The following is a 142,418-nucleotide window of genomic DNA, read 5'->3' on the forward strand; positions in this document are numbered from 1 at the left end:
TGTTTGAAGAAAATTAACTTAAAATAAGAGAACCACACACAGATTTACCCTCCTATATAGCTTTCTGACAACATTAAAACATTAACATGTAAGGCTAAAATATGACAATGCCAGCAAAACACATTTGGCATACCAAACTTGATATAATGGTTGCATTTGAAGTCCCTGACGAAGCCTGAAATGCTTTAGATTTCCGTCCATATAGAGAACATAGAACAAACCCGCCACTATCACCATTTTTCCTCCCATAAGCTTCAGAGAGAAGAAGTATGGCTGGAGAATCCATATCCCTGAAGTCCAAACACCATCGAAGATCTCCAGTCTTCAAGTCAATCACTTCAACTCCAATGTAAGTGACTTTCATTTTCTGCAGAGGAATACTTTAACATAATTATCGTGCACATTTTTTAGCATAGACAAGCTTCAGATGATAAAAGCTAAACCAACATGTCCTAGTAACAAGGGGGGAACAGAAATGTACGAAAATAGCTGAAACAATGGCTGCTTATTTCTCATAAGATTCTGACCATAGTAAAAGCAGGCTCCAAGTGTAAATATTCTTCATCTATCTGTAACCAAATGCAACTGCTATCATGCCATTCTTATCCTTTTCAATTTTATCATCCTGCTCCTGCTACTCTCGTCTATTTTTAAGCTATATAATACACATGAAATGAACATACCCAGTCACCTAATTTCATGGGAAGGTATTCAAATCTTAGTGTCATTAATCTAACCATGAATGAGTTAGTGAACATTTTTCTGCTCAAGGTTGGAATGTATCCTGTGTGAACAGCCAAATGCTAGTATTTAATAGTTTAATTCAACCTCAGTTGCAATGAATTTCTACAGAGCCCGAACAGTTGCAGCAAGAAGAAAAATACCATTTTCTTGTCAGAGGTAGACACCATGCTTACCAGAGTATATGCTGGAACAAAAAACTAAAATAATGCCCCAGTTACCCACATAGTATAAAATGCCAACTAAGTTAAATAACTATCACAAAATTACAAATTACAAAGCCAAATAGTTATCCTAACAAAGGAAACTGCACTGCCGTAGCAAGAATGCCCATAACACCAACTGGACAAAACTAGACAGCTCCAATATAAGAGGAAATAATCAAAACAAGTGCAACATTGATATCTACTGTCGTTCGGTAATGGCCTCCAGAAATACTCCTATTATTCAGTTATGGTAGTACCATACAGGAGAATGCAAATATTTGCTACAGAAACTTATTCAATAGAGGAGCACATGATACATGCTTCTCAGTTCAATGTCGCCTTTGAAGTATAGACACTAAAATACATAACAAATTAGGTATATATCATCTACCAAAGAATTTTTTTCCACACACGACAAAAATTCAAGGCACCAGAATGAGAGTTCACCATAAATTAAGAGCATTCATGGAAGCATAAGTTCTCCCAAAGTTGTTCCTTACATGAGTAAGCTTCCTATGGTACAAGAGCTAATGATGGGATACATATACAGCTCCATTTGGATGATAATAATACTGCAGCTCTTCACTCCCAGAAATTGATACTGTATTCAATATACTCCTCAACCTTCAGCATATCATCCCTGGTTTTGTTTCGCTTTAATGTAAAAAGGTAGTGAAGCCACTAAACGAGGAAATATTGCAATATTTTGGATCTGTTTGCTATATCTTACTGTTACCAAATGTTTGAAATGTTATTATCTAAGCAGCCAATTCTAATTCCAGCAATACATAATGGATTCATTAGAGAAAAACTTCAATCAGTAAAAATTTCCACCCATTTGCACCAACTCTGACAATATCAATCCTCAACAAGAAAAAAAAGATTGTATAGTTAAGCTGGTAATCAAGGGAAACTCAAAATGAAACCGATAAATAGCATGTAAATCATCAAAGCAAGTCAGAGAAAAGAAAGCAGTAATAATAAAACTTACAAGAGGGATCCATTCCGAGGTCCGCCTTCGTAGATGAAGAACAGGGAACTCCCCCACAACAGCGATTCTGTTCCCTCTAATCCGCTGCAGTTCAGTCAATATACTCGCCCTATACTTGGAAGAAAACTTCATCGCTTTAAACTTCCCACGGCCATCAGTCCGCACACTGATATTAAACTCAATGGAAGTTTCGTCCCTCCCAATGATCGGGGTAGCTCCTTCAAAATCACTACCGACATCATACGAATTAGTCACGGCCAGCGTGCCTGGATCCAGAGTGATAATCGAGTGATTGGATATGCACAGAATTCTCTTGTAACGGCCGCGCCACGAGTGCTTAACGACGGCATACCGTGCCAGATACTCGGGCTCTTCAGGCGGCGCAGCAGAGGAGGCGGAGGGAGTAGGCGGCTGATTATCAGAGGGGGCGCCGGCGTGGCGGCTGACGAAGTCCATCTGAGGAGCAGGGAGATAGTGGAGAGAGTGGTGGCGCGGCCGACTAGGGCGGAGGAAGAACCATAATCCACCTGCCGGAGATGATGACGGCAGAGGTCTCTGCCTCGACTGATTGGCACCCAGAGCTCCAAATCTGGAAACCCTAACTTGTCAATCAAGCTATCAGATTTCAACTGACGGCAGAGCTGATCGCCTCAAAAACCCAATCAATCAGCATCTGTAAATTAATCAGAAGATTGTGGCGAAAACGAATGATCTCTTAACAAATTAAATTAATCGAATCGAGGCGCTAGAAATTGGGGGCGATGAGAAGAAATTGAGAGTGAGCTCGAATCAAATTAAGGAAGTAATTGGAAGAAATTGATCTGCGGAAGATTGGAGAAACTTAATTGAAGAAGAATTTGATTGAAACAGTCACAATGCTCGACGCTACTGTGCCCCCACCACCTTTTTTTTTGTTTTTCTCAAATTATTTTTTGTTTCTTTTTTTAAAATTCAGAGACCTAAATCACCCAGAAAATAACTTATTTTGGATAATATTGTTTTCGTCCCATCACAAACTATATTACAAAAATAATGTGATTGATTGTGGAGATATGTTTGTGTTGTCCGAAATATTATAAGGTCGATTTATAATTATACAATTATGGAAGATTTCAAAATAGAAAAATGATTTTTTGACTATGCCAGACTTAGTTTTTATTTTCAAAATTATGTTTTGACTAATATAAGAGCATCTCCAGCGGCGGACGTCCGGCTCGGACGTCGGTGACGGGTGACCGGACGTCGGCGGCGGGCGACCAGACGTCCGCCATTGTGGCAAAAGGGGTCGGATACGCCCATCAAGGTAGGACGTCCGAGTGGACGGGCGCCATTGTGGGGTGGGGGTAGGACGTCCGGTCGTCGTCCGGTATTTTTGATTTTTGAATTTTTTTTTTAACTCTATATATACGGCTCGTTGAACTTCATTTTATTTGCATCACTTGTGTTAACAAGTTTCTCTCTCTACATCTCTATTTTCAAGTATATCTAGAATGGCTAGTGACAGTAATAGCGAGGATGAAATCGAGGTCGTTGTGGAAGGTGCGATAGATAGGCTGCTACAGCAGAGGGAGCAGCGGCGACAGCAGGCGGCGGTACCTCGTCTGATCTATCGTCGAACTACAGTACCCCGTGACCGCATTGCTGCACATATTCGGTTGTATCAGGACTACTTTGCCCCGCAGCCGCGTTTTGGGGATGCCTTATTCCGGCGGCGTTTTAGGATGCATCGTCCGCTGTTTATGCATATCGTGGGTGCTTTAGAGAGAAGATACATGTATTTTATGATCAGGGAGGATGCCGCGGGCAAACCCGGACTCACGCCCTTACAGAAGTGCACTGTCGCAATCAGACAACTGGCGTACAGAGGCGCGGCCGACATGTTCGACGAGTACCTCCACATTGGCGAGTCGACAGCCATCGAGTGTCTGCATAATTTTTGCGCGGGCGTGAGAGCGGTATCTTCGTAGTCCGAGCCCCGAAGACTGCCATAGCCTGATAGATATGCACGGGTTCCCTGGGATGTCGGGCAGCATAGATTGTATGCATTGGGAGTGGAAGAACTGCCCCGCCGCCTGGAAGGGGATATACACTACCGGCTTCAAAGCCAAGCATCCCACGATGATCCTTGAAGCTGTAGCTGACTACCGGCTGTGGATATGGCATGCTTATTTCGAAGTCGCCGGGTCGAACAACGACATCAACGTCCTCCAGTCGTCGCCCCTGTTCAACGATCTGTGCAATGGCGTTGGTCCCGCCATCAGTTTCGTCGCCAACGGCAACCAGCACAATATGGGATAATATTTGGCGGATGGGATATACCCAAACTGGCCCGTCTTTGTGAAGTCAATCAAGCATCCGCTCGGAGAAAAGAAGACATACTTTGCGAGCCGTCAGGAAGCAGCGCGCAAGGATGTGGAGCGGACATTTGGTGTGCTCCAAAGTCGATGGGCGGTAGTGAAGGGTCCTGCACGACAGTGGTATATTCCCAATATCGGCGATGTCATGTACACATGTATCATAATGCACAACATGATTGTCGAAAACGAAGCTGAGGAACTGACTCAGTGGACCAATGAAGATAATACGGGTACAGGTCCAAGTCACGGCGTGGCCACCGCGAATGTGAATATGGGGGTACCTCATGGAGAGGTTCAGCGGTTGCGTGCATTTGCCGACATGCGGCAAACAGATGCCCATGTTCGACTTCAGCACGATATTATCGAAGAGGTTTGGGCGCGGAGGGGTTGACGTTGATGTATGTTTTCTTTAAATCATTATGTTTTTTTAATGAAGTTGTTAAAGTGTTTTTTTTAATGAAGTTGTTAAATTTTCCCGTTCGTATTCGTGTTAAAATTTTTATTTCCGTAAACGTAAATTGCATAATAATTTGTGAATTTGTGATTTATTTTATTGCGGGAAGTCCTAGTGGGAAGGGCGATGGGAAGGGCGAATTGTGCAGGGGAAGTCCTACTGACGTGGCAGTGGGATGAGAAGTCCTAGTGACGTGGCATAAGGTATTTTTGGGAAGTCCCAGTGAATGTCCGAGTGGGACGGGCAACCACTGGAGATGCTCCAATCTTATACTTTGGATAAATATGAATCAATTAACAATAACTAGTAAATCCCTATAATTATGGTCTATGGAATCAAAACATAACAAAATATACTCATCTTTTTCGTAGTTTAACACAGTTAACAATAACAAGTAAATTCCTTTAATTATGGAATCTCATTTTAGACGATAATCAACTGATGTTGATTTTTAGTGGTTATTATTTCGTTGTTTTCTTTAAAAAATGTTACGATAAAATATGATATATTAAATACTAATGATAAAAGCTTATAAATAATCAAACAAAAATAAATGGAAGTCATGTCGTTAGCTAGCGTCCTAAACTTTGATGAAAAATATAGATTAATTTATTGTGCAAATATATATTGTTGCATTAAGGATATATGAAATGTATCGAAAAAAAATCTTGAAGAATTTTTAATAATGAAGCATATTAATCATGATATGAATAATGAAGCAGATGTCTAAAATTCCTACAAATTAATATGTTTACAGTATATTATGATTATAAATTTATATTTTAAATTTAAAAAAAATTATTGTAATCAAATTCGATAGAGGTTTAACACGAAGCATATGAATTTATGTCTCAGCCTAATTTAAATATTTGTACATAGCAATGTATTTTGCTAGGATGACTTATTCGTGCCAGAAGCAATGGGCCAAATGAAAAGGTCCAATTATAATGCAACCCAAACTGTATAAGTGGGCTAAATAACACTTATCTATATAACTTATTAGAAAATGTATAATATTCTATACTACCATTTAGAGCCCAACAAAATATACAATAGTTTAACTAGATGAATCTAAATATACTCCAAAATTCATTAATACAGCTTGCTTTATTTAGTATACTACTAATTACTAAATTTTCTTCTTTTTTTAAAAAAAAAAGTTAAATTTATTAATTGGACACATGTTTAATTATATACTGCGTGTGAGGTGGAGTGCGAAAAGAAAGTGGCAAAGGATACTATGTTAGATTTTTGATAAATATTGAGTGTGAGTGAAATTTAGTACTATTAGAAAATGAATGAATCATATGAGTATTAACCCCATCACTCACCCGAGACTTTCAGACTTAATCCATAAATCTGATCAAGCAGGGTCAGTTTCCATCAAAGGAAGATTCGGTACACATGTGGTGAAACAAAAAAAGAAACAAGACGTAGACGATGGAGAGGGAGTATAATCTTTATAAGCAAATGAATATAAATTTAAAAATGACGCCATCGCAGACTCGAGCCTGAAACCTTTAATCTCACACATTATGATACTGAACCGACACACACTAGCATTTTTCTTTAATTTCTATCGATAGATATTTTTTACCAGGAGGAAATAGTCTTTCGTATTTTATACTTCCTCCGTTTTCTCATAGTTGAGTCATTTTTTCATTTCAGGAAGTTCCCTCATAGTTGAATAATTTTCATACATAGTAAATTTTTTCTCTTTCATATTTTATTCTCTCTACTTTATTCACTTTTCAATTTATTTTTTCTACTTTTTTCTCTTTCTTACTTTTTTCCATTTATTTAATACATTCAACATTTATTTTCTTAAACTCTGTGCCGAAAAGTTTTGCCTCAACTACGAGGGAATGGAGGTTACATGTTAGGAGTAGCATTATTATATTGATGAATGGATAAGCATTAATGCGAAAACAAACTTTAGACCTAACCCAATACGTCGCAATCAAAACTTTTTCTCTGTGCCTTTTACTCTTGTTTCTTCAATCCATCAATCATGTCCAAAGTCTCTTTATTTAATTGATTTTCATATCATAGATAGCAAATGTTTGAATTGGTCTTTATTAATTGTATCATAGGCATTGCAAATGCATGTTGTATTAATTATACTCATGACAAGATAATTCATGTTGCGTGAATTTAATAAAAATTAAGTATAATATTTTTGAGATTTGAGAATTGACCCAATTTTATCAACTTTTTATACATAAGATAATGTACTGTAGATAATAAATGAGAGTAGTTTCAGTGATAACTTTTTAAAATGAGAAATTTGAAAACTGAAAATTATGCTATCATATACTTCTATTAATATCAGTTGACATCATAAAACATATGATATTGAATCAAAAACTGATATTCATGAATCATCGAACTGATATTAAGTAAAAAATTGATATGTTTCGATATGTCAACTGATAGCAATTTATTTGCAAATTGATACAATTTCATAAAAAATCTTGTCATGATCCATCACCTAGCATTATTAATTAACCTAAATATACTTTGGTATATTTTTATATTCTTGCCGGCAACAAATAAATTACTAGTAGAGATTAAAAACTTAATGTAAACACCATTATCGTAGGCATATAGTAGTATATAGTTTTACGTTACATGCATCTAAAATATTGTTGAAACCAACAAACGGACATGTGAGTATCATAACATCAATATTTGGTCACATTAGTCTTATTTATTTTGGTGTATACATTTATTTTGATTTGAATATAATTTTGAAGCTATTAAAATCAAACTAAATTAATAGTACTACTCCATACACAATAAAATAAATAATTTCATTCCTTTTTTATGGAGAAATAAATAGATGTTTCTAAATTCCATGTGACGATGGACTCAAATTCAATCCTTTGACCTCAGACATTGACCATTCTAGTATTAGATCAACACATACACATAAATAATACAGTAGTAACTATTCCACGAGTTGTATTAGCAACCTCTCATTGGAATTTATAATTACATTTTTCCTAATATGGGAAAGGAGATAGGAGTAGTAATGTAGTATATTAAATTTTGGCTCGGTTTTACTACCGATAGTATTACGTAAAGTAAAAAAAGATGTAATTTTAAAAGTACCACTTTGTTTAGTAGGTTCTTTGTAAATTTATTCTGTTAAAAGTATGATGATTAATAATTGTTACTATTCCTCAATCCTCACATATAGACATGTACGGACTACTAATTTATAACATGTTTAGGATGGTTTTTTAATACTACTTGGGTTATTTTAATCTTTCATTAAATTTCAGATCATTTTTTGTATTTTTATAAATAGGTCTACTTTTACAATTTTTTTATTTAAAATTTAGACTATTTTTATAGTTTACAATAAAAAAAATAGGTTGCATCATAATCATAATAATTATTTCATTCGTCCAAAAAAAATAGTCTAATTTTATCAGTTTAGAATATCCACAAAAAATAGTTCAATTTCTAAAATTGAAAAGTTTCTCTCTTATACTTTATCCATTTTTTCGCATCTCTCTCATATTTTATTCACTTTTTTTTATATCTCTCTTATTTTACCTACTTTTTCTTTTTTCTTTATTAATTTCACATAAAAACTCGTGTGAGTCGTGCCGTCTATAAATGAGATTATTTTTATGGACTGAGGAAATATTAAATAATTAGAGGGAACATCTTTTTTGGTCCACGAACTTTGTCAAAGTATCATTTTAGTTCCGTGAACTTTGAAAATATCATTTGAGGTCCGTCAACTATGAGTTAATATCATTCGAAATACTTTTTTACTATTTCAAAGTTTTTAATTAATTTATCACATACTCATATTTTTTAATGAATTTTCTAAATATAATTTGGCCTTGAATACTATCACTTAATTTTGTGACATGCAAGAAATGTTCCTTATTCAACTTTTTATAAATAAAGAATTTCAAAATATTTTTAAGATATGTATACTCGTAAAACTAATGTCACGGTCAATAGACGATACTTGAATATTAATATATTTTTTAAAAATAATATCAATATATAGGTATTCAAGTATCGTCTATTGACTAGGACATTAATTTTACGAGTATACATATCTTAAAAATATTTTGAAATTCTTTAATTATAAAAAGTTAAATAAGGAACATTTCTTGCATATCACAAAATTAAGTGATAATATCGAAGGTTAAATTATATTTAGAAATTCATAAAAATATATATAGTAAAGATATTCATAAAAAATATGAGTATATGATAGGTTTATTAAAAATATATACCCTTCAAGGTATTGAGGGTATTTTCGTCCAGAAAAACTTGGAAATAGTAAAAATATACTTAGAATGATATTAATTCATAGTTGACGGACCTAAAATAATATTTTCAAAGTTTACGAACTTAAAATGATATTTTGAAAAAGTTTGAGGACAAAAAAGTCGTTCCCTCAAATAATTAAAAGGAGGCAGGTAGGTACGCTCCAAAAAGTAACTTTTCCAAATGGAAAATATTTATCATGTGATATTGTGATCTCAATTTAATGTGCAAAGTTGTTCCAACTTCCAAACTGTTTCGTCAGTCAAATTAATGTAGCTACATTAATTGCCACAGCATTGCAAATAGAACTTTATTTCTAATATTTAATTGATGTACAATCTTACCTCGCCGACCTGTGGTCACGAATTAATGTTAGAATATCTATCTTGATAATCAATTTCATTTTAATACGAGTACATTTATATTTTCCTCAAAAAATTACTCCATAATTGTAAAAAAAAAAAATTCTAGCCAAATTAGTTAACCTAACCTTTGGGTGATAAAATCTAATTCTTGGTCGATGAGAATGGAGATATAAGTTCATCTACCGAAACTGAACCATCAAAAATTTCTCATTCATAGTTTTATAGTAGTAAAAGATTTTTTATACACATCGTCTCATATGTAATTTAAAATTATCATATAGAGTACTATAATAAACTTAACATCTACACTTCCAAATTTCCCATCATCACTCTCCATATGACCCAATTTATCCTTCACCAATTAATATTGCCAATAAATTTACTCCACAAATTGATTATCATAGTAATCCAATAAAATATAGTTTTGTAGTAGTAGTAGTATAATTTAATGATTGACACTAGAAACACAATTACACTCCAAAGTCCAAAATACATATCTATAAAAGTCAGTAATGGTACGTAGAATTTTATTGCTATAGAGAATAAATAAATGAATAAACAATTAGATTTGCTTGATTTGCCTTTCAATTTTAAAATGAAAAATCGTGAATATGAAAACATGGTAGGGACCATAAACGCAATAATTTCGCAAAGCAATTAAGATAGACGACAAAGAGCACCTTTTTGGTCTCTAGACTTTAACAATACAAAGAATCTATACTAATATACCATATTACAAATAATAATACTCCCAATACAGAGTATAATCCAAATAAAATATTATCCTAGAATAAATAATACTCCCTCCGTCCCCGAATAAGAGTCGCTAATTTCCATTTTGGGTCGTCCCCATTAAGAGTCACTCTTCATTTTTACCATAAATGGTAGTAGACCCCACATTCCACTAACTCACTCCCCTCACATTTTATTATAAAACCAATATAAAAATATGGGTCCCACATTCCACTAACTTTTTCAACCAACTTTTCTCTATATTTCTTAAAACTCATGTTCGGTCAAAGAGCGACTCCTATTAGGGGACGGAGGGAGTATCTGCGATGTGTGGATGTGATTTCTATTTACCCACTTTTGTAATTATTTAGTTCACCCCAACACCCACTTCGTCACGGAATAGGCATAATATTTTTCTATTGATTCACAAAAGACATTCCCAAGTATACAAAAAGTCCATCTCAATAAAAGTGTTACTTTTTTCATGCTCAAAGTTAGTTTTAATTTTTAGAAGTAGAGTATGTTTGTGACCTTGACATTTTGATATTCAATAATTATATTTTGATTGGTAATTAAATTTAATTGGGGTTAACCTTTTCAATATCTGATAATCGATATTGGTATTTCTTCATTTGAGTAGTTAATAATAGTATATGTTAGTACATGATTAATTAGTTTGACGTTAAAGTCCTTAACAAGTAGACATTTGATCCTTGATATTTGGTCATTTGTGTATTCTAAATTCTAATGTATCATCTTGAGGCACAATTGATTACCAATTTTTTTATGTAGTTATCAACCATTTTTTCTTAAATGATAATTTAAGAGAAAATTACCTAAAATGATAAGCAAATCTACAATGTTAATTCGTGCTAGATTCCATATAAATTTATTTGTATTTTTGAATCGTGGTTACACGGTGCATGATCAATGCGATACATGTTATTTATTTTTTATTTTCATGTGAAATAAGTAAAGGATAATTTAAAACGTAGGATGATTGAGCTGCCATGATTGACTTTAGAAATTAAATAAGGTAGGAACACTTCACTTTTCAAGTGAAATAAAGGCTAGAACAATGTTGCATAAATGAATTCTTTTTGGATCATTGATTTAAGTGTGTGGAGATTCATGAAAAATGAAAAAAAATCAGGAGGAGACCAAAATAGAATTGTGCAGCCTACTAATTTGTGGTGGATATATTATTTAAAAGGTCAACCACAATAAATGATTCCAACCAAACATATCGACAATTTAAATCGACTGATTTGGATGCTTCACTCATCTAATTAATGGATGGTAATAAAATGTAATATGGGTAGTAATAAAATGTAAACTTATATACTGTACAAACTTCAAATTATAATCTGTATCGTTAAAAAATATCAACAGATGACAAAATAGTAGCAACAGAAAATGTCAACACAGTGTCAACACAATATCAACACAACATCAACCGTTGACACTATGTTGACATTTTCTATTACTACTATTTTGCCATCTGTTGACATTTTTTAACGATCAAGATCATAGTTTGAAGTTTGTACAAAATTTAGAGTTTGCATTTGATTACATTCCTATAATATGGAGTGTAAAGTTATGGTGCATAATTTAATTTTGCTTTCAGTACTAATTCTCCACTTAAATAAAACATCGATTTAATTTTCGGTAAACCAGATAGATTATGGCAATTTCTATTTATTTAAAAGTTATACATATTGCAATACAGATAAAAAATACTGCCTGTAAAATCACAAATGTAGTCAAATTATGGTGTGTCTTCCACTTTTAAAAACTTGAATGATAAATCATCAAATTTTGAAAATTTAATTGATTTTATTGTGATTTATCATTCAAATTTATAAACCATTTTGTATTATATGATTTATTTTTTGTGATCTTAAAAAATATGTATTTTGTATACGTACTGTAGTCTCATCTATTTCGAGGTTAAAATATTTGATTTCGTTTTTTGTAAGTCAATCTCTTTATACATTTCTCTCTCTTTGATTTAAAGGAGGAAAGTGAAGTTTTTAGCAAAAGTCAATCTCTCCCCCGATCTCTCTCGAGGGAATTTCAAAACAGAATTTTCTAAACATTTCCCTAATCCACAATTAGACTACATTAATTATTAGAATAGAAATTGCAAATTATTTTAATTAGAAAAATATTCATTTTTCGCTAAATATACACACTAAAATATTGTTTGTTTAACCAACTCACGGATGAAAAATGAGGTGATTCTAAATAAAATTTCCCACACACCATAAAACAAAATAAGGAATAATTTAATGTATTATTTATTTGAAATAATTATCTCGAGGATTAATTTGGATTTAATATCACATGCATACATCGATTTTTATCATACTTTTGCATGTGATGGATAATAGTAAGGTATACCATTGCAAAGTCTATTAGTTTAGTCTTGAGTATATAAACATAAAATAATTTCTTAGGAGTATTATTTTGCAACACTAAAATATTTTTTTTGTTCGTTGGACATTATACAAACTAATACATTCTTCCTGAATATAAGGGAAAAATCTGGAATTCAATACAACATATCTTTCATGTGTAAAAGAAATAAGTATAGGTTCAATTATATACCTTTCTTTATTTGAGTAGCATTTGTCCGATTCAATTAGTGGAGGGAATAATTCAATTAAACATGGATATAAAAACAATGTATTCGAATCTTTCTTTAATACAAAAAGTAAAATTTTGGAGCATTCGTTCTAGACAAGTAGATTTTTTTATTTATATTCCTTATGTAAGGAGTATATATCTTTCTTCTAGGAAGGATATTAGTGTCATTATACATATTATTATGTTCAAATATCAACGTCACACGAGATTATACAATTGAAACATATAAAGAGGTACAAAATCATGTGATGGTGTTGTCAAATATGTGACGAGTCAATAAAATATGTACGTGTATTAGTAACAATGGTCACAAATGAGTCATTAGAAAAGGGGGGAAAAGGTTTACACTAAATCAAATATTTATGTAGAAGAAATTGGAAAATCAACATATTTGACAAGAACGATGAAATTGCACATTGGTCTCTATAATTACTAATTAGGAGTACTAAAATAACTAATAAGTCATCGTTAGATATGAGAAGTCCCTTTCATGCAAGCTGCGTGACATTAAATTTATGTAATGATATTATGCTTTATTTTATGGAAGTTATTAAGATTAGGTTTTATAGGCTTAGGTCTCACTTTTTTAGGAAATCTTACATAATTGAAAATGTTTTCAGAGTTTAAAGACCTCTTTACAAATATTCATTTACTAACATTAATTTTACCATTAAAAGAATTAATTTAGCTAGTTTATATAGAAAACATTCCACGGTTGGTGTGACCACCTCTTGTATCATAATTACAACCAAATTTGGACTGCACAATGCAAAAGTGGACATGCGAGACTGATGTTGTGACTTTAGATAAGTACTTATAATAGCAAAACTTATATTGATACAAGAGCATGAAAGCCATTTTGGCAAAATTCATACTATTACAACAAAACATATGATAATTATTGTCTCAAAATATTGAATTTGAATTTTTATATATATAGTTTCTTCAAAAATAAATTTCGGCGTCCGCCTCTGAGCCCGCCATGTGATCCAATCAAGACCATCTAAAATTCAAGTTTAAGAACAAATATAAATCTCAAATATATGAAGTGACTTTGAAATTAATACAGTTACATAAATACACATAATCTTGTACGTTGAAGCTTGTTGCCTAGGTTTTTTTTAATGCGATTTATCACATCTATGCACATGTAGATTTTTTTTTACCAACCACACATTTTTACCAATAATTCCATGTATTTCTCAGTCATATGGAGTAGTATTAAAAAAGTGTTAGTCTCCAAATGAAAATCATGCGTGGTCCGTGTGGATAAATTGACTAGCTAGTAGTAGTAACACATATTTTGATTATTTTCTCATCACATCAAATATATATGCAATTTTCATTGCAAAGTATAAAACCACATAAAGTTAGAGTAACAAAAATTATACTCCTATAATCCATGAAATGAAGTACTCTCTCCCTCCCGTCCCTAAAAATGTGTCACATGTTTCTGTTTTTGCTCATCTAAAAAATTTGGCTCCTTTCACTTTTACCATTTATAGTAGTGGATTCTACGTTTCATTAATTCATTCTCACTCATATTTTATTATAAAACTAATATACTGTGTAAAAGTATGACTCATATTTCACCGACAAATATATACGAGAGGGGCATATCTAAGCTGGTCCTCGCCCAGTTTCTCTATATAACTAACAAGTATAACAACAAACACCTCACTAAGTTATCCACCCACCAAATTACCTCCCTCTCCTTCTCTCTCTCTCTCTCTAGAAACACAAACAAAAGGAACGATAGATGGTGATGAGAGAGAATCTGGCGGCATCGATGAACGCCAAGCTCGTCGGCTCGGGTAAGGAAACCCTAGTCCTCGCACACGGCTACGGCGGAGAGCAGTCGGCCTGGGACAAGGTCGTGCCTCTCCTCTCCGCCCGCCGCCGCGTCCTCCTCTTCGATTGGTGCTTCTCCGGCGCCGCCAAAGATCCATCCCTCTACAATCCAAACAAGTACAAACATATATATATATATATATATATATATATATATATATATATATATATATATATACATATATAAATATAGTTTTTGTGGAAAAAGGTAACAAAAATTTGAAAATTGCAGCTACTCGAGCTACGATGGATTCGCGGAGGACCTAATCTGCGTGATGGAGGAGATGAAAGTGACGTCATGCGTGTTTGTAGGGCATTCGATGTCGGCGATGGTTGGCTGTATTGCTTCCTTGAAACGCCCCGACCTCTTCACCAGGCTCATCCTTGTTGGAGCTTCTCCCAGGTTTTTTTTATCTCTTCGGTCATGAATTAATTGTTTTATTTTCTGTTTTAATTGAAAAGTTGGACAAAATAAGGGACTGTGAAGGAAGATTGATTATGTCATTGAAAAAAGTCATTTTTGTCTGTTTGTGTGAAAGAGAATACCAACTGCAAATTGCAACCATAAATTAACTTTCACGTTGAATTGTCGTAATTCTAACAAAACCCAAATTTGCAGTCATTTTTGTCTTAATTTATTGATGATATACTATAAGTTAGTATTTTAATTTGTCCACTAACTATAGTTAATATGTTAGTTAGTACGGAGTACTGTTTAATTATACCAATTTAATTGTGTGGGTGACCAAAAACGATGATAATAAGATGATCAGTTCAACTTGCATTTTTAACATAATTCTATAAATTATGTTTTTGGCAGGTTATGTCATTTGTAGAGATTGAACCTGATGTGTAAAGATCCAAGCCACTAAATGTTTAGGTTTAACTAGAAATAAAAAATATATATAGTGGTTTGAGAGAAAAGAAAACTACTTGAAGGGAAATAACAATTTTAAGCCTCAGAATATTAATTCCAACCTAGCTATTCATTAAGTATCATGTTGAGAAAATAATTTTCATATTTTGTGGAGAAGATTAATTTAATAGATGAACAAATATAATAACATGATAAATACAGGTATCTAAACATCGAAGACGAAGGCTACAAAGGAGGTTTTAATTTATCAGATATCGAAGAGATGCTAGCAAGCATTGATGCAAAATACGAGCAGTGGGCTCCGGCGTTTGCTTCGGTGGTGGTGGATGCCTCCGACCCACTTTCCATCGAAAAATTCGCAGTTTCATTGAAGAAAATGGGCCCACAAACAGCTCTCTCTTTAGCCAAAACAGTGTTCCTTTCCGACCACAGGAGTGTTCTTGACAAAGTGGCGGTGCCTTGCAATATCATCCAGACCAAAAACGACGTCGTTGTGCCATTCACCGTCGTCGAATACATGCAGAGCGCCATCAAGGCGGAGGGAGGGTGCGAGGTGGACATCATCGACACCGAGGGCCATTTTCCTCATCTCACTGCGCATCTCCAATTTGTTCAAGTTCTTGATAGAATTTTAGGGTGTTAAGTTATGTTTCTTTTTTCTTTTTTTTTTTCTTTTGAGTTGATGGTTATATGTGTTTGGTTTGGAAGTGAAAGTATTGTGTTTGAAGATTTGTGTGATAGTTTCTGTATATGGACGATTGAAATGTTAAATTTTCTTGTGTTTGTTGTTTGTTGGCAAGTTTAATTTAAGCCTTAAGGGGTCCGTTTGGCTAATTAAATTTAATTGTCTATATACTTAACAATTAAATTTAGATTTTTAATTGAATTACTCCTAATTAATAAATTAATGCTAACAATTAAGATACTATAATAAGTATAAAGTATTATCTATAATATAAAAATTGTATCAAAATTGGCTTTAAAATAATAGTACTAATTACTATAGTTGTTATTATTGTTATAAACCAGAGTGATCCAGTGCATTAAGATTTCTTAGTAAGCTACAATTGATGACATAATAACAACAATAACAATTATTATTATTTAATTGTAATCCATATTAGTAAAAATCACATTTGAATTTGTTTAATAAAGTCATTAACTGATGACTTACTAAGAAAAATATAAATAAACAAAAAAAAGAAATAAAATTATGATATTGCTAATTATAATAAAAACAAGTTTATTAAAAATAAGCCTGGTAAATGTAATTTAATGAAAATTGATTGAATGCATTATGAGTCAGAGAATATATCATCTTGAAGTTTAGCAACTACGTGGTAAAAAGTGCAAATAAGCTGACATCAATAATTTTATATTGTGAGGTAGTGTCTGAATGAAAATGAACTTAAGTTTTGAACGTATCAAAATGACAAAAACGATGTTGTATATTGTTTTTCAAAATGTTGTTATAATCTTCGCATCCTCCCTGGCACCATAACTCAGGTGTTGTGTTTCTGAATGATAAGAGTTACCTATGCTCAAGAGAATAATACAATTTGCACAGCAATTATTTATAGGTAAATATTTATAAAGAATTGATTTACAAAGAAATTGATGAATGAACAGTTTGCAATTATGCAAGACAAAATAAAAACTCAACTTTCCTATTTCACAAGATTGAAAAAAGAACATACAGTTTTATGCATTGGGTTCGTAATACTTGTCCAGCACATTTTCGGTGTAATCTCCAAAAGAAATGGATCCCTTTGGAATAATAAACTGTAAAAAATACCAACACATACAAAAAAAAAATTGAATATGTACATATAAACAAATTAATTTATCTGATTGAAATATAGATTCATCACATATTATGTTGTCATGGTATGTTTATAGAAAATCAATGGACTCACCTCATGAATGTTCACCGGCTCTGGAAAAACAAGCTTTTCATCCCTGAACATAAAATCATCTCTCAGAATTGCATGAGACACAACTTTGTAAAAGTTCTAGATGCCTATTTCTGTGATAATCAAATTCATGTGACACTTCTTTTCACCCTTACGTTACAATGCATGATGGCAAATGATCTAGATCAATCTGATTTATGTTATAATTAAGAAGGAAGTGGATATGAAAATATTGGCTTTGCACATATATGAGACCAGTTAGAGGTGGGATCTAATTCCAAAAGAAGCAGGTTTTCGAAGCTAGCTTCACGTTCCTCACATTTTGCTTCAATCTATGAGCAACTAAAGATGCTTATCTTCATAAAGGTTAGCCCTTCTGTATGGAACAGAGTTAGCAGCATACTGATAACCAGATTCTATTATAGGTAACTTATAACCAAATATTGAGATGGAGAGATTTGTGAGTAAGCATACCAGTTAGGTTGCATAAATAACGCAAATGTAGAACGTTCAACACCAGATGCCACCTCACCTTTTGGAGCCTAAATATCAAAACATGGTTAAGCGATAATTATCAACAGTGCTTCCATTAAAAGAAGAGAGATTTAAATAGCCAGAATACCCAAACACAATGTGGTGTTGCGCATAGTTGACCTCCTGACAGTATCTCCGTTGTTTCACCTACTTGATAGGCAATTTCATCTTCCCCATACACCACCTATCCGGTAAAAGCACAGAAGATGACAACTCATTACCATAATCAAAAGCTGACAACTCATTACCATAATCAAAAGCAAGTCTTAAAGACCAACATCATATGATGGCCAGTTTCACGATATCGTAACTACATGTCGACATAGAATAACACAACAAAGTTTGTACCAAGGAATAGGGGTCAAGAATTTGTACATAACATCTAGTCAAGCTTCTTGGATTTTTCTGGACATTCAATTAAACCATGCATTTCCTATCTATTTTTGTTGTAGTATAACTGAGAAAAATTATGAGGCTATTATTGCAGACACCAAGAAACAACGCTCTGGGATGCAACAAGTGTCCACTGCTATCACCATTACATCCCACCTCGTCTTTTTCCCTTATCCTCTCTTTTGATTTTTGGGTTTGTAATATTTTGAGCACATAAACACAATCAAACCTTTATACTAGTAGGACAATGAGCAGAAAGATGTATACTTTGACTATTTGACCTGAACGTGTTTTTACATAAAGGCCTGCAATGCTGTCTGGACAAGGTATTTCCGCAGTATCTGTATCCCTCGTGAAAATTGCACGAGTAAGACCTGTATAAGGGATGCCACCATCCATTAGTCACAATAGAAGTAAAGACTGAAACAATAGAACACTTCTCAAGGGAACACGTGTTTTCTACTTTTAAGATCCTTAATACACTCTTCAAGTCTTATTAGGGGACAAAACAAAGGGAAGAAAACAAATGTAGAGAAATAATATGCGCAACAAACCACAGAGAGATGCAAGATCTTATCCAAGAATTTCATCAAACTTTTGTGCAACTGAATAAATCATTGTAATGTAGTTCGAATTATGCTTTTACAGACAGCTGATTTGAATACCAGCATTATACTTGAGAAGTGTACAAGTAGTCAAGCACACCATTCAAATTTCAATAATGCATGAAAAAAGAATAAAACCATGTTTTTCATATATTAATCATCATATTATCATAATAGCCAAATCTTCACTGGGGAACTAATTAGCCAAAGAACCACTATCATACAAATGCTACCTCATCTATACTAGATCCGATGATGGTACTAAAAGATCTAAAATTTACATACCTGTAAGGGAACCATGATCTGTATGGCAACCACACCATGATGACATAGAGCCACTATCACCATCTACAAGAGAAGTGTTACTATGTGTGCCTATTTACATAAACTAGTAGAGCATACGTGCTTTGCGAGTGAGAGGTCAATACTTTTGAAATTAAAAATAATTCAACTTTATAACTGTGGCTGTAAAAATTATTAAGAAAATGTCCAACCATTGAAACATCTTATGTCCCATTTTTGCAGTGAAGTGAGGGATATTATGTCACAGTAGTGGGAACTGTTCATATATGGAGGCACAGTATAATCATAGAAGAAAATACAATGACCCTGAGAATGCTCCACATAACGTTATAAGAAAAGAAGTGTACCAGTGATGGGACAGAAAATAATAAATGAGACGGCCTTTGTGGCATCGAGATCGAAGAAGTATTTGCTGCAAACTTCCATTTTCATGCTTTTCCAACCCATTTGATGCTAGAAAAGTAGATCAAGAAGCAATATATTAGATTTCAAGTAATGTACCACAGCAAATGCAAAATCCTGCCCTTCAGCGGTAAAAGGGTCTTATTATTAAGTATCTATGCTATCTTACTACTTCTAGTGCATTCAAGTTATGGTTGGATTGTTTTACAGCTATAAATAACAGTTAGTGCTAAAAACTGAACATGTATCGAATTTCAAGCCATTTTAAAATATAGACACCCATAAAGAATAAGTTGCATCTTCATTCCATAACTAGGGTTGCACAACATTTTCTCCTTTTCATAAATTAGACTAGAGGGTTTGAAAAATATTTTCAAAACAATAGCCAGGATTTTTCTGTGAAGAACAAAGATGAGGAACCCTATATTATAAGCAAGCAATAGATTGTATGAGATAAGATTTGAACTAGAATGACTAAGGTCCATGTTTTAAGTTTCAAAAGCAACCAATTGAGATTGAATATATTGCAGGAGTATTAAAAGTATCATTCAGCACACTGGATATCACTTACAAACATGTATAATGATCATGCACAGGACAACCCCAAATAAATGAAATTGACAATGCAAAAAAACTCATAGCAAGTAAACGAAATCCAGAGATAAAGAACTTACTATATTGATCACAATGGTGTGCCAATAGTAACCCAACATCCAGTATCAACTTTCCAAGAGCTTTAAAGGCTACACGTGGTAGAGGCGAAAAGAAAAGAAGTCAGGTTCCAGACTCCAACCAACGAAAGTTTACAAAGAAAAGAAAAAAAACTACCAACTTTCTTTCGCATATCACTATCCTAATAATATATTTGATGAAAATGAAAAACCATTTGATTTATAAACAAATATTACAAGTATTGACTACAAACTAGAACAAAATACATCAAATAGGATCAGAATCAGTGATCAGTACGAAATGCTGGAACTTCAGCTCCAAACAATACTCAAGGTTTTTCAGAAGGAAACACACAAATACACAAAACAAAATTTAAAGTCTCATACTAGGTCTACAGCAAACTAAAGATGTGGAAAAAAGTTTCTAAGTTGCATACTGTATAAATGGTTATGGCATTATGAGAAGTTTTCCAAGAAAAAAGTTGATACAGAAAGTACACTTATAACTCCAATAAGTTACACCATCCCTGACTGGAAATTAAGGTAGAGAATATGTTAATGATTTATTAGACAGGTTCAGAGTAGCTAGAACCAGCTCATACCCAGTTCAAGTTCTGGCAACACATCATGAGGCCATATATTTGGTCCACAGTAAGAAGGATACCTAATAGAAAAAATCATCAGAACCATCAGAAAGTATAGTAGTTTCCAATATACAATCAAGTGGACCTTTTAAAAAGCATTTATCTTCTATGAGAAATAGATTAGATTACAATTATCAGCCAAGTACAGAAATTTCTCAATACATTTTTAGCAAATGTCAACATGGGTGGCATGCAATTAATATAACCTGTATAATTTCGAGTTACTATCTATTATGCATAATTGACAGCCAGCAGATACTTGAACACCCACAAACAACATGACATGAAAAACATGACAGAGTTGATAACATTTTAAAACTTGAACACCCACAAACAAACATGAAAAACATAAGCAAACTGAAATAAATTCATGCAGGACATCAGCAGTCAGATCGGGATGCGAGTAACTGAAGATACAGAAGGATATTGAGAAAGGACCTACTGCTACAATCATCAAGTTTCCACTTTAAAACATGAGACTTGATAACATTTTAAAACAGGCATAGATACTTCACAACCTATAATTTTTCAAATTCAAGCAGGTATACAGTGTAGTTAATTTAATCAATCATTCACTCTTTCAATCCAAAATAAAAAGTTCCCATGCATGTTCCGCAAGATGAAATAAATATTCTACTGTAGGAACAACAAACTATGAAGATTCAGTGTCAGTCTATTTAGCTATCTGTTATCCAATACCCATGATATCGCTGTTACTGCTGACAAAAGCAATTGCAACAGTTATTACCTTTTAACTAGTGATTGGTCATTTGTGGGGACATCAAGTATCGGATTGGCATAGAATGATCCCTTTAACGTATCTGTTAAACAAAATCATACTCGCATGAATGAAAAAGTGTTACGAAATAGTAACATAGACAGTTAGATAATGTAAAAACAGATATATATGACTATATGCAAGGAAAGACAGAAAGCTGCTAAATTCTGCTTACCTTTAGTCCAGGGACCCAAATTACCTGGTTTTCCGGACTCAAGTTTTTCTTTTCCATGACTCCATCCGAAATTGTACCTACAAACAAACATGAAAAGCATGAGCAACTTGAACTAAAGGCATCAGGACATCACCAGTGAGATCACAAGGTGAGTAACAGAAGACATACCTACTGATAGGATCTTCAAGTTGCCACTTTACATCTTCCGGTAGGCTAGCTAATCTGATTTGAAATCATTAATAAAGGTTACTGAGAAGCAAAGAGCATGGAAAGATAACTGAAGAAAATCAAGGGTCCATTACATTGGCGTAAACAATGCAGAAGACATAATGAGAATAGCTAGCTCATTGAATTCATACCTAGGTGCAAGGCATAAAAGATTTCGACGCAGTAATTGATAACCTGGCACCTACAACAAATGGAACCGAATGCAATCACAAAATTAACATTTATGTGCCAATATATGCATTCTGTTTACATGTTGCAACAATTAGGTTAATAAATCCTACTCTTCACTCAAACGCTATAAGTACTGTAATGTAAATAATTAACAACACCACATTATTGACAACACCAATATTTCCCAGTCAAATTCCAACAAAACAAACGAACAGAAAATTTAAGTAGCTATACGCTATCCGATTCCACAATTAAAAAAACTAGACGCGGTATACCAAATTTATGTGGAAGTGGTGGTCAGCTGCAAACTGAATGTATAAATTCAGTAAATAAAAGAAACCAGTAAAATTACTCCATACATTCGATACGGAGAGAGTTCCGAGGCCGTTGGGGCCAAATCCGAGCTCTATTTTATCCGATAAATCAGCACTTGTATCCTATAGTGGAGAACGATGTATCAGAACATATGCAATCCCCATAACTACCAACTCAAGCACAAGTTAAGTATTGGATATCGAGATTACCTTCAATTGATCGTAGGAGATAGTAACCGTTGAAAGCGTAGGAGCAGCATGAGTTTGCGAGGACATTTCAGCAGCTGATCGTATAGCAGAGCGCCGCGGTGGAGGCGGCCGAGCATAGCCTGTTATTGGGCGCCGTCGATTTAGCCGTCGTTAATTAGGAAGTTTAACTTATTTTTATTTAATTAACCTTGAAATTTAAGATATTTTATGTTGATTTTATTTTTATAATTTAAACAAATCTAATCTATTTCATAAGCGATACTATTTAGTACTATCTTATTATAATCATGCAAATAATTTAAGTATTATACTCCCTCCGTCCCATAAAATTTTAATATCCTATAATCATGCAAATTGTTAAAATAGGTACTCCGTATTATTTCAAGTCCAATTATAGTATAGTTGATTAAAATAATCAATGAAGTGTCGAATTAGGAGTCAAATAAATAGAACGGTAGAAATTTTATCGGGTTTTCGAGTCTAGCTCTAACGGGTTGCGGGCTAATCGGGCTGTAATATTATAGGGCTAGAAATTTTCAACACTAGCTCTATGAATTTGGCGGGCTATTCAGGCCAACTCACGGGTTGCGAACTATATTGACATCCCTTGATTAAATGCATGTTTTTTATTTACAAATACAACAATATTTTATTAAGTATACAAACGCAGTAGTTTTAGATTGGCATGACTTATAAATGCCTTTATTTATACAATAATAAAAATAATCATCACGATTTTCCCGTATGAGAATATTATATTCATAGTAGATTCTAATTGATTGAAATCATACTACCTTTATTTCTAAACTAATAATATTGCATCGCAATTTTCTTTTACGAGAAATATTATGATTACCATTGTTTATACATCGATACTAATATTTATTTTTCAAGCAATATATCAGCATTGCGTATTGGATAGTCGACATTAAATTCGTAGCAGTAATATTTATTTTTGTTAAATTCTTATGGAAGGTCTTAAAGCAGATATTCTTCTTGGGCTAATTGGGCTTTTATATATTAAAAAGATATTGGGCTTTTATGGATTAAAAAGACTGGGCTTTCGTTATAACTATTATACATTTCATTTTGGACAAATCATCCTCCATCTCTAGGATAAATACAGACAAGTAAGAATGTAAATTGACTTAAGCATTAAATAAAATCATTAATAATTATTTTCTTTTTACTAAAATTAATTACAAAAAAAATTTATAGCCAACCATATTGTAGCTTTATTCAACTTCACAACAATTGACATGTATCCAAATCGAAGAGTTATAAAGTATAGTACTCCATGTCCTGGTCAACCTCCTAAGTCCTAATAAATACACAATCCATATTTCTTTGACTATAATTAAGGATTTCAAGAGAGGAAAAAAGGACCCTTTGTATGGTCACCATCTTAATAAACTTAGAACAAAAAGGGTATCTTTTTTTAAAAAAAATTGATAATTTATTTAATTTTCAAGTCTTTTAATTTTATTATCTCTTTCTATAGAGAGATATAGATATGGTGATTTGACTTCAATGAAGGGCATATTAAGTAAGAGAAAATTATATTTTGAAGTAAGCTAATTAATTTACTAATATATTAATAAATAAATTTATTTTTATTTAAACTAGAACTATGACAAATCATATTATAATTAATAGCATCCCTAATAAACTTATTCACATGCTATTATAGTATTTCAAGACATCAATAAATAAATAACATAAATGCAAGGTGAATAAATTAGACAATATATTTGTCAATCAATTGTTCATGTCTCCCCGACCAAAATACGTTTATTTTGAATGAAATGTAGAATCTAAATAGTACTACGTCATTTTAATTTTGTCTGCATGTGTAATTTGTCACATGTTCTAATTAGACTTAGGTGCTTTGTTTTTTGTAAACAGCCAAATATTATTTTGAGTAAAAAACAACCAAATGTTTTTTTTAGTTGAAAACAACCAAATAACTACTGTAACTATTATTGATATGGTCGAAGCTATTGCATATGACTTGTATGTCGTTTTTTCTTGCTTTTTAAACATGATCTATAGTGCTTCGTAACTTATTACACAGGAATAAAGTTTATTAAAAATATATTTACAAATAATACTAAAAAATGTCAGCTCCACACAACAAGTTGGTATTGCCGCATAAATTTTGTATTTTATGTAGCCACCATCACTTGTTATATTAATCTCAATTAGGTTTCACCAATCTTCAATTAAAATCTATTATTAATTTTATACCATAGTTTATTAATTGTAGCTAGAAATTTAATTAGTGTAAATGTACTGACTTCTCAACCAATTCGATATCTTTACCCCAAAAAATGTAAATAATTGTGATATTATCTCATTTGTGTCTAATTATTGATGTTTTCAATCATCGAGTGGTTTTTCACAAGTTGACATAATGTGACGTAATTGTAGTTTGACTAGAGAGTGACATAGTTTTCTATTAATTTTCAAACTCAAAAATCAAAACAATTTCTCACACACTATTGTACTACACAGTTTTCTCTTAATTTTCAAACTCAAAAATCAAAACAAAATCACATACTCTATCCGTCCCGTGTTACTTGCACTATTCTATTTTGACTCGTCACAAACTACTTATACTATTTATAGTTTAAGTTAGAATTAATGTATTTAATTAATATGTTAATTTAAGTTAAGAGCTCTTTTATTAAGTAATGTCTCATTACCCTTAAAATTCTAATTTAATTACACTAAAAATCAATCCCAAATTTACGGTCTAAAATGAAATGTGCAAGTAACATGAGACGGAATGAGTACTATGTACTACGCAGTTTTCTCTTAATTTTCAAACTCAAAAATCAAAACAATTTCTTAATCACAATTCACATATATACGTATGTACTACTATCGTGCGACTATCATGTAGGAGATGTAGTAGGAGATGTTATAGGTGATTTCCCTTGTTTTTACTTGTCTTCATTTTTATACATTTTTGAATAATTATGAAATTTTCTTTGCATTTTAATCATAATTATAACCATAATTATGAAACGAAAAATCTGCATTATAATCATAATTCACGAACACTTCGTTGATGGTCCATACTTGCAAAATTCGGAGACCACTGGAATCATTATTCATGAAGCAATATAGAGTACTATATGGTCCAATTAATCAACATTAAAAATTATTCACATGGAAACTGTAAAGTCATATTTTGGTACAAATATTTTCAAACTTCACAAAAATATTAGTATTTCCTCATTGCATTATAGAATGTGCAAAGCGCATGCACAACATGTAACTCAACGAACTGGTATGTAACAAAACCGTGTGTGTAAATTCACGCACCATTGCCCACCTCGACCAGTGGTGTGAACCCGCACGTGCCATCTCTTCGCGGTTGATTTCGGTTTTAATGTTTTTTTATAAAAAACAAGAGATGAGAAAAACAAATAGCGTTGTGAAAATTGTAAAGTGTTTCACAGTAAGTACTCCCTCTGTCTCATAGTAGATGACACACTTGGGGAATGACACAAGAGAGAGTTTTTTCCATAAAAGAAAATGTGACATCTTTTGTGGGACAAACTAAAAAGGAAAGTGTGACATCTACTATGGGACAGATAGAGTAATATTTTTCAATAGTTGTATGAGAGCTGAAAAAATTCATTAAAAGCGATTGTGAAGTGCTTTATAGTGTGAAGTGCTTTATAGTGCTCGTGCATTATGCATGTTCACCAATTGTCGATGTGGAGAGAGAGGGGGAGAAAGAGTTGGCTGTCATCCACCCATTGTCTATCTTGACTTTTTCCCATTTGGTTAGCCTTTTCTTTTTCTTCCCAAATGGAACCTTTTCATTGTTTGTTCTCTACTCAATAAAATTTTCCTACTTATATCTTTTGCAATTCTTAATTGAAGACGATGGTAAGAATCTGACTATTTGTGTTCATTATTAATAAGCAGTTAGTTATTTTGTGTTCATTATTACTCATATAAAGAAAAGATATTATAATGCACATTAAATTAAAATATCATTCTTATATTTGAAATGTTAGGAAAGGGGGGTTGAGATTTCATGTGATTTAGAGTTTCGAATACATCTCTTCGCAAATAAGAGCTGCAAAATGATGGGTCATTCTACTTCATTTGTAAGAATTATTATAATAAAAGCTTTATTTGTTTTAGAGATACCACTTATTAGTACTTTGAAGAGATTTTTTTTCTCTTTTTTAAATAAAAAAGCTGTCGGCAACATGTTTTGGTTTTTTTGTTGATTTATCTGAGCTTAAATAAGTGTCAAAATTTTGAAACCCATACATATTTACATGAAAGACATACTACAAAACACATTTTGTCCCACCATACCAATCCCATGTGTCACTCTTGGACTAAATTGATGTAACACGTATACATAAAATTCTACTAAGTAAATTAAAGATGGAATCGTCCCTAAAGTGGAGTTAGAGATTTTTTGAAGCAAAATATTTTGAGTCTAAATATCACCAAAATGCTTAGTAATTTGAATACGTGCAACGTGATCTTCCGAATATGATTTACTGAATTTAGCAATAAAATAGTGACTAATTGACAATCATTCTCATTAAGAGGAGTTTGGCATAAAATGGGGCAAGTAATATAATTGGCTGAAAGAATAAATAGTCATACCTGTAGTGAATCAAATGCGAGTCCAAGTAATGGCCGCATGGGGAAAGAAGAAAAATAGTATTTGTATTTAATACTCATTCCCCTTAAAAAATAACTCATTATATCATTAAATAGAGATAACATAAAGATTAAGAGATAATTTAAAGTAACAAAAGAAGATAGAGTAAGATATAAGAGACAAAGATTTTTTTGAGACAAGCAATGGTTGAAAAAATGCGATAGAAGAAGTTATAGTAATAACTAAAAAAACATTATATTAATAAAAAAAGTAGTAATAAATTTGATAATATAAAGAATAAATAAATTAATATATTAAAGATATTATAGTTTAGAAGTGTATATAAAAATAAAAAGAAATTAATTTAACGGGGGTATAAAAATCACAAAAATCACAAATTGACATAGAAGTATTAAGATTCAACAAATTTTAGCTCGTCTTACAATTTTAGAAAATAATCAATAGAACAAGTACAGTAGTAGTAAAAATTTTACAATATTTGCAGTTATCTTGGATTGAATCCTATCAATTGACCGTCAAATATTCATATTCAGAATCTTCATCAGTTCAACAACACGCTCAGCATCTATTCAATCACATAATCAATATATTACACCAAATAATCCGAACGTTACACCATGAGACAATTACAAATAATACTAGGGCATCCACAATGGCTTTCGCCTAGCCACAAACTCCTCCTGCCATATCATCAGCACTAAAAATCCTCATGTCACATCATTAGGACAAGCAAATAGCCCATCAATAGCCTAGCCACATCACTCCTAATTATATAAAATAAATAATAATTGACAATCAGACAAAATACGGAATTAAATTTACGACACAGATACGTGAAAATTCAATAATAATATTAAAAATTAAAAAAGTACATTAATTAAAAAACACAACTAAGAATGAGTTTGTCCCACATCGAAAGTGGAACGTAAAACATTCAAGGATGTCTCTATAAAAGAGAAACAATTAAGAATGAGTTTGTCCCACATCGAAAGTGGAACATTAAAACCTCCAAGGATGTCTCTATAAAAGAGAAACAACCTAGAATGAGTTTGTCCCACATCGAAAGTGGAACTTAAAACCTTCAAGGATGTCTCTATAAAAGAGAAACCACCAAGAATGAGTTTGTCCCACATCGAAAGTGGAACATAAAACCTTCAAGGATGTCTCTATAAAAGAGAAACCACCAAGAATAAGTTTGTCCCACATCGAAAGTGGAACATAAACATAAAACCTTCAAGGATGTCCCTATAAAAGAGAAAACAACCAAGAATGAGTTTGTCTTACAAAAAAAACATTAAATAAAAAAAATTAAAATCGGCTGGTCGATTGCTCGCTGATCGGGAGTCTACAATGGCGGCCAGCCGATCGGCGAGCGCATCGGCCAGCACCCGAGAATCGGTGTGGGCACGCCGATTTTTTCGTCGATTTGGCACTCGCCGCTTGCAATGGTTCGGCGAGCGGACCGGCTAGCGCCGCAAATCGGCTAGCCGGCCCGCTCGCCGCCATTGGAGATGCTCTTAAACTTCATTTTAGCCGGCCCGCCACCATTGGAGATGCTCTTAAACTTCATTTTATTTTAGAGCGTCCACTATAATGAGGACGCGGCTATAGCCGCGTTTGGGGCGGAAGCGGGGCGGCTTATAGTGGGAAGGGTGTCCGCCGCGGGGGTGGACGCGGCGGCTGGGGAGGGTGCGGGGCGAGGACGCGGCGGGGGAGGCTATAGCCGCGCCTATAGGCGCGGCGATTATAGTGATGAGAAGTTCCGCTGTGGCGCATGCGGCGTTAACTAAATTTTTTTTTCTTTTTTCCTCTATAAATACCACTTCCCACCACCTATTTTTCACCATTTTCACAAAATCCATCCACTCACTATCTACACAACCACTCTCTAAAAAATGCACCGAGGAAACGACGAATCACCCGAATATTCGGCCCTAATTACCTCGTATTCTAGTTATTTACACTGCGATTATTTAAATTACACTTGATTGAAACTAAAAAATATTTAAAAATGAAAATTGATTATAAAATTTGGGGGCTACTGGAGTTGTCCACTATAGTGGCGGAAATAGAATTTTGGGGCTATGGACAACAAAATTGGGGCTATAGACAAAAACTGGGGCGGGGCTATTGGGCTTGTCCGCCTTAGAGCGTCCACTATAAGGTGGACGCGGCGGTCGCCGCGAGCGGGGCGAAGGCGCGGCGGAAGGCGCGGCGCTTATAGTGGATGGGGTGTCCGCCGCGAGGGTGGACGCGGCGGAAGGGGTGGAGGGCGGCGGACGAGGCTTCGCCGCGAGTGGGGTGAGGACGCGGCGTGCATGGTATAGGCGCGGCTATAGCCGCGGCTATTATAGTGGCGGAAATCCGCCGCGGCTATAGCCGCATGGTTTGAATTTTTTTTTTTTCGTTTTTCATATCTATAAATACCACTTTCCCTCCTCCCCCACTCCCATTTTCACAACATCCATACACCCACTTTCTAAAAAAACACTCTCTACAAAATGCACCGAGGAGACGACGAATCACCCGACACTGAGGAATCGGGATATGATAGCAATCCATCTCAGCCGTCGGGTTTTGGCGGATATGCTTCTCAGCCGTCGGGATTTGGCGGATATGCGGTTCCGTCACAGTCTTGGAGTTGGAATCAATCTCCACCACCGTGGGCATCGAGTCCACCCCTTCCTCCATCTCAGTCGTGGAGATCCTCACCAACGCCGCCCGCTTTACAACGGAATCTGAGTCGTTCCGCTTTTGGAGATTACCGACCCAACCTAGACGCGCTTCACCTGGCGCGGCCGGGTTCCCCTTTTCAAGCCAGCCAATCTCCGATCACCGATGCAGATCAAGACGCATTTGATACTATGTTGGGTCTGCTCAGTACCGGCATCCCAGATACGCCGGTAGCGCGGGTGGAAACACTTGTTCCGACCCGAGGAGGTGGCGGCAGCCGGGGCTCTGGTGGCGGTAGGGGCAGAGGCCCTAGGGGCGGAGGCGGCAGTCGTGGCACCGGCAACGTCGGTGGACACTCGGGCAGCTCCCCCGGCATTGCGAGTAGCGAGGGCAGTGGCCCCGGCGGTAGTGGTGATCAGCCCGAGGGGCCCAGCCGCGGCAGGCCATACAGCAAAGACGAGAGCATTGCCGTGGCGAAGGCGTGGGATGCTATCACTTCGGACCCCGTGGTGGGTACCGATCAGGAGTCGGGGAGCTTTTGGAGGCGCGTCATGATGGCATACGAGGAATTGAAGCCCGACGGCGCCGAGAAGCGCGACCCAGAACAGATTCGAAAAAAGTTCGGTAGGATTCTGCGGGCTACCAAGCTGTTCGCGTCCATATACGAGAACAACCTTCGCCACGCCGAGAGTGGCAGAAGCGCAGAAGATGTGAAGACCCTGCCGGAGGGCAAATACCGCAAGACGGGCGAGCCGAAGTTCACCTTGTGGGAGGAGTATCTTGTCCTCGCGGATTGTCCGAAATTCAGGTCGATCGTGGCGAACGAGGTGGAAACAGCCGGTGGCCCGAAGCGCACAAGGCACAACCTTGCCGGGGAATACAGCAGTGGGAGCGGCTCGCACGAGTTCGAGCAGTCCGACGAGCAAGTCGAAGAGCCAGCCGCGACTCACATTAGGCGACGACGGCCCATGGGACAACAGTCCTCTATCCGCAGAGCCAGAGGAGGTAGAAGTGCTTCCCGCCAAACGGCGGTCACGTCCGGATCGCGCATCCCCCAGTCTGCCCCAATCCCACAGCCCACGGTGCAACCCCACGAGGTATTGGCCAATAGCATAGACGTAACGTTGATGCAACAACTGCAAGACGTATGCAGGTCATACGCAGGGGAAACTGACCCGTACGCCAGGAACGTCTACAAGAGGCTCATCAATCGGCTTGAGAGTCGACTGGGGTTGGTTGATAATGCGCCTAGGGATACCGCGGCCGGCAGCAGCGAGAGAGGAGGAGGAGGAGAAGAAGAGGAAGACGAGGAAGCCGACTCCGACACCGAGTAGACGGTGCCGGAGTTTTGTAGTTGTATTTTATTTTCATTATTCGTTGTATAATTTTACCAATATGCAATACAACGAATATTCGGCTTAATTACCTCGTATTCTAGTTATTTACACTGTGATTATTTAAATTACACTTGATTAAAAATGAAAATTGATTATAAAATTTTGGGGCTATTGGAGTTGTCCACTATAGTAGCGTAAATAGAATTTTGAGGCTATGGACAAAAAACTGGGGCGGGGCTATTGGGCGTGTCCACCTTACAGTGGACAACCTTACGGCCAACTTGCGAAATAGATCAGAATTTGGCCGAAGCAATTTCCGGCTTCAAAGAAGAGTTTGAAAAAGATGAACAGTGAGGACAAAGAGTCCAGCTCCTCAGTCTCTGATATTATTGCTGCTTTGTTTCGAAGCGTAAATCTAAAGCACCAAACCCACGAAAAACACACGCTCCTTTCTTTCTCTCTTCACCCACTCACATGCCTTCTTTACTCATGGCTATGGTAGCTCCTCCCTCACCACCACTCCCCACGAATTGAATTGATTCCCACCCCCTCACACACATTCCCTCCCCCCAATGCCCACCAATCCCCCAACAATGCCACCGATTTCATTCTTTACACTATTATTTTTATTTTTATTATCATTCTCCGGCGCCGGCGCCGAGCCCACCGCCGACAAGCAGGCGCTGCTCGACTTCCTCACCAAAGTCCCCCACGAGTCCCGCCTCCAGTGGGACCCCTCCCTCTCTGCCTGCTCCTGGGTCGGCGTCTCCTGCGACCCCTCCAACTCCTCCGTGCACTCCCTCCGCCTCCCCGGCGTCGGCCTCATCGGCCCCATCCCCCCCTCCACCCTCGGCCGCCTCTCCTCCCTCCGCGTCCTCAGCCTCCGCTCCAACCGCCTCTCCGGGCCACTCCCCGCCGACCTCTCCAACCTCAAATCCCTCCGCAACGTCTACCTCCAGCGCAACCAGCTCTCCGGCGACTTCCCGCCCAGCCTCGCCGAGCTGACTCGCCTCAACCGCCTCGATCTCTCCTCCAACAACTTCACCGGCCCGATCCCCTTCGCCCTCAACAACCTCACTCACCTCACCGGCTTGTTCCTCCAGAGCAACGGATTCACCGGGAAATTGCCTAATCTCTCCGCCGCCGCGGCGTCGCTCGACACCTTCAATGTGTCTGATAACCGCCTCAACGGCTCCATCCCCGCCGCGCTGGCGAAATTCCCCTCATCTTCATTCGCGAATAACCTCCAATTGTGCGGGGCGCCATTGCCGCCGTGCAACCCCTTCTTCCCCTCGCCGGCTCCGTCACCTGATCTGGAGCCTCCGCCCGCCGTAGCAGGGCAAAAAAAGCACCGGAAGCTCTCAACCGCGGCGATCGTCGGAATATCAATTGCCGGTGGATTATTAGCCCTAATCCTCCTACTTGCCCTAATTTTCTTGCTAATTAAAAGGAAAAATTCGAATCAAACAACCAAAGCATACAAACCGCCTTCAACCACAGCTGCCGTGGCCGGATCAGCAGCGGCGGCAGGAGCAGCGGAGATCGGGACGTCCTCCTCCAAAGACGACGTCACCGGCGTCTCCGGCGAAGGCGGAGAGAGGAACAAGCTTGTTTTCTTCCAAGGAGGCATGTTCAGCTTCGATTTGGAAGATCTGCTTAGGGCTTCGGCGGAGGTGCTGGGGAAGGGGAGCGTAGGTACAAGCTACAAAGCGGTGCTGGAGGAAGGTACAACCGTGGTGGTGAAGCGGCTCAAAGACGTCGCCGCCGCGAAGAAGGAGTTCGAGCAGCAGCTGGAGATGCTGGGAAACGTCAAGCACCCAAATGTGCTGCCGCTTAGGGCTTATTACTTCTCCAAAGATGAGAAATTATTGGTCTCTGATTACATGCCTGCTGGCAGCCTCTCTGCTCTTCTCCATGGTAATGTTTCTTCTTCTTCTTCTTCTTCTTCTTCGTTTTTTTAGTATTTTATCTTTTTTTTTATTGTTTTCTTGCATAATTTTCTATGTTTCCATGATTTATGGTCTTGCTTGTGTCATTCCATACTGGAGAACATGGATTTGGGAATTTGATTACATTTGCAAAATGATTTTGTTTGGATTTCTTTATTGGAAAAAATGGCTATAGGTTTCTTGTTTAGTCTCAAATCGTAATGTCAATTATTGGATTTCACTACCTAACTACCTCTGTTTCCCACTTTCCCTCTTTATTGTTTTTCAAGAATTATCGTTGGATGCCAAGTTTGGTGCTAGGACTGTTTAAGTGCCATTGCCACTCCTTTATATGATTAATGTAGTTAGCAATAATTAAAGAGTTACCTTGTTTAGACTTCTTCATTAAGGATTGGAGAGGTTTAATTTACGTTGCTATGATTTTACTAAAAGTTTGGCCTTTTTTATTAGTATAATCTATATATTAGAAAAAGTCTACATTTTCTTTTTTCAAGGCCGGCCCTTCTCACTGTTTACATTTTTATCAAGCTATGAACTTTTCAAGCCAAGTGTAATTATATGATTATATATTGGTGGATTATTTTTCAATTAAAAATCAGTAGCAATGTGCATTCCAGTGCCATGGGTGCCTTTACAGTCCTTCAATAATTCACATACCTTTCCTTGTGTTTAAAGTCTTGATTTATTTTTATTTTATTTTTGTAAAAGAAAAGTATGGATGCATATATATGTAGCAAATGAAATGGAAAGAATAGAAGAGATGATGCTACTTTTTCCTCTATGTATCTCTATGAAATGTGTCCTAACTTTTTCTTTTTTAAAATTGTACTAATAATAACGCTCCTCGCCCGTACATTACGCTATTGATGTCACATGCTTTTGACCCATGTGCCTTTATTTTAATCCTAAAATTTGATATTTTCCATGAGTGTATCTCCTTTGGCCAAAGCACATGTAGTGTGCACACAGTGACATACATTCTCCATTGTCAATCTGTCGCTGATGAAATAGATTAAGAATTAATTTGTTTAATACTATAAAATTTAAAAGAATAACAAGACAGTACAGCAGACAGTTCATAAATTACTGTGATGATTATATTAAAATATAAGGTCATGCTCTGTTTTTTCACCTTGGATGTAAGAGATATGCTGCATTGTAATGAATGATCTTTTATTCTGTTGTTTCTTTTATTTGTTTGAATAAAATTAATAAACTTAGAAAGTTCTTAAAATCTCTGAACTAAATTGAAGGTGTGTTATCTGGCTGGAGAAAAAGATTGGTTTTTTATGCTTTTCATTCATCACCTCTATTGTGTGTGGAATATAGTATTAAATTGGATGTATGTGTGTTGTATAGGTAGTCGAGGGTCGGGGCGAACCCCACTAGAATGGGACAGCAGGCTGAGGATAGCGGTGAGTGCTGCAAGAGGGCTTGCCCATCTCCATGTATCTGGAAAGGTGGTCCATGGAAACATAAAGTCTTCCAACATCCTTCTCAAACAAGACAATCTAGATGCTTCCGTATCTGACTACGGGCTCAACCCTCTCTTCCTAAACTCCTCCACCCCTAACCACCGCGTCATGGGCTACCGCGCACCTGAGGTTCTTGAGACCCGGAAGGTCACGTTCAAGTCAGATGTTTACAGTTTTGGAGTGTTGCTATTAGAGCTCTTGACGGGGAAGGCGCCTAATCAGGCCTCTCTAGGCGAGGAAGGGATTGATCTACCAAGGTGGGTCCAGAGCGTGGTGAGAGAGGAATGGACAGCTGAGGTGTTCGACGTGGAGCTAATGAGGTATCAAGATGTGGAGGAGGAGATGGTGCAGCTTCTCCAGATAGGCATGGCTTGTGTTGCTATGGTGCCAGATCAGAGGCCGACGATGCCGGAGGTGTTGAGAATGATGGAGGATATGAACAGGGGGGACACTGACGACGGGCTACGCTCCTCAGACGACGCACTGAGGGGAGGGTCCGACAGCCAGACGCCTCCCCTGGAGTCGAGGGCTTCACCCCCGGGCCTCACACCGTAGGTAGCTCGGATCGACTCGGGTCAAGTACAGCAGCATCCGTACAAATCTCGGAAATAATTGGAGGCAAATCCTGCAACAAGTGCCAATGGGGATGGATATAGGTCTGAATTTTGAACATGCAGGATGGTCCAAGAATGATGAATTGGTTATCCCTTTAGCTCTTATATTCTTTGTGAAGGCCTTCTCACCTTCTCTTGTTTGATTGTGCAATGATTTTTCATTTTTTTTGTAGAGCATATTAGGATTGTTTGTTGTGTTGATATATTATGTAATCTGTTTGAGATTTGACAGTGTCAAGGAAACAAACTGTTTTCTTCTGTGTAATTCTCTCTCTGGTAAATCTCTTCTTGTCTTTGGCTTTATTCAACAACCCCTTTTTTGTATTTATCAAGCTGTTTTTGATTTGATTATATTCAAGCAAACCCCCTAACACGTGGAACAATCTAATGAGAAACAACAAAACTTGTGTAGACAGATGCCAATAAACAAGAAACCAGAGTTATTTCTGTTCTGTTCTATCACTTGATTTACTAATTCCATATTCAAAGTATAATTAATACAAACCTCTACATTATAACTACTTTGCTGAATTTAGATTGGCCCCTTCTCCCATTTCCATCCTTTTCTGGTAAGATGTCCCTTCCTCTTTAAGGAATTTGGTGAGAAAAGCTAAAGAGAAAGGACAAAAGAAAATGTAAAACCTTGAACGACAACACATGTTTGGTTAAAGCTTTCATCATGAAGAGTGTAAAATTGAAGCTAAAGAAGGGGTTAAATTCAACACCAACGGCAGTGTAAAAATTCCCTCAAAAGCAGTCACCACCACAACGACTTTTAAAGTTGGATCCTACGCTGGTGCTACTTAAAAGAGTCAAGATTGAACTTTAAGTCACACACTTTATAGTTCAATATATTTATAAATCAGGTAAATCTCATGAAAGTTTCCTCAAGTTTTCTATCTAGAGTGAGAGGTGGATTGAAGACTTGAAGTGGACCCTTTAATTTAGATATGTTAATGAGCAAATTGTGCAACCACAGATTATTTGCAAATTAAGGATGCTTATGAGTTAATAAAAACAAAATAAACAAAACAAACATCACAGAAATGTTAGCTATAACCACTAAAGCAAAAAAATACTGATGCATAATTCCAAGATTTTTTCTAAAGCATTTGAAAATTGAGCAAACTACATCAAAAGTCCCGAACGTTTCCATTTTGTGACACTGCAAGTCCCTTAGAAAAAAAAATATCGCCGGAAGACTCTAACCTTAGAGCATCCCCATCCGTGCTCTTACCAACGAGCACGGATGTGGGCCCGGACCCACTTTTACTCCCTGCTCTTAGGCAAGAGCACAACACCCACATCCGTGCTCTTCCGCAAGGACAAGCTAAAGGGTCCCACCATTCTATTATTCAATTTAAATAAAAACATTTCCACAAAACTATTACAAATTACAAAAAATTTAAAATTACATAATTAAAATCCTAAATATTAAAAATTATATAATTAAATTCATAAAATTAAAAAAACCTACTACTCGTGACCGAATTTCGCCCAAATGTGTTTGATTAGGTCTTCTTGTAGCTCAATATGGGCTCGGGTAACGCGCATTGTGTTCCTTGTTTCGATCCTCTCGCCCACCGTCGTATGCATGAGAGGAAGATGTAGATAAGTTGAATGAGAGATGATTTGATGTGAAAATGGATGATAAATGTGTGTATTTATAGATGATTTTGGGAATAAAATTTTTTTAAAAAATTCAGAAAGACAGTAAAAAAACGGCCATATTTTTGGGAATCTGGAAATAATTTTTTTATTTTTGGTGTTATTTTCGATTTTAAAAAAATGAATTTCTAACGGAAAATGTCATTGGCCAATCAGAACGTGCCACGTCAGCTGCTCGTTGGCACGGACATGCTCGATGCATCAAGCAGCGCCGCACCAGCGGCAAGAGCGCAACGGCGAGCAGCCGGTGCCGCGCCGCTGGCACGGACGGACGGGTGTCCACTCACCGCTGCGGATGCTCTTAAACATAATCACGTATCTTGTTTTTGTAGCCAATTTTCGGACCAAAATACCCAAATGCCTTGAAGGGCAGTTCAGACATATTACCCTCAACCTGCAGACCTACTCTGCCAACACCTACACGACTTGCAGACCTTACACACATACTTTTGTCAAATCATAGTTGATATTTCCCACGCTGTATATTTACCTCTATTTTAAGAGTTTGAAATTTGAAATTCATTTCTCTTCTCTCACTTCAATTCATCCTCTCACTTCAATTTGACATCGCAATTTTGGTAACTTGCACTCTGACCGGTAAGGTGAATTTGGGTAGATTTTGCAGCTGAATTTGGTTGTATTCAATTTAGGGTTTATGCGTGTTAGGCTGTGTCGTGCATTTTTTTGGAGGTTTCATTTCACAAATAATGGTGTATAAGTTTTTAATATGTGTTGGGTTTTAATTTTCAATTCAGGTGCTTGTTGCAATGTCTTCTTCTAGTTCTCAATCGTACGGGTCAAGTTTTAATTGGAATTGGCCTCGTCCAGAGATTGTGAACTGCAATCATGATCTTGAGACTGAGCTAGTGACATCTAGGACGGCTGCTATTCCTGGTCGACGTTACTATCGCCATCCAATATGCAAGGTATGGTATGTAAAGAAAATGTTCCATTACGGATACGACATCCCATTGATTTTGAATGAATTATGCAGGAAGATGATTGCAGATTCTTTCACTGGGTTGATGTGGGTCTTTCCCCAAGTCAAGGCACTTACTTTCAAAAAATCATGCTCGAACGAGATAAGTTTGAAGAACAACTCCGATGCAACAAAATTATGAAGGGTGTTCTTGAAGATAAATTGCGTTTGAAAACTGACGAATGTGAATAACTGAAGTTAAAATTGAGGTTGAAGTCTAAGGAGTGTGTAAGTCTTAAGTTACAAATTGATAAAAACAACCAATGTGTCCCGAAGTATGAAGATTGCAATATTGTTGTTATGTGTTGTAATTAATCTCCTTATGTAATGTTAACTCTTTCCTTTTCTCTTTTAATCATTACTAGTACCAGAGAGTTAAAGTTGTTTGTTTGTTGAATAAAATCACGAATGAAAACACAAAATACAAAGTTCGTGAATAAAAGCACGAATGAAAATACAAAATCTTGTGTTAACACAACACCCATTAGCAAAAAATTTTGTGTTAACGTTTTAATAAAATCACTAATGAAGTACCACACCTTTAATAAAATCACGAATGAAGTACAACACCGCTGAATGAAAATACACAATAACATGATCTTTAAACAAAATCACGAATGAAGTACTTTATCTTTTAATAAAATCACGAATTAAGTACGTACCATTATCTCGACTTTTATAATCACGAATGAAGTACCACACCTTTGAATGAAAATACCCAATACATACCTGATCTTTAAACAAAATCACGACTAAAGCAGTATTGTTTGTGCGGAATAACACACGAGGTACAAGGTTAAAATACCATACGCAGGGACGGAGATAGAATAGGCCAAGCCACCGCTCCAGCGGGGGCTTGGCCGGTGCCGTCCTCTTAGAATCTGATGTAGTGTTTTCGTGCTTTCTTCTTTACAGAGATAGAATAGCTTGAGAAAGAAGATGATGGAGAAATAAAGGAGAGAGGGAAGAGAAACATGTTGTTGAAAGATAAATAGGAGTAGCATAATTATGATCTCGGTAACAGAGAGCACATTTAAATCCTATTTCTTGTTTTGTGTGTTTTGGAATATATTACTAATATTTGTTCTTTTTGAAAAATGTTTTAATATCAATTACTGTACTATTTAAAATTTTATAATTTTTATTTATATAATAACAGTATTATATAAATAAATTTATTTATTAATATTTTGTAATTTTATTATTTTTATTTGTATAATAACATTATTGATTAATATTTTGTCAGCAATTATTCATCTCATATTTTATTTTTGGTCAATATGCCTATACATATTCATTTACTATTTTCATTAATTTTAATAAATAGATTTCACATTCTACTCATATTAATTACTCCTATTTATAAATTACTATATAGAAGACATATTTGTCTAATATTTTTCTTTTTTACTATTTTTAATACTATTATATATGAGTCAAAGTAATCGCAAGTGGACAATACGAGGTATAGCATACTTTGGTGTATTTATAGTGAAATTTTAGCACCGGCTTAGTACAATTTCTAGTTCTGTCCCTGACCATACGCAGACTAGTTATACTAGTTCAAAATAACTGCGACAAACTAGTTATAACCCATTCATATCATACGCAATACCTCATTCATATCATAACATATGTTGTTAACAACAGCCCATCAAAACTCATCAAAATATTATCTGTGTATTCATACATACACAAACCTTAGTCATAATAGCATAGTCATAATAATGTTTGACAAAAAAGGCCCCCTAACAAAAACCAACACTATTGTTTAGACTTATACATCACTCAGTCTTCTCAATCTTCCCATTCTTACCAACATTACCAATCTTGCTCCACGCGATTACTCAATCCTAATTCCCGCGACGGCCACAGCGCCCAGCGGGTAAGATATGAAATATATTGATGGATCAATACTACCTCTTGGTTTTGTCGCTGGTTGGAGGCTGCGTCCCTAGTCCGCCGTGTGCTAGGCTGTCCCAGTCCTCGAGTAGCTGGATTGGTCTGTAACATACAAACATTAAAATAGACGCCCAACGGGTGGGGAATTCATATATTCGTAGTGAATACTACCTCTTAGTTTTGACCCGAGTTGGACGACTCTGCCCTGTTACCTGTATCCGTCGTAGGTGGGTCAATGGTCTGTGACGAACTCTGACCTACTTCAGTACGAGCATCTACACGGGGATCATTGGCGCATGTTCTCCTGTTATGACCATCATGTCCACACCGACGACATCTCATTATATAGGTTCACCTTAGTGACTCTGCTCCATTCTCATGATGACGAACCTAGGGCTCCTCGCGCCTGAGTTTCTTCGGCCGTCCACGCTGTCGCTTTGTCCTTGGTGGCACCAATTCAAATCCAACTGTAGAAGTCTTGGGCCAATTATTCATCCCATTGATTGGGTAGAGGACATTCTCGTACAACATCGACATTGGGGACCTTAAATAATAACGGGAGACGTAGTCCAATACATCCTGCACATTCTTGTTAATTGTAGCGATTGCATGAGTGCACGAGATCCCAGTCAGTTGACATGATCTGCATGAGCATGTAAATTCACGCATGTTGACTACATACTGGTCCCGACACTTGGTACGAATCCTCTCCGTTCCATGTTGATCTCCAAGAAGAAGCCCTCACGTACAACTTATCCACGATCTATCTGATAACGGACGGCAGTGCGTGATCGTAGGTCTTGATCCACTGGCCTCTAATCTGAATCATCTCCATCTGACTCGTCCGAATCTCCTCCAACATGGTATAATGGCCAACTCTCGAGCAATTTCTATCTTCGAATTGAAGGTCTCGCAGATATTATTGAGGATAACATCACAACAAACATGTGATGAGAAATATGCCTTCACCCATTTTTCTTTTGGAGCAACACCGAGTAGGTATTGAAGTGCTTGGGGATATATAGTCCGCAACACATCTATCCGCTCCACAAATTGCTCGTTGGTTGTACTCGAAGCAAGCTCTCACAACATTTCTTTAAAATTTTCCCCGATAAATCGCTTCTTGAAGTTGTATATGTGTTGAACACAGAAACGATGCTCGCTCTGTGGGAAATCCTCAAGAATGGCTTTTGCAAGACTCTACAAATGAAACACAATGCAACACCCATTAGCACATATATATTACAGTAACAAAAAGTATAATGTACATAAGTACAAAAATAGGTCATATCAAAGTACACCCATAGCATAGCACAACACCCAGCTAACATCAATACTTGTAAAAAAAAACTCTAAACTCTAATCACAATCGAAGTATTAATGTATAGGTCAAATCACAAACAAAGTATAATTACTTCAAAAATCACATTTGAAGTATAAACGTTATACTGAAATCACATAACACATACCTTTTGCAATGAAGACGTGTCTAGGGGCATTGTCATGCAATTGAAGGTCCTCGGCTAGGTAGGAGAGAAACCATTTCCATTGAGCGTAGCTCTCTGCCTCAGTCACAGCCCACGCAATAGGCCACCAACCGTTGTTGGAATCAATTCCAATGGCCGTCATCAGTTGGCCCATATACATACCTCGCAAAAAACAAGCATCTAGAAAGATAATTGGACGGCAAAAACGCATCCAACCCTTTTTCAAAACCCCCAAGCATCAATAAAACCTCAAGAATCTGGGGCCTACAGTCTCAGGATCCCTAAAATTCTCATACTATAGGTGCATACTTGAATCAGGGTGTGTCCGTTCCAATTCAGATTTGTAGTAGAACAGCCTTCGGTATTGGAGTCCCGCATCCCCGAAGATGCCTTCTAATGCGGTGTCTCTTGCCCGATATGCCTTCATCCTACCAACTTTCAGGCCGAACTCCTCATCCACACACTGTCGTATAGATGACAATGGAATGTGAGGATCGACTTTGATTTTCTCCATGTAACGCTCAGCCAGCCACTTGGCCGTGAGCCATTTCTGATCCAACACTTGCGAACACGTGTGAGCATGATCCCTCTGCATATTCACCACCACATAATCAGTGTTGTGGTGGGTTTCGATCTTTCTTGCATACACATACCACTCGCAGGCCTTGCCTATACAGATGGCACGAAGTCTCTTTCCATCATTTTTGTTCACATGCACACGTCGTCTTGTCATTATCGCGTACTGCCGCATGACCTTGTAGAAGAAATCTCGATCCTTAAAAAGATCACCAGGCTTCCAAACTGGAAGCTCCTTGGTCAGCTTGAAAGGAGTGTACTTTATACCCATTCTCTGCAACCCCTCCAAATCCTCTAGATCTTGTAGATTTTGAAGCTCATCCACGGTTTCTTGCTCGCATAGTGGGTTTGTATCGGACGACGAGTCCATTTTGTTCACAACAGGGGAATACTTTCGCCGTTTGTTGGACCCTCCACTGCCTTCGCCAGTCTACTCTCCAAACCCCTCTCGTTCGGTCTCCGGCTCGGCACTCCGTTGATGCTGTTCCGGTTGTTGATGCTGACAGACATAACGACTGCTAGAATGAGGTAAACAACTTTTCATCTCGACACATGTTGGCCAAAGATATAAAATGGCCGACCTCATCGTCTTTATCATCAGTTGTTTATCCCTCATTATGAAGATAACATCCGTCCAGAACATACTCAGAAGGACGGTAAACATCAACTTGGACAACTTGTTGGGGTACTTCTCCTACAACTGTTTTAGACGCTGCTTCAGTTGGAGCTGATTCTTGCACATGGGTGTCAACTTCGGACATGAACAGTTCATGGGTAATGTCCTCAAGGATCGGAAAGAAGTCATTGTCAACCCGTATGTCCGACTGTGGTTCACACCCACCGTCTATGACGGGTTAGTACACATCTTCTTCATCTACAAATGCTCATGCCCTGTCCGAATCAGGTTGGTGAACTACAAGTTCAGATTCAGTTAGATGGTCGTCAACTTGGACACTTAGACCAATTGGATCAGAATGTTCAACACATGACGGTCTAGGTACATCCTACAATACATAAATGTACACAAAATCACAAACGGGGTACTAAGTCAATTATGTAAATCACAACTCATTACCTCTGGTATGTGTGCATGAAAGTCTCCTCCTCCAACATCTCCAACATCTCCTCCAAGTTCTGGTATTGGTTCTGGTACTGCTTCTGGTACCGCATCTCCAAGTTCTGCTATTGCTTCCCTAACTTCCGACATAACTTCAACCTCAAATACTACCACTTCAAATGCTACACCTTCGGATGGTACTGCTTCCCTAACTTCCGGCATAACTTCAACCTTAGATGCTACAGCTTCAGATGTTACTGATTCGGATGATACTTATTTTTCAGATGCTACCTCTTCAAATGCTTTCTCCAAATTTTGACGAGCTACCTCCTCGTCCTTCTTCCTCTTAGCACGATCATCTTCTAAACTTTTTGTAAGATATTCCTCGAACTCAATATTCCTATCATACCAGTCAATCATCAAAGGCTTACTCCGGTGCCCTTGCAACTGATCGTCCTGCCTCCTCTTCCTTCTCGGTTGACGGTTTGGCACAATCGGTTCGGTTTCTTCAATCTCTTCAATGATGACTCGTGGGGGTTTCGACGCACTGAATCTGAGAAGCTCTTCCACTTTGTGAACTGCCGCCCGAGTTATCTCCACAACGTACATGTGAACTAGCTTTGAGAAAGTAGCCGCCACTTTGAGTAAATCCTTTAGATGTGGCTCCTCAATAATGGGCATCAAAGAGCCGCCGATTAAAACCCCTTGCAGTCATTACTGTACTTTGGATCACAGTAATAGAACTCACATATCATCTTCCTATCATACTTCAACTTTAACACCATACTCGAGAGGTCTATGAGCCCGAATTGGTCTATGGTACAGAAGTCGAAGAAAGTCAAATACCCCCAACATACTTTTTCTCCTCTTTGGTAAAGAAGAATGAACCACCATGATGGAAAGCAATGGAAAACCTTCCAGGATCTTCCTCTGTCAAGGAAAAACTGAGGATACCTACACTGAAATTCTGATGTACGAATGAAATTGAAAACATAACTTACTATATTCCTCTTCCGAGTAGAAAAAATCCAGCTCAGGATCTCGGACATTCCATGTTTCTTTATCCACATCTATGACCTCCGGTACATGTCTCGGTGGTGGGGGCGGGGGCAGTGGTGAGGGTTCCTTTTTACGTCGAGAAGAATTCCGCGAAGAGGACGCGCCTGAGGATCCAGTACGCTTCCGCTTTGGCGCCATTCATGCAAGAGAAGATAGGGTGTACAGAAAGTGTTTAGGCGGGTGAGGGAAGAGTGAGTGATGTTGTGAAATATTTGAATTGTGGTAAAACTTTAGTAAATAAACACATATCGTATATGTATATGTGGCGTGTATTTTTCGACGAGAGAGTGGGTATACGAACCAACGCTGCAACATGTCAAATCGCCACAGGCGAGGCGATGAACAGTGCTCGATGTGCAGCATGCAGGCCGCCACTGCAGATTCTGTAATGGCTTTGTCCAAAATGCCCTTTAAGAGCCGAAGGGTCTTTTAGTCAGAAAAAACAAGATATGTGATTATGTTTAAGGTTAGAGACTTCCGGTGATTTTTCTTTAGGGACCTGCAGTGTCACAAACAGAAACGTTAGGGACTTTTGATGTAGTTCGCTCTTGAAATAAGATTGAACTTTACATGTGCTTCAGTATCTATTTCCTCTTCCTCGTCCTCTTACGCTTCCCCTGAATTCAGTTCGAGCGGTAGTTCCAGTATCATCTCTTTCAAAACTGAACATGCTCATCTTTATACTTCATCAGTTCAACCGGAAGCTCCAGTGTCATCTATTTTGAAACAGAACATGCTTATTTTTATACTTTTAGCATCCATCACTAGAGGAACGTTTTGCACCTAAATGTATAACACATAATATGAGTTTAAATACAAAAACTGAAAAATCTATAGGATTGTTACACTCCGGCTATGCTGATGGTGACTATAGCAACAGAAAACAGAAATAAGGTTTGATGCAATCATCAAGTGTGAGCAAAGAGGAGTCGTCTTCGGTATCCTTTCCCATACGCCTCAGAAATTTAGAATCGCGATCACCAAAACTAGGCTGACTTGTCTTCTGTAGAAGTTTCAGATCGCCAAATTGCTTCTACAGCTTGTCTTGAAAGCTCCTTAACTTACTGTGGCATAAGCACCCGAATTAATGATATGGAAATTAATATTTGAAACTTTGACATGAAAGTAATGTTCTACAACACCAGAGTGCATACAAGTTGATTCTGAGAAGGCTGAATCAAAACATAACTTTTATGCAACACTATAGAAGTTCTACCAAAGACCCATAGGCTGCATTAAGTACACCTTTTGGTCTTTCTAAGGCAGTTGCTTTCTCAGGATTTCCTTCAGTCGTGTGAAGCGCTCTACTCCATCAGTTAAACCATCTGTAGTTGCACTATTTTTCTGAAACTGGACAGTCTGACTTGGACTTGGAGCATTCACCCTTGCAGCAAGACTTCGACGATGATCATTTAAGCTGTCCCTGAAATCCATCCAACCCAAAATATTACAAGTTCGCTTTAAATAATGGAAAGTTATGTGGAAGGAACTCCCAGAGGCTACATCATCTGATTAGTCCATCCAGTGACAATTAAATGAATGCTAGATTCTGTATAACTTTACTCAAACTGATTACTGGCTTAAGAAGAGTTTTAAGAATTGAAAACCTTGTCCCGAGGCTAATATCATCAGGAAATGACGGCACATGAGAGTATTGTCCATCAGTGAGCTTCAGTAGTAATAGCCGCCGGTTGCCTGAATTTTCTGAAGCCTCAGCCATACTACTCCGAGATATATCTCTGCTTGAGCACTCCTGTTCAATAGTGACATTTCTGTGAAAGATCAGATAATCCATGAGTACGTGACAATCAATCAAAACAGGACTTTAAGCAACAAAAATCTTAAAATCAAGTGAAAGTTTGCTCAGAGTGAAGAAGTGTTTCAGTGGATATGAGGGAAGAAAAATTGGTTCTATAGTATATACATATATTTATATAAACTGGGGCTCCGAGCTTGTACTTGTATTATTCCAGATGCAGTAGTTCAGTCCAAAATCTCTTTTTATTTTTTTAACCAGAAATTTCAAATTCAGTTCTAGTCTCATATAGCAGAAAATCATGGCCATATGAATCAGTGCATGCTCGGTGAAACGTGAGCAATAGCCATTTGTGTATTTTTCCTGTCAGGAGATGTTCGATGCTGGTACAACTAAAAGCACATGAAGGAATGGACTGATACAGCATATAGGCATGTTGATTTGCACTTTAAAAAAACTTTACTCCCAAAGATAACTTTATCCTGGACAAGCTTGTATATCAAAATCCAGAATCATGTCATATAGATTCATGTAAAATTTATTCAAATACTATGCTTACAACTCTAACAGTCTAAATAGATTCAGAGGGTAAAGTTACTACTCCATACTATCATGTAGTAATAGAAAACAACTATATTGATTCGTATAAAATTTAGACGTCATTTATTACAGAGCGCACTTACCGTGTGCAGGTGTACAAAACTACTCTTGACTAAGCTGTTACGATTTACGAAAGGCTATATAAACCATTCTGGTTCAGCAGGATGCATGAGAAATACACATTTCCCTTCCACTTAGGCCTTAGCCATCTCTATATTCATACAATGGTTGAAGCATTCTCATTCATATGTTAACACGCCTTAGTTCAAATATATAACTACATGCACTACAAAAGTCTGTAAATCACTCCTACTTAAATATCTTCGATCACTTTCAGGTTATTTAAATGCAAATCTAACATAATTATACAGAACGAATCATATATCAGCATTGCATTTGAGAGCTTGGTGGTTTGAGGGGAAGAGAATGAGAATGAGAATGAAATGATGAGGATGAGGAATAGGTTCCATTCCCCTTGATTTTTGCATACCAAAAGAGGGGAATCATTCCCATAAACCAAGCCACAATACTATTTTCAATTTGCATCAGTCAGGGATTGCAATTTGCAACGAAGAAATGAATTAATACATCAAAATCCGACTTAACTTTGTTCGCCGCGTTTATAACTACAAAATTAACAAAGCTACACCAGTGGGGAGATAAAATACCTGAATCACAATCGGGGCTTGAATATGAGAGGTTTTGCTCAGAAGAGAAGGTTGCGGCAAGCATTTCCCGCCAAACGATCGCTAGTTCATAATTTGAGAAGCTCCGATTTAACTGAATCGACGGTGGCAGAGTTATCGAATTCGGCCAGGAACTCTCAGTGTCCACAACACCCCAATAGCCCCACCCCAATTTTTGTCCACGGCCCAAAATTATTGTTCACAATCCCAAAAATTTGTTTCCGCTACTATGGTGGACACTTCCAATAGCCCCAATCTTTTTTTCATCTAGGTTAATTCAATTATAATTAAATTTATCGAAGTATACGTAATTAGAAGAAAACGGTTATACGTGAAGAAATTAAAATTAAACACTAAATTTTCGTCGTATTAAAGTACAGCAAAAATTATACAACGAAAATTTAATCTAGTGCAAATCACAAAGGTGTTCACACTGCGCCGCCTCCCCTACGTGCCCAAACTTCTTCAATCAAATCGGCCTGGAGTGTGGTATGTGCTGTGGTCCTGCACATATCAGTAAAACGTTGGATCAAATATTCATTGCTCCGTGGTACGCCCATCTGGATCGGCGCGGATGCAACACCGTGACTTTTACTTGCGCCCTCTTCCGGTGCCCAGCGCTCTGCCGCAAATCCTTCGTCTTATATTATCATATTATGCAATATGATACATGCTAACATAATATTCGCGACATCATCTTCGTGCCAAACTCGTGCCGGGCACCGTATAATGGCCCACCGCGATTGGAGGACACCAAAGGCCCGCCCAACATCCTTCCTAGCACCCTCTTGTTTGCGGGCAAAATATTATTTCTTCGGTCCAACCGGTTGGCGAATTGTCTTGACGAATACGGGCCACCGCGGATATATCACATCTACCAAATAGTATCCCCTACTTTACTGCGTGTCGTTGGCTACGAAGCTGATTTCTGGACCCTCCCCCCAGCACTCATCGTTGAAGAGCGGCGATGACTGAAGAACATTAATGTCGTTGTTCGAACCTGCCACATCGAAATACGCATGCCAGAGCCGCAAACGGTAGTCAGCAATGGCTTCCAGAATCATCGATGGATGTTTGCTTTTGAATCCAGTTGTGAACTGGCCTTTCCAGGCCACGGGGCAATTCCTCCACTCCCAATGCATGCAATCGATGCTTCCTAACATTCCTGGGAACCTGTGGATCGAACCGTGCATATCCAGCAGTCTCTGACACTCATCAGGGGTTGGCTTCCGTAGGAACTCCCCACCGAAAATTTCCCGGATCCCTTTACAAAACTGCCTAAGCACCGTTAGGCTAGTCGTCTCACCCATCTGTAGATATTCATCGAACATATCGGCTGGACCAGCGTAGGCAAGCGGCCGGATTGCAGCGGTGCACTTCTGATGCATAGACAGCCCGATCCGGCCAGCGCAATCACGCCGGAGGGTGAAGCACCGGTAACGCTCCGCCAAATTCGTCGCTACATGGTTGAAGAGTCGTTACGACATTCTGAATAGCCGGCGGAAAATCTCGGGTGGATAACGGAGGTTATCCACAAAGTAATCAGCCATTAGATGCCGGTGAGCACTAACGTGGTCTTGTTGGATGGTCCGCCGATGAGTAATTGCACGAGGGATCGCAGCCTCCGCCAAGCGCGCCGCATCCTCCTGGGCGGCCTGGTGTTGCACTTGTTGAATCAGAGAATTCCACGCGTCTTTCCACAAATTGTCCATTTCACACCACAAATTCAAATGAGAGAAAGTTTGAGTGATGAAGAGTTGGAATGGTGTGAAAATAATGAATGGAATGGAGTGTATTTATAGGTGAATTAAATTGAATTAAAATAAATAAATAATTTCGCCGTCCACCGGCGAGCCGGGCACCGCCCCACTATAGCCGGCGCTCCTATTCGCCGCTCTACCCCGGACCGGCGCGTCCTTGCCCCGAAGACGCCGATTGATCATCCGCCCCGGAAATTTCGTCCGTCTCGGGGTGGACGTGCTCCCCACTATGGATAGCCCCGAGATCGCCCCGGTCGGGGCTATAGCCGCGTCTGGCTTATAGTGGATACCCTCAAGGGTGTCCACAATAGTAAGGCCGCGACGCTCTATTGGGCTGGACGAGGAAGGGGCGGTGGGGTATAGGCCGCGGCGGCGCCTTTTTTGTTTTTTTGTTTTTTTATTTTCTGATGGCGAGAGCTGCTGTGAATCCACAGTAATACCGCCGCGGCGGTCTATAGCGGGACGAAAGGGCGCCGCGGCGGTGTCGAGGCGGGGGCGACGGTCTATAGCGCGCCACACGACTGCCACGACGGCAATTTTTTCAGTTTTTTTTTTATTTTATTAATTTATTTGTATAAATACAACCTCTTCCTCATTTTTTACTTCACATTTCCACACTACAATTCAACAATCATATTTTCATTACTTTAGGTTTATTTCACTATGCAAAGTCACGACAGTGATTCCCCCGGCACCGAATAATCGAAGTCTATCGACCTCAACGAAGAGGTCGAGGTCGAGGAGGAACCCCCAGGGCCAGCAGTCCAGTATCCGAGATGCTAGAGCCGCATCCCGCCTCTCTGTCGCCGCGTCTGGATCGCGCCCGGTGATGTCTACACCGGTCTCGATGATGAAGCAACTCCAGGAGAACATCTCTCACTACGAGACCGCGACCGACCCGGTCACCAAGGAGGTGTACTGGGAACTCATCCAAAGGCTCAGGCAGCAGTTGGGGTTTTCAGGGGTGGCGGCGGCGATGGAGATGGAGAAGAAGCGGCGGATCCCGATAATGCCACTGAGTAGGCGGTGACAGTGTTATTTTTTGTGTTTTTATAAAATTTTCGTTATATAATTTTCTCGTATTTATAATACAACGAATATTTGGTTTTAATTTTATTTCTAATTAATTTATGTTTCTATTTCTAATTATTTTTAGTCCGATAATTTTTATTCAATTTGAATTAAAATATGCCAATAATTGATAAAATAATGTGATTTGTGGATGTGGAGACGTCCACTATTGGGCTGGACAAGCTTTTGTGGCTGTTGACAAGTTTTTGTGGCTGGTGGAAGAGTTTTTTGTGACTGTGTCATGGGCATGTCCACATTATTGTGGACACTCTTATTGTGCTGGACAAGTTTTTGTAATTGTGGATAAGTTTTTGTGGTTGTGCTAACTGAACGGACAAGATTTTATGGTTGTTGACAAGTTTTTGTGACTGTGCAGACTGAGGGACAAGTTTTTGTAGCTATGGCGTGGTTTTTACACCTCTATTGTGGACGCTCTTTTTACTAGCCAGATAAGTTTTTTTTTGGATGTATGGATCAATGATTCAATATGTTTATTTGATTGAATGTAACTTTTAATCATTTTTCATTAATACGTGTTGATTGAGAATTGAGATCCTTGATTGCATATTATTTTTTTCATTAAGGTGTCGGGTTTGTTATCTTACAGTTGGTTATGTTTTCGAAATGAGAACTTCGATTATTTCTTTCTTTTTTGTTCTTTTCTAGCGACAACCTACGTTGATTAATATAAGAAAAATATTCACCGATTAGCATTACAAATGAAAAAAAATAAATTTTACACATTTCTTTAATCAATAAAGAACCATCTTTATTCATTTTTTTCGTTAAGAAAAACAAAGACCATATCGTTCGTGCATGGGTTAATAAAATTCAATTTACTAAAGTTAATAAGAAATTAGAAGAAAATAACAAGAATTTAACAATGTCAATCAATGAACTTTTCTCCCAGTGGTCAAATGCTTAGCCAAAGCCCAAAAGCTACAATAAATGCTCAACGAAATATAGGAAAATCCCAATAATTTATATGTTTGAACCGAACTCGATTCTTCACATATTTGTAAAGAACCCATCAAATTTGGCGGACGAGTTTATTGATCTTTCAAAGACGGAACGTTCCAATCAATCCACGCTCTATAAATAGAGAAATGCTAATACAAGTAATCAAACTAAAATTTCAAGAACTCTTCCTCCAAAGTGGGCAAGTATAAGGAGGAGGAGCTTTTGTCATCATGGATCCACATTTGAGGTTTTGCATTGCATTCAACATGCTTAACCATATAGTGTTACAAATTCATTTATTTCATTAAAATTGGTACTCACTCAGAATTTGTAAACCATATCTTCAGTATAGCCAAGCTCCTTGAGGATGCCCCTCAGCTGCCAAATCAGAAAAGGATAAGGATTCCGCAAGGAGAGAGATAGAGGGTTCAAGGGTATAAAGATGTGTACCTCTCCTTGGGCCCGATCTTTCTTGTCGCCGGAAACATGACTCATCATTCCAGGAGGGCCACATACCTGACCAAACAAGCAAAAGTTCTTGAACAATCAAAAAATTGTGAAAAAAAACCCGCCAACTTCAAAATTGAAGAAATGGGTAGTTTTAGGGTATGCTTACACCTAAAATCAGAGTCTAGCTTTGTGGAAGAGAAAACTTACAAGAACGAGATTATCACTACTAGGGCCTGGCAAGCCTTTCACTACCATTTGCTTCGATACGAAACCCTGACCTCCCAACCAATCCTTAGTTGGGTTATCAACAGTGTAGAATACCTACAAAATGCGAAAAAGTATAAACAGATAAGTATAAAAGAAAATGATTTTAGACTTTACACACTACCTTCAAGTTAGGATTGCTGGCAGAAAGTGTGTCGAGCTTCTTTTTGAGAAGTATATCATCAGGAGTCAGATTAGCGTAGATCAGAGAAACCTGAAAGGAAAACAGCATTATCCAAGTTGTCCATATAAACAATCGACTTTCACAATGATTTATTTGTCGATTCAACAAAACCAGAAAGCTATGACTTACAGCCTACCTGAGTATTATCATCAGGGTTCTTAAGGATGGCATCTATCACCTGAAGCATTGGAGTAATTCCAGACCCTCCTGCAATCTAAAATGTAGACATCCATGCTTTGTAATGAACTACACTATAATAAGTAAATTGAATTTGAACTCTTATTGCTATGGGAGAGTTGGGTTATCTTGAAAGAGCTCTGACAAACTCAAGGGGTCAAATTTTAATTGCCCCCTAATAAGGGGCATGATGTTGTAGTAGCATTTGATGGAAAAATTCATTATGGAATGAAATGGAAAAGTTGTACAATAAAATATCACTAATCTTACCATGCCAATATGTTTTTTCATATTTGGACTATATCTGAATTTCTCAATGGGCCTGCTCAAAAAAAAGTGTATTAGTTAGTTGGCAAGTAACATGAGTAACCTTATACTATAGCTAACGGTACATACTTACCCTTTCACTTCGACCACATCTCCTGGCTTTAAGCTAGCAAAATGCTGACTCATTTTACCTTCTGGGTACACCTGTAGAATGTCAAAACAAATTGATGTTCTTTTAAGAAAAACTTACAAAATATGATGAAAGGTATGCATATATATATATATATATATATATATATATAGATCTATGTCCCAAAGGACTACCTTGATGAGCAAATCGAAGTAACCTTTTGCATCCGGATCTGAAATTGGAGTGTAGCTGCAGAACAACGAGCTTCAGAATTAATTTTTTTTACTACAGTGCTGGTTGATTTCAGAGCACACTAACTCGTGATGCATCTTCAAAAATACAAATATCTTGCTCTTGCAGATTCATATTCGACAGGTATATCCTCAGATTAGAATGGTATGAAGAATGTAAGTGATTTAGCTTATCTTAGAACTCCTAGTTGCTTATTCTGGCTCATAATCATAGAACTCGAAATGTCCAAATTAGACGCAAAATGTCTGTATGTAAGGTATAAAACTTTCAATTTTATCAACATGAAGGTAAAACCCCATTAGGATAAATATATATATGCATAAATCTCCAGAAGAATAGCCAAATATTCTAAGCCATCATCAAGTCAAACATAATATAAATACACAAGTACCACATGCCATCTAAAAATAGTAGTACTATGACTTACGGGCGAATCACATATTTGGTTTTCCCTTCAGCATTTTGACCATTTGGGGCCCTACAAGACATTCAATGTTGAGTGATCATTTTACATACAAAGAAGTACATAAGATGTAGTATAAGTTTCTGAGTAAGTACCTTGTAATAAGGCAGGATGCAACATGAAGACCTAACTTCAGATCAGGATCAAACGAAAACCTGCCATTTATAACAGAAAAAGAGTCAGCCTTGATAAAAAAAATTTGAAGTCAGATGCATTTTTCATCAATTCCTCTGCAGTAAAAGATTCCCTGAAATGTGGTCCAAAGCCTTTGTCCTAGCGGCAAGGAGCTTAGACATTATTGCATGAGGTGCCGAGTTCGAGCCATCTTGACATCAGTTGTAATTTCCTCCTATCTATAGTATAGGAGTTTATTTGTAATTTCCTTCCTTATATAGGAGTTAATTTTTACAAAAAAAAAAAGATTGCCTGAAATGTGAACATAAGTCCAAATTTATAGAATCAGTAGATAAGATTCTTTGAATGTTAATTCCCATGACTCCCCTCTGGCTTGACCCGGGCAAGGGCACCATCTCCACCCCCCTTGCTTTAATCTAGCACATTAACAGTTTTCACTGAATTTTCTTACTAGCATATTAAACTTTTCCATCTGCTATTGGTTCTTAGATTATTCTACCCATCAAGCATAAGTTACTTTGAATTTCTTTTCACAATAGTTCCGGATGCCGCTCACAGGATAGGATATTATGAGTCAATACTGTAGGGGCCTTGTTTACTTTATTCATTTAACTCGAGATATATACTAATCTCCATATCAATTCAATTCCCGAAGTAATTATATTTTAGTTGAGAACGCTACCATAGATGCAGTCATACATACATACATACATACATACATACATACATACATACATATGACGAATGTCTGTTCAGAAACCTACAGAGTGTAATGAAAGCAGAAATGGGGCGAGTTACGCGCTTAACCAGTGACATACGATAGCATTATTTAACTTCAGCATTTACATATATTAAGTGGTATACTAAAGCACCAAATGATGATTCAGTTACAAGGAAATATTCTGACATAAGGGAGAAATAGGGGTCTGAGTGCATTACTACTTGAGGGGCCATAAGATAATAGGATAACCTAAATAATTGAGTATTGTGGCTGGCCTGCATCTTCTCTTGGAGCTTGAATTCAATCCATTTATCAGGATTTAAGGCTGAAAAGAAAGAAAAACATTAATTGTTTAGAGGAAAATTGTTAAGATAGTGCAGAAAGAAATTACTTGCAACCCTTACTTTTTATTATTTCACATTTTATACAAAATTTCTAGCTTTAATTATATAACAAAAAAAGCAAGAGGCTTAGCTCCATCTCAGTGAAGATTAATCTGATGTGATGCACAAGATTTGAGTTTTAGAAATCATTGAAACCAGTTTGAATTTATTAGTCAGTAGATCCAGTGGGAGGAAACAGCACATACCAGCTTGTGGTGCATCTTTTTCACTGAGTTCATCTAGGTACCCCTGAATTACACACAGCAAATATCATATACTGAAATAGGCATAAAGCAAATAATTATATAACAGTCACTTTTTACTTATTTGGTTAAAAAATAGCATGAAGACTTGATTGGCCGAGCATCAACAGTAACATACCCTCTCAGTAAGTCAGACAACAGCATAGTTACAGTGCAAAATCCGTTTTTACTTAAGATCCCCAAACATATGTAAATATATGAAAGTATAATTATGCACATGAAACAACACACAGAGACAATTAAAAATAAATGCAGAGTATGCAATGCTAAGAAACTAGCATTCAACATGAATTTAATAAAAAGACGAACGGCTAGAAAGCTGTTCGGAGTTTTATCCATTATATGGCATTTGCCTGGTTAAATTTCAAGTAATATCATTTGCATTTCCAGTGTTACTCTGATTCCTCCATCTTGTGATTATAAGTGAATAAGTGATGTTGCAGCAGTTAATTGATAACAGATATGCAATCAACAGAAACGATTTTACAATTCTTAATCTGTTATTTGACTTCAACAATTGACCAGAGAGAGCTCCCAATGTAAAATCCAGCTGAGTGAACACTGAACACATGCATTTCAATTCACTCTCCAACCACATGCACACAAGTGTAACACCGATTCACATCAAAAAGGCCTGGCTTAAGAACAACAGTAACCACATCCAACCTTGATCGCAAACAGAAAGCCGCGGAAATATATCAATTCAATAAAGCAGCTCGGCGGAAGAAAACAAACAACGGATTTTTGACATAGAAGGCACAATTCGTCGTTCAGCTTTTGATTCCATCACAACATATCTCATTTGGTCACATTATCAAAATCGAAATGAGAAATTACCAAATTCGGCGACGAATAGAAGTAGTAAGAAGAGATTCCACCGGAAATGGCGGCAAGAGCTCCGAATCGAAGGCGAGGAGCGGATTTAGTCTGGTATCCGAAAGCGATCGGTGCAGCTTTTGCGAGTCTTCTGAAAAACGTCGCCATTTTAGACACCAAATCCGGAATCGGAGAGTGGGAGAACGGAAATGTGGAGATCAGTGACTGTGTATCTGTTGTGAGGGTTTTGGAGCTTCGAGTTTTTGGCAATTTAGTCCTTCCAACTAATTAACGAGAACCTTGTCGAATTCTTATTTCATTTTTATATTTACTAAAATCAAAATAGTATAGTACACTATTATCTCCATTCATAACCAATAATCACATTTTTCAATTTATGCCCTTTGTGAGAAATACAGTATGAATGGGATAAAACTGATATAAAGAAAATCATTATAAATTTATTGTTATATTTGTTTATATTTTACTTTACTTCTTAAATGGAGTAATTTGTAAATTTTATGTCTTATTTTAAAATAAAATCAATATAATTATATACTGTTTTCCTTGTTACTGCATTAAATTCAGTTTATTTTTCATATTTAAACGTATAGTTATAAGTTCAAAATTTGAAAATGTAATTTAATCTTTTCTTTAACAAGCTGGAATTGCTTGAACATGACAAAAAACAATGGTTCAGGAAATGGAATCGGCGGTTCATAGTTCCTAATAATCGCATCCTCCTTCATGGTCCGGTTGATTATGGTTTGCCAAACCGGAAACAATGGTTTTTTAATCGTGGGCATTGCTATCTTTTGGTGGGAAAAAGACCAATATTTTTAAATGTTTTGAAATGCATACATGACTCACAAAACGGTCCAAGAAACGTGGAATGTTCATGCTTGATGAATTTTGGCCATTCAGAATCGTTAGAGGGTGAAAGCATTTTATATTTAAATTTTTTGTTTTAAATCATTTAGCTAGGATTTATGGGAAGAAAATTTTGATAGACAATTACTTTGATTTTAAGATTTAATCGAGATTCAAGAAACTAGGATTTTTTTCGAATTTTCATTCTGTTTTATCTTGGTTCGATCATTTTTATTGGGCTACAACACTATCCACCACTAGGCCAGCTCGTTGTCTTTCTATATCTTATGTCACAATCACAAAATGAGCTTTTGGAATTAAACGATGCAAATAATCAGTTAAGAGTGATGAGAAGAACAAACTGCTGTCAAAATCCTTCATATTATGAGTATCCAATAATGCAAAAGCAGTGGCTATTTTTCTCATCACCCACAATGGAAGATGTGGATTCTTGCAAGTATTATTGAGAGAATTAGACCACTTTCTCATCTTGAGAATATAGAACAAGTCAGCTCTCTAATTTTAATTTCAAATTTATTTATTTTTTAGGTGTGGAGTAGAATGTTCATTTTGTCTGGTGAAAAATGGTGGTGGTTGATGATATTCTTCCTGATCAAATCCTAGGTAAAAATGAATTGGTTGCCATGTCAGCATATTGGGGGTTGGGTCCCCAATATTCACACTCAAAAGGGACATCAAAATTGATAGATACAGTATGTCAAATCCTTATTCACATTTGATCATTGCAACAAATTGATGTGTTTGAGTTTGGATTACTTCAGCCTATCTCTAGTTTAGACATGTTCTAATTGACTTGCACACATGTTGATCTCAAGTGATTTGATCATGTTTAGACAAGAGTGTTTAAATGTACTGTTATGTTTAGTCAATCAATCAAATAGAGAGGAATATGTTTTTTTATAAAGAAGAAAAGACTCGAATCACCCTATAGACGGCGAACAAAGAAATCAAGGTCCGGATCAAGCATTCCTCAACAACAAAAGCCGCATTAACTGACCGGGAAAAGAAAGACGAGCTAAAATTCCATTTTTGTCATGCATCAATCAGCAAGACGAGGATTGGTTATTCAATTACGTCCCGACCATCTTCTAACATTAAGTAAGTCCTCACATATTTGCATGGACGAAAGAGAAAACTCCGGACACCAAACTTCAGTCCACAATCCTAGCCTCTGAAGAATGAGTCTCTTCCCGACATCCTAGTTTGGTTCCATCTTTTGGAAGATTAAGTACTTTACTCCTCAAGCAACATGAGATCGCATAAAATAGAGAACTCCAAAAACATTCTTGAACCAATAGAGAGGCATGTGTAAATGGAACCAATAGATATGCATATAGTCATGTAGTACTAACTAATTATAGATCCAACATTTTATACTTCCAATCTCTTCATTCTATTACACTAATAATATTGCTTCTTAATTTTGTTGTGTGGCATGAAATTATTGAATTGTAAGTGCAGTTAATTTTGGACATACATTTTTTTTCTGCAGAATATACTCTTTTCCAGTTGTGACTAAGCTTCATCTCACATGATTTTTTCTGTTGATCAATTTGGCTCCCTGATTTCGTGCAGATGTGTGTGTGTGTGTGTGTGTGTGTGTGTGTGAGAGAGAGAGAGAGAGAGAGAGAGAGAGAGAGAGAGAGAGAAAAGCCATGAATTTCATAGTACTGTGACAAGAAACTCAAGGGAACATAGTATCTTGTGCATTATTGCAAGAAAAAGAGATGCTGTTTGAGTGAGGTGATGAAGACCAATGCTGCCAATGTAACATCTGCTAGTGGACAACATCTTCCATACCATATATCATCAAATGGATTTATATATTGAATTATTGGTGTGGAATTTGTCAATGCATTCATATAAAGAATCAATTCCACCATGTGAAAATGTCTACATGTTTTCCCCGGCCCGGACCACGTAGTCCTACTCATGCATCGATCATCGACATGTTTATCATCCTACGTGGCATCCACGTCCGCCACCGCGGTGAGGGAATAAGCTGACGTGTCCATGCAGCCCCCCACCTCCCAAATAACATCTTCCCCTCATAACACCTTACCAGAAATGGGCAAGGAATAGAGAATAGCATTTTCAAACTCTTTCCCCCTTGCAATAATGCATAAGCGAATCATCATCCAAAAAGGTTGCATTATTTCATTATTTGGGAAGAGAGAGACACTTGTTGATACTTAAGGGAGCTAGTATGTGCATAAAATGGTCTAGATTTTTTATAATATTATTGGAACTATCAAAACGACGTCGTTTTATAACTATAAAAACTTTCATGCTAACACGGAACTTGAACTACATCGTTTTATAATTAAAACATACATTAAAAATTTAAAATTAATTTGAACGCTCAAGAGCAAGTTTGAATTGATAAAACTAGGGCTAATAAATCGAGAGAAATTGGCTCTCCTTGATGAAAAGATCAAGAGAAAGAAATCGCGATATTGTTTAACAAGATAAATCTAGTTTTTCAAGAGCATTGAAACCTCGACAGTTCTGTAAGATTTTCCAATTTTCATCATCATGCCCTACCTCAAACTCTTAAAAATTCTTGATATAGTACGGAGGATATTTTTTGTCCTTTCTGGATTGAATTCCCGGCTCCGCCAAATGTGGTTAGCTTTGTGCCGAGCTCCAAAGCCTAAAATAAAAATGTTTAATGCTAAATATGTGATGTTTGCGTCACTAAACACGTACGTAAACAATAACGAATTCAGGTAGAGTCGGGTCACACAGTCTCTAGCCCCTAGGGCCATGGAGAATGGCCCCCACAAAAGAGTCCATTCCACTAGTATAAAACCCCCACACCAACTCATTCTCCAAAACCACCAACTCCAAAGAAAAAAAACTACCTTACTACAAACAAAATCCACCTCTCATTTTCTCAATTGAGAGAAAACAACAACAAATAAAGACAGAGAAGATGAACAGGCAAGGAGACTGGATGTGCGGAGCGTGCCAGCACCTGAATTTCTCGAAGCGGGACTCGTGCCAGCGGTGCGGGTGCCCTAAATACGCCGGAGCAGCCGAGGCGGCTGCCTACGCAACCGCATTGCACAAGAGCGAAGTTTTGGCTGGAGACTGGTATTGCGCCGCCATGAACTGCGGCGCACACAACTACGCTAGCCGCACCAGCTGCTACCGATGCTGCGCCTCCAAAGACTATTGCGGTTATTCCACCGGAATCATGGCCCCCGGCTGGAAAACCGGCGACTGGATCTGCTCCAGGTCAATATATCAACTTATTTACTTTTTTTTACGACTTTTGGCCTTAGATATTACCAGCCAACTCACACGCATCTTATTTACACTTTCTAATTTTCCACTTTCTTTAACTCTTAATATATTTTTTATTATTATTAAATTTATTTTTAATGTGGGATTCTTTCTTAATTTACAATACACATTAAAATATGGATGTACTATTTTTGTGGACGGAGGGAGTGTGTAAATTTTATCGAGCGAATGAGTGATGATGTGTATGTAATGGATGTGAAACAGAATTGGATGTGGCATGCATAATTATGCTAGCAGGATGGAGTGCTATAAATGCCAGACACCTAAAGATTATGGTATGCTCTATATATATATATATACATGGGAGTGATCAATTGCTAACTCATCATTTAATTGTTAACTACAACTAATTTAAGACCATAGGATTTTAGAAAACTTGTGGTCTACAATTTACCACATGTAATTTTCATTTTTATTAATTAAATCGAAAAAGAAAAAAAAAACTACCAAATTAGGGTTTTGGATGAAAATGTCAATATAGTGTTTCGAAAATATCAACGCAATGCTTTGAGAATGTTAACGAATTACTTATATTGACATTCTACATCTATTATATTGATATATTTTATATTTCATATTGACATTTGTTGTTGTACGAAAAAAATGAAAATTTTCAATTTTTTTCAAATTTTGATATCAAAACATATGCAAGTGAGATCTCGTTAGAATCCTTATGAAAGTATCTTTAATTTGATATGTGTTGTGCGAAAAAATAATTCAAATCGAGAAAGTTATATGCGTTTTAAAGTTATGAGATATTTTTCAAAAGTTAGTTACAATTACCTTGTTGTAAATTGACCTTAATACTTATATTGACATTCTACATCTATTATATTGATATATTTTATATTTCATATTGACATTTGTTGTTGTACGAAAAAAATGAAAATTTTCAATTTTTTTCAAATTTTGAAACATATGCAAGTGAGATCTCGTTAGAATCCTTATGAAAGTATCTTTAATTTGATATGTGTTGTGCGAAAAAATAATTCAAATCGAGAAAGTTATATGTGTTTTAAAGTTATGAGATATTTTTCAAAAGTTAGTTACAATTACCTTGTTGTAAATTGACCTTAATACCCTTATTGACGTTTTTTGTTGATCGTATTGTCTTTCCAGGGCTAATGATATAGGCCCTTAATTTGAAAATCTAATGGCTATTATTTAGTTATAGTTAGCAATTAAGTATTGAGTTAACAATATAACAATCTCTATATACACATTTATCTATAGTTATGAAAATTAATTCATGTAACGTTTCTATTCATATTTTGGTTATTGATTTTGTATTTTCCCCTTTTCAGGAGGTGCAATGTGAATATGTGATGTGATCATTGTGATGATCGTCGCTGGATCACATGACTCTAAGCTAGTGACTGCAACTCTCTCTCTTTTTTTTTTTTTGCTTTTGTTTTACTTCCTTTGATAGTAGGATTTTGTCTTCAAATGTTTCATCTCAAAATGTATGCTAGCTGCTACATGTTTCTGGCATGGATGGATTGTTAGTGAAATCTCTTCACCTTTTCCTCCATTTTCATGATTTTTCCCAAACTAAATTAACTATAGCAAAAACGGATAGCAATAAGAAAATTGAGTTAACACCGAGTTTCATGCAAAAAGAAATATTACTATAATTATTCCATTAGGGACACTATGATACGCACACCCTCACGGTGCACACTGGTCAAACACGACCTGAAACCGGGTTTGACCCAACCAAAAGAAGGGGAAAGTATGGAGACTGGCAAGGGAGGGTGAGGTTGTGCGCATCAAAGAGTTTGTCTTATTCCAATTAGGAACAAAAAAACATTTCAATGTTGGTTGAATGTATGGAAAACGATTGTTCAATTTTTCCCCTGCTAACCTCTGGTCAATTTTCTAACGACACAACCCAATAAGACTATACACGAATTTTAAGGAAATTTTCAACCTGAATCTTATTTACACGATCAAAATAATATTGGTAGTCTGAATCCAACCAAAGCCCAACTTGAAATTGTCATACTCTTAGTAAGTTGACTCGATAAGGACACAAACCCGATAAAAATTGACAATAGCTTATTACTTTTGTGCATGTTTCATGTTTTCAGGTCATGTCAAAAATTGTCAAGTAGAATTAACGAATTGATTCTTACAAGTTCAACTAGTTGAAATATATGAGTTGTTGATGATGATATAGAATTACAAGTTCAACTAGTTGAAATATATATGAGTTGTTGATGATGATATACAGTAGATAAGAACCAGATTCTCCTACTTTAAGTCGATATACGAGTATGAATGCTACATTGCCTGATTATTTGCCAACATGTCATTACAACATTGGACACCTCCAAACCTATCACATGAATATATTCAAAATAATTATAAGATTCGATGTATATTCGTCGTGAAATATGTCACTTTGATTAATTGAGTGACAATAATCTATTTACGCTATTAGGATACAAGGGATTTTATTAACTAGGAAATGGAAATAAGTTTGAAACCAAATTCATAATCTAATTATGTAAGACACTTTAAAGGGTTGTCCCACACACTCCCATCTCTATCACTTTGGGAAGATTCCATGGTCCTTAGTTAATACTATCAAATATTTATGGCCATTGATAATTGGACAAATGACTAGAATTTTTAAAAACCACAAGTGAAGCTTAATGGCATAATTAGGTTGTTAGCACAAGCCCTTGACAACTAACAAGGGTAGGATTGGTTCTATTCATAGCTTCCATTTTACTCACTATAGCCTTTTATTTAATACTAATAATAATCATTATTAATATTGTAATAAATATGTGGAGTATTATATTATTATATTGATTCTAGTGTATTTGAGTCGCATTTATTATTAATTTCCCACTGTAGTTGAGTCATTTTCTTTTACTGCAAAAAATCATCATAATTGACTATATCTTACTTTATCCTCCTTCATACTTTGCCCTTTCTTAAATTATCTATTTTATTCTTTTTCATTTATCTAATTTATTCTTTCTTCATTTAACTTACAAAATACTAGAATTAAACACTCATTTCTTAATCTTTTTATCAAAAAAAAACTTCAACTACGATGAGGATGATGGAATATTATTTTTAAATAAGAGGCTATAACGAATAAAATGGGAGCTGAGGATAAATTATCCCTTCGTAAAACTCATTTTTTGGCCAGACCAATGGTGAAAGTGTCTATTTTATAAATAGGATTATACTCCTCATGTTCATAAAAAATACTCAATGTGTGGGGCACGAGGTTTATAAAAATATGGTTGAAATATTATGAGTCGAAAACGAGTCTCATTCATCTGTGAGATGATTATTATAAATGAAAAGAGATTGTTTTTTTATAGTGACTGAAATGACAAAACAAGAATAGTATTTTTATACACAGGTAAAATATATAGTACTCCTGCCTTTGGTGGGCTGTCATAATCCTAGGGGTAAAGGCCCAATATGCATTTGAATTATAGTCGACGCGTAACATCAACAGTATAGTCTACAAATGGGAATTTTAGATGAGTTATTTGCTTGTATTCAAAAAATTATGTTTCATAATATTAATAATAATTAGTTCATTTTGTTATGTAATTGGGGCAAAACTGAAACACTTGGAAAGTATAGGGACTGATATGCAAATTGTATTTTGTGTTTTCAATTTCCCACCACATTTAAATGTTGTGAGTGAGAGGGAAATTAGTTAGATTTTTCCCAACAAACTCGAGCTGAGAGAGAGAAGTAGATTTCATCCGAGAGCTTGAGTTCTTCCCAAGATTTCTGAATAAGATTTCCATTGATTCATCCATTCTTGTTTCGTTCATTGTTTTACTCATTTCATATATTGTTCGATTTAGTTCTTCGTTCGTTTCGGTGTTGATCTCGATTGTGTACGAGAGTTGATTGCGTTGAGTTGCGAGTTACACATTTCAATATATGATATCTGTTGTAGGTGGCCGACTTATGTATTTAAACATGAAAAAACAAATTCATTGCATAAAACAATATGTGTAACTAAACATGAAGAATGCATTATGTCTTTTATAATTTGTTTTGAAAACGTGAATGACTTACTCCTTCCATCCCATAAAAATATGGACAATCGATATGACACGAGAATTAAGACAAAATTAGTAAAGTAATATAAAAAGGAAGAGAAAGGTAGTTAAAAGGAGGAGAAAGGAGGAGAAGTAGAGTTAATAGATAATGAGACTCACATTATTAATAGTGTTTAATGGTGGTATAAGTTGTAAAGATTGACAAGAAGATTTGGATGTCACTATTCTATGTCATTACATGATCCATTTGGAATGTTCATAACAAGGTGGTCTTTCAAGGCTTGAACACGAATTGAGATTTTGAAAAAATGTAACTTTCTGGCAGCTTGGCTTGTGGACTCGGAGTTGATGCCATGATTTTCCTTTCTCTCTAGAACAAGCTCTCGGAAAGTTAAATGATTTGAGGAGATGGTTAGACAAAAGACAAAATCCATAGCTCGGACGAACTGGGGAATGGTCTTCAAACTTGGCAGCTTTATCATTGAGTAAGTTGTACCGGCGTTGGTTTGTTTGGTCGCTTTTGTAGATTTTTTTATTGGTCTGCCTTGTTTTTATTTTTTGGCTTAGTTTTTGCTTTAGCGGTTTGATCGTCTGCTTGTGCTTTTTTGCAATTTATCAAAAAATGTATTACAAACAATTGAAATGAGAAAAACTACAAGATTTTACTTGACAAAATCTTGAATTGGCCCAAAACTACTAAAAATTGAATTTGTTAAAAAATCAAGACTAATCTCTTATGCAACATAATCCGGAGATCATATATTAAGTCATATTATAAAACTAGACCATATTCATAAAACTTAATCTTATTTACTTATCAATCCAAACACAGGCGTCAGTTCATCTCTAATCAACATCTTAAGCACCAATCAGAAGTCGTTATTAAAGACCATAAAATTCATGAAGTGGGATTAGTTAATTAGTTCATGAAACTTCATCCCATAAACTGACGTGGATGGTTAATTATCTGTCGCATCAATCTTTCTCCTAATCTAACAAGGATTGAAATCCTTATCTTCATGTAGAGTAAGTTGGAAACACTAAATAATTCATCATTCTTGGATAATCATCACAAAATATTTAATACTACGAATTTATACGAAAAATATCTCAAATCTTATGGTAATAGCGACAACGTTTCAATTTTAGCTTAAAACTATACAGAAAAAAAAATCAGACCATGTTATCCCTGGAACTTAAAGGATATGTTTGGTCCGAAAACACTATCGTTGAGACATTTTCGTCAAAACGCTAAAACAATTGGACAGAATCGAAGATTTACCCAAAATAATTTGCCAAGCAAAAGAGAGAAAATATAACACAATGTGTCACGCCATTAAAACGAATTACTTAGAGCATCTCCAGTAAGACTGGACGTCAAATAGCCCTCACATAGCCTTCACACTGCCACATCATCAGCACTACAATTCTCCTGCCACATCAGCTTGCCACATCAACTGGACATCAAATAGCCCTCACATAGCCTTCACACTACCTATCCACATCACTAATAACAATTATATAATTTAATTTACACTCGTATCAACATACGGAATGTAATTTACGAGACAAATACATTTAAATTGAATAATACTATTAAAATTTCAAAAAGTACAATAATTTAAAAAAATACATTTAAAAAAATTACATTTAAAAAAATTACATAAATTTACATAAAAACTAACGCCTTGCAATCCTCCGCGCCCACAACTCTTCAACTAAATCCTTTTGGAGTCGAATATGAGCCTGAAGCACACCAAATGCGCGCTCCACGTCCTTTCGCGTATATATAGTGTTTTCAAAAGAAAAAAAAATAAAAAATAAAATCTGACGCCGGTTTGACGCCGATCCGGGACCCACAATGGCGCCGTGAGGATCGGCGTCGGAACCGGCGTCATCGCGCGAATCGGCATGGCCACGCCGATTTTGACGCCGATTTCGCCGACGCCGGTTCCAATGGTTCGGCGTCAGAACCGGCGTCGGCGAAAAATCGGTGTCGCGATTTTGACGCCGGCATTGGAGATGCTCTTATAAGAAAGCAACACTTAATGAAAGACAGTAGTTGACCAAAGAGTTGAGAGTGACACAAATTGGTGTTAAGTGGGAAACTTAATTATTTGATAAGAAGAAGATAATGCCATTTTATTATGCCTGCCAAACCACACAATTAAAAGTTTAAAAAAATAAGTAAAAATAGATAGTCTCACTTGATCACATCTAAGTTAATCCCACCAATAATAAGTTACAAAAACAGCACTAATCAATGTCAATAAATCAAAAATACTTCCCAAAAAAAAAAGCTATTTGCAAGTATCAAGAAATGGTAAATCTTACAAAAAAGATACTACTATCTGCAAAGATTAAACTTCATACGTACCCGAGAAGACTCGAACCCATAACCGATAGAGTTCACACGCAGCTTCATCGTCGTGTCAAGTCCGTCTCGTTTTCTATGATGTGGCTGCTTACTTGTTATTGTCTCAACTTGCAAGAAGCCAATGATGTCCAGCTGCTTAAAACCTCTATTTTCTAAGTCCAGAAAAAAAATAAATCAGTCATCAGCAGACAGCTGTGAGAATAACCCCCAAACACCCACCCCATCTTCCTTGAAAGCCAAAACTAATGTCTATTTCTTGATAGAATTCACCAAACTCCCACCCTTAGATAAAAATGCAAAAAAAATCAGGTTTCATGCATGAAGAATCGATTACTCTCACGTCGTTTACCTTAGCTGTCTTTCTCCTATTCCATTTCCACACGCATGCATCCCTTTCCCACCAAGTTATGCATTATTTCACTTCCAAAAAAACCCTATTTAAACCCATTTCTTCACTCTCATGCTCACCACCAACTTCTCTGATACAATTCAAAGCAAGATTAAGTAGTTCTTACCTCAGATGAAGAAGATGTTGCATCTGATTCTGCTATTGCTATCAGCCTTTGCTGGGGCTGCTCTCGCTGGCGGCAATTTCAATCAAGATTTCGACATCACGTGGGGCGAGGGCCGGGCAAAAATACTCGATGGTGGGAAGCTTCTTACCCTGTCCTTGGATAAGGCTTCTGGTTCTGGATTTAGAACCAAGAACCAGTACCTGTTTGGGAAGATCGACATGCAGATCAAGCTCGTTGCTGGTAACTCCGCTGGCACTGTCACAACCTACTATGTAAGTATACACCCTTTCTCAACTGAACCATATGGATCATCTGCTTACTTAGCCCTCATCTTGCTGCTTCTCTTTCAGTTATCTTCCTTGGGGTCGAACCATGACGAAATTGACTTCGAGTTTCTGGGGAACCTCACCGGGGAACCTTACATCCTGCACACAAACGTATTCGCACAAGGGAAAGGTGATAAAGAACAGCAGTTCTACCTCTGGTTCGACCCGACAAAGGACTTTCACACCTACTCGATCTTGTGGAACCCTCTCGGCATCATGTAATTTCTTCAAGATCCTTCTTATTTTAAGGTTTCGGGTCCTCAATTACACACTGAAACTGAAGTGGTGTTCGAATGTGCAGATTCTCAGTAGATGGAACTCCCATCAGACATTTCAAGAACCAAGAATCGAAAGGGATATCTTACCCCAAAAACCAGCCGATGTGGATCTTCTCGAGCCTGTGGGATGCGGAAGATTGGGCAACAAGAGGGGGGCTCGTCAAAACTGACTGGACACAAGCCCCTTTCACGGCCTCCTACAGAAACTTCAACGAGCTGGCTTGCACTAGCGCTTCCGGCTCCTGCTCCAATAATTCGTCTGCCAATTCATGGTTCTCGCAGTCACTGGACAATACTGGGATAGAAAGAATAAAATGGGTGCAAAAGAACTACATGATCTACAACTATTGCACCGATTCTAAGCGCTTCCCAAACGGGTTTCCACCCGAGTGCTCCATCATATGATACAATACAAGAACTAGTATACAAGCGATAACCACCTGCTGCACATATGTAATTATGTATACAAGTGTTTGTTTATTCTTTCAGTGATGAGTTGAATAAGCGAGCATTATGAAGAACAACTTAACAAACTAAGAGCTAATGGTTATGGCAAACCCAAATCGGACAAGTTTTAGTTATCATATGACATGGCAACATTGAAGTCGAAGCTGAATGCTTCGAGTTGCAAGCATTATAAGGCCAACATAAGAAGATTATACTGAAGAAGAATGACATCAGAGCTTCACCTTTTTAAACTAGAGTCGGGACAATAGCCTGGAGACTGGAGTGCTCCTATATTCTGCAAAACAACGCAAACTGAGCAAGAGCAGATCTCTAATGAGCGAAAGGGAGCACTCCATTAGAATTCACCACACAGACATACCCTTTTTATTCATTGAGCGAAGAAAATTACAATAAGACGGGCAAGAGTGTCGAGAGCTAATGTAGGACAAAATATTCATCAATAAATCCATGAGCATGTACACCCTGTTTCTAGAAGAACATGCTCTGTTATAATCAGGAACATGAAAGTTACATGTTTCTTCGATTTCATAGAGAGTTTCACAGGAAAGAATACCCCCTAAGCTAGTAACGAGAAACAAAGAGGACAGAAAAGGAGAATTTGAGACCTGATGCCAAAACATTTACAGCAATGTACACGGAACATGAAGATCTCAAGGTAAATGCTGATTAATAGAGAATAAACAAAATGGAAAACCACAAGCAAAATGAAATAATCCCATGGAGCTGGCATGTCAAAGGCCTGTTCAGTCTGCCCGAGTAGACGTGTTGATTGGAAATGTGTAAAACTACCATTCCACGATTGACCTCGAAGATGAGATATAGTGTTCGAGCGAAGAAAAGTCAGAAGATTAAAGTAATAGAGTAAGGTACCTCATAAGGCAGACGATCATATATAGCTGAATCAAAATGCATTTCCATACAAACATGCCAAAGATTGATTCATTTTAGCATCATCACAAGGTGCACGTTTACATAATACACAAAACAAAATATCTGGCGATCGTATGAAAAAGGAAGAATTATAACAATTCAAGTCAAATACAATGTCTTTCATAAATCATACACCAACTAAACACTCTTAAAGCATAACAACTTGGCTATCAAAGACCACAAGAATAATTGTCCAAATGAAAATATGAGAAATAAGCATTTGAAAACTATTATTGTCTGGTTTCCCTTAAGAACCCAAAAAAACAATCCCTAACAATGAGGATTGAATTTGGAACCAGACAATATCAGGAAACAAGAAAACAATCCTGATTATAGGCATCAGTTGAAGTGCCCGCCCCACTAAAATTTGGCATCAAGCATCAATATCTATTAATTTTTTTTCAAGGAAAAGAAGCTCTCAGTGCAAAGCCGAAGCCAATTCCACTCCCCAGCAATCAGATGGTCCATCCTTTTGATGTGCTTCTTCTTCACGTCGTAGTAGTCAAGACTCTCCTGCTTCGCATCCATCACAATCTTCCCGTCCCGGTAATCCAACGGAACGATGAAGTTCAGCATGTCACTAGTATACCCATTCATCAGAATACTATACTCCTGAACCCACTTGAGATTCTCAACATCTTCCAACACCCATATATCCATAGTCATCGGCCGTGTCTCACTATCCACCAAGCACAACCTCCCTCCTAGCTCCACCAGAAACCACGTGCCATTTGGATCAAAACAGCCCTCGGGAGGAGACACAGTCCCAAACTCCTTCTTCTCCAAATCAAACGACACGATAGCCTCATCCCCGGGCTGATTGTACTCATCCCAAATCATCCAATAGAACACATTCTCCACCAAAACCCCCCAACCACGAACAACAAACGGACAATTCGCATCCACCACCTCCCAAGCGCAATCCTCCCCGTCCCTCAGCCTCAACACCTCACACCCAATGTCATAATCCACGTGTAAGTCCAAGCTCCTATCAAACAAATGCACCAAAACATACTCACCCCTCTCCTTAACATACCCCATCCCCGCATTCACCTCGCCCGACGTGCAACAGCTAGCCTCGGGCAATTTCATCGTCACCTGCGTGCTAGGGTTACAAGCGTAGAACCCACTATCACTCACAAAGCAAATCAGATCCCATTTCGAAGGCAACATCTCAATATTGTTCTCATAATCGTATAAATGCAGTGAAAAATCAAGATTCTTCGAAACCCCATCAAAGCTCAGGGAAGAAACATCAACCCTAGTGCATTTATTTGGAAGGTGCGTCTTTTTCACTAAGACTATGTTTGGGTTGGAAAGAGAGAGCTCCCTGTGGGCGGAGATGAGCTGAGGGTCGGTGATTAATTGAAGCCATTCCTTGGAAACGGATTTGAACTTACCCAGGGATTTGACCGGCAGCCTTGAGAGGATGTTGATGAGCAGATCGGTGGGGAGGGAGGGGGCCATCGGAGGCTCGTCGTGGGGCGAGGATAATGGCGATGCGGGCGGAGGTGAAGAGGGCGGCGATGGGATCCGCATCGGTGGCCTTTTCTTCATCTTTTTCTTGCTGATTTAGCAGAGAGAGACGGAATAATGGACTGACGACGACGACTTTGTTGAAAGGAAAGTTGACTCTGTCTTGTGTGTGTTTGTGTTTGTGTGTGTGTGGGGAAAAAAAAGATGAGACGGAGATTAGGAAATTAATTACGTTTACTTAGGAAATAGTACTGTATTCGAGAAATTAGTAGAATGATATATTCATATTGAATTTGCAATATCTCGATTCCAAATAATCCGAAAAAAAATATTATAAAGCAAAACAAAGTAAATGGAATAGCTGAAAAAATGTCTAGTTATTCCCAAAAATTTTGGGCGAATTATGGCATATTCCATTGACTATAAAAAAATTATTGGAATTCATCTATATTTTAGTACTCCGTATGATTTTTTGAGATCAATATTCTTAATTATTAGGCGGATATTTATTACTATATAAATCTTAAATTTCCAATAAAATTACTAAAATATTTTCGGTGATGGGTAAGTAATCATACAATGAAATTTTTGGAGATAATACATATTCCTGGTAAAGGGAAAATATAAAAAACATAATTTCTCTGTCCGCAAATGGGAGTCATGTTTGTTCATTTTAGCCCATCTGCAAAAAGGATTTCCGGTTCATTTTTATTGTCCCATTCCACTAACTCGTTCTACTTGTTAGAAATTTTGCATCTCACACAACAAAATTTTTCTTCAAATAATATTTTACCATCTCAAATTTTCTTTTTCTTCTTTTTAATTTATAAAACTCATATTATATATATATATATATATATATATATATAGGGATGTATTCATTTCCTTTTCCTATATTTCCTCCTTTTTCCTTCTTAATATCAGCCATTAGATTAGAGAAATGGACGGTCAAGATCAACATTGGGTAATTAATCTCGTGTTGCATTATTTGTCCTATTTTATGCATTATGAGGGTACAATAGTAATCTAATAATGGCTGGAAACCGCTACGAATAATGCACCACATGGTCACGAGTAATGCATATAATTGACTATATAATGCACAATATGTTAACTGCAATGCATACGAATAAGATGTACCATGTTATGATGTTTGGACACACGTTTCTTGTTTCCCCTAAGGGTTTAATAAGCTTAGGGGCTAGGGTATGGTACGTAGACACGTATGTAATCTTCACATGGTAACGAGTAATGGATATAATTGACTATATAATGCACAATTTGTGAACTGCAATGCATACGAACAAGATGTGCTGTGTTATGATGTTTGACACACGTTTCTTGTTTCCCCTAAGGGTTTAATAAGCTTAGGGGCTAGGGTATAGTACGTACGCATTAATAACAAATTATAAAACGATACGAATAATTCACCAAATTGTCACGAGTAATGGATGTTATTAACTATATAATGCACAATATGTGAACTGCAATGCATACGAATAAGATGTACCATGTTATGATGTTTGACACACGTTTCTGGTTTCCCCTAAGGGTTTAATAAGCTTAGGGGCTAGGGTATAGTACGTAGACATTACTAAATGCACGTATGTAATCTTCAATCCGTTGATTAACCCATATACACAATACCTCTAATAGTGCATAATATAATGAGATAATGACAATTAACAACTACATAATGCACTACCTAAACCAAATAATGCACATATGTATATTCCAATAACAACAATTTGTTAGTAATGTCTACGTACTATACCCTAGCCCCTAAGCTTATTAAACCCTTAGGGGAAACAAGAAACGTGTGTCAAACATCATAACATGGTACATCTTATTCGTATGCATTGCAGTTCACATATTGTGCATTATATAGTTAATAACATCCATTACTCGTGACAATTTGATGAATTATTCGTATCGTTTTATAATTTGTTATTAATGTGTACGTACTATACCCTAGCCCCTAAGCTTATTAAACCCTTAGGGGAAACAAGAAACGTGTGTCAAATATCATAACACAGCACATCTTGTTCGTATGCATTGCAGTTCACAAATTGTGCATTATATAGTCAATTATATCCATTACTCGTTACCATGTGAAGATTACATACGCGTCTACGTACTATACCCTAGCCCCTAAGCTTATTAAACCCTTAGGGGAAACAAGAAACGTGTGTCCAAACATCATAACATGGTACATCTTATTCGTATGCATTGCAGTTCACATATTGTGCATTATATAGTCAATTATATGCATTACTCGTGACCATGTGGTGCATTATTCGCTGATACCAAAATGTGGCAGTTACTTTTCCGTCAAATGTCAATAATAACCCTGTAATGCATACAACCACCTTCTATAATGCAACACGGAACCAGTTTTATAGAATCAATCTGATCCGTTGATGCCTTAGATCTAACGCGTAATATTAAGAAGGAAAAAGGATCAAAGATGTGAAAAGGAGAATAACGCTCCCCTATATATATATATTCATTTCCTAAAAGTGACATGTCTTTTAATACTAACAAAATGCATCAATGTTCACAGTCACAGTGTATCCCGTACACGTTAATACGTAAGAGCGCGAGAAGCCGACATCTATGCGATTTTGTATATTGCATAAAACAATTAAATACTCCTATAACAAAGATATAAAATCTCATACTTATTTTATAATAATGTTTCTTTATTCGCATAATGTTTCTTTTAATACTTTTTGGAACGTTTCTTTGCTTGCATAATGCTTTTTCAACTAAATACACCATCTATAATTTATTATACAGTAGCTTGTATCAAATGAAAGTGGTACTTTAATGGATTGAGAGAATACTTGATTTTGAAATTACCACTAAAGCGTTTATGTTATAAATGACTCTCATCATAAATTCTTTAAGTTTTGTTTACTTAACTAGTTCTAGTTTGCAAATTATATTAGTTTAGTTTTTTCTCAAAAAAAAGTTGTTGTAAACTCCCTAAATTGAAATTTTAAAAAATACCAGAGTTCGTGATTGATCATGAATGTGATTTTAATTTTACAAAGATTTAAGTTATTTGGTGGCAAAATACATTGGTCGGTCATAACTGAGTAAACGATTATCCACAAATCAATAACCACTTAACTCGGATACGTTGCAGTTTTGAATTTTCTTGTGTGTGGAACATTCTCAATCATAATCGAGTATAGTACTCGCAATATCTTGTTATTACTTGGTTCCATGAAACTCATTATTCTATAATTAAAAGACATAAAAGTTAAAGAAAAATGATCCATGAATTATAAGGATGAGTGATAATTTATAACATAGGAAGAGATTGGTCAAGCAAATAGGAAGGTTGGAGAGCACTGGTAATAGCGGCCTTGATGGTAGCTAATTGGTACTCGGCAACCTTTAATTGTTCATTCAACTGATCGACAATCCCGGCACATCCGTAAACGGGATCCTTGATCCTGCAGTAGGCCTCGTAGCATAACGTGTTTGCTGCTTCCCCCCGATAGCTCACCGGAAGATCCTACTCGTCTCGAAAAAAATAATAATCAATATTTGCATTTACTAGAAATATATGAAAATGTGTATTAACTATTACCTGAAGTATTTTTCCAACATTGCTAGCGCCAAAAATCTTGTGAACATAAGCAAAGCGCCGCGGATTGTTTGATGGAAAATATGGCGCGAAAATGCAATCCGATGGGCATCTTCTCCTCAAATGCTTGCACGCTGCGCACCGGCTAGAATTCATCCTATTCCGATGTAGAATTACGTCCCTCTCTTCCTCTATAGTATTTGCTTATCATGAAAATCTAACATTGGATTTTGATTTCGAATGCTACATTTTATAGTGAAAGAAAACATTTTGTAACGGCTATGTCTTTAAATTGTGTTAATTTCACTAAATTTGAGATTCCATACTTAGGGATTAGATGGCTCAAATCATGCACAATTTACATAATGATTTTATGCATTCCTTTTTCACTTATAGTTGGTTTCACATTGCTGTATGGTAAGTACTAACAACATTTTTCCTATTCATATATATAAAAAGGAATTTTGGCTACACTATAGTAAAATAGTTTGGCCATTTTCCAATAGTCTCCACGTATAAATATGTAATAAGTATTCGAGAAACTAATTATTATCATATATTCATATTTTAATTAAAATAATATCACAATTCAAAATAATCCATAAAAAACATGCGCCAATTATAAAGCAAAACAAATTAATTAGGAGTATGTAGTTGAGAAAAAGTCGTGCTACAGTACAATATTTTGATTTGACTTTTTCGAGCATTCCTTTTACTCTGCCGACATCTATTATAGATATTAAATTTCCCATAAATAACTAAAATATTTTTGGTGATGAGTAATTAGTCTTGTAATGGTTAAGGGAAAATCTAATTACATTAACGTACTAAATTTCAGTCGTTAAATTATTTTGACAAAAAACTACTACTATAATGTGTGGTTTTCCAACTCCATCAAAAGACCATCACTTTTATTTTGGGGTCATTTCCCCACTATTATGATTACTTTCTATTTCTACTTAATACTCCACTGTTACAGAATTAAATTGATCCACATTTAGCGGGTAGAGAGCAGAGGCCAGAGCATATTTATTTGATTTTTGGAATTACTACTTCTATTTGTATTTTGAAGTTGAAATAATGGATCAATAGTAGCATAGTACCAATTGGTCCAATTCTTACTACTATAGTAAGGTGGCGTTCGGTTGTCATGACTAATATCATGAGACTATCCATCTAGGATTAAGTTGTGAGATTATTTTAGTTGGAGGGGGGAGGCTATGACTAATTATCGTGAGACTATCCATCTATGATTAAGTTGAAGGGTTCAATCTTATGAACCAAACGTGATATATATTTAATCATGAGATTTAATCTTGCCAACCGAACACCCTCTAAGTATACTATACAATAGTGTAGTATACTACTACAAGTTGGAAAATTTTCCCAAATGGGCTACATAGCTGTTATGGGCTACCAAATATTAAGATATTAGGCTGGGCTAGATAATTGTTACGAGCTCTCAAATAAGTGTTGGGCAAATTGCCTAGAAAACAATGAACCAAACAAATCGTCTAGTTTGGATTCATTCTAGATTATCCCATGGTGAAAATTTTCAATCGCCTATATATAATATATTGTTCATATTTCTAAACTAAACAATACCGTTTTCTTTATGAATAGACAACAATGTTTAATGCATTGATGGTGATGTTTATGTATGATTTTTAGGCTAACATATTAAATACTCCATAATTTTATAATAGAAAATCACTATGAGATCATTTAAAATAAATCAAAACTTCGTGATGGAATTATAATTTCACCAATATGCCCTAAGTATTGCATTCGTGATGATGAAAGTGATGAAAGTGATTCCAAAATTTACATGTCATGGAATGCTCATCGATGTTCTAAATTTGGAAAAGTAATGGAGTTGGAAGTCAATTGTTTGTTAGAAAAGTAATTGAGTTGGAAGCCTGACATGTGTCTGTTTGTTTAACGTGAATTTCGACATTAACTTGGAGTCGAATAGAAAATCTGTTAGGAAAGTGGTTGTAGCCTCGTTCTAAGATGATTATGATTGTGGTCTCAATTCAGGTGCGGCTTGGGGAGCCGCAACTGCAGTTTGGACACACTAGATCACACTCCACATGTAGTCCCATGCTACACCTAGGGCTAGGAAAATATACCGAAATACCGCACTTACCGTACTGAAAAATATCGAAAATATCGAATTTTTCGGTACGGTATCATACCGTACCGACAATTTTAGGTACGATAAAGATATGCATTTTGTATATACCGCGGTATAACGCGTTATACCGCAATTGCGGTATATACCGCAAATAACACGGTATACCGCAAATACGGTATATACCGCAATTGCGGTATATACCGAAAATCACGGTATACCGCATATTGCGGTATACCGAAATCACGGTACGGTATACCGACAAAAGCGGTCTAAATTTTGGTATACCGACTTTTCGGTATACCGCAATTGTGGTATAGCGACAAAAACGGTACGGTAAATGTATGATTTTTTGTCATACCGCACGGTACGGTATGCGGTATGGCCATTTCGGCGCGATATACCGTACCATTCCAACCCTAGCTACACCGCGTACCATGCAATGGCAGGAGGCACTCTCCACTGCACTTCTAGAAACGCGGTCCAACCCTATTTTTTAGTTAGTGCTCTAATAACCGAATGGTCATAAATGAGGCTACATAATAAACATGCTTTTTTATAATGGTATGATAGTAGTTATTAAAATGTTAGAAATATTCAAATATTTTAAAAGTAATAACACAAATTCAATATTTAGAAGATAAAATGCCGTGTTTAAAATGAAAACTATCCCTAAAAGAATTTTCCTTTCTTAATCTAGAAGTTGCGAATTTCGATCACGGGACGGAATCACCCAAACAATTCATATTATAATGAAAAGTCACATCTTCTCAATTTCTTTGTAAAAACTAAATGAACTATTTATCCATATTTTATAGGAAAAACTCTCTCTCAACCTAACAACAATACAAAATCGTATAGTACTTAATAAAGAAAAAGTAAGTATCGATTAGTTATCAACTTAATCGATCATTATGATTTATGCATGCTTTAGAAGTTTGAACCTAAATTAGTCAAAACAATCAATGACATAATCCACTACACCATACTTACGGCATGAAACACGCCTATAGCATTAAAATAAACAAATATTCAACGTGCCAAATATTGTAATTTTCACTAATATTTCTATAAGTACATTAAATACTACTCCTTGTAAGTTGTAAGGATGAATTCTCTTTTTTTTGGAGAATAATACTATGTATCAATCTGATTTAATTTTCTATTTATTAAATGCGCTAAAAATATCAACAGTTGAGTCTGATGAACAAAACAAAGAAAATAAATAATTTTGCTAGTTCTTAAATCATCAAAATCATTTTTATACGAATGATATATCCATAAAAAGGTAAATTATAAAAAAACATCAAATTTGATCAATCTCCAATTATCATTCTGATAACTTTAAAAAATATACTTGATTATATCATAATTATAGTAATATTTTTCTCAATTGCCCCTGGTCTGGAAAAATTAGGCATGATGCTAACAGAAAATACACATAGTCGAAGCCACGTCTTTAATTTTATACATTAGAACGACTTCCTTTAATACATTTAGTTACTGACATCTTTTATTTTACACATATATGTACCACTTCAATACATTAATACATGAAAACTGTCAAATTTTTTCATAATGAGACAATAAAAACGGAGTATTGGTCTCTAAAATCACAATTTTTTGCCGAAATTTGTTATTTCTCACCAACTTTAAAGTTAGTTGATAAAAAGAATGAACTTAAGCTTTGCAGTAAAATTTTCACAAAATCGGTTTTTTCCATAAATTCACTAAAAGGGACAAGGTCATGATTTTCCGACTACATTTTACGTTCATGGAAAATAACAAATTAGGTCAATGTTTATGACTTTAGAGACTCCTTGACTTGACCTAATTTCTCATTTAAAATATTTGCTACACTAGAAATATTATTTGACAAGTACTAATATTAATTAGATGAATGAAATATGATCACTTTGATCTGAAATCTTATAGTAAAACAAATAAAATATTTGATTACACACATTTGATGTAATAGGAGATTTAGTAAAGTGATTTGATCTCTACAAAGTCTAAGTTTGTGATTTTTGCTACTAACTTTAATGTTCGAAGGAAATATTATATTTAAGCCAACGTATAATTTTATAGATTAATATTCCATTACAAAATTATATAATTATAACATTATTAATTATTTTTTAAAATTGTGAGATTAACTAGAAATTACATAATTATGATTTTGTTTTTGTTTAGAGTGTCCAAAATAGGTGGGCCGCAGCCATCTATTGTTGGACGGGAGGGCGGGGGTGTGTGTGGACGGGCGAGAGCCGCATATGCGGGCGTGGACAGGGCGGCGGCAGAGCCTATTGCACACCGGAAGGGAGCCGCGGCGGTGCCGCCTCTTGATTTTTTAAAAATCTTTATATATAAAATATCAATTCCCGAATCATTTTTTCATTCCATTCTATTTTATTTATTTTTGTCTAATTAATTTTGTTCCCGTCCAATTAAAATATACCAACAATTAATAAAATAATATGATTTATGGTTGTGGCGTGATTGTTATTGAACTGGACAAGTTTTTGTAGTTGTGGAGGAGTTTTTGTGACTGTGCCTTAGCAGAATCGTAGCTGTTTCCCTCTATTGTGGACACTCTTACAATTCGGAGAATACTCGATACAGGGTGAAAATAATACTCCCTCTGTCCCGAGCTACTCGCTCATTTCCTTTTCGGCACGGAGATTAAGGAATGAGTGTATAGGAAAGTCAAAAATGACGGCTGTAGGTGAAAATTTTTACTAAAAATGGAAAGAGTGCAAGTAACTTGGGACGCCCAAAAAGGAAATACGTGCGAGTAGTGCGGGACGGAGGGAGTACTAGTCCTATAAGAATTTGGAGTGACTATGTTAAGGTGGGGTCACAGCCACAGGGTGAAAATAATACTAGTCCTATAAGAATTTGGAGTGACTATGTTAAGGTGGGGTCACAGCCAGATTTTAATTAGTGAATAGTTTAATGTCATAATTTATGAATAGGAATGTAATAAGCGTCCGCATCAAACAGATCGCAGCATACCCACCTGTCTTCTCTTAGAGCTTAAGAGAAGTGTTTATTCATATATTGCCGACGACCGAATCTCAAATTCTGTGGTCACCATCCAAATTTCAAGATATTTAACCTTTTTCTCTTCTCATAAAATCGGCCCTATTTGTCAGATTCCCCCAATTCCTTTCCCCCCTTTGTTTTCTTTCTCGAAACAAAGATCCAATCTCTTTTTTTTAACCATTTTTTCTTACAGAGAAATTACGAGATTATCATTTGTAAATCGAGCAAAATTGGTGACGCGGGAGGCACCAACCAGGATAAAAGGTGAAGAATCTCCACTGACACGACACCCCTTTTGTTTTGATTCCCAACTTTTTGTGCAATTTTTACATCATGAAAATTCATTTTATACTCACGATTTTGTTTTTTTTGCGAGTGTAATCGTATTTAATACGCTTATTTACCTCCACACTTTTTTCTTGTAATTTCTCGAAGTTCCCACCAGCCTCTTCTATCTGCTTTTCTCTGGTTCGTTACAATTCGGTTTTATTCGAGTCTCAAATCTCTTTACGTTTTGTGTGATGACATTGTTGTTAAATTGGTATTTATTGAGGATGTGGTTGAAGAAAAGATTTGTTGCTTTGATTAGAATGAAGTGTCTTTGTGAAGATTGCGGTATTGTGCTCATGTTTTATGCAGATCTTGTTTGATCTTGTTCTAAAAAATTCATGGCATATTCTTCAAATTGTTAATTGCTCTGATAAAATTTGATGCTTAGAAATGTTTTTGATTCCATGTTTTCCTTCTCAATTTTGTTGTTGATCTACTTTTCCTTCCTCACTGCATGTCTACCTTTTGTTGTATTTTGATTTGAGTGTATGATTTGGGGTATGGTCATTGTTAGAGCAAATCCTGTATAATTGAAGTGATTGAACTTAGTGATCTAACTCAAAACTCAGATATGGTTCAAAAGGATTGGATTTCTTGCTATTTGTACTTGTTCTCACATTTGGTGTGATTTCATTCAAGGTTTGTGTCTCCTCTTGTATTGATTACAAAGGACCAAAGCAAGAGAAGGCAGATGGAATTCGAGAGCAGCAGTTGGATAAGAGATGGGGTCTGTTTCTACCCCCATCTCTTTGGTGGTATTATGATCACTTGTGCGCTGCTCAGTTTCTCAACGAGCTACTTTGGTATGATTGGTGTTCCACCCATGCCTCATATTTTCCCCGACTTGAGGGTTTTCCACAAGAAAAAATCTGCAAAGAAACGTGTCCGTGTGTACATGGATGGATGTTTCGATCTGATGCACTATGGTCATGCCAACGCACTGAGACAAGCTAAGGCACTTGGCGATGAATTAGTTGTTGGAGTTGTCAGTGATGAAGAGATCATAGCCAATAAAGGTCCTCCAGTTTTGTCTATGGAAGAAAGGTTTGTATTTGATGCACTACGATTAATATTGTTAATACTTATAGCATTTTTATATTCTGTTAGCATTCGTTGTTGCCTGTGCTAGCGAAACATCTATAGAACTTTGAAATGATTAAATGCTGGATTTTTAAAAATCTCAGGCTGGCCCTTGTTAGTGGACTAAAGTGGGTGGATGAAGTCATTCCTAATGCTCCGTATGAAATTACAGAAGAATTTATGCACCGACTTTTCAAGGAGCATAAAATTGACTATATAATACATGGTGATGATCCTTGTCTTCTTCCTGATGGAACTGATGCTTATGCTCTAGCTAAAAAAGCTGGTCGCTACAAGCAGATCAAACGCACGGAAGGTGTCTCCAGTACGGATATTGTAGGTACTGTATTCCTCGTATTCTATGTTTTTAGTTTGTGGTAAAAAAATTGCTGACTTGGTCTTGTTGGATGAGGCCTACAATGTTTCTAGGTGTCCGTTTTTTTAATGTTTTGCTCATCGAACTATGATCAACCAGATATCTATGTGAGTTTATGATCAATCAACTTCATGTTTATGGTTCAGCCTATTATTTATTTTTTATTTAATCAACTTATTGAAATTTCTTATCTCGTGGATTGTAATAAAACTAGAGGATAATATTCCCCAATAGGTCACTATTTCGAGTTTTTCTATCATAAGCATCCCCAAAGGATAAGGAGTGACCTTAAGCACCACTGTATGATTTGATTACCATATTATATTGTAATTCTTGCATCGATCTGTATGCAGGAAGGATACTTTCGTGGGTGAAGGAAGCTAATGCCAAGAAACCATGCTCAGAGTTACCCCAAGCAGATGAAAGTGAAAGTGTAAACAGAAACACGGATAACAAAGTCCAAGTAAAGGGTGCCCAGGTCTCGAGTTTCCTACCAACTTCGAGAAGAATTGTGCAATTTTCAAATGACAAGGTATCTTTGTATATCTCTTATTTTATTGTCCTGCTGAAAATGTGAGCAGTAGATCCTTAACATAGTGTGAGTGTTATCCACACTAATGAGGTGACCTATGAAACTTGGTTGTCTTATTTGCTAAATTCCTTATTCAGAAATTTGAAATGTTCTGATAGACCTAGAAGGAGAAGATATAGGAACAGTAACTAGAATATAGAGACCATATATAAAAGTTTTGGCAACTGAAATTCAAGATTTCTGTGTTTTAGCGTTTGGTAAGTAACTCGAGGAACCACAAAGTATAGGCCCTTTTATCTCTAATAAATATTTAAGCCTCCAATTTATATAACTTCTTTTGGTTATTCTTTTGGTAATAATGTTCTCTTGGTAATTTGGACTTACCTTTAAGCAGTGAATTTGCTAGTGTTGCAATGTCTTACCATTGTTTCTAAAAAAACATAACAATGAAAGAAATTTGATATGCTTCTTTAAGATCTCATTTTTGTTTCTTATAAGTTTTAAGATGAGATTCTTTATCAATAGAGCAACTGATAATCACGTTGATTTACTTGGTAGCAAATGCTGATAACAGAGTGGTTATGTTGTGGGTATTCTTCAGTTAGGCATTCTAGATTTTCCCCTCTTTTGGCTGAAGGATTTGCTGGTAAAATTCTGTTTTCCTGATAAATTACAGGTCCCTGGACCAAATTCTCGCGTTGTGTACATCGATGGTGCTTTTGATCTTTTCCATGCTGGACATGTGGAGGTATTCTAGAATTTTCTGAATCTTCAGTTTCTCGGAATGCTCTTTCAACTAGACTTAGCTTCTTTGGATCTTGTATTTCTTAATTAGATAAGTAATTTACATTCTGGACCTGATGACAACCGAAAGGGATTCATGAACTAATAGCTTCTAAAGTTATACAATCATTCAAACTGAATATTTACCTGTTATGTGTATAATAATATTTTACTTGGATGCTTATGGCTATCCTTTGTGCCTTCGTTTGGGTATCAAGTTTTTATAAGGAAGAGCCAAGTTTTGATAAGTTAAGTAGGAAGTTACGATGTTAAATATAGAAAATACTCCCATACTCTTCCCCATTAGACTCAGTTTTTGCTTTTGCTTTTCGGTTCACAGATTCTAAAGAGTGCCAGGGCACTTGGTGATTTCCTTCTTGTTGGTGTTTATCCCGACCAGACTGTGAGGTATGGATCGTTTGCTCTGTTTTCAATCTTGTAACTTTACTCTGATTAAAGTGATAAAATCTGATCAGTACTCCTCAATCTGTCAAATTCCTCACCGTTATTCATTCACATGGTTTCCTTTTCTGCAGTGAACTTCGTGGCAGTCGTTACCCACTGATGAATCTCCACGAACGTAGCCTCAGTGTGTTGGCATGCCGTTATGTTGATGAAGTCATCATCGGTGCTCCTTGGGAAGTCACGAAAGATGTGGTAAGGTGTTTCAGCATATTAATGATTTTTATTATTTACTGTCAAAACAAATGACTTCAATCCAGAATTTTGTAGCTCAAATGATTCCTTGCTTTTGAACTCCAATATAATTTTAGACTTGCTTGGGCTGGGTTTTGGATATATATATTTATCATGTTATATTTTCTAATGTTTGGTGGTTTTATAGATAACCACATTCAACATATCTTTGGTCGTTCACGGGACAGTAGCTGAAAAGAACCCTTTCTTGAACGTAAGTTCAATAGTTTCTTGCTCGTGTATAGGATATGATGAAAGCACAATGCTAAAAATGGTAATTGCATTATGCAGGGGAAACTGGATCAGTACGCGGTTCCAAAATCTATGGGGATTTTCCAGACGCTGGAGAGCCCGAAAGACATCACTACCACTTCAATAGCAGAGAGGATTATTGCCAACCACGAGATTTATTTGGTATTCTCCTCTTCTAACATTTCGACCTTAGTTGTAGTCTTTTCTGACATTGATTTTTATAGAAAGTTCTTGACTTTAATATAATTGATTTTTATCTGGAGTTTCGACTTTGATTAATTGATCCCCAAACTACGAGAAACGATGCAAATCTAATACTCCCTCCATCCCAAAAGTAATCGATTCGTATTCATTTACAAGGCGTTCGACGCTAAATGCATTTTCTCTTTTGGCAAAATCAACTCTTTCACTTATCTACTCTATTCTCTCTCCACTTGACTCACTAAACATCACTTTCTTAAATCTCGTGCCAAAAAGAAACATCTCGATTAACTTGGGACAGAGGGAGTACATGTGAAACTGTAAGATTGGTGGAGGATAGGTTTGTATCGTTTCTCGTAGTTTGGGTACTAATTGGTTGAAATCGATGCTACTTCGTAAGTTTGTGATATTCATGACTATTTATTTAGTCTCTTGGATATCGGCTCCTCATTGCTTCTCAGATGATTAACGGCGCCTTTGTTCGCTTTCCACAGAAGCGGAATGCCAAGAAAGAAGCGAGCGAGAAGAAATATTACGAGGAGAAGACATTTGTGGCAGCTGACTGAGGTTAGGCCAGAGACGAGGCCCCGGAGAATTGAGAGATTGATGCTCCCCTCCTGTAGAGGTGATTCATGGGCAGATCGAATCCCTCTATATAGTTTTGTTCTTAGGAATCCGTCGAGAAGAAAAGAAAAGAAAAGAAACAACCTAGGACTGTCGATTCTTTTGTAGCATTTTTATTCTGCTTTTATAGCAGTTTCACCTCTGTGTTTGTAAATTATCAGATGCCATGCCACCTTTTTCATTCGTTTATTTTTGGGCATCTCCGGCTTCGGTAGAGCCCTATGGGAGGCCTAGTTGCGCTTGTTTTGCTATCGAGATGAGATCCGGCTTCGTACCTTCTCTGGTTCGACAAAAAATATAGACCGGGTCACCACGGCTATGGAGTAAATGGAGAATGTTTTTAAGAAAAAAAGGACAATACGAAGATCAAATTGATGTTCAAGATCCATTTTCGACTTCAGTTAAATTTTTGTTATGGGTTGTGTTATGCCATCAAAAACTTACTATATTGATTTAGAATTAGTTACTTAAATATCATTATACCATGTTCATCTGCAACCACTTAATCCAATTGTTTACTTTTTAAATATTTAATTAATTTCTATCTCTTTCATTTTAAATATTTATTCAACCCAACTACCGCTTTTTTGATGGTTTATCATTGGCCATCCTACAACGCCATTATATATTTATTTTTATACTACTACTATTTTGTAATAATAATATTATTACTTAAAATATTTATTTTTGCATGATAAAATTTATAAAAAAACATAATAAACGCCGAACTAAAAAATACAAATATAAACAAATGAAAATTTTTAATTACAATAATTGAAATACGAAATTGATAATACATAATTGGTGCAAAACTATTGCAAAGGAAACTGAATTATGAAATTGTATCAAAGAACGAAGAATGAGAAAAGATGAGATTCTTTTGTATGCAAAAATATAGCAAATGTGGTCTCTATTTACGGATGATAGAAAATATAAACTTTGAAATAATTTTTATAATTTTTTAATATAATATATTCAAGATATATAAATTTTACAAATATATATATCAGCCAATCATATTGGCACAATCTCATTGGATGATGAAATAAAAAGGGGTGGAGACCAGGCGAGGCACAATCTCATTTTAATAATAAAGTGTAATATAGATTAATAAAATAAAGGGAAAAATATTTATAGGCCTAAATCCTCATGGGTTTTTACTTGGTGCTCAAGTTAAAAATTTCGTTTAAAGAATCTCACAACAAATACGTCATAGATTGAATAAATTTGGGCCTAATTTGTTACCTTATATTTATAGGCCCAAAAAATAAGTTCCCTTCCACATTCAGCCCAGTTTTAATAGTTGCTCTTTATATATACACACAAATCTTCGACATTGCATCTGTATCTTCATTCATCATCTTCTTTTCCCGTCGCTCGCTCTCTAGTCTCCAGTTGAATTTGAAGGTGATTACTGTACCTTTCCGTTGTTATTATTTTAAAAAGTGATTTAGTTTCATATATTCAAAATGTGCGCGGATGATTTTTCGGTTTATTGCTATGGTATTAGTTAATTGAAACCCTAATTCCGTCCCTACTTTTTTCGCTTGCGATGAATTTGAGGTTCTGGCATGTATTTGCTTGGAGAGTTTTCTTATAATTTTTCTTTATATCGTCTGCTACTTGGCCCCTCTTTTTGTTCAATTATTTTAATGAAGTTTAGAAAATCAACAAGTTGCATGTCTAATGCTTGATTCCTTTGGTGGTATAATGGTATCAGTATCCTTGAGTGCTTCTCATCGATCTTCTTGAGTTATTATTTGATTATGTAGATGTTAGTCAATTAAATAATTAATTCATTTTTTTGTATCCTCAGATATTTTGTGAACACTGCATTCGATCTGAAGGCAATCATCATTAATCTTGTAAGTCATGGGGGTGGATTTAACTGATCCCACGCACCGCAGAAGCGTTGAAAGACGTGATGGAGGTGACAATATGAGGGAGAGATGGACAGGAGACTATGGTGGTATGGGGGAAAACGAATCTGACGAAGCACTAGAGTCTGGCCAGAACCGTGGCAAAGAGAAGAGCAAAAGCAGTGGCCGTAGGGAGGAGAAAGATCACAGGAGTAGGGATCGAGAAAGGTCAAAGGTCCTGGACAATAGTAAGGAAAATAAAGAATCTGAGAAAGATCGATCATCTACTAGGGATAGGAGGAAAGAGGACAGGGATGAGAGGGAGAAGGATAAAATTCGTGATAAGGGCCGAGAGCAGGATTCTGAACGAGACAAGCACAAAGAAAAAGAGAAAGACAAAGAGCGAAGGGACCGTATAAAGGAAAAGGAACGGGAACGTGAAAGGGAAAAGGAAGCGGAGAAGGATGCCGACAGAGGACGGGATAAAGAAAAAGTAAAAGAGAAGAGCCGAGATAAGGATAGAGACAAGGAGAAGGAAAAGGATAGATCAAAGGATAAGGAGCGAGAAAAGCACAAAGATAGGGAGAGGGAAAGGGAATTTGCTAGACATAGAGGTAAAGATACAGCTGAGAGAGAGAAGGGGAAGGAGAGAGACAGAGAGAAGGAAAAGCTGGCAGAGCAAGAGAAGGATAGGGCAAGTGACAGAGATAAAAGTAGTCGAAAACAGAAGGACGAGAGCAAGGATGACCAATCTAGACTTGAGAATGATTATAGTCACAATCAAACTAGTAAGCACCAAGGTGATAACTCTGATGCTAAGAGTGGCGCCAAAAGTCTTGACCGAACTGAGAAGGCTGATAATCGTGAATCAACATCTAAGTTAGAGCAGCGTATTTCTAAGTAAGTCCTAGTCTGGTTATTTTAATTACATTCATATTTTAAAGAATTTTCTGTAGCATACTGTTTCTGGAGTATAATTTCTTTCAGTCGTAGACTTACATGTTAATTTCTTTCTCTATGTCAGAATGAAAGAAGAAAGGTTGATGAAGACGTCTGAAGGTGCCCCTGATATTTTGTCTTGGGTTAATAAGAGCAGGAAGATTGAAGAGAAAAGGAATGCCGAGAAGGAGAAAGCATTGCAGCTTTCAAGAATTTTTGAGGAGCAGGTAACATTAGCTTTATGTTTAATTTTTGTTCAGTTTTAGTTTAGTTTGATTGTCCTACTTCGTTTTCTTATGAGTGGAAGATATTGATAAGTAATTGGTTTGCTGAACAGGATAATATGAATGATGAAGGAAGTGATGATGAATCAGGAACTCAAGACATAACACGTATGTTACCTTTAAACTCATGCATGTGTGTCACTTTCATACTTAGATACCTCTGTGCTGCATATTTTTGAAGTAATTCTTTTTAAGTGCTCATGGAATCCGTAAATTTGTATGCTGGGACAACTTATTATGATCAATACGCTGAAATTTTGTTTTCTATTATCTATTGGCAGAACACTTGGGTGGAGTCAAAGTTCTCCATGGACTGGACAAAGTACTTGAAGGGGGTGCAGTTGTGCTAACTCTCAAAGATCAAAGCATACTCGCTGATGGAGACATCAATGAAGGTATTATTTATGTACTTCTTTCATAGCATTTATTATGCTGCTGCTTCAGTTATTTTCATCTTTTGGGGTATTTTCTGGACTCAGATTTCCTAAGGTGACGTTAAATTGTATATACCAGAGGTTGATATGCTTGAAAATGTGGAGATTGGAGAGCAAAAGCGAAGGGACGAGGCTTATAGAGATTCAAAGAAAAAAGTTGGTGTTTATGATGACAAGTAAGAAAATATCATAACTGATCTTGATGATATCTCATGATTTTTGTTTGACTCATTTCTTTTATTTTGTTATATTAGGTTCAATGATGAAGTGGGTGTAGAGAAAAAAATGCTTCCACAATATGATGATCCTATTGCTGATGAGGTTTGTTTAATTTTTTTGAATTCAGTTATTTTTACGTGTGTAAACACTCTGGTCAATAATGTATTCTTTCGTTTACGCCCTTGAATTATTTGTTGTGACAGGGGTTAACTCTTGATTCGAGTGGAAGGTTTTCTGGTGAAGCTGAAAGGAAATTGGAAGAGGTAAATTATTCATTTAGTGTATATGATGATTGGTTTAAGTATATAACTAGGACTATTTCAGTTAACTTAGGTTTTGTAATTCAACGCCAGCTCCGAAGAAGAATTCAAGGAGTGTCTGCAAGCAATCATGGTGAAGATCTGAATCCAATTGGGAAGACATCAACAGATTATTATACCCAAGAAGAAATGGCCAAATTTAAGAAGCCAAAGAAAAAGAAGTCTTTGAGGAAGAAGGATAAGCTGGACATAAATGCCCTTGAAGCTGAGGCTATAGCTTCTGGACTGGGTGTTGAGGATCTTGGTTCTAGGAAAGATGGGAGACGACAGATTCGTAAGGAGGAAGAGGATAGAATTGAGGCCGAAATGAGGAGCAATGCTTACCAATCAGCATTAGCTAAAGCAGATGAGGCATCTAAGTCTCTCCGGCAAGAGCAAGGGCGTACCCTGCAGACAGAGGAAGAAGATGCACCTGCTTTTGGTGATGATGATGATGAACTCCGGAAATCATTGGAAAGAGCGAGAAGAATAGCCTTGCAAAAACAAAACGGAACAGAAAAATCTGGCTCCATGGTGATAAAGCTCCTAGCCTCTCGTGATGCCAATGAGTCAGCTTCTGACAATCCAAATGAAAGTTCTGGGGATCAACCAGAGGGTAAGGTTGTCTTCACAGAGATGGACGAGTTTGTTTGGAGCCTGCAACTTGATGAAGGTATGCAACTATTGAATTCCTGAATTCTCTCTCTTTCAATGACCTGTGCTTAATAATATTATTTTTTCAAAGTTGTGTCAGCCTTAGGACTATCAACTAAAGAAATTATACCAATTTAGAAGGCAGTGTTTCATAGAAACATATAGCTGCTGGTTTTAGTCATACCGTTTACTAGCATTGGTCATCAGAAAGATGACTGACACTTGGTTGGTTATCTAATTTAGATAAAGCTTGAAATCATCTACTGGTTGTCTTCTGCTAGCTGCCTACCTCATTTAATCATATTTGAATGTTTATTCAAATTCTATTGTTAGTTGTGCTGGTTTTCTACTTGAACCTTTATAACCTTTCTCGTGCTCTTTACTATGCTTCCATTAACACATTTCCTTCTAGAAATAGATATCTCTGATGCTCCATTAAATAATAAACGTTTTCTAGCCTTTTCCTTGTTTATGGCATTTAATCATGCTTTCACCTGTGGCTTTAACAACTAATTGACTTCCTTTCCTATACGTGGAACTTGACTTTCTGTGTGCCCAAATGCTGGGTGATAAGCAGTATTTTTCTCCATTTTAGTTCTGATGTTTTTCTCGTACTTATCTCAGAAGAGAAAAAACCTGGAAGTGAAGATGCCGTCTTCATGGAGGAAGATGTGGCACCCAGCACATCTGATCATGAAATGATGGATGAAGATGGTGGCTTGTCTGATGTACAAGAGCCCACTCCAGATGAGACCCACACAGAGGAAAAAGAAGAGGAGGTGGCTCCAGATGAGACAATTCATGAACAGGCAGTTGGTAAGGGTCTAGGAGGTACGCTTCAACTTCTGAAAAATCGTGGGACTCTCAAGGAAACCATTGAATGGGGTGGGCGAAACATGGATAAGAAGAAAAGCAAACTTGTTGGCATAGTAGGTGGAGATGGAACTAAGGAAATACGTATTGAGCGGACAGATGAATATGGCCGGATTGTAAGTGTCTTCTCTTTTACTTCAGATCTTTGTTTAATGTTTACATGCCCTCTCATTTCTCAATAGTTTCTTTTTTATTTCAATTCTCTGAACGGCTATATCATGGCCTTTAATGCATATTATCCCTTAGATGATTAGGAGATATATCAGTGTGACCTAAATAAGTGCAGAATTCTAGATTTCAAATTATGATATCATTCTTTTGCAAAATAGATTATCAGACCAATCCGCTAGTTTAAGTTGGACCATGCTGAGTGAGAACTAGTTAGCAGAACAGATTTTATGAGTTCCACAACCTCGAATCGTGAACTAGCTATATTCATAAAATTAGATGATTCAAGCTTAAGCTACTTTTGATTCCCCAGTAAATCCTTAAATGTTTCTTTATGCCATAGAAATAAACATTGAACTATTAAATTCTATTTTGCATCTTGAGAAAGTGGGAATCTCTTAAAGCTGCACTCTTATGCCTATAATTAACCAAATCTCTCTAATGTGATACTTTTCCTTTTTCAACAGTTGACGCCAAAAGAAGCTTTTCGTCTACTCTCGCACAAGTTCCATGGGAAGGGCCCTGGAAAGATGAAACAAGAAAAGCGGATGCGGCAGTATCAGGAAGAGTTGAAAATAAAGCAGATGAAAAATGCTGATACACCATCACTTTCAGTTTCAAGAATGAGGGAAGCTCAAGCTAAGCTTAAAGCTCCTTATCTCGTCTTAAGCGGAAATGTCAAACCAGGGTACGGTTTTTCTATTGTTTGCTTTCATTACATATGGAAGAAAACCTTCCTTGCTTCTCCATTCTTGTTCCTAAAAAAAGTTAATCCCAAACATTTACCAGTAGCTGGCACATTTCCGAAAAGATTGCTATATCATCTGCTTCTTCTCCACTGCTACTTTTGCCTCATTTTTCTCCATTCATATTCTTCCTATCCCTTTTTAAAACATCCAGATGCTCTTCGTTTAAATGAACTTGCTTTGGCTATTGTGTTACTTATATATCCACTTAATGTTTGCAGGCAAAGTAGCGATCCACGGAGTGGTTTTGCAACTGTAGAGACAGACCTGGGTGGGGGCTTGACACCCATGCTTGGTGATAAAAAGGTTAGGAAAATAGGTTTCTCTTATATTTATGATGGGGCTTTACCTTTTCTCTTTCTGTAGTTTATAGCTCCGTAACCCATGTTATTTTGATTGGTTCTCTGTAGGTTGAACACTTCTTGAATATCAAACGCAAGCCCGAGCATGGAGACACTCCTTCTCCAAAGAAGCCCAAAAAGTGAGCACACTAATTCCAGTGCAGAATGATGAGACATTTGGTCGTAACTATTAAGCCTTGTCTTCAAATAGCACCGTATTTTTTGGATGCGTCGGAAGCCTTGTCTTCAAATAGCACCGTATTTTTTGGATGCGTCGGAACCGCTGTCTTTTGTGCTGAATTACAGTAAGCGTTAATTCACCCCTTCACATTGGCATATTGAACCGATACCTTACTTTCTTGAGGAGTTTTGGTACTTGCTAGATGATCTATCGTTTTGTACATTGGAATTGTTTGGCATGACTGTTTAGTATCCCTGCTTTCCCTATGTTTTTATTTACATTAGCCTATATTGAACTTTTATTATCTCTATGGTTTTATTTGCATTAACCTATATTGAAATATTTTTCATAAAAATATTAGTACTAAATTTTGTTACTACCATTAAAAGAACAGAACTCACAATCTTATGCCGAAACGGGGTTTTCCTATCTCAGATTGAAATGTTATGTTCCATAACTGAACTTCATCTGTGATTATCGCTCTGATTTAGTTCTTGTTTTGTTTTGTATTTTGTTTCTTAATACTTTGAAATTTTTTTATTGACTCTTATATAATTGTATAAAAATAAAAACTTGAATTATTATTTTATTATTTATTTGAAGTTATATAGAAAATGAACAATTTAAGCTTATAATTTCTAAAGTTAAATACGTACGTATTAGAATTACAATAAATGTATAAAATTATTTTTTCTGTATAATATATTTCTCATTAAATAGTTATCAATATAAACTCTCGACTTTTATTAATAAAATATATTCCAAAATACAGGACAACATGCAAATTCATTTCCAAAAAATTGTGTATTTTTCGAATGTCGGGTAGGATCGTCGAGTACGACGAGAAAATACATATGTAAGTACTACATTTTCTGGGTTATATATATTGAATTCCCATTCCACTAGTGTAGTACTACACTTCTCAATGTTGAAGCTACTACAACTTTGAACATTATTGCAGGGCTCAAATGAATGAAATATGGATTGCGTTTAAAACCAAGCTTTGTATTTTTGTATAACTGATTTGTTGAGATCATATGACGCAAGCACAATCACCTGCATCACATATCAAGACCATCTTATCTTGATCGATCTGGCTAGCTAGCTTTGGTTGAACCTTAGTGTACTCTTTCACGGTAAACGAGGCAGCCTCGTAAGCACGGTCAGTGTCCACAAATGCAATGCAGCATCCACGGAACCCTGCACCGCTGAAACGAGTTCCAAAAACACCTGGTGCTTTCACTAGGATCTCGTAGAGTTGGATAAGAGGCTCGCAACCTGTTTTTGTTATGCAAGATGGAATCAACTGTGAGATTTTCCGCATTATAGCTCGCAACAAATGTAGGCTTCACCCTCGGGTTAATTTGTTCGGAAATAAATGCTCAAGTAATCACAAATAAACACATGGGTTATTTACTCAGTTTAATACGATATGAATCTACGTCTACGAGTCTTAATCCTAGTAAGAATAGGAAGGGATTTGGCCTCCACGTATATGTACGGAAGCCCATGAACGTGTACGCATGGAAGAAATAGTAACAATTTTGTAGTATATCACTTTTGTTACTACTCCAATAGATATATGGTAAAGATGTCTTACCACTTTCGTAATTTTGGATAGAACTCAAACCAGATGCTGAAATCAGCTTCCCAAAATCCTCTAGGTTTCCAGAAGCCCAAGCCTCGAGCCCTTGATTTTTACCGAAGTGTCAATAGAAAAATATTGGTTTGCTAATGAAGATTAGAGACAAAACTAATAGTTCGAGGAGATATCTATCTTTCTGTTAAGTGCAAGAGCAGAACCTTTTAAAACTCGCTTGTTCTCGGAGAAATAGTGCTCTGCTCTTCTCAGAAGAGTGGCATCTAGTTTGCTCTGCACCAAAGCCGTAAATATTAGCTTCAAAGGTCAAGGCCGAGGTAGATAACAAAGGCTAGGTAATCATCATCGGGAGTTATACTATCTGGTAAGAGTAGACAAGGGTGATCCCTGATAGGACAGTAACCACATGAACTCAGAAAATTATTTGGATGGAGTTTATTGGAATGGTGTGAATGTCTGCTTCTCTTCATTTTGATCTTAATTGGAGTATAAGTTATCTTTAAAGCGGAATCAACAAATATTTTTTTTTCTTAGAGCAGGAAGTGTTGATAGTTACGGCCTTACATGCATCAGTTAAATCTTCTCTCACTCAACTCATTTCAAGATTCTAGACAACTGCTCAACCCCAAATTATCAGAGATGTCACCAGTGAACAGTGATCCTGATTCCTAAGCAGAAAGTTATGTATAAAGGATCGACCTTCTTCAAAAAGAATAACTAGCATAGAAAAAAACTACTACACTATATATCACTTCAAAAGGGTGAGTAAGTAACACACCTTGTGCTCCTCGTAGACTTCCGGTTCAACTGTAGAATTTAACAGAATCTGAGCACCGACAACAATAAGCACAAACATTCAAATATAAGAAAGCTGTGCACGTACCATTAGATAGGATGGGTTCCAACCCTTCAATCCCAGAAGCCCTGTAAATAAGCAGACATGATTAGGAAAGAGACCGAGACAACACAATATATGGTTGACTGTCTGGTGTAGTTTTATGTTAATTGTTAAACATAGTATAGTTATCAAGCAAGGACTATGACACAGGCCTTGCAGGGACTGAAAGGGATGGAGATCAGATTAAAGGGAGAATATCTCAACCTGTTTTAAGAGATTTTATTATGAGGGATGACTGCCAAGTTTAGAGCTGGGTTTTGTGGAGCCTATTTCAAGTTTGGGGTTGAATGATTTGCAAGGTCATGAGTGTCAAACCCAGAGTTAAATCCATGGTTTTCATTTTCGTTTTGTTCTTCATTTTAAAGTTATTAAATATCCATTTTCATAAAGTCCAAATCCACTCAAACCAACATCAGTCATTCTGATACTTTATCCTTCTTGCACAGGTTGGAGGTACTATTTGTGTCAATATAATATGATAAGAAATGCTATGTTTTTCTTGAGGCCAGACAAACTACATGCAGGACATGGTCTAACAAGGATCTTACTGAAGCAGAATTCTTGCAGCATCCCGACATTCTGCAACTCGAGAATTGTAACCAGGATTTGTTGTCAAAGCCTGCTTCAAGCCTGAAAATGCGAGTAGTATCTTGAACTGCTTCTTTATCACATTAAGATTTCTATTTAAGTCTGGAGAGCTTATAAGTCTGTGCTCTTTGGTCTGCACAGGAAGAGCAATTTCAACGAAAACTTGTGACTGAAATGGAACGAGATAATCAGTAGTTGTCAGATAGTGTCACTTAATTAAATCATCTGTCTACGTCAAACAATGAAAAACAGACAATGATTTGAAAATGAAAAGGTACCAGCTACGACTTACTGGTTTAACAAATTATGGTTATGTTCAGAGCAAAGGTATAACCTTTTACTATAAAGCTGCATAGATGCACAATCAAGTTAAACAAATGATTAAAACTGTGACAATGATTTGTAAAATGAAAATACATCAGTCAAAACCAATTCATTTTAGCTAATAGTGAATGAGTTCAGAGCAAACAAACCTAGTAAAGGCAGGCTATCTTATCAGAAAATGTATACTTTTGATTCTATGTAACAGCGGTGGTGGAGTTAGGTTACAATACATCACAGCTTGTTCTAGAATAACCTATTCCATTCAAGTGTGAAAAATATAACTATAACCTCGACAATAGGTCTACCTTGTCCTCATTGAATGGAGGAAGAGTTTAGACAGAACTCCACTAAGTTGTAAAGCATTAACCAGCTTAGACTCGAAAATATGTGAATTTTGTAGAAATGTTTTAGGAAAAGCTTGCCATGTGTAATTGCTGTGTCAATAGACATGCAAAACCATGCAAAGAAAGTGTACAATCAACTAACAGAATAGTGAAAGAAATTGTTGAACATTAACACGGTAACACCACAAGATAACATTCCAATGAAGCATCCTTTAGAAAGAAATTTAGAAATTTTATCCTTTTAGACATTCTGCTATCAGAATTCGCAACTATTGTTAGCTGGATACAAATTAACTAATTTTTCACAATCAAGACCCATTAGCTGGTCAGATCCATTATAGAAACTAACCCACGCCCAAACTTTTTCAAAGGTCAGCTTCAGAAACTAAAATCCCAAATTTTCCAATGCATCACCACTCTTTGTTCTTTAGTGTGAAATATAGAGTCAAACTCTTTAATAGGAAAGCTATGTAGAATAACATGATGGGAAGCATGGACCATTGGAACCACTATGCAAATTATACAAGGCACACAGTTTGAAAAAGGTCAATCCTGATAATATGATTTTTTAAAGACAAAAGGTTATTTACCTTACAGTCCATACAAGTTAAACAGCCATAGCTTGAAAGCAATATGGCTGATTGATCCAATATGCCATTTCTCAGACCTAAATATTCATTTTCAATCAACCTGCATGTTTGGTGAAGTGTGATCAATTGTATAGGAGACTGAAGGAGAAAATACTTTACTGCATACATATACAGAGACAAGGAAAAATAGAGCCATTGATTTAAAAAAATCAGATATCTGTACCTGTCGTATTCAATGTTCTCCGTCGGAGATATTTTAAGTTTATTGGCACTTTCAAAAGCCAACAGATACGCCACACCAACCTGTCTAACAAGAGATTTCCGTAACCACACAGGAAGAGAAAAATGATGGGCTGCTGTAAGATTCATGGTAGTACATTCAGAAGGTCATGGCTCTAAAGAGTTAATGAGATATTAGCTTTGTCTCCCATGTCATTCTGTAGTTAGATGCTCATGGAATAATTCATACCCACTACCCAGAAACAACAAAGCATAAGTTGAATCTATTTTAGATATCATGCTAACTATTTACGAGGCAAAGTTTAATTTGGCAGCAGAGCATAGTAGCGAATAGTGAATCAGTGAGATTGGTTTTCAGTAACAACATGAAAAGAAATGGTAAAAATAGTAATTACAACATGTAAGAGTGATTTACTATCAAACTAGAAACCACTCAGCTCAGCATATAACATAAAATTTTTACGGGAGAAGAAGAGTGTACACCTACAGCTGCTGAAGAGCTAAGCCCTGAACTGTCTAGCCCCTCCTCGCCACGGATGAATCCCACAATACCCTGCAAGATAACAATAAAGTTTGTTGTATATATAAGGACACTGATATATAGCTTCAAAATTAATGACAACATATTTTAATACTATAAGTTATCCACCGAATGGATAAAAAAAGTACTCCATAAAGATTGTAAGCATTTATGTCGGCAGAGATATGCGTTTTTAAATCCCTTTATCAAAGCAATACCAATAAAGCATGACCATAATAAAATTACATGAAATGCCTAAGCATATAAAAGTAAAATCCTCATAATATCTAATTGCAAGCACAGGAAGAGCAGCCAAACTGTCAGCTTCTATTTCCCAAATGACGGAGATTTGGTCAGCACAGTACTATACTATAGCATAGTCTGAGTGTAATTGTACTATTTCTTACTTGTAGAACTCAAATACCGTTTCTCAATTGCGGAAGTTGATCTGGACACAAATTAAAGCACAGTTCATTAAAGGAGGCAGGAAAGCAAGAAAACCTGCTTTAGATGGTTCCCTCTTTTCTGTAATGCATAAATTGCTCCTCTGGCATAATTTCCCCAGCCACACTCTTCCAGTGCAACAGATGAATTTTTTACACCACCTGAATTATTTGATTTGGAAGCATTTTCAGGCAGTTGCTCTTCATCCACCCTGTGAATCCGCCATGCAGAAAACTTTAGTGGAAGAAAGAGAAAGAAATGAACACAAAGCATGTGTAATTATCAAGCTATCTTTCTATGTAAAAGCACCAGGTTCCAACAATTTTAGATTCACAGAATTCAACTTAAACAACTTTTGACAGCTATTGGTACTTCAAGCATAAATCAGCAATAGGCTAGGTCTAGGTACAATATTAGCTACTTGAGTAAGATAATGCACGAGTAAAAAAGTTGGATACCATCATAATCATGATATGGTATAATACAGAGGATGTAATTTTAGGGACTTCGAAGTAGGAACAACCAGTTTCCATATGGTGGGAGAGGGAGAGAGAGAGGGAGAACCAAGATGAGTGCTGACTAAATCATAATATATCAGAAAAAAAAAATGTTATTGTGTTACTGAAACTCGGAAATCAAAATGATGCTCTAGTAATCACCTGAACTTAACTTCACCTTTAAATTGTCCAGATTGTAGAAGAACCTAAACAGAAAAATAATGAAGTAAATCACAGGAAGTAAATTTCATTAAAATATCCTCAAATATGCTCGCCTCTTGGAATCACATTAGTTATACATCACTGCTACACCTCTTGATGTGGTGTTTAGAAAGAGCGGTACCTGACAATCACTGGACGGAACAAATCCAAGAATTATACCCTTATCGATTGTCATTGCTGAAACAGTCCCACCCTGTAACAATGATACCAACTAGTAAAGATAATGTAGATAAAGATGTCTAACTAACAAACAGTTACTAATCTAATAGTCTAGGATCTATTGCACATAGCAGATATCATTAATTGCTTCAAGTGTTAGGTAAAAGATAAAGATGTCTAACTAACATTAACTCTTTTAAGGAAACTCATAACAGTAGACAATAAAAACTCAGGAGAAAACATACATTAAGTTACTATATAGCTTCATCCACATGTTTTCATCACTAAAGGTTTCACGAGGCTTGTAAGGCCACTAACAACAAGTAAACTATCAAGACTCATAAAACAGAATAGCTTTTAAAAATGACATAATCCATACCTGATGGTCAATATGAGCTCCCAGTGGACAAATCCTATATGGGGATACAACAATTCTGACCTCCTTGGCATCACATCCAGACATTGCAGCAACCTTTCTTCTGATTGAATTCAACTGAAACATGAAGTACTTCATGAAGCATAATTTGAACAGAATAGTTTAAAATACATATGCAGCATATCAACATTCAATGGCATAAAAATAGATAAAATCAGATTGGACAAAGCCTACTACTTAGCTTAAGGATAATTTCCTGAGTAGCAAGGTTAACAATGGCTAACATACAAATGCTATTTTGTTTTTTTTTTGTTTTTTTGCGTTAATACACACAATAGCACGCGTGAATCGTGATACCTGTTTAAAGCGGGTTTTCTCTATCAACACTATTGCCATTGTACTTTCTTCTCAATTGAGTATCAAAACAGCAGTTAAATTGCAGTAAATCAACAATAATCCAGAATAACTCAAATCACAGCTGCATCCAATCCTAGAAATTATAGAGAAATCAACCAAAAACTAAAGCTCATAACGCCATTACAGCAGTATCGCGAATCGAGATTTACCTCCGGCTCATGAGGCCAACACGTTGCACCCATCCTCACAAAATGCAATCAAAATTTTCCAATCCAGCGGCTGTTTTCTCTCTGATACACTGGTGAGCTGGCGCGCGTGTGTGTTTGTGTGTGAGAGAGAGAGATGGAGAGGGAGAGGAGATGCTCGCGTAGCGTTAAATAAATATCGAATCAGCTAAAAAAAAGTCAAATCAGTTGGTAAATGAAGTAATTATAGTGTTGTTGCGGTTGAATGCTGTTTTCAGTGGGATATGGAAAACGTTCAATTTATCTACCGATTTGAGTGAAGACGAAGACGATGATGATTATCATCGCTTTAGCTAATGATTAACGATCATTTCAACACGCCATCTCATTCTCACCCATTGATGCATTTACGGTATTAGAATTGAATTAATGGAGTTTACGAATGAGGATTAACAGATAAGGAAATTTTATTACGAAAACGATAGATCCGGATCCGACCCGTTTCTCCTCTCGGATCCGACCCGCCGACACAACTTGTTTTTTCCATTTTATTTATTTATAAACGAAAAAAGTTTATTTTAGTGGTAACATAACATAAATGTTTGAACTATATTTCATTTCTATGTTTACACTTATTGTTAGTTTGCTATAATAGGAAATACTACTCCATAATATAACGCATATTTACTCATTCAAAATAAAGAATTGTTATTAAAAATAATAAATAAACTCATATTAGTTTGTTAATACGTAATTAAGTAGTCCCTCCGTCCCATGCTACTCGCACTTTTCATTTTAGGCCGTAAATTTGGGATTGATTTTTTTGTGTAATTAAAAAAGAATTTTAGGTGTAATGAGACATCACTTAATAAAAGAGCTCTTAACTTAAACTAACATATTAATTAAATGCATTAATTCTAACTTAAATTATAAATAGTGTAAGGACTTTGTGACGAGCCGAAAAGCAAACGTGCGAGTAGCACGGGACGGAGGGAGTATAAGATTAAGTTAATTTTCATACTGTTGTTTGATTAATAAAATTGAATATATAGTAAATTAAATACTTTTGCATACTTATCATAATTCAATATTGTACCAAAGTATTTAGTTTGAGTGATAAGACATGACTTATAAAATAATTTAATTTAATTAAGAGTCTTTGATTTGCAAGATTAATTCAGATAATTCGACCGGCATATAATCACTCAATTGGATCATTAGTATATCACCCCAAAATTGATGTGATTAATTACTCACTGTCAATCAATGATACTACTACTAATTTTCTAAATTACTGCCATAAAATTAATATCCAATTTTTTACCTCAATTTTTATTCATGTTTCATAAATATAAAATCTAATTCCCATTTTATTCCATTTTTTCGCATTCCCGCTACTTGTGATACTTTTAATCTTCTTTATTTATAAAATTAGGTTTCGACTCAAGTTACAATAATATCATGACCCGGTAATAACGAATTTACTTACACTTTTAATTTAAATTCTCAACGATGATCTATACTAATCCCTCCGTCCTTTAAATTTGATCACATTTTTCCATTTTCTTTCATCCCACAAAATTTGTCACATATCACTTTTTGCCATTTTTTGTAGTGGATCTCATATTCCACCAATTCATTCCAATTCATATTTTATTATAAAACTAATATATAAAAGTAGGACCCACTATCCAATCAATTTTCATTATATTTCTTAAAATCTGTGTTCGGTCAAAATGTGACAAAATTTAATGGTCGGAGGGAGTACTATTTATTTTCGAAACTTCAAATTATAGTTTCAGATCGACAACGATCCAGTAAGCTCTATATATAATTATTTAAACACATAATTTCGTGTATCCATAACAAAAAAGAAGGATACAAGATGAGAATTGGTAGAATTGGGCCCACAAAAGAGTTTGTTAAAGCCCAAAACTATAATTTCCCTTTTATGGGCCAGGCCTACAATCTGTTTCTGGTGATCCGTTGACGTGCCATTTTCAATTTCACCATAAAAAGAAATTAGTTCACATTTCACCTAAATTAATTATAGGCTAAGGGCTCGAGCTACTAACGTCATAGAATCAACGATAATTCAGTATTTATCTCCAATTATTTTAGCAGGGTATTGTTTGATATTGTCTGAAAAAATATTATTTCAATGTTCCTAAACAATAGTTTATTACTCCTATTATCATTTTGGTCCGCCGCCAAAGTTACTTCATTTTATTTTTAGAAGGTTTTTCACCATATATTACCACTAATCTTCATTAACATAAGTTCATCAACTTTTAAATTCTTATAATTGAGGCCATGCAAGAGCTCAAAAACATAATAGAATCAGTTGATGAAACACAATTTTATCATTAAGACGTTTCTCTTTTATCCAATAAATAATGAATTGAGTATTATATAAATAAATTTGAAATAATTATTACTATATTTTATAAAAACACACAATTGAACCACTCTGACCTTTTAGGTCAACGACTACGCAATTAGTACAACATTATTATGGAATACAAATCTACTTTTTATGAAATGTTCGAGAATTCAACTTAGCAAAATCAAATGAAAGTTAAGTTGCGAAAGCTACTGGTGTAATATATAAATAGAATCCAACTTGCGTTTGGTAATTAGATACCTACGGTAGTGGAATTTCAATAAAACAAAATTATGCCGCCGCATTATCTCTTGCCACACAAAATTATTTTAACAATTATTCACAAAAAAAAATAATATAGTAATAATAAATTCGCAATTTGCAATTATGATTAATATTATAATACTTAATGCACACTTAGCTACTTACCTTATTTCATCAATTATAAACAGAGGTGGATATTAGTTTGTTTTCTCATACTTTTTCCACCAAAATTATTTAGAGATAAACCTCTCATTCAAAATGATACTCTTTCTTTTTTAATTTATAGTATCAAATAAGATGTGATCTTTCAATGTTTAAAGCAAATTTTTGGTTTATTATCTTTACTCATTAAAATATTCAAATATATTTTTTTCTATATTTTAACACACTTAACAATTCTACCAAAATTCATGTAATCATTCAATAATCAGGTTATCTTGTATGATATGTAATGAATATTTTTAAGATTTTCAGTTATATTTTCCTTTTTTGATATGGGTGATTAATCAGTGATTATTCAGTAGAGTATTTTACTACTGGAATTTATTTACCTCAAAAGTGGCCTCTCTTGCACCAAAAAGCCCATACAACATGCATCTAAATATACCAATATAGACTTCTTATCAAACAAAATTACTACTTATATTTAATGAAAATCTTAGTTTATAAACCCTTCTGTGCACAACTTGTTTTCTATTTTTATTTTTTGTTAGAAAGAGCTTGCATTTTATTGAATTAATCGTATAGGTTAAGAAGTTGTCTTTTCCAACCGAAGATTTTAATTGATATTCAATGTTCCATGTGACTCAACAGTGATTTTTCTATCCATATTTAAGAAAATCACACATATTTGTACGTTTTCGAAAAGTCAAGATATTCGATATCACCACTTCAAACTGACATAAAGGTATTACTGTGTGTGTAAAAATTCAAAGTGACAACCAAGATTAAACTTAACCATCATTCCAAGGTGATTATGAAATCTCAAGCATGTGCTTGGCATAATTTGGGGGGCAGATTTAAGGAATTTGCTACTTGATTAGCACAAACATAGGAATTTACACTGTCCCCAGATTTTAGATCACATACTTAATTACTTTTTTCTTTAAATTCCATATTCATTGGTTTACTACTTTATCCGTCCGCGATTATAGTCTCGATTAAGTTCGCCATGAGTTTTAAGAAAAGTATACTACAAATAAAAGTGAGTTCGAAGAAAATAATGAAATGTGAGTCTTATTTGTGTATTTAGTTTTGTAATGAAATGGTATTATTTACCATTTATAGTAAAAATAAATCAGGCCTCCTAACTGCAGATGGATCGAGATGACAAATGTGAAATTCTAATTACAGACAGAGGAACTATAATACACTTTCTATCCTTAAAAAAATAGACAAATTTGTAAATGATATGAGTTTTAATGTACAATTGATAAAGTAAGAAATATGAGGAAAAAAAAAAGAGAGAGGGTAAAGTTAGTGGAAGTACTCATGTACTAGTGTTAGTGGATTGCTGGATCTACATTAATAATTTTGTATAATTTGTTAAAACAAATCATTTCAGACTTGTTCTAATTTTGGAAAACTATTAAACTTTTTTTTAGTTAGAGGGAGATCGCTTGTATAAAATAAATTGTTCATAAGAAAATGAAAATAAAACACCATTATGAAGTATACTCCATTTGTCCATTATTAAGTGTCATACTCTATTAGGGATTAACACTTGTTTTTTAAATATTTCCTCCACCTAGGTGTTACAATTTTTTGTCATACAAAAAATAGACACATTTTTTTTTCTTAAAAAAATACTATAAACTATCATTAATATATTTAACAATAGTATCTTTTTATCTCCTTATTTGATGCATGCAGCTATTTTTCCCGTTCTAGTAAATATGACAAAATATTTAATGAGATAATATATTTTATTTTCATTAAAAAAAAGAGTTTAGTGATAGTTCCTAATTCTTGGTTATAAATTATAGCGACTTTAAGTCTCTAACCCCAAATAGTCAAATTTAGTTTATAAAATTTAACAAGAGACATGTGATCACCAGAACCATTTTACAAAAGAGGCAAATTTCAATAAATTGAGTGGTGAACTAATTTGTTATTAAAGGGAGCTTAATATTATATCAAAGCAACACATGCAATTAGGATTATTATACTTAGTTGAATACTACAATTTCTCCCCTACTTCCTTACCTTTACTGCTAAACATGTCTTTTTTAAATTCTATTATTGGTGATACTATTTTATTTTTTAGAAAATAATAATGGTCAATGGTTACAGCATTGGATACCAGACCTTTAACGGGTAACGGACATAATTAATCGTTGAAATAATAATTGTAACATCTGATTATATAAATATAATATGTTAACTGTAATTGGCAATTGCCCTTGGTAGTCAACATCGACGTAACATAAATAAAATATTATGTTAATTTAAATTAATTCTATAATCATAAATCGGTATGGTTAACTTCAAATGTAAGATAGAATCACACGGAAGATTCACTCTAATTAAAAAATAAAATAAAATAAAAAAAGCTAAAACAGTACCAAACGAAAGTAAAATATTGTCTTACGACTACGAATTTTCAAAATGGTCTTTTCAGAAATAAAGTCCTATTACAACTAACAAAGTTACGAAAACAAAAGATCAAAAATTTTTAAATTCATTGGTGTAAAATAAAGGTAAACTTAATTGTTACAGTGTATCTCGTAAATGAAATTTATTGAGGTGCATAAATTAAGTTAATCAAAGTCATCAAATATTGGTGAAGCCAATAAATTGCCCTTTACTTTTTTGTATACAAAATAATTGTGTTCCTTTGTAGGGACACCAGATAGTTCAAATTTCGTTGTTTGCCCAATCTCCAAACTTAAAAAAAAATTGATTTGACCAAATGAATATCACACAATTCACACGTCTAGTACAAGCAATGCATGCAAAAATTATGAATTTAAATAATATACATAAAGTACATATCATCTTTATCATAATTTTAAAAAAAACTTGTATACGTCTTCATATACTAAATATACACTACAACAAAAAAATCGGATAAAGACACTTTTTAATGCTATTAAGGACGTTAATTTGTGTGTCTAATTATACTTCGTACGCTTCATAAAGTGCCCTTATTGTTAGTGTCTCAACTAAAATTAGGGAAAACAAATAGAAGCGTCTTAAAAAATAAAAGATTAAGATAATTTGCTCTCAACTTATGAACACTTTCTTTTTATCGTAAATTATGGTTATTTTAAAAAATTTCTAAACGCTATTAATTGCACCTCAAATTTTGTGTTCCTAAAGGATAAATTTTTTGTAGTGATATATATATTTGAGAAACTTAACTATTTTTATGAATTCTTATTTCAATTAATGTTCCTTAATTATGAGACCTCGAATTTATTTCGTTTGTAGCTTTTTTTAAACATGTTTTTTTTTTTTGCATATTTTAGCAATGTGATGTTATTTTCGTCTTAAATATATAGAAAACATGCTAAAAAATCATCCAGATTTGGCTACTAAGTTTGTCGGTCAATGGAACCTTTGCGTCTTAAAATTTGTAAAATTTGCTAAATATATACGTAAAGCGTGCTTTATTTTAAAGTAGAAAATCATATTAAAATGTCTTGCCCTTTCTACTGTTTTAATATTATTTACAGAAGAAATGCTCATAGTCGAAGTCTCGAAGATTACGAGCATGGGATAGCCGTACAAATAATAACACTATATAAAAATAAAATTAAATCGCTCTATTCAAAATCATTATAGATAAAAAGACAATGGACAAATACTATAATAGTATTGAAATAAAGAGTCGTCATACCTCCCGACATTATCTATCAATCTCATCTACTATCGATAGGTTATTTCATCTAAAAATATAAGTTATAGTACTGTATAAGTTTATGGAGTATTTTAATAATGTGTTAATTAAAGAGGATATCACTTTTCGGGAATCCAATTTCTTCATAATTCATTACTCATAAGTTTCGTTCAAAAAATAATTTTACCTACAGTGGCTAATGCTGTCTTTTAAAGGACTAGAAATTGACCCTAACTAAAAAGATAATAACAACAATTAAGTTATGAAATTAATAATGGGAATGGACATCAAGTGGACGAGTAGTAAGAATTAAGGGATCATAGGTATCTTTAATATAGTATATAGAATAGCTAGGGTTATCAATTAAAATCTGAAATAATATGTAATACTAGTATATTATATATATTTGGAGTTTATTAGATTACAAATTAGGGGAATAAATTAAATAGTTCCATATGAAATCAATACGATATGACAAAATGCGGAGTACAAGTTAGTTAGAGTGAGTATGGTATCAATTGAAGAAACAACTTTTAAAACAAATTAAATACTAGTATTTGTTTAAAAACCATAGAAAGCAAGCTAGTGATGATAAATAGCCACATTTTGGTTGTCCACACAAAACCCTTTTAATTTTTTTGTAAAATAGTAACTAATTTTGTAAAATAAATTTTGAGATTTTAAACTATTAATAAATTATTAAAACACATTAAATAGTAGTAGTGTTTTAAATATTAATTAAAATTATTTATATATGTATATTGGCACGGAGATAAGAGATTCGTTGTAGTAAAAAATTTAAGAGAGAGTCATATAATTTACCGTAAAATCATAATAATTGAATCAATTCTGCTTTTCATGAAAGAATTAAAGGCCATCAATAGGGCGTTGGCAAGTATATAAAAGTTACAACAACTTTCTATGATACAAAATAAAAGTAGCTTTAATTTAAGGAGGTTAATTTCATTTAATAAAATTTGCTTTTTATTCTTTGAGGCATTTATCTCTCTGGTTGTTATTTTCTGTATACTTTTAATTATGAGGGTAGCCACCTTACTAATTAGTACATGTCGCTTTTGCAAAATTCTATTAGAATATGTTATTACAAGTGAGCGAATTAAAAAGTTCATCGATTACTGGTAGTTTGCATCACTTAGGTGGTTAAATTTAAATTTACATAAATTTATTAATCCGCCCAACTCATTTTCTATTATATCAGGGTTTTAAAAGTTATACTACTATAATGTATTATTTCCTTCACATATATATATGCTCTCGTTGCCTTCACGAAGATATCGTATATGCATCTGTGTTGAATTTATTCACACAATATAAGAATTTTATTTACTACTCCATTTTAATACGTGCCAAACTCTTTTATTAAATCACACTCAAATTTCTCATCATGACATAAACGAAGAATATCACCAAGCTAAGACTATTTTTTTGTATTTAACTCTCGTACGTATTTCATACGGATCATACTCTAGAATAATATATTCAAATATACATGCATGTTTATGTCGATAATAATACAGTAAAAAAAACATATGTGAAATTAAAATTTATGCAATCATAACATGACTTACACATTTTACAAATAAAATATGGAGATGGAAGACATCTATGTGGATGCATCATGCATGTGTAAGAACAAATGATACTATTACACTATTTTGTGACAATATTTAATTAATGTTCCATTTGCAAATCCAAATTATCATACTGTACTTATTTATCATAAACTTAAGAATTATGCAACCACACAGTAATTGAATTGAAATATGCATGGTTATTTGCTTATTTGGTTTTGAATAATAAGATATGATTGAAAAAATAATTTAATTTAATTAAATATTAATTTTATATATTCATGGTAGATAGTTTGGGCTGTGCCTACTACTTATTTAATCACTTCCAAATTGAGTTAATTATTTAAACATCATTCAGTCATACAAAATTCTCAAAACACCCACACAACGATTATTTAATTTATTTGTCCTTATCTTATGATTTTTTAAGAATATAATAAAGAACCCTATTTTTTATATATTTACATTTTAATCATAATCGTTCAATATACTACTATAATTCACTATAATCGATCAATTCAGATGCAAACTTAAATAATCTTAACCTCCAATCCTACCTTATACGATCAATATATAAATACATTGTTGAGATTTTTCTATAATTTATTATTTTATGAACATTATTTAGTAAACAAATGACTACCGGTCGCCAAGATAGAATATACTAATATCTAACATAAACAAATTCATGAATGGATGAACATGCCAATATATTTATCAACTAATGCATGCTTATATATATCAAAAATGTAATCATTATCACATGTATTGCTATATTATTTGTAGTAACAGCTCAAATAATGTCCATTTTAAAAAATTTCTATTTTGCAACATTAATTAGATATTGATCAACGAACAAACACCTTGGCATGCCACTTACTCAATGGCGAAGCCACATTGTGGGACTAGCCAAGTCCCGACAACTTTGATCTTTTAGGTGTGCTTTATTAAATTTATGTCAAATTATAATTATTAAATATTATAAGTATTAAGTATGATCAATAAATTTGTTTTATGCTGGTACTTTAGTTCTACTATAAATAATCCATTTCACTTTAAATTTTAGTACTCAATAGTATAGTAAAAATAGAAATAAGATTCTCAGAAATATAATAAAGTTTTGTAAACCAAATTGATAATATTTATTTTTTATTTAAAAACAATTCTTATTTTCGTTTCACATAATTGTTTATCATCAATCTCAAATTAAACATAAATTCTTTAATCCACAATATAATACGGAGTAATTACTTTTAGTGCGGAGAGGGTTGAGGGGCATCATGGTAAATTCCAATACAGGGCTAGTTAGTCATTTCACATATATCAACACAACTAACTCAATGTAAATTAGGACTCTCCACTGCAATTCTTCTCTCCCTCTCCTTTCCAGTTCCCTCTTCTCTCTCTCTCTACAGTGAAAATGGCCGCCGCGAACATGATCACCCAAATCGTGCGGCTGAGGCAGGTCGTGCAGCGCTGGAAGACAAAGAGCCTCTCGCGCCGCTCCCCTTCCTCCTCCTCCTCCGATTCCGACGAATCCGGCGGCAGCCCCAAGTGTCGCACCCCCTCCGGCTCCCTCGCCGTCTACATCGGACCGGAGCGCATCCGCTTCGTCATTCCGACTCGATTCCTCAATTTCCCGGTCTTCGTCGCCCTCCTCGACCAGGCGGAGGAGGAATTCGGCTTCCAAACCGCCGGCGGCCTCGTTCTCCTCTGCGAACCCGGTTTCTTCTCCCAAATCCTCCGCCTCCTCGACGACGACGAGGAGCGCTTCCGCGGCCTCAGCCTCGACGATTTCATCAACATTGTCGCTGAGGTCAGCTCCGACAACTTGTCCTGCAAAGAATCGTCTGCCTCCCACGGCTTCGCGCCGCTGCTGCACAAAACTAGGGTTTGAAAAATCCCCAAATTGATCCTTGATTTTTATTTTTGCTATGGTGGAATAGTTTTTTTTATTTCATTTCCCATGTTTTTATGGATTTGATGAAACGTAGTTGCGTTGAATCCCTTTTTTAATAGCCTGATTAATACATCCTTGAGGCCAGAGTTTTAATGGCGGATTGCTGGTAACTCAATGAGATGTCTGATTTTCTACCTTTTATTTCTTCTCAGTTTAGAGGAATGCAGATTATTTTCTGTAAGATTGTAATTGCATTATGATGAAAATGTAGTTTATGGGAATGGAAAAATCTGATCTTGATTGATTGATCTATGAAATTAGAAAATTTTATGTAGATTTGTTCGAATTTTAATGTTGGATGTTGTCATGTTGCAGTGAATAAATCTTGAGACAAAATTATGAAAAGATTCAACCATTACCATTGTTAATTACAGCTTATATCTTAACATTTTTAATGATCATATCAGTAGTATTTTTTAAAATAGAAATGATTGTAGTAGTAATATATTGGATTTTATTTTTGTTAAAAGTGAAGCTTAATAGACTAAACTGAAATTCATTTTTAATATAATTAAATCAAAATAATGAATTTGATTACGTAAATAGAGAAAAATGAATACTGATATCCAAGTTCATGAAAAATAATTTTATTATTTCATTATCTTTATCTTTTTGATAATTTAATAATTTTACATAAAAATCGGTGTTGTTTACTACTCCTCCGTCCCATGTTACTCGCACTTTTTATTTTAGGCCGTAAATTTGAGATTGATTTTTTAATGTAATTAAATTGGAATTTTAATTGTAATGAGACATCACTTAATAAATGAACTCTTAACTTAATCTAACATATTAGTTAAATACATTAATTCTAACTTAAACTATAAATAGTGTAAGTAGTTTGTGACGAGTCGAAATGTAATAGAGCAATTAACATGTGACGGAGGGAGTACTATTAAAACTATTTTTTTGGCCGAACAATTGTTATTTGATTGGTTTTCCAATAATGACTAATGAGGTGAGATCAATTTTGATGTCAATTATTTGAAGAAATAAAAAACATTCAATAATGACATATTAGAGCCCCACTTCAAATTTAAATTAAACAAAAAAGTAGTCATTCATAATTTAGCTTTTTACTTTTTTTATAAAGACACTGTTATTTATTTCAGGTTGTAGTTTTTTTTATAATTGATTTGTATATTGAAGTATCAAACTTTATTAGTAAGTTTGACATTTATTCAAATAACTTTTCAAGATTTATGTTGTTGTTCGACTTTTCGTCATTTTCTTTTCAATTTTCATTCCATTTCGTAAAAGTACTAGTTTAGATACTAATTCAAGAATTATTAATTTCACCCCGGTCCTTTAAAAATCTCAAATTTACTAATTTAAGTTTTATAAGTATATTACTAATAGAGGAGTACTAATTTAAGTTTTATACTAGTAGTATTACTTTTTCAAATAAAGAGTTACTTTAAAATATCCATGGTAAATTCATAGTATATTAGTTCTTCCTAAATGACAAATATTTAATTTTTAAAATTAATCGTTTTCTAATTATTGCCAAAAGATAAATATATGGTATATTAATTTAGTTTAAATTATATAGGCGAGTGATCATTTGCTAACTAATTAACAATCACAAATTAACGCCAAATCTTAGACATTAGATTATGAGATCTAGTGGTTGAAATAATGTCACATATATTATATTTTAAATTAAAAAAATTATTAAATAAATTTAAAGGATATTAATGTCAATTCTCTCACATCAAAATCATCTTAAAACTTTATATTTACGTAACTCTCTCGATTTAAATTATTTTTTCGCACAAATATATCAAATTAAAGATAATTTTATAAGGATTCCAACGAGATCTCAATTGCATATATTCCGACGATGTTCGGGTGATGAAAGTTGATAAATTATATTTCAATTTTCGTACATGTTGATAAACAGATTTTATAAACAAATTTAAAAAAAATCTCAATATAGTGTATGCAAAATCTCAATATAACGGAAGTAAAATATCAATAAAATTGTGTTGATATTTTTTTTGCACTTGTTGATATTCTCATGTCATATTTTTCATATAATAATATTCTATGTTGATATAAAAAAACACTCACGAAAATTATCATATGATAATATAATGACGATATTACCTTTTTGTTGATATTTTGTCTACTATTTATTGATATTTTTTAATTCAATCTCAGCCTTTGATTTTTGGATTAAAGGGTCCATATTCAGTCCCAATTTTGGATTAAGGTGATAAATTCAATAGAAGACGCCCCAAATTATTTATTTTTATTATGTTGTGTAAATTTATCTTACTTTTATCTTAAGTATATAATTATATTCTAAAATAAATGCCAGAGGCTACCAGCGATAAAAAATTATTAAAAGTTGTCATTAATCAATTACTACTACTCCACTATTTCTTTTAAGAAAGATCTTGTGTTAATCTATCGTTGTGCCCATTAGTTTATACTCCCCCGTCCACAAAAAAATGGGGTACATTTCTCATTTTTGATTGTCCACGAAAAATAGGACACATTCAAAAAATATGGACCCCACATTCCACTTACACTACTTCTCTTTTATTTTTTTTCATTTCCTCTTACTAATAATATGACTCCACATTCCACTAACACTAGTACTTTTTTTCCTTATCTCTTAGTACTTTTTTCCATTTTGTCTTACTTTACCAATTCTACATTAAAATTCGTACCATTCACAAAGTGTCATATTTTTCGTAGACGGAGGGAGTACTATAGTACTGCTAATTTATTTTGAGTAACAGAAAAAAAATACTAAAATTAGTCAAAAATCGAAATGAGCTTATAATATATAAGTATATATGTGGTCAAAAATATATTGTAGCTTTTTACTTAAATGTTAGGAGTATACTGTATTAAATTCTTAAAATTATGTGGTCAAAAATATCTCATGTCGTTGGCAATTTTATTTAAAACGAATATAATTCTGCATATTAAATTATTGAACCTTAAAAGCAGCAATTGCCAATTCAAAAATAAAATAAAATTTGTAGTCATTCTACGAAAAAATCCTGAAAAACGGCCGAAATATTTAACTTTCAGTTTTCTCGAACGCGCATTTCTCGTTTATGCACATTTTGTCAGCCTCTGTTTATATTGGAAAATAAAATTAAAGTCTACAGCTTTATGCTCACGAGATTCCACCTAAAATGGATTCAAATCTATCTGAATAAGGCCGTGACAAAATATTCTGTTGGGCATATAGATTGACAAAAAAAAACAGCTGCTTAATTATACACTTTTACTTTATGATGTGTCATATACTACATTTTAATACTCCCCCTCATGCCTCAGTCAATCTACCAATAATCGTTTTATCTTTTGGTTGCTCGAATTTTAAGAAATAAAAATAAATTATTAAAGTTTTACTATAACTATAGTTCTCATTTTTATATTTTAATGAAATGTATTAGTAGTATAATGTATGGAATAATCATCGTATATACCATTAAATTTTTTTTTTATGGAAGATTATAAAATCATAAATAATTCCATAGTCAATGTATTTAAATTGATACATGAACTGCTTATTCGATCGACCGCATCGTTGTTTATTTTCATAGGTATATTATATGAATTTGATCACATCCCCACAAAAAATTATGAAATATTGACTCCTAATATCACGAAACTTTTTTAAAAATTATTTTTTCCATGAACTTTTGATTTGATATAGATTATCACAAATGTAAATAGTTGTTTATTTTTTTGTACTAGTGACGAAATCCGGTTACAACTATTTAAATTTGTGGTATTATATGTCAAGTTCAAAATTTATGGGAAAAAATAAATTTTTGAAAAGTTTCACTAGATTAACGCCAATATCCCAAAATTTGTTAACTAGGCGTTAATCCCAAAATTTGTTAACTATTTTCACTATTACTACATTTTGCCACTTTAAATGAAATAGAAATCGTCATCGAATATTAGGATGCCGATTACCAGCGTCCAACTGTATACTTACTAATTTACAAATAAAATGAAATAAAATATCATTAAAACGACAAAATATTGGCATAATTGAAATAAATAAAAAGTACATTATTGAAATAAAAATTTACATGATTTCAACTAAATAATGTTGGAGTAAACCATGTTGATCACGTGTCGATTCAAGGCGAGCTCCTTGATTTTGGGGTCGCTCGTAGTTAATGAGGCAACTGTGTTTTCATCTGCCAATAAGGGATGCTACCTATTCAACTATTGATAATCATATTGTGCAAAATGATGCATGCATGTATGACGTCAACTAGCGCGTCTTTAAACCAAACCACAATGAAAGTTATGCTAAAAAAATGGTTAGTCATGAATATTTCTGTTATCATTGTAGATATTATCGCCGTTGACGTGTGAATCTATATAAATTGATATGAACGATACAACTCACGCTCAAACACACACATGCGCGAGGGTCGCGTGTGCTCCGCCTCGCAGAGCACCTATAATCACGCCAAAGAACACAAACGTGTGAATGCTATAAATATAACGGTAAACGTCCGCAAAGAAGCACAAGTGTTACAATGTTTTTTCTATAATTAATACTTCCACCGTCCCATAAAGGTATGCACTCTTTCCATTTTAGTCCGTCCTATAAGAGTATGCACTTTCTAATTTTAGAAACCCTTCTCTCTAATAATGTGAGACACATCCTCCACTATCAATACTTCAATTATTATTTTCTTTCTGTTTTCTCTTAATTTATCAATTGTAAATTAAAACCGGTGTTCAATCAAGAGTGTATACTCATGTGGGACTTAGTGAGAAGATTAGAGTTTGACTTAAAATGGCTATGGGCTAAACGATGAATAATTATCTATCATAATTGTATTACTCGATTACTCCCTCCGTCCGCGTATAGGAGTCCCGTTTTTTCTTTTTAGTCTGTCTGTGAATAGGAGTCCCGATTCACTTTTACCATAAATGGTAATAGGGTCTCACCTTCCACTAACTCATTACACTCACATTTCATTTAAAACTAATATATACAAGTGGGGTCCTGATACGATCATATCCCAATTAATTAGTTATCTTTGCTTCACCAAATCTTTCCATATATTATTTCTTATTTGGTAAATTAGGGTTTAGTATTATAAATAGGGAAGAATATAATTATTTTATCATTGAATCTATTTATGAAATTATCGTGAAATTGGCTCAATTATTTGTGCTTCAAGAAACCCCTCTTAAGGCTGCCGACGAGATCATTCTCGCGCTCAGCCGCCCTCCGCCGGAGCAATCGCCGACCCAACGCGTTGGGCGATCGATACCTTCGGCACCCGTTTCTTGATTGTAACTGGAATTCGACGTTGAGGAATTAGATCCTTAACAGGTCCCTATTCCATTAACTATTTTCCATCCACTTTTTTTAACATTTCTTAAAACCTGTGTCATTAAGAAATGAGACTCCTAATGGCGGACGGAGGGAGTTATAGATACTTCTAGTACGAATCCAAGGCGTGTAAGCATGTTTTGATCATTCGGCAATTCGATTGAGTGTTTATATGATTCGGCTGTTTGAAATAGTCATATAAAGCCATAAGATTGGGTAGAAACTTTTCTCCTAACTTATTAAAATTAAGTGAATTATTCGAACTATTTTTTCCGTGAAATATTAGAACTAATACATTACAACAATGTTTCCTTTATTAATAATGCCAATATTTTTTTCCTTTAAAACGTTTATACTTTTTCAAATGAGAATTGTTCATATTGGGAGAACACAGAACTATTTCTATTCCTTCGATCATATACATCCATCATAAATTTTGACGATCGAATAGACTAAAAATAATTCTTACATTTGAATAATTCAAAAAGCCACATCGGTTCTTTCAATTTTAAAATGATTTAATCTAGACAAGTATACTAACTTGATTAGTAGAAAGTTAATTTTTTTTAAATCATCATATCGCAGGCGAATAAATACGTACAGTATATTAATTCATTTTGATATAATTATCGTTTTTTGTTGTCCTATTATAAATTATGTTAGGGAGATATTATCAAACGTGAACAATTTGGATATATTGAAAGGCGTGAAAACACTTTCAGATCAAATTAATTTGGCAGTTCTATCAATATTTGATCGGATACAATTCAGGTTTCGAAGATATTCGTACGTTGATTCTGTCTTAACCTTTGAACCCAGAAATCGATCATAAGAAGAGGCTGAAAACGAAGAGTCGCGTCTCTTCGTTTCACAACTGTTTTTAACAGTTTTTGGCGGGAATAATAAATTGCAAAAATAGTCCTTCAACTTTCGGAAATTTCCAAGCTGACCTGACAGCTCGACCCCAGCCAGGGGCTCTGCCCCTTGGACCCCGCTACTCGGGGGCGCTACCCCCGAACCCTCGTCTAATCATAACGAATTCAAATAAGTGTACACTATGTACTTCCAACTTATTTGATGTCTCATTATGATCACGTTGATCAATCAAGTTAATCCAATTACACTAAAATATCCAACAAATTAGTCATTTACTTCATGGCAAAAAATTAATCGTACTTATTCTTATTTTATTTTTTAATTGTTTATTTTATTTTTTAATTGTTTATTTTATTTTTTTCTAGTTTATTCTGGCTTCACATATCGGCTTGATTGTCTATACTCTTTCATTTTCTCTTACCCAAAAAATTAAACATTCATTCCTTAATGCATATGGCTAAAAGAAACATCTCAACTATGAGACAAAAAGAGTACTAATACTTATGAATCGATTTTAAATGAAATGTACCAGAAAAAAACTCAATTAGGCGTATGCAATTTATGTCTATTTATCACAACTCCATAATTTCATATCTATAATTCGATTTAATGAAAATAAACCAACTGTCTTTAATAAATGAGCCGTACTAATGTAGTATTATTGTAAGTATTTTATTATAGAACTGTAGTACGTACGAAAAAGTACCAGCTGTCCTGTATGAATGTGATGCTTACGCCGGCTTCCACTAATTACAATTAATTAATGAGCTAATTAATTTACTAATTCTGCTTCCCTTTAATAATTGTCACTATTGCCGAGTCACTTTCAACTTTCAATTTTTATATATTGAAAAAAATATTTCTTTTTTGTTTACATCGATTTGTTTTTATTTCGATTTGTTCTGATTCCCAGTGTGTGGTCGAAACAAGATGCTTTTAAAACTAAGTCACCGAAATCGATCACGATGACAGTTACAGAGATTCCTTAAATATTTACTTAAGTTTATGAATTAATTTAATTTTGCTTTAGATTAATAGTAGTTGTATGCTTTTATAAATTAAGTCACCAAAATTGATCACGATGATAAGTAGAAAGGTCTAGGGTGAGCTTGGCTTACAGAAAATAGTTTTTTTTTTCATGTAAACCTTTTGAATTTCTCATAAATTTATTTTAAATAATCTAAATGGGAGGGTTAAATTATACTATAAAACTATTTTTTTAATTGTAGTTTGTATGTGTAATTATTAGATGATTTTACAATTATCGAAACGCTATAACAATATTTATTAACTAATATTGATCTTATTACTATTATTTTTTTGGAAAATTAAAATGAAATGTGACGAAACTTGGAGAAATTATAAATAAATAAGATTAATAAGGGTAGAAGTTATTAAATTAGGTTAAAATTAAGGTATAAATAATTTAAAATAGGGTATGCCCGTAAAATAAATCTATCTAGGTCAGAGTTCATTAAATTTTTATATCATTTAAATGTGATTTACTTATTATGTGTGGTTTACATATTACTGCAATGCACATAAATGTAAGTATTCAGTATACTAAAAAAAACTTATTTGAGAATTAGATCGTGAATTAAGATGGTGCCGAATCATCCCCTCTCATAAACTATCGATAAATCAAGTGAGCGATGTCCTAGACTAGAGTGAAAATTGATTCCATGTTTGTTTCGGTCCCTAGGCATACATTTTAGCCCCTTCTGTTTTAGAGGTGTCAGGTGCTCCAAGTTTGATTGTTGTTATCTTTTTTTTTTTGTTATTGTTGTTGCGGCTAGTGTTTGCCTTAATCGAATTAAGTTGTTGTCGTTGTTTACTCTTTATTGTTTGGTTGTTGTTTTGCTATTGTTTTATGCTTGGATTTTTTAAGGTATGACTTTTGACCATTTGTCACAAACCTTTCCTCACCATTGACTGGTCTAGCATTTTTCTTTCGATAAGATTATAACACATGCATACAAATTTGCTCACCAAAATAAAGATTATGGTTTTCCATGAATTCAAATAGAGGATACATTCTTTATATGACTTGGATGACAAAAATTAGCCATCATAGTTAGTCCTTCCTTTGTATCGACCAATAATCCTATAATTATACTCATTAACGTAGCACCGACTATACAAACTTGTCTGTTTGACTGTAATAGGTCAATTATTTGAAACATAATTATATGTTTTGTTTGACAGATTTATCTTGAGCTGCTTGAACATATATAATAATAATGGTTATTACTTGCCACTAGCTTTAAAGATCTTATTCAAGCCCACTAGCATTAAAGATTGCTTCATGGAAATTGTTAGGCTTTTTTATGGAAATTGCTGGGCTTTACTAAATCTTACTCCTTCTATGGGTTAATATCATACAATCTCTCTATATATTGGGCATAATCGGCCCAACTCTCTCTTTATATAGATTGATTAAACAATAGCGGACTAGCCGGCGCACTAGCCACCGGCGTGCGGCTAGGGCACTCGGCTAGTCCGCTATCGTTGTAGGCTAGCCGAGAGGATGAAAAACAACGCCCTAGAGCTAGGGCGTGGGGGAGCGCGGCTAGCCGATCGCTAGTCCACTATTGCGCGGACGAGCAATCGGCTAGCTGATTTTTTTTTTATGAAATGCCCCATTCCCATTTCGTTTTTTTATTATGTTTTTTTTCTCCAATTCAATTCGTTGTTGTTGTTTTTGCTGTTTTTTTTCTCGGGAGGACTATGGCATTGGCTAGGCTGTTGCTGGGCTAGGGCATTGGCTAGAATGTGGGAATGACATGATGACGTGGCAAGATGAGTTTTTGACTGGACTATAACTAGGTTGTGGCTAGGATCATTCTATTGTGGATGCTCTCGTCGAACCATTCTTCTTTAGAATTTAACCCTAAAGAAAAATTAGTAAGTTCCTACATTATAACGATCTCTTTACTCATGAAATCATATTATTCGATCGTTCTACACTTCTACCTATTTCACTGGAAATATATTGTTTTTTTTATATATAAATTTTCTAGTATTGAAATCATTAACGAGTGGAAAAAAGGTTGCGTACTTAACCTACTTATGTAGGTATGGATGTGTCACATATAAAAAATAATGACGATTTATTGTTAAATTGTAGAGTTTATATTGAGCTGTATTCGTCATGTATCGTATTTTATGATTTACAGCAATTCAGTGATGCCTCTGGGAAGGATCGAGTAGATATACATCTATGAATAGCTAATGTAAACAATCCCCCAATTTACTACTAGTACTTCTCATTCTAACATTTATATTCCCTAAACATATTATTTTTGCAATTATATTGGGTTATTGGCCCAAACTATTTCAATGATTTATACTTTTAATTTCACTATGATTTATGTCAAAGTACCCTCTCTATTTCTGAGACATTACTTTGCCATTTATTTTCAAAGATTTATTTATGAATGTAGTATTAAGATTTAAGATTTATCTTTTCACACTGTTGGTTTGCCTCGTGTATTGTCTTGCTGGATCTCTCCCTCTCCTCTCTGTCAAGACTTGACTTATTCAACTGGATTACAGAGACAGTATCCAAATCGCGTGTCACGAAATATTAGTTTTTAATATGTTATGCTAAAATTTATACTACTATTTTAAAATTTGAGATGATAATTACTTTATGATTTGTTTGCACCATAGTTTATGGAGACATTTGCCACTTGGGTCGCATGTTTGGTTTCGTTAAAATCAAGCCTTATTTACTCACGAATCACGATAATCCATTCAGCTTGGCCCAATATAGTTCTCTTAAAATATAAACTTTTAAAAGTACACGTATTTTAATGTAGTATTAATTAATAAGATAAGAGAAGTGAAAGAAAAAAAGTATTCCACCTGAAGTAAAATAGTGAAGAGTAGAGTTCACATTATTGATATTGATAGTATTTAGCGAGCTAAAATAATTTTTAAGTTAGAAAGAATAATTTTAAGGGATTATTTAGTAATCAAACCAAAATACATCAAGATAATGCAAATCGAATTTGTTTGCTTTGAACCTTTGATGAATTAGCTATGCACATAAACTAATTCTAACAAATTTTGATTCTGTAATTTTATTGACAACTTTGTCAATATTAAGTGACCACTTATGTTGTTAACGTACGAGAAAACAAATTGGACATGATAAAAGAGACATTCATTTGGTAGATACCATACTGAAATGTTTGGTCATAAATGAATAAGAAATTTGTGTGTGGACAGATGGACTCAAATATACAGCGGACTTTTAACTTGATGCCCACGAATTTATTCAAATTCTCCCCTTTCCCATTTCAATAATTTGAGTCACGATCGATGATTCATTTATTAATAATTTTATAAAATATTTAATTTACCTAAAAAATATAATTTATACAAATATTATACTTTTTTTTATTAAAATCAAACCATCATTTCTCTTTATAATACTCCCTCATTTTCATAGAAATAGGTCATTTGTGGTCGGTACGAGTTTTAATGTCCTCAGTTCCGGATCCTGGAAAACTGGAACCTGAAAATTTTCGTCGTTTCGATTTAGAACCAAAGGTTTTTATCGCTTTTTATCGGGGTTTTTTTATGTTTGTTCGTACATGTTTTTTTTCAATATTCCACAACTTGTTCTCGACTTTTCAAGATGTTGAGCCATAATCGATAATAACTTGCTCGGTCTTAAAAAAGTTAGAACTAGAATCAGACTGAAAGGGAATTTTTTTTTTCCTTTGTTTCATAAAGATAGAGACTTTAGGGACGACATGTGTGAATGTATAATTGGTAAAATATGAGAAAGATAGAAAGAAAAAATAATTGAAATATTGTTGGTGGAGAAGTAGTTCACTTAATTGTAGAGAGAAAAAATTACTATAAAAGTGTATTAATTTTATGGTATGAACCGAAAAGAAAAGGGTGTATATTTTTATAGGACGAAAGCATAAGTAGTGTTCAATTAGATCCTTCGAGCCAAACCTGTGGCTTGGATCTAAATATGATGCATCACAGCCGATAACTTTAATCTTCGAATTTCTCCATTTCACGCAAGTATCCGATGACGTCACTTCAACACGTCACGTGTGATGATGTAATTGATTAATCGGAGACTTTAGTTTCACCATCGTCACTATGCTTTATTACAGGAGAAAAACACACTAAGCTGTTTTGGCCTTTTATGTGTTTCCACTTCCTTTAATTTCATCAACCGTTTTGCTTTCCACCATTGAGGGTTCTTAACTCGAGTCACAAAAAAGAAGCTAGTGTATAAACATGTTTTATTAGTGTAAATTTACTTTCGATAAAATTATACTTACGCAGACTAAGTGGCTCGGTCCTTATCCACAAAAAATAATCTCATTTGAGTACGACATGAGTTTTAATGAAAAATTAGTAAAGTAATAGAGATGGAGAGAGAAAATGATTAAAGCAGGAGAGATATAGAGAAAAAGTAGGTAAAGTACGAGAGAGGAGAAAAAAACGAGAGAGAATTTTTTCATTTTAAAAAATCAGACTATTTTTGTGAACATCCCAAAATAGCAAAATGAGACTATTTTTCATGGATAGAGAGAGTATTATTGAATGACAGAGTAACATGAGCCTCATCGATTGAGTTATGGTTCACCAGTGATTGTTGAAGGATTTTGTTGAGTGCACAATGACTGATCTGAGAAATGAAACTCGTGAAATCAAATAAAGTGAATAAAATTAATGTTAATTTGGTGCCGGAAGGTAGGGACAGACTTATAGTTGTTGGCATTTGGCAATGAGTGACAGACAAAGAATGGAGGTGAACCTCAACCCTGAAAGATGGATTGAGATGCAACGCTATGGAATTAACGATAGCTCCAAAGGTTAAATTTATTGAAACGTCATAAATCACCGAGAAATTCGGTCAATCTCACTCGGATGTGGCATTGCTTGTGCATGTATATTATTGGAGGATAAATTGAGGCATGTGGAACCGAAGTCAATCTCTCGATTTGAATGTTGACTTAGTTGCTAAAGTGGAAGAATGAGTGTGAAGGATTGAGTTGATTTCAAACAAACAGGTTTGGAACACGCATAACACATTCATTTCTTAACACATGTGTATATTTCTGTATTAGTATGGTATCACTATTTGTGAGTGTGCATGCATTGTGGGGTATCGAATTTTACAAAAAAATATAATTTTTTTTTGGAAATACTGCTACAGTACAATTTGTCAAGAGTCATAAGTGATCTCGGGGATAATTACATATTTCATACAAAATATTTTACCTTTGTTTCAATTTAGTACAAAAAGTATTAAGTTTACATATTTCATACAAAAAGTTTACTTAGTGTTCCTAAATAATACATTCTGTCAAGTCCCTACTAACACCGTTACTTCCAATTACATCATGCATACAAAAAGTTTCATCAATGTTTCGAATTTGTACAAAAAGTTTTAAATTAGAACTTTCCATTAATTATTTCAAATACAATTATTTTTATTACTCACAAAAATAAAAAAAACCACATAGAAAAAAATCACCTCTATTCACCATCAAATTAGCGAATTGCATTTTATTGTCGAAGCTTTCTCATGTAACAAAGGAGAATACAACTAAAAGATATTGAATCTTTTTTGTAAAAATTAAATATTGACTTATTGACTGTTGGAAGCTTAAATTAGTCATTTTGTAAAGATGAAATATAGACTTATTTTATATTGTGTTCTATAAAGAATACAATAAAAAAAATAGAGTATACTGAGAGACAGAATTTTTTTAAACGACGATTAATTGCTGGAAGAATTGATATTGACTGTTATTTTTTAGAGTGATTAATTGTATTAAATCTCTAATTATTCTTTTATTATGATGATAAGTTGGATAAATTATAAACTAACTAACGGTGTTTAAAATATTTAACTGAATGTATTATTTAGGAACACTAAGTAAACCTTTTGTATGAAATATGTAAACGTGATACTTTTTGTATTAAATTGAAATAAAGGTAAAACATTTTGTATAAAATATGTAATTATCCCGTGATCTCGTGGTCTTGAATTCATTCACTCCACTAATTAATTTGTCTTTTATCGTGTTGTTAATCTAGAGAATAATCAAGTCTGAATTATGATTATTTTCCTACAAAAGTTGAACGTGGAATGAGAGAGACATGCGGCATCTCTTGGGTGGTAGATTTGCAAACTAATAAGCATATTGTATTAATAGAGAAAAAAATGGTTCAAGCTGCAAGAACGCAGTACAAAATACCATCAATTTTTCGGTTTATCAATTATGTAGTAATTATTATTAACCATAATTTAAGATATCTTACTAGCTTCTTAAATTTGCAGTCTACGAGATAAAAATCCTCTCCGTTTTTTTAATTGAGTCACTTCTTTTTAGTATGGAGATTAAGAAAGAGATGTTTAGTATTTAAGTGAAGAAACAAATGATGGATGAACAGAAAATAAAGTAGGAGATTGTATTACATTTTGATAAGAATAGAAATAACCCAATCATCTTGGAACTTCCCGAAATGGAATAATGACTAAATTAACAAGGAACGTAGGGAGTACCACTTTTTGAGTAAGATATTAATGCTCAAGGCGGCAAACAACTAGCAAATGTTCATTACAAGCAATTTAGAGTCATGTCGCAGAGACTAAGACAAAATAAAACAGTATCAGACCCTTCGAAAACAAAACACAAAATAACACCAAATACCAAATATATCTAAAAGCAAACAAAGCCAACAACAATCAACAAAAACACAACAAAAAACAAACTCTGGGGCATCCAACACCGCAAAAACAAAAGCATTGACCAAAAAAGCACGGTTATGGACAACAAACCTCTAGCATCCTCCCATATCACTCACTTGATTAATCGACGGTTCTATTGTGATGGGAAATTTCGGACATCGGCTTCTAATTCACAACCTATGTTGTCTTTTCATTTTGACTCAAATCTTTGGAATATCATTAAGCACGGTTATGGACAACAAACCTCTAGCATCCTCCCATATCACTCACTTGATTAATCGACGGTTCTATTGTGATGGGAAATTTCGGACATCGGCTTCTAATTCACAACCTATGTTGTCTTTTCATTTTGACTCAAATCTTTGGAATATCATTTTAGTTACAGTTCAACCATTATACTCCCTTCGTCCTCCAGTAAAAGTCATATTTTTCCATTTCTGTCTATCACCCCATTAAGTATCATATTTCACGTTTATCATAAATGACAAGTAGATCTCACATTCCACCTATTTATTTCAATTACATTTTATTACTCTTTTCATTCCACTTTAGGGGTTTCATTTGAGTCGACACAGGTTTTAAGAAATGTAAAGGAAAGTTGGTAAAAAAATGATAGTGAAATGCGAGTCTCACTTTTATATATTAGTTTTATAATAAAATGTGAGTGAAATGTGGGGCCTATTACCATTTATTGAATATTCTAACTGGGACTCCTAAAATGAAACAACTAAAACGAAAATCGGGAATTCTAAAGTGGGACAGAGGGAGTATAAAACTACTACTGGTAAGTACTCAGTACTCCATATAAGTGAGAATTATATTTCACTAACTTATTCAACAAAGTTTTTTTACATTTCTTAAAATCCGTGTCCAAATCAAATAGGACTTCTATTGTGGAATGGTGAGAGTATGTTGTAAAACATATAGACCTAATAAAACTTTTTTTCCCATAACAAATTATTTTTCTGAATAAAATCAAAGAAAACAAATAAGAAAAACCAGGTTTAACTTTTAGTTGGCGTTTTCACTTTGGACATAATCTATTTTCAACTTTCAATTCGTGTTTCCTCGAACATAATAAAATATTTTCAATTAATATTTTACTCCCTATTAATTATTGATGAAGATATGAGACCATATCAAGGAAACCACATCGAAATCCTATTTGACGACCAAATTAACTTGTACAGTATAAATCAAATGTAAACAAATTAAATACACATTCCAGTTTAAAGTAATTGTGGTAACTTAGAGTCTTTTAAAAAGACGACAGTACACTTAATTAATCAATTAATTAAAGCAACTTCTCTTATAAAAGCTTTTAAAGTGGACTGCTTTATTAAATCCACTATTAATTGGAAACTTCCCACTTCCCAGTTTCCGAAATATTATGAACTATTTACATTTTTGTTATTGCTGATGTGCATACACTATCTTTATTGTAGTACTGAAATATAGTCTATATGTTTACTTTCGAGTTATAGTTAAATTTCTATAAATACAGTACAAATAAATTTTAAATATTGGTTATACAAATAATACGTAGTCCCCCTTCTATTGAAGCAAATTTTATTGTCAGCGTTGTAGTTAAGTTGAGCTATTGTAAATATGTGAATTTGTAGTATATTTTTTATTTACTATTATTTTTATTTTCTGTTTTTAACAACTTATCATACGGTCATATACCACTGTTCAAACATTCAAACACAAACCGATAAGCTTCATTTTTTTGTCTATTCTACATTGCGCTTAACCTATATGTTAAAATTCTAATATTTTGTCCCACATCGGCTTGGTGATGATCCTATCTCTTCTATATAAGTGTGGATAACCCTCCCCCTTATGAGACCTTTTAAGGGGTGAGTGACCCATTTCTAATATGGTATCAGAGCAGGCCCAAGTCGATGATGGAGTTTATTTTTTTTATCTCTTCTCTTGCCTACCCACGTGATGGAAGTCCGATGTGTCATTCCGGCCCACACGTGAGGGGGCGTGTTAAAATTCTAATATCTTATCCTACATCGGCTTGGTGATGATCCTATCTCTTCTATATAAGTGTGGATAACCCTCCCCCTTATGAGCCCTTTTAAGGGGTGAGTGACTCATTTCTAATACTATAAAGTTCAATTTTAAAAAGCCGAATAAATAGATTGGACTCACTTTATACATAAATATCTACGAGTTTAAAGTATGATTACACGTCAAATATGAAGCACACATCCAAAACTAAAACTCTCAAATTCGAACCATTATCAAAGTCGAAGCGTGTAACAACAGAAATAGCACGTGATTACTTGAAGACCAATATCAAACCAAAAAGAGTGGCTAGAGAACAAGAAACACTTGCTTTTAGACATTTGCCTTTTATATTTAGATCGATTAAGTGTTTCAATACATTAAGCACCATAAATGAATTTCTCAGAAATATAGAAACTCGTTTTGTAAATAGTAAAGTAAAATGCATGAGCTTGATTGAAAAATATAAAACAAAATTGTTAAGTGTATATAAATCGGAAAGCGCATTTGTAGAAATGGTGACACAACGCGGCTTCTTGATGGATCTTTAAAATTTGTACCTTTTGTCATTTCAAGGAGCCCACTGGGCCACTCCTTTTACAATGGGTCATTTTTCATATTCTCTCTCTCTCTAACTTAACCACCATTTCTCTGTCTTATTATTCCCCCCTACCTTCTATAAATACTCAGATTCCTAAACCCCAACCCAAGTTAATTCCACTCATCATTTTACACTGCTCTCTCTCTCTAGATCATAAACGCACACAAAATTCACCACATCATGGACAACATGAATGACGACGACATCAAGAGCTTCTGGCCCAACAATTTCATCCAAACCGAAGAACTAGGCAGGTATGTTGGTGTTGTTGCTCCCTGCGAAAATTCATGTTACTTGTATGAATATATGCGTATGTATATGTGAGTGTGTACTGTGTTGCTTGAAATCGTCTCAGAAATTAAATCGGAACCTGAAACTGTCATGATCTTCGATTTCCTCAATTTTGCGAGAGAATTGATGAGAGAGAAGTTGAATTGATAAAATTAAGTAGGATTCGAGCATCGAGGTTTTGGTTAACTACGGAAAAGGATAGTTACGGCATTTGTTATTTTCTGGTGATCGGAATCAAACTAGTATGATTTCGTGATTTTTTTCAACTTTTTTTTATCAATCACTGAATTTCCATGCACAATTGAGTGCAGTTACTTCGAAGATATGTCTGTTTGCGGTTACTACGACTCGAGCTCGCCGGAGGGAGGGGTCGACCAGTCTGCCGCCTCCAAAAACATCGTCTCCGAGAGGAATCGGAGGAAGAAGCTCAACGAGAGGCTCTACGCTCTGAGAGCAGTGGTCCCCAACATCAGCAAGGTAGAACACGCATTTCGCGTGGTGTGACGTAATTAATTAATTTAAGTTTTCGAATTAATTAATCCTCTCATGTGTAGATGGATAAGGCGTCGATCATCAAGGACGCGATCGAGTACATCGAGTCGCTGAACAACGAGGAGAGGCGGATCCAAGAGGAGATCCTGGAGCTGGAATCGGGCGGGGCTCCGGCTTTCTACTCGGATCATCAAGCTGAATCCACTGCGTATTCGGCTTCGCAGCCGATTAAGAGGAGTAGAACGATGGAGAATTACTACGATTCGTGTGTGTCGTCGACTTCTGCGCCGTCGTCTACCTCCTACCCAATGCCGCCAGCGTCGTCTCCGATTGATCTCCTCGAGGTCTGTCTCTCGATCTCTCTCTCGATCTAGAATAGCATTGTTACTTAAAATGATGGATTTGTGATGCAGTTGAGGGTGTCAAATATGGGGGAGAAGACGATAGTGGTGAGCTTGACCTGCAGTAAAGGACCGGACACAATGGTGAAGCTGTGTGACATCTTTGAATCGTTGAATCTCAGAATCATCACCGCTAATATCACTGCTTTCTCAGGCAGGCTTCTCAAGACTGTTTTCGTCGAGGTAACTCTCTCTCCTCTCTCTCTCTCTCATATTGTTGCAAGATAGTAACATAATTAACATGGTTGGTCAGGTGGAGTTTGTTGTATATACAATTAGGAACTGATGAAATATCAACATTTTAATGATCTTCACAAATTAATTGTAGATTTTTGAAGATATGAAAGCTCAATTTGTGTAGTTTATATATGTTCATGGCCGCCAAAAGCGTTTTCATATTAGGAGAAAGGACTTGAAGGTAGGAAATAACATAATAGGAAAAAGATGTATGTTGCTAAAAAAATATGGCTATTATGGGTAGGTAAGGATGCTACGGTCTGGTTCCAAGAGAATCTTACCATAATCGGCTTGATAAATTTAATTTATAGTTCTAATTTAGCATTGACAATTGATGATTTCGGTCACTAGTTTAAAATTTGTGCTTTTTTTACGATCTAACCTTTTTTTTCTTGGGGTTTCAATGATATTTTTTAATTTCCTCGTTTTAAAGGAATGAATTAAAATCAATGATTTATCACCGGTCACAGTTCCACAATTTCTGGAACAAACCGGTAAAACTGATATACCGGCTAAGGCTCCAAATCGAACCGAGTGGGCTCCTTTAGGGTCAGGGGTAGATTAGTCATTATGTGTTTCAACATTCAAAATCAAAACACAGCATTTGTTTGTCATTAATGTAGACGAATGGAAGTTGGAAGATAGAGAAATTGGTAGACGTTGACGTGGTCCTGTCTTCCCAATCCAATTTTCATCTTATGTCTTTTTTCTTTTTTATGCTCATAATTTTTTTTTATCAAATTATATATCTTATCCTCCTAATTTTTTTTATCTATGCCCTAATTTTAAATTTCAGTTTTCCTTTACTTAATTACACTTGCATCTTTTCAAATCATATACAATAAATATAAAAATAAAATTTACTTAAAACGAGTGAAAGCAGCTTAGACGATTTGAATTATGATCATTGATCAACACTTACGATAAACATGTGGTGATTACTGATTATCTCATTTCAACTTGCAGTTATTACTAATATACTAATATATGATATTTTATTGCATCCAATAACACTTGTGGGCGGTGGGGCCTATATTGGTTCTCTTTCTTTTTTAAACTTTTACTTTTTCTTTAATGGACCAAATATGTTTGTGCTTTCTCCTTCAAAAAGAGAGCTAGTGAGTATAATACAAGCATTATTTAATTTGGGAATCCGAATTTCTTGCTATTTTACACTAGTTCTCTATTATGGATTGATGGTGCGTGTTAGAGTATCATTATCAGATTTCATTATATATGAGACACCATATTATTATTACTATAACTAAGCTACGGATATGATTTTAAATTAATAATTTCTTGATCAGATATTTAGTAGATACTTGAGGTCACTCTTCACCATCCATGAATCATATACTATTATCTTTTTTTTATATCAATTTGCATAAACTATTGTATGAGTAGATATATCAATCAAAGTACAGATTCGTATACTGGTCCACTCAGATTTGTGTTCATCATTTCCAAATTATTTACTAATGTTGGAACAATTTTAAAATACTCCATTTTTAAAAATATTTTCTTGAATATTTTTTTTTATCTCTTTGTATTTTCAGGGTGATGATGAGGACAAAGATGTTCTGAATTTCAAGATAAGAGCTGCTATAGCAGCTCTGAATGATCCATACAGTCCAATTAGCATATGATTAAACAATCACTTGTCTTCAATTAAAAAAAAAGGTTTATTTATTTATTTATCTTTAAACAATATATTTACATGTAAAATTTATATGTGTGTATTTGAGTGTGATTGCACTTCAATCAATGGTAATTTCACATCATTATGTAATACTATTATCTTAATTTCAGGTTTTAGCTTTGTCTTTCAATGTACTGTATATGTAAATAAGCAAGTTGGTTGATTTTAAAATTCTAAGTTCATCCGCCACGCGGTCTCTTAACCGTCTCATCTCTTCACTATTCATCCCATCTCTTAATTAAGAGACAGCACCTGCAACCCTCCATCTCTTAACCACCTCATCCATTAACTATTCATTCAATTTCATTTTTTATTTTTATTTCCAACAAATTCAATTAATAAAAACACACTTCATTAAATAAAATAAAATTACAACTTAAAATTCTAAAAAAATTAAAAAAAAAATTAAAATCCTAAAAAAATATTAAAAACACATAATTCAATTTCTTCTGTGCACTCTACTGGTTGCCAAGTTTGCCCAAATGTGCTCCATTAGATCATCTTGGAGTTAGGCGTGGGTGGTAGAATCACGTGTCCTTACCCGAATAGACAACCGATCTTGCATAGACGGATGCACTCCACTGCGAGGCGGACTACTTGCGGTAGAGCTTCTCGGGGTTTCAGGGTCGAACCAATTTCCCGCCTCAGGTCCTTCGTCGACGACAATCATATTGTGCAAGATTATGCACGTATACATGATGTCGACCATATTCTCCATAAACCACGTACGAGCCGGGGCTTTGATAATGTTGAAGCGAGCTTGGAGAACGCTCTCTCCACATCCTTGCGAGCAGCCTCTTGCTTCTGCGCGAAAAGAGCCTGTTTTTCGTTCACCGGCCTGTTGAACGTCTTCACGAAGGTTGACCACTTCGGGTAGATGCCGTCGGCAAGATAGTACCCCATTTTATACTTCCGGTTGTTAGCGATGAAGTTGATGGCCGGCGCATTACCATTCAAAACTTCGGTGAAGAGGTCGGATTGGTTGAGCACGTTGACGTCGTTGTTCGATTCGGGGGCCCCGAAATACGCATGCCAAATCCATAGTCGGTAGTCGGCAACGACCTCGAGTATAACGATGGGGTGGGTGCCTTTGTGGCCGCTCGTGTATGACCCCCTCCACGCCACAGGGCAATTCTTCCATTGCCAATGCATGCAATCAACGCTGTCAAGCATCCCGGGGAATCCGTGCACTTCTTCGTGAAGTTGGAGCAGAAACTGACAATCTGCGGTGCTTGGCCTCCGGAAAATTCGTAAGTGAAGGCTGTCCGGACGCCTTTGCAGAAGTTTATCAGACACATTCTCCCAGTGCTTTTCCCCGATGTGCAGGTATTTGTCGAACACATCCGCCGTTTGTCCAGTAGCAAGCTGACGGATTGCTGCAGTACATTTCTGCAGCGTCGTGTGACTGGGACGGCCAACGGCGTCGAACCCTTCTTGGAAGAACTCTTCCCGGGCTGCCAACATATTTGCGATGTGCATAAATAGCCGTTTCCGCATGCGGAAACGGCGACAGAAGTAGGTCTCTCCCCATATACCGGGTTGTCACAAAAGTAGTCGCGTACCAACTTTGCGGCGGCTTCCTCCCGGTTACGATGGATGTAAGTCCGGGATCGCCTTGGAGGCGCCGCGGCTTCCTCCTCCTCCTGATGTCGATCTTCTGCTAGCGATTATTCCATTATGCGACGCATTTGCTCAAATGGATCCATAAATGATTTAAATTTGGGAGAAGAATAATGTTTTGAGATGAAAATTAGAGAGGAAAGAGAGATGATTTGATAAGAATAGATGTGTGTTTGTGTGTATAAATGAGAATGAAAGAGGAGTATTTATAGAATAAAAAAAGAAAAAAAATTTAAAAAATTACCGTTCAACGGTAAAAAACAGTAACATTACCATAATAAAAAATATTAAAATCGAATTTTTTTTAAAAAAATTGATTTATTCCGTCAGCGTGATGACGCCTACTCGAGGGCCGACGAGTGGGCGTCACGCCTAGCGCTGGCGCGTGGCGAGCTGTCGCGCGAGCCATCCCTCTGGGATGAGACGCTCAGCGAGACGGGACCGGGATGGAAGGTTGCAACGCTATCTTGCGACCGTCTCGTCTCTTCGAGACGCCCGCGAGATGCTCTTATTGACTACTTGTAGATGATAGTATGTATATATACACCTGGCGTCCTGGCCCATTAAATTTAATTTCATATAATCATCATATCTCTTCGCAGCATGTTTCTGCACACGATTGCCATTATTGCCTACTAACTAGGACTTTGGAGTATTATATCTAATTTACCATAATTAAATATAGTTAATTAGCCACCATTTAAATAGTTTGATAACTACGTGACCATTTAAAACGTGTTTTTCCCTTAGCTACATATACGTCAAAGTTCAAACTAACAATTTTAAGGAGAAGGGTGTTTGCAAGTTGGGCAAATTCTAAATTGTGTGGTAGAATTGTCACCTTTTGTGTATAATAATTAGACTTACAATTTTCGACATGACCTGATAATTTGACATAAATTCATACGAAATTTATGGATTTGGGTTAAGCCATGATTTGTATTCTTATCGGGTTGATCAGTTAAGAGTCGATAATTGCGGGTTGGATACAAATAACTCATTAAGAAATAATATTATTATTTTAAAAAAATTATGTTCTACTAGTACTTTAATTCCTTGTAAACCGGGTTTAAATCATGTTAATTTTTATAGTGTAATATTAGGTTTCGGTCATTACCATGTCACATCAGCTTATATTATATCGTGTAGTTAACGGGTGCGGGTCATGTTCGAGTTCGAAGGTAGCATGTCGGGTTTGTGTTCAGGTTAACTGTTTCCTTAACAAGTCAGGTTCAGACTAGACCTTATTGGGTTGGATCGTTATCATGTTGACCCGATAACGACCCAACCTGCACAATTTGCCACCCTAATAATAAGGTCGCATGATTCTAATCACTGATCTAAAAATTGGAGCTGGTAGGGTCGAACATAATGAAAAAAATCGTTGTTAACATTGGAAGATAAAGATGGTACGATAGTCGTTGTTGGTAATAAATGGCAGACGAAGAACGGAAATGAACCCAACCTCAAATTAAGCCATAGTTACTACACCGCGAGGTCGACAATCCTTCTAAAAATTGAATTTAATGGAAATTTTCAACCCTTATAGACCATCAGTATTGTATCGATCGACCCTCGACTCTACATAAATTTGTCATTACATGATTGTCCGTACGTGTACAACAAAATAAGTCTCAATATAATACTATAATTGATTACATTTGATGTATCTTGCTAAGAAAATTTTAAGATTATACATAAAATTTATCCACATAATTAATAAAGCTTTCAAATTAATAAGTGCGATCAGTGACTGAGTCAGACGTCTCATTGCTTAAACACCAAATATTCTTAGTTTTTCGACAAAGTTTCTTTGCAAATCAAACCAAAGATTAAACTCTATTTTATTAAAAATTACCAAAAATAGAAAATGAATTATCCACATAACCATGCTTGATCTTAACTATTTACACTTATAACGCATAATAAAAACGAAAATTTAGCACATACAAAACCATAAACTTTGGCCATTTCGAAAAGATCTTTTGTAGTGAGAAATAATCAATCCTCATATTCAAATGTCCACAATTATGGGTTGAGAAAAGCTCAAACACTAGTAGTGGTCTAATACCATGGAGCCCATAACTGTACAATAGCCTATGTAGAATATTCAAAAACTCTGTTACACTCACAAATCTTGGTCAATTTAATTAAATTCCTAGTAGCTGTGAAGATTTTATCAAAACGAAAGCTCAACCAATACTTTATAGTTCTTACCGTAAAAATTCAAAATTTTAAATTTTCCTAGTATATATAGCAATATCCAATAAAGGAAGTGGTTTAAGTGAAAACTTTTTCAAAATGCGAATTTTGAGAATTACTTATGTATCAGTTTTTTTATACATCATAGCAATTGGCATTATAAAAACATGTTGATATTGAGTCACAAATCGATATAGAGTCAAAAACTGATAATTCAAAATTTTAACTTTTCCTAGTATATATAACAATATCCAATAAAGGAAGTGGTTTAATTGAAAACTTTTTCAAAATGCGAATTTTGAGAATTACTTATGTATCAGTTTTTTTATATATCATAGCAATTGGCAATAATTTGGCATTATAAAAACATGTTGATATTGAGCCAGAAATAGATATAGAGTCAAAAACTGATATTCATGAATATGCGAACTGATATTCATGTTGAGACATATATTAAGAAATTATGTTAACTATATATGAAAGATGAATAATGTAGGAGAGAAGAGAGAGTAAAGTAAATGATAGAATAAAATAAGAGTGATTAGATGTTTTGTCTTTAGTAAAAAATGAAATGACTCAAATTTGTTGAGGTAGACTAAAAATGAATACGATTAAACTTTTTTGGGACGGGAGTGTAATTTTGTGTTTTGATTAATTTTTTTTTTATCATTATCCATCCCCATCCAACAAATGTACTGCTACTTGTTACTTATACTAGTAAATGTTTTATGTAGTTCGTGTTACTCTCTTAGTCCATTCAATAATGTGAATTCAAAATGTTTACATTATTGAAAGATACCAGATTTTAAGAGGAATGGTTAAGTGTGGGTAATATTTTTGAGAAAATTACTTATGCTTTAAAAGATCTAAAATATCCATAGGAAAGCAAAATATCAACATTCTGCCACGTGTAAAAATGATTTACTAGAAACTGAAAATGATAAGTATCTGAGAGCAGCAGAGTGTGGAAGACGATCTTCACATCACTCTCTCTCTCTCAAAGTCTATGGAGAGTCGTTAATGTCAGCAAACTCACAATCCGCATTTGCTCACATGGAGCTGCTCCGTTCTTCACTCATTCCTAATTATCGCGCTCCCAAACTCACTGCCAAGAGGTATCTCCATCACCGCGAAAACGAATTGAATTTCGGAATTCCGAATCATTCATCCTCCAAAAATACCGGTGCAACTGCGAAGCGATGCGCAATCGTCAATAGAGCAAGTGAGAGAGGCGATGCGGACACCGCCGTGGTCGTCGAGAAGCCTCCGCCGAAGCCGCGCCTCTTCAAGGTCTTCCCCGGCCGTCCGACGCCGTTCGGAGCCACGCTGAGAGACGGTGGAGTCAATTTCGCTGTTTATTCGCACAATGCCGCGTTGATTTCTCTCTGCCTGATCAGGCTTCGGGACTTACTAGAGGTAGAATTAAGAATTAACTGTTTTTCGTATTGCTTGGATTGATTTTTTGCGATGCGAAGTGCAATTATATAATGATGTATGTGAAATTAACGAAACACGCGTTATAATGGGTGGAATTCAGTGGTGGATACTGCAATGGCTTGATTACTGAGTAGATGAAGAGTGTGTTTTCTTTAATTTGAGTTCCTGTTGTTCCTATTTTTGGCAGAAAAGAGTGGCAGAGGAAATTGCTCTGAATCCGCTTATTAACAAAACCGGAGATGTTTGGCATGTGTTTGTGAAAGGTGATTTCGAAGATATGGCCTATGGCTACAGAGTTAAAGGGAGTTTCTCCCCGGAGGATGGTTTCTATTTTGACTCTTCTAAAATATTGGTCGACCCATATGCAAAGGTCAGTAGAGTGTGGCCGTTTACAGTTTGTTTGTTTCTCTGTACGTCTTGACTCTTGTCATGCCATTGTTGGAATAGGGAGAATGTCCGTGATTTTTTATGAGTTCAAACCTAGACATATTGTAACTTTTCCGTCTTTGGCTACAACGTAGGCTGTTATGAGCAGAGGGGAATACGGTGCCTTAGGACTTGATGACGATTGTTGGCCTCAGATGGCAAGTCCGGTTCCTTCTATTAAAGATGAGGTATTCATGAATCATGAATGTAATGATTATGAAAAATCCTAGATTTATCTTTGTGAATGTTCCTATACATGTCTGAGTGTGCTGTCATGCTACTATTGGCAGTTTCACTGCTTCCAGTGTGATCCTAGTTCATAGGTTCAACTTCATATATGTCACCTGGATCATAGCACAAGCTCATTTTTGTGGCTGATATTGAAAAAAAGAGGATTATCTTCTTGGCAGAATTCGGTATTGTCTTATATGTTCTCTAAGCTGTTTGGAAGGAAATGTTTTGACAGTTGGTTTTACTTTGAGAACAACTAATGAGGAGCATAGCCCTAGCATATGTCTTTGGTTTGCATTAATACTTAAAAGGAGTGGCTCCTTTTTGTTTTTACTTACGGATTACAATGTTCCTTTATTGCTTCACTTGATTCATTATTGGAAATTTTCAGCAGTACATGTGGATTCTAAGATTTTTTAGTTCGCAGGAGGTTCTTAAATTCTTGGACATTTATTAAGTGATAATTTTACCCATCTCGATCTTGCAGTTTGACTGGGAAGGAGATTTGCCTCTAAAGCACCCGCAAAAAGATCTAATTATTTATGAAATGCATGTTCGTGGATTTACAAGGCATGAGTCAAGTGATGCCAAATTTCCAGGGACTTACCGTGGCTTGGTGGAGAAACTTGAACACTTGAAGGTCAATGACTCCAATTTTAAGCCTAATTTTCTTCAAAAAAGCATACTTTTCCCCCTTCATAGTTTGTGTGGCCACTTCTTACTGCATAGTTAAGCAAGATGTACTTAAGCCTAAACACACTTTACCAAAACTGCTTCTTACTGTATACTAGTAGTCTTGTTTATGCAGTCATAACATGGTCACATGGACTACTGATGTTTGAGAGGTACTGTAGTATATGACATTGCTATATTCTTTTGCAGAAAATTGGTGTCAACTGCATTGAATTGATGCCATGCCATGAATTCAATGAATTGGAGTATTATAGCTATAACTCTGTCTTGGGTGACTACAAGTAACTTCTGACTTCCTATCTCTGACTTTAAATGTCCTCAGAAATCTTTGGGTAGTGAAAACCTATATCTTGTAGTTTGAGAATAGTACTGCGATGCTTTCAGGAGAATTGTAAAAATCCAATCCTTTAATGTTGATTGCATTCCCTCTATCTGAGATGAAAAGTCAGACACTTTTCTTATTATAAACTTATGAGGGTGTTTGCTGCTACAAGTATTCTTGCCTTTTCTGATACTGACTACTAAAAGTCACCTCATCTAACGTGTCAATTGATAAGCCTTTAAAGATAGTTTAACTTTCTAAAATTGATGATCTTATGAACGTGACACTATATGATGGAATTATTCCAGAGAAATAAAGATCCTAATCTCCACAACATTGTTTCATGCCCAGGATGAACTTTTGGGGGTATTCAACGATCAATTACTTTTCGCCAATGGCTAGATATTCTTCAGCCGGTATTGGTAATTATGGCCTTGGTGCAGTGAATGAATTTAAGTACCTTGTTAGAGAGGCACATAAACAAGGGATTGAGGTAAGAAATCTGAATAATGAGTGAAGTATATTTCGTGGTGAGACTTTTGTTTGAATCCTCCAAGTTCATTCAATGTAACAGGTAATTATGGATGTAGTCTTCAACCACACAGCTGAAGGGAATGAAAATGGCCTCACATTGTCATTCAAGGGAATTGAAAGTAGTGTCTTCTATATGCTTGCACCCAAGGTAAATCTATACTCATTATTTAAGTCCTGTGTCATTCTTGTTATTATTGTTATTTTCACTAAAGAGTATGAACTTTTTATGGAGGTACTTAATTTGTTTGCTGCTTGTATCAGTATGAACTTTGTATTTCATATATGGTTGTGAAAACACACATCGTGTTCCTACTATGAAGTGTAGAGTGGTGTGTTGGCCATTATTTATTTATTTATATATATTTGTTTTAAATCTTCCCATGATCCCATCATGCCTGCGATTGTGTATATTGGTGCAAGGCTGTAGTGAATATCTATTGACTATCTGATGTATAAACCTGCTCAATAACATTGTGTAGGTAGTTACAGATAAAGTTGTTGTACATCTTTTTGTCTGGGCTCAACAGGTCTAGTTTCAATATCTTCCAAGTTGCATCAGACCAGTTTGAACAACTTAGAAATAGAAGGTGGTTAGAATGCTGAAATTTGTATCCTGAAGCGATCATTCTGTAATGTTTGTTTAAACAGGGTGAATTCTATAATTATTCTGGTTGTGGGAACACCTTCAACTGCAACCATCCCGTTGTACGACAATTTATTCTGGATTCCTTGAGGTATATGCTCTCTCTCTCACACACCCTCCGCCTGAGAAGCTACATTATACATAAATAATGGTTCATCCATTTCATAAATGAGTAAAATGATCCATACATAATCTGCTTACTTTGGCTGCATGTGGGGAAAGGAAAATGAAATTTAGTTCTAAAACATTTTGGATAAACTAGTACCAAATGGTATGATTTTTTTAAATAATTAATAAATTCTTTAGAAAATGTTTTTTTTCTTGGTTTTTGCAAGCTTCAATCAACAGGTTTTTTGTGTTGACTGCTGTTTACAAAAGAGCGTGGTCTCAAATCAGTTCGTTCTATATTATTTATATTTTATTTTTGATGTGGTATGAATATTTCTACCCGATTTGTCTTTGTTGAAGACAAAATTGACACTATATGAAATAAATTCTCTTTGTTTTACCTGAAGCTTTTGGAATAATTGATAACATATTAATTATGTATCAGTTCAAAAGATTGATCTGCTCCCTTCTCATTTATATAAGGATCATTAAAGTTTATGTAGTTTTTGAAGTAATAATTTTTTATCTTGTGTACCAAACAAAACATTTTATGTTTCATGGGCTGATCATTATCACAGATAGATTATCACTAATATATTCTGGTCATGCTTGACACTTCATTTCAACTCATTAACATATTTTATATGTATTTATCTAGTCCTGATTCTCAACAGATACTGGGTGACAGAAATGCATGTCGATGGCTTTCGGTTCGATCTTGCTTCCATCTTGACACGGAGTAGCTGGTATGTTGTTACATCATCTTCCGGGCTTGAAATCTATTTATAGGTAATGGTCAGTCTCCATTACCCTTGATGTTGGTCTTTGCAGCCTCTGGGATGCTGTAAATGTATATGGCAGTGCAGTTGAAGGTGAGACAATGACTACCGGAACTCCTCTATCTTGCCCCCCATTAGTTGACATGATCAGCAATGACCCTATACTACGTGGAGTGAAGGTAGCTAGTCTGTTTTGCAATTATTTTTTTGTTCAAAAATATTTGGAGTTCTGTGACTTCGATTATTAGCATATATCACCTGGAAGGCTGGAAGTGGAACCTATTTGCATGAGAATTTTTTGCTCCTCTTCTCCCAAAAGGATACTAGGATGACAATTAAATGCTCGCTAAAAAAGGAAGATTCAGTCTCCATCTAGAATTTTCTGCCCACCCTCCATGTTAAAAAACACCAACAGCAATGCACCTTTAGTTCGCATTTTAGTGTTGGATCTTAAAAATATGCTTCTTGTTGTTAGCACGGCTCACTTATCAGAAGTTCTCCCTATAAGTTCTTGTAAGATAGCTGACTAAGATTTGTTTATTCTCTGATCAGCTTATAGCAGAAGCATGGGACTGTGGAGGCCTTTATCAAGTAGGAAACTTTCCCCATTGGGGTATTTGGTCAGAATGGAATGGCAAGGTAAGTAGAGCTACTATATAACATGAAGTTGTTGATTTATGGGCACTGTAACAACCAGCTCTTACTACTAAGGCCCACGGTTCAGGAACCGCCGGTGGTGGTTTCCAATAGGTAGAACTGGAACCAGACCGTGGGAGGGCAAACCTAGACTTGGGCTCAATTTTAATCTTCAAAGTTAGACTTTAAAATTGAAAGTCGGGCAGTTAACTGGCGGGTTTGATTCCATTTTTTGGAACCCGCTACTGGCCTGTCCCATTTTCGGTTTCGGTTCTGGTTTGGCCTGAAACCATGGTCTATGGTTCGGAACCAGCAGTTCAAATTTAAATGGGAATCTCTAGCTCATACTCTCCCATCTTTATAAAAATTTCGTACAGTTGTCCTATAAAATTCTGCTAAGACCCTGTAATTAACCATGTGCTACTCACCCAGCTTCATTTTCCCTACTGTTGGCAGCACAAGTAATTGTCTGTGTTGCCAAATAATTTAAATCCTAAAATCCTTAGTAGACTGCCAGTGTCTTTCTTTTAAAAATTTGACCTTTTCTAATGTGCTTCTGTCCCTTAGTTAGCCCTCTCTGGTTAACACCATTCCCCAACTTAATATATAATTATCTATTTGAAGAGTACCTTTTTTTCCAGTACCGTGATGTTGTAAGGCAATTTATCAAGGGCACAGATGGCTTTTCTGGGGCATTGGCTGAGGGTCTCTGTGGAAGTCCTAACTTATACCAGGTAACTTTTTTCACGTGGATTCCTTCTAGAATACATTAAGAGTTCTACATTGCTATATATCTCTATACAGATTTTCAAAGTACATTGTACACTTTTCATTCCTTCCTGTTTATCTGAATCAGAAAGGTGGAAGAAAACCTTGGAGCAGTATAAACTTTGTTTGCGCGCATGATGGTTTTACTTTGGCTGATTTAGTGACTTATAATGACAAGCACAATTCATCTAATGGCGAAGACAACAAAGATGGGGAAAATCACAATAATAGCTGGAATTGTGGCCAGGTATGTATTTGAGTTCTTAAAAATGTTGTTTCAATAATTTTTATCTGTGGTGAAGTGCTAAAGGGCTTGTGGTCAGATAGTTTCGTGTATCTTATAACTGAGCCCAAAACTAAAACTACACCTCTGTGTAGTATTATGATACGATAGATTTGGACAATATATATTTGAATTGTGTTTCCCAAGCTTTTTAAACCTAAACTAAATTATGAATACCATCTTGTTATGATTATGAAAAATTGATTTTCCCTTCAACTAGATTAGTTTCTTTCTTAGTTTTGATTGTTGAGGCTAGCCAGTCACCTAGAACCATTAAGGTAGTTCTTGCCTTTTGAAGTAAGAATATTTTCCAATCTAAACACATCTTTGTAGTAGACTCTGGAAAAACTTCTAGTCCTGATAGTTTCTTCTGTTAATTCGTCAGGAGGGAGAATTTGTGAGAATTTCCGTGAAGAAACTGAGAAGCCGCCAAATGAGAAATTTCTTTCTGTGCCTCATGGTTTCCCAGGTAGGAAAACTCTGTTTCACTCACTGTGGAATGTGGAAACTAGCAATGTTATTGAGTTCATATATCTCTAAAAAGTCATGCTACTTGTAATGACTTATGCGACTGTGCAGAGATTACACGAGCACGAGCCTCATATTTGTCTACTTGTGTTGATAATACATCAACTTAATATTTCTTCTCCAGCATTCTCATTTCTACCCAAACATAAAATTGAAGTGGTTATATGCATTTATTTTCTTGTATTCTTGTTCTTCCACAAAACTGTCAAATAAATATCCTGTCTCCGTCTCCTTCTGCTTCTGTTTGAAATTTGACCAGGGTGTCCCAATGATCTATATGGGAGATGAATATGGCCACACAAAAGGAGGAAACAACAACACATATTGCCACGACAATTTCGTAATCCTCTACTCATGCGCTCAGCATTACATTGGTTACTCGCTATCCCTTCCTGTTAGAGCAAAATTCCACTTTTTCTGCAGATAAACTATTTCCGGTGGGATAAGATGGAGGAGGCCTCATCAGATTTCTTTCGATTCTGCTCCCTCGCAGTCAATTTCCGCCGGTATCTCCCTGAAACTTATCGCTTTTCCTGTGCTTTTGCTTCAATGAAGCTCATCAAACGATATTTTTTCCCATCCAGTGAATGCGAGTCTCTCGGCTTAGACGAATTCCCAACAGCAAAGCGCCTCCAGTGGCATGGCCATGCTCCCGGGGTTCCAGATTGGTCCGACACAAGCAGATTTGTGGCGTTCACACTGGTAACTTCCCTTCCTCTGTCTGATACAAAATTGAAATCTTGAAAATCTTGTCTGAAATGGCTCTGATATGGGAATTGCAGATTGACACAGTGAAGAGGGAACTGTACATAGCCTTCAATGCAAGCCATGTGGCTGTGGTCGTTGCGTTGCCAGAACGGCCCGGATACAAATGGGAGCCGTTGGTGGATACAGGCAAGCCAGCTCCTTACGACTTCCTCGCCAATGATATCCCTAACCGAGAAGCGGTAATCCAACAGTATGCTCACTTTCTTGACAACAACTTATACCCCATGATTAGTTATTCTTCTATTGTTCTCACACTTAGCCTCGACCTCACTTCATAGTTTACCTCTCAAAACTCTTAGCATAAAATTCTCTACTATTATGTGAAACTAAAGGTAGTCTATCTAAATAAATGGTAGGCTTTTTTTGTCTCCGATTCTTTGATAAATAGTCGATTTTGAGATTAACTTGATTAGCTTGGTTTGATGCAATTATAAGTCCTAATTTTAGGACATGGATGAAATCTTCCACTTCACAGTTACCTTCTCATTCTGTGTTTGAGATTTTTTTGTGGTCATGAAAGAAATTGAAATACATGTTATGGAATTGTATGATTCAGAAATATAGGATGAAATTTTCGATATCAATGCTAGCTTGAACAGAGTAAATTAATACTGTATGGATTTCGTATACAAAGACCTATTTTACTGAAATAAAACAATATCTTTACTATATAATTGCATGTTTTATAATAGGGTCGCTCAGCATTATCCATAAGTTGTTTAATTAATAAATCCCTCTCTCTTAAAAATAGGAACATGACATCAATTTTTTCAAGCGACTCCATCATTGAAAACAAAAATAAAATGATACTCCTATTACTATATGTTTACGTGTTTGACTAATAGTAGGTATTAACAAACGAAATCAAGCGAAAACTTCAAATACAATAATTTTTAATTTTATATTCCTATCTATACATCATTTATAATTTTTATATTTAATGTGTGGCTGATCAATGGATAACCAATTATTCTACCAACTTTATCTATAAATTTAAGAAAATTTAGATATTCAGCAGACATTATTATACATGGAGTATTTTAAACGTAAAAGTTCAAATATATCTATAAATTTAAGAAAATCTAGATATTCAGCAGACATTATTATACATGGAGTATTTTAAAAGTAAAAGTTCAAATATATCCAACTCGCAAACCTATTTATGCTAGTATTATAATTTTATTTGTCTTGTATGAGTGTATCACATATAATAATAAATTATCGAACACAATCACTTCAAAATTAAATAACTTTACAGCTTTATTTATAATTAGAAATTAAAAATGTGATTACAAGATGAGGACATTGAGCCTTGAGGAGAGAGAGGAGAGAGAGAAAGGCCACTCTCTGATGTCTCCGTATGACGTGGCAGGAGGGGTTTTTGGTAATTCTGCGGGGAATTACGTCGGAAATTCCGCGACACTGCTGATGCTCTGATAAGATGAGGACATTGAGGAGAGAGAGAAGAGAGAGAGGCCACTCTCCCAGTTTCTGGAGTCATCTAGAAATCCATTGAACATAAATATCACTCTTCAAAATAGTGTGATCATCCAATTCCATTTTAACCATTGCAATTTGCATTCACTTTTCACGCCAAATTCCCCTAAACTTCAATTTCGATCGTCTCTCCTCCGAATCCATCCTCTCTCGCTCTTCTTTTTACGTTTAATTTCGCCAATAATGGAAGCGAATTTCCAGCCGAGGATGAAAAGGAAAGACTTTGAGCATGTTAATGAGGACGTCTCCGATTTCATCTTCTCCTCTCCCGCCACCAAAATCCGTAGGCTGGTAAGCTATTTCTCCTAAATTGATTGTAGTAGCTAGCTCCGTTGTCGAATTCCTAATTGCTGGAGTTCGGTTTTATCCTCGTTAGTTTTCAAGCGGCAATGTCGTAGTTCTAAATTTTTAACTCGCATACGAGTATAGGATGCTGAATTGCAGCCGATGATGTTAGTGGAGGAGGAGCCTGAGGTCGCCGCCGCGACGTACGACCAATCTCAGCAGCTCCTGCCGGAACTGAGCTCCAACGGATCAGGGGGTTTGAAAATTGAAGAGTTACCGGATTTGGGGGAGAATGAGAGGGCTATTGTGCTTTACCAGCCAAGCACACCAATCGTCCGTTCTCCTTCCAATTTCTCCGTCTCCCTTGATCCTCGATTCATCTCCGCTTTAAAAAGTAAGCCTAACTGTCTCGATTTTATTCGTGTTGATTGCTGATACATGATTAAGCCTTCATGTTTCATCTGCATCTGCATCTGCATTTACTTGGAAGTTTCACCATTGATCAAAATGTTAGGGTTAAGAAGTGGAGTTTAGCCTAACATTGTAAATCATGGTTGATTAGGTAGATATCAATTCCTGATTAGTGTTTTCATTCAGCAGAGATAGGATTTGTTTGCTGGTAATTTTGAAATTTGTTTGTATATGCTGAGGAATGTGAAAACTGTATTTACTGATATATCTGTGATT

The 142,418-nt window shown here is 35.3% G+C and overlaps 15 protein-coding genes and 1 long non-coding RNA gene across 33 annotated transcripts in view; 10 read left to right on the top strand and 6 right to left on the bottom strand.

The window, feature by feature from the left end:
- LOC121796184 (dnaJ homolog subfamily C GRV2-like) overlaps nt 1–2,837 on the bottom strand; it is a 16,940-nt gene extending 14,103 nt beyond the window's left edge. Inside the window, exons 1-2 of the mRNA XM_042194948.1 lie at nt 1,939–2,837; nt 134–367 (exon numbers count right to left, since the gene is read on the bottom strand). Of these exons, the coding sequence (XP_042050882.1) occupies nt 134–367; nt 1,939–2,394 (690 nt within the window). The 5' untranslated portion in view covers nt 2,395–2,837. The remainder of the gene's footprint in view (nt 1–133; nt 368–1,938) is intronic.
- An 11,623-nt stretch (nt 2,838–14,460) lies between these two features.
- Nucleotides 14,461–16,305, top strand: LOC121793369 (strigolactone esterase D14-like). The gene is made up of 3 exons (XM_042191367.1): nt 14,461–14,762; nt 14,878–15,048; nt 15,724–16,305. The coding sequence occupies exons 1-3, from the start codon at nt 14,554–14,556 to the stop codon at nt 16,163–16,165; spliced, it is 822 nt and encodes a 273-aa protein (XP_042047301.1). The 5' UTR covers nt 14,461–14,553; the 3' UTR covers nt 16,166–16,305.
- Nucleotides 16,306–17,072: 767 nt separating this feature from the next.
- On the bottom strand, nt 17,073–23,040 carry LOC121796186. Its single transcript, XM_042194950.1, has 15 exons — nt 22,864–23,040; nt 22,699–22,776; nt 22,300–22,349; nt 22,109–22,162; nt 21,965–22,017; nt 21,736–21,808; nt 20,946–21,007; nt 20,347–20,415; nt 19,618–19,723; nt 19,253–19,332; nt 18,630–18,736; nt 18,058–18,153; nt 17,910–17,977; nt 17,439–17,481; nt 17,073–17,304 (listed from the first exon to the last, which is right to left on the bottom strand). The coding sequence occupies exons 1-15, from the start codon at nt 22,927–22,929 to the stop codon at nt 17,224–17,226; spliced, it is 1,086 nt and encodes a 361-aa protein (XP_042050884.1). The 5' UTR covers nt 22,930–23,040; the 3' UTR covers nt 17,073–17,223.
- Nucleotides 23,041–31,699: 8,659 nt separating this feature from the next.
- On the top strand, nt 31,700–35,839 carry LOC121796187 (probable inactive receptor kinase At2g26730). The gene is made up of 2 exons (XM_042194951.1): nt 31,700–33,453; nt 34,845–35,839. Exons 1-2 carry the CDS (start codon nt 32,109–32,111, stop codon nt 35,513–35,515), a joined length of 2,016 nt encoding a protein of 671 aa, XP_042050885.1. The 5' UTR covers nt 31,700–32,108; the 3' UTR covers nt 35,516–35,839.
- Nucleotides 35,840–39,823: 3,984 nt separating this feature from the next.
- LOC121796430 lies at nt 39,824–47,486 on the bottom strand. Of its 7 annotated transcripts, XR_006049750.1 has the most exons (10): nt 46,742–47,026; nt 45,910–46,074; nt 45,548–45,725; nt 44,873–45,366; nt 44,604–44,801; nt 44,245–44,428; nt 43,262–44,173; nt 41,593–43,190; nt 40,295–41,323; nt 39,824–40,225 (listed from the first exon to the last, which is right to left on the bottom strand). It is a non-coding gene; the product is annotated as an uncharacterized LOC121796430 (long non-coding RNA). The 7 variants fall into 7 exon arrangements; XR_006049753.1 differs by lacking the exon at nt 46,742–47,026 and adding an exon at nt 47,327–47,486 and having other exon boundaries at nt 44,245–44,801; nt 45,910–46,055; XR_006049752.1 differs by lacking the exon at nt 46,742–47,026 and adding an exon at nt 47,327–47,486 and having other exon boundaries at nt 44,245–44,801.
- Nucleotides 47,487–51,227: 3,741 nt separating this feature from the next.
- On the bottom strand, nt 51,228–55,931 carry LOC121796188 (NADH-cytochrome b5 reductase-like protein). The gene is made up of 13 exons (XM_042194952.1): nt 55,662–55,931; nt 54,768–54,810; nt 54,428–54,503; nt 53,418–53,477; nt 53,287–53,337; nt 52,802–52,856; nt 52,611–52,681; nt 52,481–52,532; nt 52,170–52,247; nt 51,974–52,063; nt 51,793–51,906; nt 51,586–51,651; nt 51,228–51,513 (listed from the first exon to the last, which is right to left on the bottom strand). The coding sequence occupies exons 1-13, from the start codon at nt 55,806–55,808 to the stop codon at nt 51,457–51,459; spliced, it is 960 nt and encodes a 319-aa protein (XP_042050886.1). The 5' UTR covers nt 55,809–55,931; the 3' UTR covers nt 51,228–51,456.
- Nucleotides 55,932–59,384: 3,453 nt separating this feature from the next.
- LOC121794597 (zinc finger Ran-binding domain-containing protein 2-like) lies at nt 59,385–61,371 on the top strand. 3 transcript variants are annotated; one of them, XM_042192829.1, is made up of 3 exons: nt 59,385–59,771; nt 60,045–60,115; nt 61,145–61,371. In XM_042192829.1, exons 1-3 carry the CDS (start codon nt 59,467–59,469, stop codon nt 61,156–61,158), a joined length of 390 nt encoding a protein of 129 aa, XP_042048763.1. In that variant the 5' UTR covers nt 59,385–59,466; the 3' UTR covers nt 61,159–61,371. The 3 variants fall into 3 exon arrangements, with proteins under 3 accessions (XP_042048763.1, XP_042048764.1, XP_042048762.1); XM_042192830.1 differs by lacking the exon at nt 60,045–60,115; XM_042192828.1 differs by lacking the exon at nt 61,145–61,371 and having other exon boundaries at nt 60,045–60,234.
- A 5,146-nt stretch (nt 61,372–66,517) lies between these two features.
- LOC121796190 (probable xyloglucan endotransglucosylase/hydrolase protein 23) lies at nt 66,518–67,919 on the top strand. Its single transcript, XM_042194955.1, has 3 exons — nt 66,518–67,050; nt 67,129–67,322; nt 67,406–67,919. The coding sequence occupies exons 1-3, from the start codon at nt 66,784–66,786 to the stop codon at nt 67,785–67,787; spliced, it is 843 nt and encodes a 280-aa protein (XP_042050889.1). The 5' UTR covers nt 66,518–66,783; the 3' UTR covers nt 67,788–67,919.
- Nucleotides 67,920–68,855: 936 nt separating this feature from the next.
- Nucleotides 68,856–70,461, bottom strand: LOC121796189 (F-box protein At4g19940-like). Its single transcript, XM_042194953.1, has one exon. The coding sequence runs from the start codon at nt 70,335–70,337 to the stop codon at nt 69,171–69,173; it is 1,167 nt and encodes a 388-aa protein (XP_042050887.1). The 5' UTR covers nt 70,338–70,461; the 3' UTR covers nt 68,856–69,170.
- Nucleotides 70,462–79,002: 8,541 nt separating this feature from the next.
- On the top strand, nt 79,003–84,467 carry LOC121796191 (ethanolamine-phosphate cytidylyltransferase-like). 3 transcript variants are annotated; one of them, XM_042194956.1, is made up of 10 exons: nt 79,003–79,297; nt 80,003–80,407; nt 80,548–80,783; nt 81,173–81,351; nt 82,028–82,099; nt 82,475–82,542; nt 82,671–82,791; nt 82,979–83,044; nt 83,122–83,244; nt 83,778–84,467. In XM_042194956.1, the coding sequence occupies exons 2-10, from the start codon at nt 80,055–80,057 to the stop codon at nt 83,847–83,849; spliced, it is 1,290 nt and encodes a 429-aa protein (XP_042050890.1). In that variant the 5' UTR covers nt 79,003–79,297; nt 80,003–80,054; the 3' UTR covers nt 83,850–84,467. The 3 variants fall into 3 exon arrangements, with proteins under 3 accessions (XP_042050890.1, XP_042050891.1, XP_042050892.1); XM_042194957.1 differs by lacking the exon at nt 79,003–79,297 and adding an exon at nt 79,353–79,501; XM_042194958.1 differs by lacking the exon at nt 79,003–79,297 and adding an exon at nt 79,521–79,648.
- A 772-nt stretch (nt 84,468–85,239) lies between these two features.
- On the top strand, nt 85,240–93,983 carry LOC121796192 (SART-1 family protein DOT2-like). 3 transcript variants are annotated; one of them, XR_006049711.1, is made up of 14 exons: nt 85,240–85,314; nt 85,724–86,666; nt 86,791–86,932; nt 87,043–87,097; nt 87,271–87,384; nt 87,503–87,599; nt 87,678–87,744; nt 87,846–87,905; nt 87,996–88,614; nt 89,220–89,584; nt 90,104–90,324; nt 90,604–90,688; nt 90,793–91,028; nt 93,849–93,983. XR_006049711.1 is itself a non-coding variant. In XM_042194959.1 (13 exons), exons 2-13 carry the CDS (start codon nt 85,780–85,782, stop codon nt 90,865–90,867), a joined length of 2,787 nt encoding a protein of 928 aa, XP_042050893.1. In that variant the 5' UTR covers nt 85,240–85,314; nt 85,724–85,779; the 3' UTR covers nt 90,868–91,214. The 3 variants fall into 3 exon arrangements, 1 of the variants encoding a protein (XP_042050893.1); XR_006049712.1 differs by lacking the exon at nt 93,849–93,983 and adding an exon at nt 91,677–91,801; XM_042194959.1 differs by lacking the exon at nt 93,849–93,983 and having other exon boundaries at nt 90,793–91,214.
- On the bottom strand, nt 91,690–98,668 carry LOC121796193 (galacturonokinase-like). 5 transcript variants are annotated; one of them, XM_042194961.1, is made up of 16 exons: nt 98,557–98,657; nt 98,273–98,456; nt 98,064–98,196; nt 97,710–97,823; nt 97,293–97,364; nt 97,112–97,155; nt 96,510–96,663; nt 95,976–96,041; nt 95,472–95,551; nt 95,249–95,348; nt 93,951–94,159; nt 93,388–93,428; nt 93,283–93,311; nt 92,708–92,777; nt 92,505–92,594; nt 91,690–92,182 (listed from the first exon to the last, which is right to left on the bottom strand). In XM_042194961.1, the coding sequence occupies exons 3-16, from the start codon at nt 98,100–98,102 to the stop codon at nt 91,938–91,940; spliced, it is 1,353 nt and encodes a 450-aa protein (XP_042050895.1). In that variant the 5' UTR covers nt 98,103–98,196; nt 98,273–98,456; nt 98,557–98,657; the 3' UTR covers nt 91,690–91,937. The 5 variants fall into 5 exon arrangements, with proteins under 5 accessions (XP_042050895.1, XP_042050894.1, XP_042050898.1 ...); XM_042194960.1 differs by having other exon boundaries at nt 98,273–98,668; XM_042194964.1 differs by having other exon boundaries at nt 93,951–94,123; nt 98,273–98,656.
- Nucleotides 98,669–107,748: 9,080 nt separating this feature from the next.
- LOC121797067 (indole-3-acetic acid-induced protein ARG7-like) lies at nt 107,749–108,225 on the top strand. Its single transcript, XM_042195803.1, has one exon. It carries the CDS (start codon nt 107,749–107,751, stop codon nt 108,223–108,225), a length of 477 nt encoding a protein of 158 aa, XP_042051737.1.
- A 16,737-nt stretch (nt 108,226–124,962) lies between these two features.
- LOC121796194 (transcription factor bHLH35-like) lies at nt 124,963–128,142 on the top strand. Its single transcript, XM_042194966.1, has 5 exons — nt 124,963–125,105; nt 125,454–125,619; nt 125,697–125,978; nt 126,048–126,218; nt 127,829–128,142. The coding sequence occupies exons 1-5, from the start codon at nt 125,032–125,034 to the stop codon at nt 127,916–127,918; spliced, it is 783 nt and encodes a 260-aa protein (XP_042050900.1). The 5' UTR covers nt 124,963–125,031; the 3' UTR covers nt 127,919–128,142.
- Nucleotides 128,143–132,743: 4,601 nt separating this feature from the next.
- LOC121796195 (isoamylase 1, chloroplastic-like) lies at nt 132,744–140,409 on the top strand. 2 transcript variants are annotated; one of them, XM_042194969.1, is made up of 18 exons: nt 132,744–133,209; nt 133,418–133,600; nt 133,752–133,844; nt 134,375–134,527; nt 134,770–134,861; nt 135,254–135,395; nt 135,477–135,584; nt 136,085–136,170; nt 136,862–136,933; nt 137,019–137,059; nt 137,519–137,605; nt 138,281–138,336; nt 138,459–138,617; nt 139,039–139,122; nt 139,441–139,521; nt 139,605–139,687; nt 139,766–139,883; nt 139,964–140,409. In XM_042194969.1, exons 1-18 carry the CDS (start codon nt 132,814–132,816, stop codon nt 140,225–140,227), a joined length of 2,298 nt encoding a protein of 765 aa, XP_042050903.1. In that variant the 5' UTR covers nt 132,744–132,813; the 3' UTR covers nt 140,228–140,409. The 2 variants fall into 2 exon arrangements, with proteins under 2 accessions (XP_042050903.1, XP_042050902.1); XM_042194968.1 differs by having other exon boundaries at nt 132,745–133,209; nt 137,019–137,145; nt 138,244–138,336.
- A 974-nt stretch (nt 140,410–141,383) lies between these two features.
- Nucleotides 141,384–142,418, top strand: part of LOC121793642 — a 1,633-nt gene continuing 598 nt past the window's right edge. The window contains exons 1-2 of the mRNA XM_042191681.1: nt 141,384–141,737; nt 141,876–142,125. Coding sequence (XP_042047615.1) covers nt 141,630–141,737; nt 141,876–142,125 — 358 coding nt within the window. The 5' untranslated portion in view covers nt 141,384–141,629. The remainder of the gene's footprint in view (nt 141,738–141,875; nt 142,126–142,418) is intronic.

The sequence above is a fragment of the Salvia splendens genome, chromosome 3 (genome assembly GCF_004379255.2).
Source record: "Salvia splendens isolate huo1 chromosome 3, SspV2, whole genome shotgun sequence".
NCBI classification, from domain to species: Eukaryota; Viridiplantae; Streptophyta; class Magnoliopsida; order Lamiales; family Lamiaceae; genus Salvia; species Salvia splendens.

Excerpts from the sequence above, each read along its gene's own strand:
- LOC121794597 (XM_042192828.1), top strand. The coding sequence starts at position 59,467 with ATGAACAGGCAAGGAGACTGGATGTGCGGAGCGTGCCAGCACCTGAAT. Across the intron at positions 59,772-60,044 it reads GGCGACTGGATCTGCTCCAG|AATTGGATGTGGCATGCATA; the intron begins GTCAATATATCA and ends GATGTGAAACAG.
- LOC121796188 (XM_042194952.1), bottom strand. The coding sequence starts at position 55,808 with ATGGCGACGTTTTTCAGAAGACTCGCAAAAGCTGCACCGATCGCTTTC. Across the intron at positions 52,533-52,610 it reads GATGTGGTCGAAGTGAAAGG|GCCCATTGAGAAATTCAGAT; the intron begins GTAAGTATGTAC and ends TTTTTTGAGCAG. Across the intron at positions 52,248-52,480 it reads TGAAAAAACATATTGGCATG|ATTGCAGGAGGGTCTGGAAT; the intron begins GTAAGATTAGTG and ends TCTACATTTTAG.
- LOC121797067 (XM_042195803.1), top strand. The coding sequence starts at position 107,749 with ATGGCCGCCGCGAACATGATCACCCAAATCGTGCGGCTGAGGCAGGTC.
- LOC121796187 (XM_042194951.1), top strand. The coding sequence starts at position 32,109 with ATGCCCACCAATCCCCCAACAATGCCACCGATTTCATTCTTTACACTA. Across the intron at positions 33,454-34,844 it reads CCTCTCTGCTCTTCTCCATG|GTAGTCGAGGGTCGGGGCGA; the intron begins GTAATGTTTCTT and ends TGTGTTGTATAG.
- LOC121793369 (XM_042191367.1), top strand. The coding sequence starts at position 14,554 with ATGGTGATGAGAGAGAATCTGGCGGCATCGATGAACGCCAAGCTCGTC. Across the intron at positions 14,763-14,877 it reads TCCCTCTACAATCCAAACAA|CTACTCGAGCTACGATGGAT; the intron begins GTACAAACATAT and ends TGAAAATTGCAG. Across the intron at positions 15,049-15,723 it reads CTTGTTGGAGCTTCTCCCAG|GTATCTAAACATCGAAGACG; the intron begins GTTTTTTTTATC and ends TGATAAATACAG.
- LOC121796190 (XM_042194955.1), top strand. The coding sequence starts at position 66,784 with ATGAAGAAGATGTTGCATCTGATTCTGCTATTGCTATCAGCCTTTGCT. Across the intron at positions 67,051-67,128 it reads GCACTGTCACAACCTACTAT|TTATCTTCCTTGGGGTCGAA; the intron begins GTAAGTATACAC and ends CTTCTCTTTCAG. Across the intron at positions 67,323-67,405 it reads TGGAACCCTCTCGGCATCAT|ATTCTCAGTAGATGGAACTC; the intron begins GTAATTTCTTCA and ends TCGAATGTGCAG.
- LOC121796186 (XM_042194950.1), bottom strand. The coding sequence starts at position 22,929 with ATGTCCTCGCAAACTCATGCTGCTCCTACGCTTTCAACGGTTACTATC. Across the intron at positions 22,777-22,863 it reads TCTCCTACGATCAATTGAAG|GATACAAGTGCTGATTTATC; the intron begins GTAATCTCGATA and ends TCTCCACTATAG. Across the intron at positions 17,305-17,438 it reads AGCCGGTGAACATTCATGAG|TTTATTATTCCAAAGGGATC; the intron begins GTGAGTCCATTG and ends TATTTTTTACAG.
- LOC121796194 (XM_042194966.1), top strand. The coding sequence starts at position 125,032 with ATGGACAACATGAATGACGACGACATCAAGAGCTTCTGGCCCAACAAT. Across the intron at positions 125,620-125,696 it reads TGGTCCCCAACATCAGCAAG|ATGGATAAGGCGTCGATCAT; the intron begins GTAGAACACGCA and ends TCTCATGTGTAG. Across the intron at positions 126,219-127,828 it reads TCAAGACTGTTTTCGTCGAG|GGTGATGATGAGGACAAAGA; the intron begins GTAACTCTCTCT and ends TTGTATTTTCAG.
- LOC121796192 (XM_042194959.1), top strand. The coding sequence starts at position 85,780 with ATGGGGGTGGATTTAACTGATCCCACGCACCGCAGAAGCGTTGAAAGA. Across the intron at positions 86,933-87,042 it reads CAAGAATTTTTGAGGAGCAG|GATAATATGAATGATGAAGG; the intron begins GTAACATTAGCT and ends TTTGCTGAACAG. Across the intron at positions 90,325-90,603 it reads AGCGGAAATGTCAAACCAGG|GCAAAGTAGCGATCCACGGA; the intron begins GTACGGTTTTTC and ends TAATGTTTGCAG.
- LOC121796195 (XM_042194968.1), top strand. The coding sequence starts at position 132,814 with ATGTCAGCAAACTCACAATCCGCATTTGCTCACATGGAGCTGCTCCGT. Across the intron at positions 133,210-133,417 it reads GGCTTCGGGACTTACTAGAG|AAAAGAGTGGCAGAGGAAAT; the intron begins GTAGAATTAAGA and ends TATTTTTGGCAG. Across the intron at positions 133,601-133,751 it reads TGGTCGACCCATATGCAAAG|GCTGTTATGAGCAGAGGGGA; the intron begins GTCAGTAGAGTG and ends GCTACAACGTAG.
- LOC121796193 (XM_042194960.1), bottom strand. The coding sequence starts at position 98,102 with ATGGCAATAGTGTTGATAGAGAAAACCCGCTTTAAACAG. Across the intron at positions 95,552-95,975 it reads GGCTTAGCTCTTCAGCAGCT|GTTGGTGTGGCGTATCTGTT; the intron begins GTAGGTGTACAC and ends CTTGTTAGACAG. Across the intron at positions 93,312-93,387 it reads GGAACCCATCCTATCTAATG|TTGAACCGGAAGTCTACGAG; the intron begins GTACGTGCACAG and ends TAAATTCTACAG.
- LOC121796191 (XM_042194956.1), top strand. The coding sequence starts at position 80,055 with ATGGAATTCGAGAGCAGCAGTTGGATAAGAGATGGGGTCTGTTTCTAC. Across the intron at positions 82,100-82,474 it reads TCCATGCTGGACATGTGGAG|ATTCTAAAGAGTGCCAGGGC; the intron begins GTATTCTAGAAT and ends TTCGGTTCACAG. Across the intron at positions 83,045-83,121 it reads AAAAGAACCCTTTCTTGAAC|GGGAAACTGGATCAGTACGC; the intron begins GTAAGTTCAATA and ends TGCATTATGCAG.
- LOC121796189 (XM_042194953.1), bottom strand. The coding sequence starts at position 70,337 with ATGAAGAAAAGGCCACCGATGCGGATCCCATCGCCGCCCTCTTCACCT.